The sequence below is a fragment of the Pleurodeles waltl genome, chromosome 1_1, assembly GCF_031143425.1.
Source record: "Pleurodeles waltl isolate 20211129_DDA chromosome 1_1, aPleWal1.hap1.20221129, whole genome shotgun sequence".
In the NCBI taxonomy this organism is placed as follows: domain Eukaryota; kingdom Metazoa; phylum Chordata; class Amphibia; order Caudata; family Salamandridae; genus Pleurodeles; species Pleurodeles waltl.
The window spans coordinates 977276557-977420735 of NC_090436.1; the positions used below are offsets into that span (position 1 = coordinate 977276557).

At 44.1% G+C, this 144179-nt stretch overlaps 1 protein-coding gene across 2 annotated transcripts; it reads left to right on the plus strand.

Annotated features, from left to right (window-relative positions):
- The first annotated feature begins 47127 nt into the window (after window positions 1-47127).
- Window positions 47128-108975, plus strand: PITX2 (paired like homeodomain 2). 2 transcript variants are annotated; one of them, XM_069230240.1, is made up of 5 exons: window positions 47128-47331; window positions 55350-55415; window positions 56178-56339; window positions 103831-104036; window positions 107576-108975. In XM_069230240.1, the coding sequence occupies exons 2-5, from the start codon at window positions 55370-55372 to the stop codon at window positions 108131-108133; spliced, it is 972 nt and encodes a 323-aa protein (XP_069086341.1). In that variant the 5' UTR covers window positions 47128-47331; window positions 55350-55369; the 3' UTR covers window positions 108134-108975. The 2 variants fall into 2 exon arrangements, with proteins under 2 accessions (XP_069086341.1, XP_069086342.1); XM_069230241.1 differs by lacking the exons at window positions 47128-47331; window positions 55350-55415; window positions 56178-56339 and adding an exon at window positions 101263-101891.
- The last annotated feature ends 35204 nt before the right edge of the window (window positions 108976-144179 follow it).

Here is a 144179-nt window from a genome sequence, read left to right on the forward strand (position 1 = left end):
GTGGCTGGAAGATACATGAAGAGTGTAGTGTTTTTTGTAGAGTAGCATTATTATGTAATAGACAAGGGGATGCGAAGTTGGTAAGAGTGGCATGTTGTTTATTTTGCTTGTGTCTGTTTAGTGTGGAAGGAGTATGGGTTAGGGGTGGTGGAGGAGCATGTGGATCATAATGTAAGGCTCTAAATTGTACAACAGATGAAAGGTGGATGAATGAATGTTGCTTTGTTAGGGTGCTCGTGGTAGATGTTTGTGAAGAGTGAGAATGTAGGAGTAATGATTGGTCAGGATTTGTATTCTTTTTGTAGTCATGAGGGTGGGAGTGGATGTGACAGAAAGTATTATGAAAGTTTTTATTATTTTGATGTGCTGATGTGTGTGGTCTGTTTTGTTTTTGTGGAATAGTGAGAGGAGATATTGATGTAGTGGTTTTCTGTGAAGGATTTCTATGTGAGTTAGTGCTGGTGAGTGGTACTAGAACATTACAGTGGGTGTTGATGTGTTTTGGAGAAGAGTGTATGAGGTGTGTAAGAGGGGATGGATTGAGTCAGGGGTGTTTGTGTTAGTTTTGATCACAGGAAGAGGTGGAGTGAAATGTAAGAATTGCATGGTTGTGTGTAATTGGTGAAGAGAGGGGGAGTGTGTTTACAGGTGGTGTGTTGGAAGGCTGGGTTTAGGTCTTGTCAGGATGAAAAGGGGTTCTGGCAGGAGCAAATAGAGGATAATGCTATTGGTTTGTATGAACAGGGAGTGTGTATCTGGATGGCTGAAAGTAATGTATAATGTGTGTTAGAAATGGGGTCTTTGGTTGGCAGTCAGTTTACCCCCTGCCCAAGCAAGGACCCTCACTCTAGTCAGGGTAAAGGAGAATCGCACGCAGTTAACCCCCGCTCGCCGCCTTGGTAGCTTGGCACGAGCGGGCAGGCTTTACTTCAGTGATAATGTGTTAAGTATTTGTACAAACACACACAGTAACACAGTGAACCACTTCAAAATCACACAAAACAGGTTTAGGAAAATAGTTATTTTATCTAAATAAACAAGACCAAATACAATAAAAATCCAGAATACACAGTTAAAAATATGAATTTAGTACTTGAGAGCACAAAAATAGTGTGTAGAGGCACAGATACTGCAAGTTGGCATTAAGCAGTGTCGTGATGGTGTCGTTTCCTACAATGCGACGCCACTGGCGCTGTTTATGGAGTTGTACAACCCCCAGGTATAGTACTTTAGCAAACAAGTAGAAAACAGGCCAGTGCAGAGTCGGGGAGAGCAGCGCCACTCGATCCGATGCAGTGTCGGTTCTGATGCTGCAGGGCAGAAGGACAGAGGCATCATGCAGCGGCATCGGGTCCTTACTGCAGAGCGGTGGAGGTGAAGCACCGTCGGTTGCGAAGTCGGTCTCTCGGTTCCGGCAGGCACAGAGTCCGGCAAAGTCACAATGCTGCGGGGTGACCTCATGGGGTCGCAATGACATCATAGGGTTGCAGGCGCTGCAATGGCGTCAGTTGTCATGGACATCGGACTTACTACACTCCGAAGTCAGCGAAGTCGGGCAGGATCAGCAGCTGCAGCGACACAAAGCCTACAGGGTCGTCACAATTCTGCAAAGTCAACGGCCTCGTGGCAAGGGGTGGCGCAGTTCCGGGCAGGGGCATCCTTTATGAAGTTGCATGGCGCCATCTGGTGTTGTTAGACAGGTTTCTCTCCAGAAATTCACTTCCACGAACTGGAATGGCACCCTCTAGCAAGCTAGAGTCCACATCAGGCTGACTCAGAACTGGGTAGTGAAGCCTTTGCTGTACCGGAGGCTTCAAAACAGGAGACAAGGTCTGCTCCAAGATCTTGGAGCTACCTCTCAAGCAGGAATGCAAAACAAAGTCCAGTCTCTGTCCCCTCGCACAGGCAGAAGAAGCAACTGCAGGATAGCCCAACACATTACAGTCACAGGCCAGGGCAGCACTTTTCCTCAGCTCTTCCGCTTCTCTCCAGGCAGAGCTTCCTGTTGAATCCTTGAAGTAATCTGATTTGCAGGGGCTTGGGGTCCAATACTTATACCCCTTTCTGCCTCTGAAGTTGGCAAATTTCAAAGCAAAGTCTCAAGTGTTTGTAAGATCCTTCCTTGTCCAGGCCAGACCCCAGCCACACACCAGAAGGTTGGAGACTGCATTGTGTAAGGGCAGGCACAACACTTTCAGGTGTGAGTGACCACTTCTCCCTCCCCACCTAGCACAGATGGCTCATCAGGATATGAAGGCTGCAACCCAGCTCCCTTTGTGTCACTGTCTAGAGGAGAGGTGCAAACAGCCCAACTGTCAAACTGACCCGGACAGGGAATCCACATACAGGCAGAGTCACTGAATGGTTTAAGCAAGAAAGTGCCAACTTTCTAAAAGTGGCATTTTTGTAACTCACAATGCAAATACCAACTTTACTAAAATATGTATTTTACCTTGTGAACTCAGAGACCCCCAACTCCATATTTCTATTTGCTCTCAAAGGGAATCTACACTTTAATAATATTTAAAGGCAGCCCCCATGTTAACCAATGAGAGAGACAGGTCTTGCAACAGTGAAAACCTGTCCCACCTTTAACATACACTGCACCCTGCCCATGGGGCTACCTAGGGCCTACCTTAGGGGTACCTTGCATGTATAAAAAGGGAAAGTTTAGGCCTGGCAAGTGGGTACACTTGCCAAGTCGAATTGGCAGTGCAAGACTGCACACACAGACACTGCAGTGGCAGGTCTGAGACATGTTTACAGGGCTACTAATGTGGGGAGCACAACCAGTGCTGCGGGCCCACTAGTAGAATTTGATTTACAGGCCAAGGGCACCTCTAATGCACTTTATTTGGGACTTACTAGTAAATAAAACATGCCAATCATGTATAAATCAACCAACAATACAATTTACACAGAGTGCATATGTACTTTAGCACTGGTTAGCAGAGGTAAAGTGCCCAGAGTCCTTAAGCCTACAAAAACAGGTCAGACAAAATAGGAGGAAGGAGGCAAAAATACTGGGGATGACCCTGCAAAAAGGGCCAGGTCCAACAATGTGGTTTTGTGTTGTGTGGGTGATGGTAGGTTCTGTTAGTGGGAACGGACAGAGTAGTGTTTACTGTGGGAATGAAGAGTTTTACTGTTGTAGGTGTGGTGGAAATGTGTATAGGTGTAGTATGTGGTGTTTTGTGTTGGTTGGTGAGACAGTGTAATCTGTATGAGGTTAGTTTGAGATGCATGAGTTAGATGTCTTAGATGATAATATGTTTGCATGTTGAAGGATGTGTAGGGAGTAAGGTCCTTTCTGGTAAAAGGAAAATTAGGCAGCATTTGAGGCCCCATGCCCGACCAGTCCCGAACAGGCCCAAACAGGCAAATGCCCTTGTCCTCTCCGCCCTCAGTCTTGACGCCCGGGCTGAGACGCTCTAAACCCTAGGTTTAAATAGCCTTATTGGCCAATAGAAACCTAGTCCAACCCTAACCAATCAGATTTGTAACTCTAAACCCCACAACCATAGGGAGACCCAGTCCTATTCACCAATCATACCGCTAGTCCTGACAACCAATCACAATACTAACCCTAAAAACATGAACCAATAGGAATCTCAACCCTAGTACCAATCACAACACCAACCCTAAAAACATGAACCAATAGGACTCTCAACCCCAACCCTAATCCTTAAGCCAATAGAAATACTAATCTCAACAAGCAATCAAAACCATATGTATGCAACAACCAACAGAAACTTATGTAGGGACCACATTAACAGACGTCCAAGCCTCTGTGGGAAGGGAGGCAAGAGCTGCTGCTTTATTCAGAATCTCCTTGGATACAGACAGGCTGAATCCCTACTTCCAAGCTATCAGAGTCAGCTTTCCAGGTAAGGGAGAGATTGTAAAAACATTGAAGTACTGCTTGTCGTGCACTCAGATATTTGGCTTTTTCAAGACAAAAACAGGTGATGCAGGCACTTTCCAAACACAATTTTAATCACATAAACAGATTAAGCAGTCTTATAAACACACTCTGGTTAGCCACTGAGGTGTATGTAGCCTTTTCACTTAAAAAAGAGGGGGACTCTATGCAGTCTTTTACCACAAAGTACGAGGGAAATTTCAAACAGTCACGGCTAAAAAAAACAGCAATTTAAAAGGGCAAGCTGCGTGAAACACAGGGAGCCTACTGTAAACAGGCATGGGTAGCAGTACAAAACACTTTTTAACAAATAAGATTTCCCAGAACGTCTGGGGTTCCTTACCTAGGTCTGCAAGACTCCTTGATCACTGGGCTATATTAGGGTGCAGTGAAAAAGCTGGGCTCACAAAATGGAGGTGGCTGTCTTGGGGTTCCCTCCACAAACTTAAAGGCCCAGTACAGGTGTTAGAGGAGGGCTTAGGTTGCCTAGGAGTTAGAGAGACAATCACCAAATCTGTGTGTGTGTGTGTGTGTGTGTGTTGCAGTGACTGTACAAATATAAGGGGCATGGTCAACATATTGGAAGGTTTTAAATTGTTTGTAGAAGTGTAAATTACTGTGCATGTGCAATTATTTGTACCCAGCTTTTGGATGAGATGGGAGTATAGAGTAGTCTTATCATCAATAGCTAAATCTACTGGACGATGACAGTGAGGACAATAGGTGTGGTCAGTCAGTTGTTGGACATGATGTGTCACCCTCTGCATCCATTTTACTTTGGATCTCTGCATACCCCCATTTACAGGCAGTAGTGGTATCTTCTGCGTCTTGAATTCAGGTTGTATTTGATTCAAGGGTCAACCCCTGCTCCATGATAACTAACACTGTGATTGCTCCTTTCGATCAGTGCAGACCTTTTATCAGTAATCTGTGTTTTCCGCCCTACATGTCAGTGTGGGATGCAGAGTGTGGGCAACATGAGAGATGAGTGGTACAAGAGGTAATTGTAGGTCTACTGGAAATCCTCCCATGTTCACATCTTGGCATACATTTCGTGCCACTGTCCAAAGGATTTCAGAGCTTTACAATTATGCCCTGAAATACTATCAGTGGTTATGTTTGCATAAGTTGTCCCTAGGTGGTATGCGCCTATGAAGAAAATCCTGGTTTAAAGTGGCCTTCTGTGCACCCAGCTGGTCCAGGACACAATGTGTCTGTAAGTGCCTCACCAACCCATATGTCACTAGTTGCAGTGGTGGCCTTTGGTAAAGGTGGCTTTGTTCATCAAAGTATGGGAGCCATCTATTGAACGCCATGCTGTATGGCAAGAGGGCAAGATACATGAATTTTCCTGTCTTTGTTACTATACTTGACTCCTGCATATGCTCTGGTGTGGAGAAATATCATTATAAGCACCCCAGTAGTGCACTATGTCTGTGCATGGGCCATGTTATTCTTCTACTTTTCCCTAATTGGAAGGATGTTTTAGGGCATCATCAGGTATGTCTTTAGGGGATAACTGCTATAATGCATAGGGGTTAGAAGTGAAGTTGTCACTTATGTCTAGGGACTTGGTGTGGAAATTACCTGTGAGGGTGACATGCCTTGTGGCTCACAGTTGTGGAACCTTTGGAGCTCACTTAGTGTTTGACAGATAGCCTACCAACTGCAGTCATAACAAAGGAAACACCTTCACCACATCTGCAGTGGAGAGTTCAATTTATTTTTAATTTACTGGCATGTTGATGTTTGACATGTTAGTGTACCTGCCTGCATTGCTTGAGCTATTGCGGGTGAAACACTTTCTTGTGGCTGTTTCCTTGACTGCATTTTTTGTCCCAGCTCTGCCTCTTGATAGTTCCCAAACTCCTATGACCATAGTTTTCAATATAGGGCCTCAGGGCATATTTTATTTCCCATGAATCCCTACCCTAATGACTCTTTGTGTTGTATTGCTGCTCTGTGCCTTTTGTTGCCATCAACTAGGCCATGTGGCTCTTGGAAATGTACTCCTACATCAAGCTACATTTATAGAACCATTATGAAAAGTGTGTGCCCTTGATATACTGTGTAATACAAAGAAATGATGGATAAAATGCTTAAATGAATCTCAGTCACTAGTAATTACTCAGCGCTTCCTCCCAGCCCATACTTTTTTTTGCCAATTGTGCCACCTCAGGTTAGACCCAGCCACATTTTAATCAGCCATGTTCCTGCTCCAATCTGGCCAGTTCAGTCGAACTTCCAAGCCTGGTCTTCTCTGAACCAGAACAAAAACTACCCAAGACAGTTTTTGGCCTAATTGGACCTCATTAGTCGGATGCAACTTGGTTCCAGTGGCACAATGAACGCGAGACCCAGGTCTGGGCATACCTGTTATGCTAAGGGATTCATACTGAGGAATAAAATAAAATGATAGATGGAATAGTTAAATTAATCTCAACCACTGTTAATTATCTGAGGCTGCATCACAGTCCATGATTTTATTGTGCACCATTCCATCTCAAATTAGATCCATGCATAAGCAAATCAGCTTTGGTCTTGCTCCAACATGAAAAATCAAAAAAGTGATGGATAGAATGCTTGAATTAATCTCAGCCATTGATAATTTTCCAGCCTACATCCTGCTCCATCATATTTTTGCCTGCCATGCTACCTCAGCATATTAAGGACACTGTAGTGTAGTTATTTAATAGAAATGGAAGAAACAGCAATGAAAAAAGTGAACTGGCAGCGCTAAAAGTTCCACCGCTGTCTTTGAATGACAATCACCAATGCATATGGCTTTTCCAATGGTGCACAGTGTCTTCCTCGTCATTTAAATGGATCAGGAAACACAGAAGACTTCTGTAAGTGTTTATCAGAAGTCTCATTGCCTCCCTCAGTTATATCAGAATATATACTTACAGAGATCGTGCTGAAAATGAGAAAGTATGCATTACGCTAGAGTTGTACTGTACACAATGAGGCATCGCTTGCCATCACATATCAAGTGGAATGTATAACTTGTGTATCTGTTGTAGTTGATGATGACAAATGAGGATCTGTGCTGTATTTCTGTGGCTATGTCGGTGTCATTTATGACCCCTATGATGAGTTGGAAGACATATTATAAACACCCCTCAGTGTTGTATTTGCCGTGGTGTCCAGAATACACGTGAACACCTTGGCACATTTGTGCACCAGTGTCCCTCCTCACAGAGAAGAATGTGAAATTCAGATTGTGTCTTCAGTGCGTCTTTAAAGAGTCCAATTTGCATAGTACTGTACTGTGTAAAACCGCATGGGCTCCAAGGTTAGAACATGTTGCATATTTTCCTTGCATGTGAATTGAGGAATGATGAAGTCTAGGCCGTCACTGGTGATGTCTATATTGAGTGTGAATCTCTGAATGCTCTATCAGTTCTTGCGGTCCCGAAGTCTGGTCCTTAGCTGGAATCTCCATGTTTTGCCTGCTCCTTTTCGCCAAGCTTTTGCAGAAATATGTGTGCCAGGGCAACATTCACTTCTATAATGAGGCGGTTTTCCAAAAGTTATCTATATAAATACTATCACAATAGTGGCATGCTCCATAATTTACCACTCAGTTAATGCGTTAGAACGATGTGGGGTGTGGAGTTAACGGTGCAAATTGAACGTCTGAATTGGTGATAGTGGTGATCCTGAGATGCACACCATTCGATCATCTGTTGCACCGTGATGATGATGGAGAAAGTGTCTACAAGTGTGGGTCTTGTACTGCTTTATCTTTGCTGCACTATGTTTGCTGTGTATGTTTGTAGATTTTTCAGCTTTATTGCACAGAAAGAAAAAGTGACTTTCATACTATTCAAAATTGCCCATACTTCCAAAATTAGCATTTATGAATTTATGTAACTAATTTCAAGGTTTTTGCATACATTTCATGTTCTTGTGACTAGTCGAAATGAGTTGCTAAATATTCAAATAAATTCAATACTCTTTATTCAACGCAAAACAATGGCCATAAAAGAATCACAGATAAAAACATACATAAATGTATTAATATAAACTATTTGGAAACTGCTGAGCAGCATAAAAGACAATCAGTCAAAGTCCATCTGAAGCATTAAAAGTGGCTTCTCCAGCCTCAAGCCCCCCTCCCCAAATAAACATAGCCATCGCTGAGCGCTTTCCTAAAACAGTTTCATAAAGACATATACAGTTCTTTTTGTACTTTTGCAGCTTAAGGAAAGGCACAGACACAATGACAGACATCAAACCCCTGTAGAGATTGCAGAAACAAATAAAGTATCCTATCAGTTAGGTTGCAGAACGTAAATGATTTTAAAATTTGCTTAATAAATAAGATTAAATACGCTCAATAAAAATTGCAAAAAAACATTAAATACATTAGGGTCTGTTCGGAGAAGCCACCACTGGGGCAAACCAAAATCGGCAGCCCCAAATGGCCACAATTACGTGAAAAGTTCAAAAGCCATTCCACCGTTCCTGCCCTAAAGCAGTAAACATACGATAGCTAGGTGCTGTCCGCTGTACCTGGCCTGTTTGGACTTGTCAACAGTCTTTGACTGTGTTAATATATCTAAACTTTGGCTGTTGTTGCTGGACCTAGGTGTGGAGCAGTCATTGGTTAATGTTTTGCACACACTTCATGAAAAACTTGAAAGCGAACATGTGGCAGGTACGGCATGTAGAGAGGGCTGCCGGGTAATATCATCTTAGCCCATGGGATTCGCCAAGGATGGATTCTGGCCCCCTTGTTTTTTATCACTTATATCAACAACCTGTGTCTTGCCCTGGCTCAAGTTTCTAGAGTTGCCTAATAGACGTAATAACCTTTTTTGGAGTTGTCCTAAAGGGATATTTAAGAATATTATATTGAGCGTTTCTGGTGGCTAATAGATGCATTTTATTGTAAATGTTCTCCACCTAAATATGACACTTCACAGGATTCCTTTCCTTGTTTTCACAATGTATTCTTTTAAGAAGGTGATTAACGTATTTGTTGAAGTAGAGTATACCTTTAATATGATGTGAGTATGATCCAGCAGGTCTGTGCTACTCTTTATCTGCTACAATGCTCATTTAAGATGACATCAGTCATATCACATAGGGCCTGATTACGAGTGTGACGGTCCTCGGACTGCCAGACTGGCAGTGGCTGTCGGACCACCGAAGTTGTGGCGGTTCCAACTGCCACATTATGAGGTTGGCTGGTAGCCCCGCCAACCTACCGCAGTCTCTGCCAGGATCCCAATGGGCTGACGGCGGGTGCAGGTTGCAATCAGCCAGGGAGGCACTGACCTCAGTGCCGCCTTGCTGATTACAACCTGGTTCTCTACAAGACTTTGGCGGAGAACAGGTGCAGTAGGTCAGAAGGGGGCCCTTGCACTGCCCTTGACATGGTCAGTGCAGGGGTCCCTCCGCCCAGCACCTGCATAATGCGCAGACATTGCACATTGTGAGGGTGCTGGTGCCCTTGCGGACGGCAGCATCACCGTAAGCTCTATTAAGAGCCGGCAACAATGCTGACGCCACTTTCCCACTGGACTGACCAGTAGAAACTTAGGTTTCTGCCGGTTAGCCCAGCGGGAAAGTCATAACGGGGCTGGCAGGTAGGTCCCCACTACAGTGGCGGCACCCAGTCAGGAGTTTGGCAGAAGGGTGTTACCGTCCTCCAAACTCATAGTCGGGGCCATTGTCAGGCTAAAGATATCTATAGGCACACACTTGAAGACAACTGTATAATTATCTGCTTATTTATAAAAACGTTGCTCACTCCTCCAAGCACAAGACTTGAGTGCTTTTAATGAACATGGAGATAAAATGATAATGTATGTTAAACTGAAATAAAGTTCCCATTGCCTCTCGAGGCCCCAGGAAGGCCTCAAAGCCACAGCTGCATGATAATTGCACACCATCAGATCCGCATTGCTGGAAGTTCTGGTCCTCAGGTGTGGGACCTTCAGTGGCTGTGAATGGGCAGTGCATATCTGCCAAGCAGCAGATGCTAAGGTGTTTATCTAATGCCACTCTAGTTTTAAGGCTGCCATAAGTAGTAGTGGGGAGACCCACTAAGCAGCCAGTGTCCAGTTCTGCGGGTGGGGCCCCGGGCAGCAAAGAATCAGCACTAGGTGCCGTAAAACTTCACATGGGGCAAGGTCAGATGTAGTAGGAAAACTGACCCTCCCTGAGTGGAACACCTCAGTGAATGTGGACTGAAGGGTTGACAAAAATTCAGTCCGTATATGGAGTTAAATAATGACATGAATGTTGCAGACATGGAATATGCAATTCATGGGCAGTTATGATTTTAAGTTCATTAAATGAATGTGGAATGAGTGGAGGTGAATACGAGTGACAAAATGTTTCTATAAAAAGGTTTATATATAAGATTAATTATTTTTAGTACAACCTATGAAAAAAGAGTGCAATTTAAGTAAATTGAAATCTGTATCTCATGCGTCTGATGTAGTACTTTGGAATATCAGGGGTGAGATACTTTTGCCTTAATCAAAATTAGGAGCGGAAAGAGTATATGGTATTGAGGTACAGACATTTTTGAGCTATTAAAAGAGCACAGTGCAAACGTTTATTGTTTTTTCTCAGTGCATTTCGGACTATGATGAAGTTTTTTCTGAGAAAAAAACAACTATGATTCCTAAAAAATAAGCCACAATCACGTATAACAGTATTGAAGGCAAAATTAAGTTCATTTGAACCAATATTGAACTGTCATCAGTCTCTACCTTGCTTTGCACCATTATTTAACGCCTGGGTCAGACCAGGCATTAGAGGGCCTGTGGGCCCATTTCCATGGTCAGACACCATGGAATGGGTCCACAGGTGCCCTCCCCAAGCCCAAGGAACAACCCCACCCCTACCAGAGGGACACCGGAGGATGGGGGACCCCATCCGAGGTAAGTAGGGTAGGTAGAGGTAAGTATCTTTAAAACTTTTTTAAAGTGCCATTGGGGGCCCTGAAATGAGCCCCCCTACATGGCACAGGGTGCAATGGCCATGCCCAGAGGACCCTTGTCCCCTGTGATGGCTACTGGGGGGGTGGGTTATCAGACAGGAGTTATGTGGTATGGATGGTTTTGTGTCTGAAAATGACGAAAGACTGGTTAGAGGCATTTTTTTTGCCTCTAACCAGCCTAATGTCTATTTTTAGTGCAAAACCCCCTTCTCCCATACCAACACCCCCACCCTCACCCGGCTAACATCATTTGTTTTTATGCTAGCCCACCCTTTGCACTGGCTTGCAGGCTTCCATAAATTTGGCACCCAGCTGGTGCTCTGGAATGACGCAAGCCTGCACCATACTTTTTTACGCAAAACTGCGTTTGTGCAGTTTTGTATCAAAAAGTATAAATATGGGCCTCAATCTTTTCAACAACTTCTTAAACTTTGCAATTACATTTGGTGAAAATTGTGTCCACTATTGCGGATATTACGTTTGGCTAACTCCAGCATATTTCAAGTTTATGTCGTTTTTCTGATCTGCATGGGAACTTAGTGCAATATACATAAAATGAATTGCTGCATGTTGCAAAACTCTTCAATTCAGTCGGTGTACCTGAGTGTGCTTGGTGAATAGCTCGTTTTTCAGGATGCAATTCCAATGCACGCAATATAGAAAGCGACGTGTCTCCATTCAATTTAAGTATCAGGCTTTGTGTCATGTGACAGCATACCTTTATGTGATATTTTGCCTTTGCTTTTGAATTTAACAAGAAGGACATAGGTGTTTTGTCTTCAAATTGCCTTCAATACTGCTCCAAAGTTTACGTGTAGTCTTCTTGAATATACTGGTCTGCAGTGAGTATTCTAACAGCCACGCATGTCTTTCTGATTAGAGTTCATTATTTATATATAATATTTGAATACTAATTGTGATTTCCTCAAATAATATTCTTGGACAGTTATGTGTCCATTTTTCAATACATTCTAATTTCTAGTCTAATATTCTGTATCGTCGTATGCTATAAGTCTCCTGATAGTAGTTCACAATGTGAGAAGTGTTTCTTCAATCTGTATGATACAACTTGCACAATGGAATAAGTTATTTGAACACATTTCAAAGAAAAAAGTACTCATTTCACATCCGATGATTTTCACTTCTACATCAGTGTAGAATATAGACAGCTGATTTCCCTCACAAGTAAATATAATGCAATTATGTATTTGGTTCAGGTCATTGGTGTTATTACCTGAAGTAGGATGTGGGCTAGACCATTATCTAAAAATATAATGAATGTATCTTAAATATAGTTTAACCAATTTTTTTCATGAAAAGCACTCTATCTGAACCAGCATAAAATGTTTCATCTCTCAAATCTGCAGAATTGTGTAACTGGAGGTCCAAAACTTGTACAGGCAACAGTACATTTTTCTAATGTTCCATATTAAATACCCCTCAAGCATCAGGTTCATTCCAGGATATCTGGGGGCCTATTCAGCAGTCACCAGTTTGAGTGCATGAGATAGCATTCCTGTAGTAGCACTTTGTATGCTTCCAAATTATACCAACTTGGATCCAAGTGGAGATCTCCACCTACTCCTTTCCTATCCTATTCCTAGTGCACAGAACTCTATATACGCAGGTACTTGTTTTTGTTGCACATGCAGGGGCAAAACGGAGTATTGTAAATGGGAAATATCTACTACAAAGTGATAGAAGTAAAGGAACAATAAGGAGGAACGGGGGGGCACATGCAAATACAAAGACACACCAACTAAAGAGTAAGCCAGATGCTACTCACCAACGTTACACCTACTTCTACCTCAACACTGTTACATCACAAACTGCAAAATACACACCCTGGGTATTGCACCCAGAGCCTCAGTATTACACAAAGGGCCTGATTCTAACTTTGGAGGACGGTGTTAAACCGTCCCAAAAGTGGCGGATATACCACCTACCGTATTACGAGTCCATTATATCCTATGGAACTCGTAATACGGTAGGTGGTATATCCGCCACTTTTGGGACGGTTTAACACCGTCCTCCACAGTTAGAATCAGGCCCAAAGTGTTATGTCAATAGGACAGCCTCAACAAATGTCTATGGAACACACAATACTAGCACTGCTGTCCAGACTACAGGTAATTAAAACAAAATGTGTCTAAAAGCCACTAGGAAAGAGGTTGATCATCACTGCTGCTGCTTCTAGTAGACAAAGATGTGTTCAAGTTCTATCTACCAATGCTAAAGAAAATACAAGTCAGTTGAGAGAACCTTACATTCAACAGTAAAACATGTTGATGCTTTGAAGGTCTCCTGGATTGTCAGAGATAGGAACAATACACATGAAGTCACAATTCCCTGACATATTGATAAAAAGTTAACCTGGTTGTTGGAAATGGCCCTTTCTGCAGGGTTATCCCAACCTTTGTGCCTTTCTACCCCTATTTTTCTGACACTCTTTTTGTTGGCTTTAGGACTCTGGGAACTTTACAACTCCTAACCAGTCCTAAAGTGCATCTGCTCTCTCCCCTCAAAACTTGATATAATTGTCTACACCTGTTTGGCTTATTTAATGTACCTGTAAGTCCCTTGTAAAGTGGTAACCCATACACCCAGGGCCTGTAATTTAAGGGGCAGATTTTGAAAAGTGGTGCTGCACAAAAAGCTACACAGTGTCAGGCTCCCAAACAGAATAGCTATATTCTGCTACTTACAACAGGTTACAAAAATAGACTCTGTAGCAACACAGAAGGGGACTTCAACCTACAAGCCCAAGCAAAACAATCCACAAAGATTTCAATATTAAAATTGCTTAACCTCTATACAACATGAACTCTAGAAAAACGCTGCCTCCATTGCAGCATACTCATACCTTCTAAATATGGGACCGCTAGCGTCTGTCTCCATCCCCTCAACACATGCAAGCCTGAATCAAACATTGCTGGCCTTCCTGGCGAGTTTAAATTAGGAAGTGAAAGGTCATGTGACCATTCCAGTGACTATGGTAGCCATCCTAAACTGGTAAAATGCCTAACTAATACCCAGAGTTTGGAGACTGTTGTAATTATGGTAAGTATACTGTTGTGGAACTTAGTAAGTTAATAACTAAAATATCCATCTGGGCCATCATCTCAGTCCATGTTAGTAAGATACACAGACTGTCTCCCTATTGCAGAGCATTCAGGTAGTCACATGTCACATATTGAGATCATATTGGGCCCGCTCTGACTTGCACTCATCGGGAACTGATCAAGCAGGATTTGATTAGAGGAATCTGTAAAGTTAAAACGATGCACTTTTTTGATTGGTCAGCTCTAGGTATAATCGCTGGGAAGTCATCATGCTCAGTGTGCCAGTGTGGTAGGGATGATTGCTGTGCTGTAGGACTAGAATCTATGCTTTTTCACTCACTCAACAAACTAGGAATTGAACATGGGACCAGATGCTTGTGGAAGAGCTGTCTGGTTGTCTTGAGGGTACAAGAGCATTTGTGTGGAGAAGGGGTGCTGGAGTGTGTCCTGTAGAGTAGTGCACAGCCTAGAAGAGAAATTGTGGCATGTGGAGAGCTGCATAAGGTCTGCATCATCCCTGGATCAACGCACCCGCAAGAGTTGTGCAGTACTGAAAGCACCTCCAATGATCCCAGGGGAAGAATTCAACTGATTGTGGTGAGTGCCCTTTATCCTTGACTTCTAATTTGCCACTGGGTGTACCCAAATGTACCTTGATGTCAGCGTAAACCTCTCTTCTGGCCTAAGGCATATATGTGGGCTAGGTAGGTGAGGGTCTCCTAATAAAAATCCCACAAACTACAGGAAAACCTTTGCATCGATTGCTGAGATAGTCCACAATGAAGATTCACTTTTTTACTGCTTTGTTCCCTTGTCTATGTGTCCCCAAGCTGCAGACTTCTATCAGAATGAAAAAAAGTGATTGTGACCAGCAGATTGCTGAAAAATCATCTTTGATCACACCAACACTGTAAAATTCAGTTGGGACCAGTTCCTATCTAGATATTTTGCTTGTATGAATGAATGAATTAATTATTTTATTGCATAATTACTTAAAATCATTACAATTGCTGCAGAAATCAAAAACAATGCATAAAACCACAGCTTTAAGAAATGAAAAGAGTACATCCACTACCTAAAAATCATCTGAGCCTCATAAGAACCACCCCTAACTGATCAAAATAGAAAAATACTTGTGTCAGGGCACCGAGCCTAAAAATCATCATCTTTGTTTGCAAATGAATACATTTCTACACAATCAACCAATGCAAACTACTGATTAGTCTTTCTTCAAATAGACTTGCGCAAAGATAGGGTGGAATTGATTAAAAACAATTACAAGCATTATACGAGGTGAGTTCCCTACCTTAAGAGGTACTTATTTGCTATTTTAAAGGGCATATCACCAATTCACCCCAATCATAAAAGTGTTTGTGCAGTTTCAAGTTGCGCCCACCCACTCTTCCTCATATTAATCAAAATCATTAGTCATTGCTCGACCATAGCATGTGCTTAAGAAAGTGCTTATGGAAGGTTGGGATTCATTATATCCCATAAATTCACATCATTCATGTAAATAGCTTGCGCTGTAACAAATTACACCAACCCACCCTTCCCCCTAAAACATAAGGTGCATATACAAAAGGTAGGGCAATTGTCTCCCATAGGTCTCCCGCCATTCATCATATGGTACTGGCTTATAAAGAGCTCTTGCAGTTATTAAAGTGCAATATCTCACTCCTCGCTTGAAGGCAAGATCCCCGGTACTTGCTCCATACTACTGGTGTGTGTCCTTGTTCTTTGACTGATCTATTTGCATTGTTGTTTTCTTCATGTTCTGCACCTTTTTATGGAGCTGGATGCTGGGCAACTTTATTCAGTTCCTCATGAGCCGCTCTCATGTACCTTCCGATCCTAGCTAGCTCTGAAGGTCTGAACAAGCAAAAAGCCATAAAACTGCCTTAGCACATGTCCTTATCTCCCATGCTTCACAAACATTAGTCTTAAAGGAAGCCTACATTGTTGGAGCAGGACCGGGCAGCAGTAATCAAGATGAACCAGGGTTTCCTTGCTGAATTCGCACAGCAGGCATTTATTTCTTTCTTGTAAATTTTTCCATCCTGGATTCAACTCTTTGATAGGGAGCTGAACTACCCGAGCTCATTGTATATCTTTCAAGGTTTTCTTGCCCAGTGCACTTGTCAAATAAGGCTGAGGCAAGTTAGCCTCATAGGAAGAGGTTAAGCCGGATGGTCTTCTGCGTTCTTCACATCTAGTGAGATCTCTTCCCTAGATAGCTGTAAAATGTGCTTGTTTATCGCTTTCTTTAAGGGCTGGTAACTTACTTCCTCTTGTGTCCAGTTGGATGTTACTAACTGGAGTTTCAGTACTGCAGTTTCCAAGTAACTATACCAGGGGTTTGATTTCCCCGCAAGTATTGCCTTGAGCTCTGCCTTTAGAGTTCCTGTGTCTGCTTTGAGGATCTGGAAGTAGTACTTCCCCAAGCTGCTAAGGCAGTCTTACTTTTGCTGGACCAGGCCAAACTCTAACCGAGTCAAGCTGTTGCTCGTATATTTAGGTAGGCTGAAGATGCGCTTATAGCCCTGGCATGGTGATTTCAAGCACCATTTGCCCTGGAAATGCCTGTTGCACATACCCCGCTACTGCTAGCAGATTTGCTTTTGCCACCCTCCTAACTGGTTCTGTGGTGGGACTATGCAATTTTCCCTGTAGTTTGCATAACGCATATGTGGTTGCCTGTGTTTTATAGCTCAATTCGATGAGGTGCAGTGTTGATTTGCCACAGTCATTTAGCCATACCCCTAAGTAATTGTGGGACCCCTAGTTTCTATTGTCTGTGGGCCCAATCTCCACCTTAAAACAGTTTTCCTGGCATATTTCCCAAAGACCACCACTTTTGTCTTATTTGTACTGGATGCTAGCTAGTTGGCCTTACTGTACAGATTCAGGGCATCTAGCCCTCTTTGGAGTCCAACTCTAGTGTGGTCAAAGATCACCAGGTCATCGGCGTGCTGTAATAAATGAATTTTGTGCGGCCCTAATCTTGGGGTCACCATTGTGGCTCCTTGGAGTGCCTTCACCAGGTCCGCCATGTATAAGTTGAATAGATTTGGTGCAAGAACCACAGCCTTGTTTTAATCCTCTATCCGTGTACAGCTTATGATTGACTGTGTCCCTGTCCAGTTTTATTCTCACCCAAGTATTATTATATAACAAGATAATGGCCCTTAGAGGTTTATTTGGAATCCACTAATTTTTTTATTTGTTCCATAATCTCTTACTAGATACCACAACAAAAGCTGATGAATAATCCACGTAGCAGATGAACACTGGCAAGCTGTTCTTATTGTTTGCTTGCTGTGCTAGGTATGATAACGCAACTATAATATCAACAGTTGCACAGCCTTTAATCGCTTCTGTGCCGCGGACGTTACGGTTACGTCCTGCGGCACAGTGCTCGTGTGCCCAGGACGAAACCATTACGTCCTGGGCACAGAGCCCAGAGGGAGCGCTAGCGCTCCCTCTGTGTTCTTCCCTCCCACCCCCCAAAGGCAGGGATGGAAGGGTAAGTCCTTCCCCTTCCACCCCGACAGCCCCCCTGACCCTCCCAGCCCCCCTGTGACATCAGCGCACGATCGCACGCTGACCTCACAGCCTCCTCCCGGAGCTTCCAGCGCGATCAGAAGAGAAATGCTCAGCATTTCTCTTCTGATCACGTGGAGGAGGCCTGAGAGGCTTCAAAGGGAAGGAAAGGAATTTCCTTCCCTTTGAAGTCTCTCTGAGCATTTCAGCAGCCGGATTGCAAAGCGATCCGGCTGCTAAAATGCCTACTAGACACCAGGGATTAATTTTTTTAGAAGAAATTGGCATAAGGGGATCGACCCCTCGGGCAAGGGTCGCTCCCTAGGAGGGCGTTTTTTTTACCTCTAGGCGCCAGGGAGAATTTTTTTTTTTTAGAGGTGGGGAGTGACCCCTTAGGCAAGGGGGCAAATTATATTTAGGCCATTTCTGCCCCCCCTTGGGGGCAGATTTGCCTATTTTTAGAAGGCCAATCTGCCCCCAAGGGGGACAGAAACCACTAGACACCAGGGAGTTTGTTTTTTTACGTGAATTTCACGCAAGGGGAGCGACCCCTTAGGCAAAGGTCGCTCCCCTGGGGGGAAAATTTATTTTAGGCCATTTCTGCCCCCCTGGGTGGCAGATCAGCCTGTTTTAATTAGGCCGATCTGCCCCCAAGGGGGGCAAAAACCACCAGGCACTGGGGATTTTATTTTTGCGCCAATTTCACACAAGGGGAGCCACCCCTTAGGCAAGGGTCGCTCCCCAGGGAGTGGGGATTTATTTTAGGCCATTTCTCCTCCCCTTGTTTTGCAGATGGGGAGCGACCCCTTAGGCAAGGATCGCTCCCCTGGAGGGGCACATTTTTGCTACACCAATCTACCCCAAGGGGGGCAGAAACCACTAGGCACCAGGGATTTTTTTTTTGCGCCAATTTCACACAAGGGGAGCGACCCCTTAGGCAAGGGTCGCTCCCCGGGGAGCGGGGATTTATTTTAGGCCATTTCTCCGCCCCTTGGGGGCAGATCGGCCTATTTCTATTAGGCCGGTCTGCCCCCGGGTGGGGCAGAAACCACTTAGGCACAAGGGATTGGTGTGTGTGTATGTGTGTGTTTTGTTTGGGAGGGCAGCCCCTTGGGCAAGGGTCGCTCCCCATGGGGGCACATTACTGTTGGTCATATCTGGGGGCATATTGGCTTATTTTTGGAAGGCCCATCTGCCCCAAGAGGGGCAGAAAGCCCACCAGGGAAGATTTTTTTAAAAAAAATAAGAGGGTGGGGGTATGGCCATACCCCCACCCCAAATAAATGGGGACCAGTGGGCAGATGGGACAATTACCCCCGATCCGCACCCTGGGGGGGGGGAGGGCAGAAAGTCTACTAGATGCCAGGGAATAAAAAAAAAAAAAATGTGGGGTGGTGGCTACCAACCAGGATGGGCCTGGTTATGCCCCCACCCCAACTGAAGGGGGTAACAGTCTTTCAGCTCTCCCCCGCACACTTAAACATCTTATCCCACGGCAAGCAAGAGGACATTTGATTATTTTGGGTTTTCGTTTTACATTTGGGCCATGAGAGCTTGGATAACTCTCAAAATCATCCCACTTGGAATGGTGAGGGCTGCACTTTATGGACTTTGGGACGCTGCCATGTAGAAAAATCCACAAGACATACCTTCCAGAATCTGCAGGAATCCACAAAATTCCTACCACCCAGCATTGCCTCATCTATACTGATAAAAATCCTGCTGCATTTGTCAGCCTAAAAATGTTTTTTTCTCAAACTGCCCTTTTGGACACGCTTTGACATGTTTTTGGCTTTTCCCTGTCACAAGCACTTGGCCCACCTACACAAGTGAGGTACCATTTTTATCGGGAGACTTGGGGGAACACTGGGTGGAAGGAAATTCTTGGCTCCTCTCAGATTCCAGAACTTTCTGTTGCCAAAATGTGAGGAAAAGGTGCTTTTTTGGCCAAATTGTGAGGTTTGCAAAGGATTCTGGGTAATAGAACCTGGCGAGAGCTCCACAAGTCACCCCATCTTGAATTCCCCTAGGTGTCTAGTTTTCAAAAATGTACAGGTTTGGTAGGTTTTCCTAGGTGCCGGCTGAGCTAGAGGCCAAACTCCACAGCTAGGCACTTTGCAAAAAACAGGTCTGTTTTCTTTGGGAAAATGTGATGTGTCCATGTTGTGTTTTGGGGCATATCCTGTCGCGGGCGCTAGGCCTATCCACACAAGTGAGGTACCATTTTTATCGGGAGACTTGGGGGAACACTGGGTGGAAGCAAACTTATGGCTCCTCTCAGATTCCAGATCTTTCTGTCACCGAAATGTGAGGAAAAAGTGTTTTTTTGGCCACATTTTGAGGTTTGCAGATTATTCTGGGTAACAGAACCTGGTCAGAGCCCCACAAGTCACCCCATCTTGGATTCCCCTAGGTATCTAGTTTTAAAAAAAGGCGCAGGTTTGCTAGGTTTCCCCAGGTGCCGGCTGAGCTAGAGGTCAAAATCCACAGTTAGGCACTTTGTAAAAAACAGCTCTGTTTTCTTTCTGAAAATGTGATGTGTCCACGTTGTGTTTTGGGGCATTTCCTGTCCCGGGCGCTAGGCCTTCCCACACAAGGGAGGTACCTTTTTTTATCGGGAGACTTGGGGGAACGCTGGGTGGAAGGAAATTCGTGGCTTCTCTCAGATTCCAGAACTTTCTTTCATCGAAAAGACAGGAAAAAGTGTTTTTTTGGCCAAATTTTGAGGTTTGCAAAGGATTCTGGGTAACAGAACCTGGTCAGAGCCCCACAAGTCACCCCATCTTGGATTCCCCTACGTGTCTAGTTTTAAAAAATGCACAGGTTTGTTAGGTTTCCCCAGGTGCCGGCTGATCTAGAGGCCAAAATCCACAGCTAGGCACTTTGTAAAAAACAGCTTTGTTTTCTTTCTGAAAATGTGATGTGTCCATTTTGTGTTTTCTGTCGTGGGCGCTAAGACTACCCACGCAAGTGAGGTACCATTTTTATCGGGAGACTTGGGGGAACACAGAATAGCAAAACAAGTGTTACTGCCCCTTGTCTTTCTCTACATTTTTTCCTTCCAAATGTAAGACAGTGTGTAAAAAAGACGTCTATTTGAGAAATGCCCTGTAATTCACATGCTAGTATGGGGACCCCAGAATTCAGAGATGTGCAAATAACCACTGCTTGTCAACACCTTATCTTGTCGCCATTTTGGAAATACAAATATTTTCTTGATACCTACTTTTCACTTTTTATATTTCAGCAAATGAATTGCTGGATACCCGGTATCGAATGAAAACCCATTGCAAGGTGCAGCTCATTTATCGGCTCTGGGTACCTAGGGTTCTTGATGAACCTACAAGCCCTATATATCCCCACAACCAGAAGAGTCCAGCTGACGTAACGGTATATTGCTTTAAAAAATCTGACATTGCAGGAAAAAGTTACAGAGTAAAACATGGAGAAAAATGGCTGTTTTTTCACCTCAATTTCAATATTCTTTTATTTCAGCTGTTATTTTCTGTAGGAACCCCTTGTAGGATCTACACAAATTACCCCTTGATGAACTCAGAATTTTGTCTACTTTTCAGAAATGTTTAGCTTTCTGGGATCCAGCATTGGTTTCACACACATTTCGGTCACTAACTGGAAGTAGGCTGAAAACACAAAAAATAGTAAAAATGGGGTATGTCCCAGTAAAATGCCAACATTGTGTTGAAAAATTGGGTTTTGTGATTCAAGTCTGCCTGTTCCTGAAAGCTTGGAAGATGGTGATTTTAGCACCGCAAACCCTTTGTTGATGCCATTTTCAGGTGAAAAACCACAAGCCTTCTTCTGTAGCCCTTTTTTCCAATTTGTTTGAAAAAAACAAAATATTCGCTCTATTTTGGCTAATTTCTTGGTCTCCTTCAGGGGAACCCACAAAGCCTGGTACCTCTAGAATCCCTAGGATGTTGGGAAAAAAGGACGCAAATTTGGGTTGGGTAGCTTATGTGGAGAAAAAGTTATGAGGGCCTAAGCGCGAACTGCTCCAAATAGCCAAAAAAAGGCTCGGCACAAGAGGGGAAAAGGCCTGGCAGCGAAGGGGTTAAGGAAACCCGTTTGTTAAAAGGGAAGTATGTCATTGGCCTTTATCCATTTGTTTAACTCAGTCAGTAGTGTGCTGGCATATGCTTTACCTTTTATATCCAAAAGGGCGATTAATCTATAATTTTTGGGTTCCATTCTTTCACCCTTTTTATATATCGGCTGCTGTAAGGAGCTTCGCCATGAGTCTGAGACACCACCCTGTGTCCTGCATTCTATATACAGGCTGGATAAAGCAGCTTTCCAGTATTTAAGTTGTTCTTTGAACAGACCGCCCGGCAGTCTGTTGGGACCAGGTGCCCCATCTTCTTTTTTCTTTCTTATTATTTTTACAACCGCCAGCGGGCTCCGCGCCCTGACCCATTCCTCTTCATAGGGGCCAGTGCTAGCTTTTACACCATCTTTTACACTCGTATCACATGGGTCCATCGTCCAGGTACCCCTGGCTCTGTATATATGCCTCCTACATGTGCTAGCCATGCTTCCGCCATAACTGTATTGCACCTGTCAGATTGATTGTTCTCCAGTATGGCTACATATTCCCAAAATGTATTCTGACAAATATTATATATTTTGATCCATTCTTTTTCCATATGTTTTTGTTTCACACTCCAGAGGCAGTGTTTGTGATCTCTTTCTGCCTGCTTGTATGCCCTCTCAGTGTCTTGCATGACAGTCTTTTGGGGGCGCCTCCTTGTTCTTCTTAGCAACTTAGCGCTTTCCCTCAGGGCCGTGTTGTGGCGATAAGACCCACCGCCTTTCCTATCTCTCTAGCAGAGTAGACATCTGTGCGCCCTTTGACAGGGCCGTCCACATGGCAGAGATCCTGGCCTCCGATTTTGAAAAAGGGAGGCCGATTTTACTAAAATCTCTCTGCTGTATCACTCCCTTAAGCATTCGTTCAACTTCCCTGCATTAACTGGGTTCCACTTGAACCTTCTTAAAATGTTGTACTCCTCAGCACCCCTGGTTTGGCTGATGACCTCTATTTGGGCCCCATGGTTGCTATCAGGTTTCAGTTCTGAACTGAGCAGGGCATGATTGTTTGATTTTTATCATTTCATCTGAAAACAGATCAGCCTCTGTCTAATGTCCTTCCTCAAAAAGGTAACAATTTGCTGTATCCTTAATTCTTGATCACAGAGGGTTGCTATCTTAACTTGGCAGATAGCATCTGCCTGTGTTGCCCTAGGTCTCCTTTGTACCCCCTGGGGAGTTGGTTCAGTTGCCGGGTGATCTTCCTGTGCGGTTTCATGGCCCAAGCTTAGCTCTTTCCTGCAAGAGGGCTATCCTTCATCACTTTGATTATCCTGCCCAATCTGTTGGCCCAAACTCAGCCCCTTGCTGTGAGTAATCATTCTATTATCACTTTAGTCCCTTTATCACAAATATCGGGAAGAGGTTTATACCTGCTTTTTCCTCTGCTGTTGCGTCCCTTCCGTCCCCCAGGTTCTGCACCCAGCTACTTCGTACGAGAGTCTACCTCGATGTTTTTTGCGCCTTCTTTAACCTTTTCTTCTCTCGCCTTGTTGGAGAGTTGTTCTTCTTGTTGTAATTAGTGGCCCTCTGATTACTTTTGCCATTATTGTCATCATTATTGTTGGTATTATTATAGGGAGCATTGCTATTGTTAACACGTCCCTTTATGATAAATTATTTCACATTAGGACTCGTTTTAGGCCAATGAATCTTTTGACCCTCTTGAGAGACACCTTAGGAGGAGATAGCTAATCAACATGTCAGTTAATACGTCAATAATGTCATCAATATTTATCACAATAATGCATTTCACTTTAGTCAAAGACATTAATCAAACTGAAGACACCACCACGACCTTGCAGTCATGAATAACCACACCAGTTTAGTATGAATTTAGTGATATTTATTCCCTATTGGTTAAAATACTATATCAAATTTATTAGTCTCAAAACCAGGAAACACATTAGCATAGTCACAATATGGCAACTCTCATAAGATTTCATCAAGGCAAGAATCACAAACATTAGAATATTGCACGGCGTGAACATAGACTATCATTAGCAGAGTATATCAGCTCATTGTTCAACAAATCATAGATTCAGTCATTTGTCTGTTTGCGTCAGGTTTAGGGAACCCCTCACCTTACCTCTAATTAGCATTGGCATGTTGGGCTTCATGCAAACAATTTCATAACACCAAATTGGGAAAACATCTGACTATTGTCCCTGTCAAAAGAAAGCAGTTGGTACCTAGAAAGGAAAAGCAAACAGACAATTACAATTTCATTGTCATATAGTTACCATCCAAGTTTGGTCAGCAATCAAGCTCTGTCTTCGTCTTCAGGACATCAGTTGAATCGCCATTAGTAATTCAGCTCCGGGTGAAGGGGCACTTACCTCATAAGGAGGTAAAGTATTAATGGGTAGACTAAGGACAAGGATGGTTCTAAGTAAAATCAGCAAAGTCACCAAGCAAAGTGACAAAGTCTCTGGGTCATATCAAATCGCATCAGCATCTCCCTAACTAACTCACTCATTTCCGTGTGTCAAGAGGTTTTATCTCTTTTTCTTTGTACATTCCCCTAAAATACAATTGGTCAATGGGTTGCACCTCCCTTATCTATAACCAATTAAAATATATTAAGTCATCAATTTTGTCACCCCACAACATTTCCCACACATTTTATTGGGGGTTATGATTGACGTCCTTAGCGGGTGGTGTGTCCGGTATGATTTCATCGTCTTGGGGTCCTTTGCACATCTTCAGTCAGTGGCTCCATTGTCCGTACCGGTTTAAGCGACCTTGTTAATCTACACTGTTGCATTTAGCAAAGAAATGTTACTATTTTCATGAGAACGGATCTACTACAGTTACATTCAGCTTCTAACTTTTGAAAAAAACAAGAGTTCATGTCCTTTAGCAAGTCAGCACACTGCACGATAGAAAAATACATTTAATATGAGAGTCAGGTAGCTAGGCCTCGACTCATGCTAACTAAGGCCTACCGCTTTATTAGCAAAATCTAATACATTTAGGCCCATATTTATACTATTTTAGCACCGCATTTGCGCCGCTTTTTGAAGCAATAACGGCGCAAACTTGAATTTTGCAAGATTGCGCAGTTTTTGCGTCAAAAAGTGGCGCAAATGCGACGCTAAAAAAGTAATTTTGCAAGTTTGCGCCGTTATTGCGTCAAAAAGCGGCGCAAATGCGACGCTAAAAAAGTATAAATATGGGCCTTAGTCTTTCAATATAAATGTAAAACACAATTTTAATATACATTTCACCATTATTAGTCAGTTTCATTAGTCCTCGTATACACTGGCGGCCACTCCCCGTGGTCACATTTCAAGTGCACGTTTTAGCAAAACAGGTTAATGCAGTTTCTATGCGGCATTATTATACATTAGTTCACAAACATTTCATGTTAATTATTGATTATATAAGCTACGCCCTCTCACTATCATTCAAATCCCTTAGATTGCTCCTGTTGTTTTGATCTACAGATATCCTATTCGTTAGCTGGATATCTTTCGCAGTGCTGCTTAAGAGTCTGTTATTTATTTCTGTTGAGTGTCTGCTCCCTGCTGACCCCTGTTGTAGTGACATTTAGGGGTTGGGCCTTGTCTCTGGGGTTTGCCCCTTTCTCTCACTGGTCAAATTCTCTACCTGATGGTTCCAATACTTCATTCTGCGCAGTCAACCTATCTTTATCCGTGAGGTTTTTTTGTAACTCCCATCATCTTTAGACTTCGCAAGTCCCTGATCATTGTTATAAGGACCTTCGGTAGCGTTGAAAACATCTCTACTATGTTCTTACAATGGCATCCGTTTGCACTGAGTCTTTCATCCATTGCTTCCACTTTAGCAGCTATATTTGCTATTGTGAGCTCCAAACTTTGCATTGTGCCCATTTGTACCTCCAACTTGTGCGATTGCCATGCGAGGGCATTTGTGGCTGCTACAAGGGTGGTGTTAATTTTTGTCAGTAGCGTGTGTTGGGTTTTGCGTATTCTCTGACAGTTTGGGCTTGATTCGAGGTTGACCTCCTGGGCTAAGTTAACCCCTTGTTCTCAGTAGCGCTTAAATATGGCCGGCTTACTAGGCTTATGCAATTTATACAATCCTGACTTGCTTCAATCCAAGGTCCTTTGCTGTCCCCATCAGACTTCTCTGGGCTTCTTAGAGGCTGTGGGTGCGTCAAACAGCACTCCTTCTGCCCCTCATGCACTCCTCCATATGTACCTCCGCTATAGTCACTCCTTGGCGTGTTTGTTGTTGTACGGGCTTGGGCCATGGCAATCGGGTCAATATCTCGATGCTTTCTAAGTTGTCTGGATGGAGTACTGCAAAAGAGGTTGAAGACAACTCTATCACATTAAGGGGCATATTTATACTCCGTTTGCGCCGAATTTGCGTCGTTTTTTTCGACGCAAATTCGACGCAAAACTAACTCCATAGTTATACTTTGGCGTTAGACGCGTCTAGCGCCAAAGTTCATGGAGTTAGCGTCATTTTTTTGCGTGAACACCTTCCTTGCGTTAATGATATGCAAGGTAGGCGTTCCCGTCTTAAAAAATGACTCCGATGCATATGCGTCGTATTTATACTCCCGGGCAAAAATGATGCCCTGGAGTGGGCGGGTCTAAAAAACCTGCATTTGCGCCGGATTTTAGCGCCTGGGTCATGGCAGGCGTTAAGGGACCTGTGGGCTCAGAATGAGCCCAGAGGTGCCCTCCCCTGCCCCCAGGGACGCCCCCTGCCACCCTTGCCCACCCCAGGAGGACACCCAAGGATGGAGGGACCCACCCCAGGGACATTAAGGTAAGTCCAGGTAAGTATTTTTTTTTATTTTTTTTTGTGGCATAGGGGGGCCTGATTTGTGCCCGCCTACATGCCACTATGCCCAATGACCATGCCCAGGGGACAGAAGTCCCCTGCGCATGGCCATTGGGCAAGGGGGCATGACTCCTGTCTTTGCTAAGACAGGAGTCATTTCAATGGGGGTTGGGCGGCGTGAAAAAATGGCGCAAATCGGGTTGAGGCGATTTTTTTGCCTCAGCCTGACTTGCACCATTTGTGGACGCCCATACGCCATTTTCCCCCTACGCCGGCGCTGCCTGGTGGACGTCGTTTTTTTTAACGCACACCAGACAGCGCCGGCGGTTAACGCCGGCTAACGTCATTGAATAAATACGGCGCCCGCATGGCGCTTCAGAATGGCGGTAGCCGGCGCTAATTTTTTTGGCGCAAAACTGCGTTAGCGCAGTTTTGCGTCAAAAAGTATAAATATGGCCCTTAGTGCATCCCCGTCATACCTCCGAGCTCCAGGCTTCCTCGATTGCTAGGGTCGACACCCTCTGTTCTGGTGCTGCACTTTCTGGCTCTGCTTGAGGAAGCCATCTTGGGCATTGCATGATTTGTTTCATAGTGTTGTATGACCAACTCTTCTCCATGTAGCATCTCCTCTACAGCTTCCAGCTTTAAACTCCCCTCTTTCTGGGCTTTTCCCCTGACAAATGCTATTTTTTCTTCTTTGACCCATGGGATGCCATGAGGGCCTTTTTCAGGATTGACGGACTTACTTAGTTCTTTACCAGTGATTATAATTTGGCTTCCTGACGTGGATCCTAGGCCACCCTAGGAGTGCTAGATCGGAGATTTTCCCTCTGTCACTGCTGCCACTCTAGCCTTCTGAGCGTGTCCCATGCCGCAGCTTTCAGCTGCTGTTTCCTTCTCCCCCCTCTTGCCACAGCTGCTGCTCTTCTTTGTAGAAAGATTCTATGGCCGACTTTCCAACTTGCTGAGAAACCCGACAGCCACTGGGCTGTGCCAACCAGCCCAATTCCCTGTCTTCTATCTGTTCTGCCATGGAATGGGTTTTGAGTGCCTTTCTAGAGCCCCCAATGCTTTTTTGATTTTTTTCAGGTGCTGTCCTCTATCTTGGTCATTGGGTCATCTAGTATTGCGCACCAAGCACCACGCACCAAGTGCCTACCATCCTGGGGCCCCAAGCTACGGGGATCTTTCTGCTGCTTTTGTCGCTACTTTTACTGCCTTTACTGCTTTGCTGCTTTACTGCTGCCTTGCTGCTTTGCTGTTTTGCTGCTTTGTTGTTTTGTTGTTTTGCTGCTTATTGCTACTACCACTTTGACTGCTTCAAACCTTCATAGATCTCAGCTGCATTGTGGCGGTCTGGTGCATGGCATTACTGTCTGGTGTCCTTGGTCATTAGTCGCAGAACTTCTTGAGGGTAGAGGATGAAGGGGCAGAGCTCGCGACCGGGTCACAAGCTGCATCTGACCCTAGACGGGCCGCCTCTGCTGCCGGGGGCTCAACCCTTTGCCAAGGCTCTAATGCCTCTGCACCCCCACTCACACCTATATTGATCAATCCGCAGCTCTTTCTGCTCCTGGATGACTAAGGCCCCTCTGCCGCTGCTATTCTGCTACTTAATGGCTACTCTGTATGCACAGCTGTCTGTCTATAAGCTTGGCCAATGGATGAAAGGATTTAAATGGTGATTGAGTGATACTGAGAAAATCTTCAAACTGCACATGTGCCTATGTGAAGGTGGCAAAGTGGGACCACACGACAGTCAGGCAGGCAGGCAAGCAAACTGATCACTGGGCTGCTGTGACTTTGTGGCCCGGGAGACAGCGAGCAGGAAGCACCCGCAAAGGGCGGAAGGTGTCTGCGGGGGAGAAGGCAATGGTGAAAGCATTCTGCACCCATGTGCAACTGACTCTCTCGGCCAGCAGGAACATTCTAGACCTTGAATCCAACAGTTCTTGCAAACACCATAAGAAGGAGTTGGTTTACATTGTCGCATGGTATCTAGAACTGCAGGAACCCTGAAAATGACTGATCACTTTGGCAAGCACAATACATAGAGATTCTACAATGAAATGATTTAGACCAATGTTTCCAACAGTGGATCGCAAACCAATTTTTGGTAAGTTGTGGAAGTCCAAGGTCAAGTCCAAACAATAAATAAAGATGGCTTCAAATTCTGTAATTTTCTTGTCATCTTTGCCTTGTGTTATGTTCATAGGTTATATAGTTTATTAGCGCTAGAGTTGTATTAGCGCGTGGCTAGGTATTTAGAATTGTAGTAGCTCGTGTGTAGTTGCGTGGGGGGATTCGAATTCGAAGGGGTTGGATATCGGGAGGAGAGAAGAGGGAGAGACGCTGCGAGAGACACACGCTTTTACAACGATCGTTTGTTAAGCCTTATTTGTTTTTACAACTTGTAATAAAGAAGATTTAAAACTTGAAGTCTCCAACTTAACAATTCTGGCGACGAGCTTAATTGTGGAACCTACGGTGGAAACGGAGTGCGAAGTGCCGGTAAGAGTTATTACCTTCGAATTGGAAAATGAGGAGAAATGTTAACCAACGATGGAATTTGAAAATATAAAACTGTAAGGCTTGACAAGATGAGTGATTTATTGAGGATCGTATTGCAGAAAATAAACGGAAAGTATTGAAGGAACTTGCCGTTACAGAGATGGGCGACATTCAAGCTGTGCTCTCCGTTCCATTCCTCGAGCGTCTGATTTAGAGAAGTGATCGGATGTATTCACGTATATTAGAGGAGTGGACCTTGGCAAAACGTGGTTTTTCTGGAAAGGCATATCAGTAGGAATCGGAACGTTTATTTTGTGTGTTTATTTACACAATAATAGGACAGAGGAACAGCGTGAGTGACATTTGAGGCGTAACAGAAACAGCGTGCGTTGGATATATAAACAGAGGAACGGTACAGTAAATTACAGGCTATTCACAGATGAATTCTGGATAAAAGGACATATTCATTTGAGAAATTCTTTTGCAAACAGTTTTTGGGAACTAAGTGGAAGGAAGTTCATTATCTGGACAATTACATATGGTACAGCGTAATTTTCTTGGAATAATTAATTTAAACATATATTTTGCATTATAACATTTTAATGGCCACACAACAATTTTCGCTTCAACCCCCACAAGCAATTTGGCCAGCAGGGGGAAGTCCATGTATGAAATGGACAGAATGGAAATTGCACTTTATAAATTTCTTGGAGACTATCGATGAGGAAGGAAAAATGAGTCCGGAGAGGAAAAAAAAGTTTTTTTTGCATTCTGTGGGACCAGAGGGACTAAAAGTATTTGAGTCTATGACGAAAACTAACAGCAACGAGGACACAAATGTATTTGAAAACGTGTTGAAGGAATTTGATAATTATTTCGCACCTAAAGTGTGTATAGGGATTTTAAGATACAAATTTTTTCAAAGGAAACAAGAGCATGGTGAGACTGTGGATGAGTATATAGCTGCGCTTAGAGTTTTGGCTAATGATTGTAAATTTGATCATTTGCAAAACCAGTTAATTAGAGACCAAGTAGTAATGCATATCCATGACCCTGCGATTCAAGAAAGATTGTGGATAAATGGAGATACTGAGTTGGATGATATTTTAGTGATTGTTAGAAAAGCTGAGTTATCTAGTCGAAGTGCGAAAGCAGTTAAAACAGAGCATTGTGATATTAAAGAAGATACAGTAAACAAAGTAAAGTATAAAGGAATGGGCAGAACAAAGAATGAAAGTGAGAAGAATGAACAAGCAAATAAGTATAATGGTCAAAGGTGTTACCGTTGTGATAGCACTTCACATTTAGCTTCACACAAATATTGTCCTGCATTGAAGCAGAAGTGTGCGGCGTGTGGGGTTATAGGGCATTTTGCTAGGGTGTGTAAAAAGAAAAAGAAGAATAATAATGTGAAGTACGTAGATGGACTGAGTGATAATTCAAGTGAGGATGAGAGTAGGGTAAATAAAATTAAGCAGGACAGCAAATGTCTAGGTAAAGATCAAATGTTTGTATTTAATGTTCAGGAAGAGTCTGTCGGTAACAAGAAGAAACCAGTATGTTTAATGCACATTGGAGGGGTTGAGATTCAAGTATATGTTGACTCAGGTTCGCCTTTTACCATCATTAATGAGGGAGTGTGGAAATCGAAGTTTATAGGAAAAATAGGTAGTAATTTACAAAAAGCAGATGTTAGTCCAGAAGGATTTTCTGGAGAGAAAATAGAGTTATTGGATTTCAGAGAACTTACATTTGTTTTTAAAAACAGAAAATCTGTGGGAAAGTTATATGTAGCAAAGAAGGGACCTTCAGTTTTAGGTTGGAAAGGTCAGGGTGATTTGCATATCACTCTTGATCCGAATAGTCCTGAACCAGTTATGGTTGTAGACGAGGGAAAATGCATTGCAAATTAAATGTTTAAGAATTTTCCTAAAGTTTTTAGTGGAAAAATTGGTGTTTTGGATGATTTTGAACATAGTATTATTCTTAAAACTAATGCTAGTCCAAAGATATATAAGGTAAGGAACATTCCCATTTTAATTAGGAGTGAAGTGGAGAGAGAATTGGATAAATTGGTAGAAGCCGAGATCATCGAACCAATTGAGTCTTCAGAATGGATTTCTCCTATAGTAGTTGCTAAACGTGCGAATGGAAAGATTCGTTTATGCATAGATTTGCGCCATCTGAACAAAAATATTGTAGTGGATAAATTTCCTCTGCCACAAATTTCAGAGATGTTAACGTTAATCAAAGGAGCAAGATGGTTTTCCACCATAGATTTATCTGCTGCATATCACCAAATCAAATTAAGTGAAACCAGTAAGAAATATACTGCTTTTATTACTCCTGTGGGATGTTTTCAATATAAAAGATTACCGTTCGGTTTAGCTTCAGCAGCTGCTATATTCCAGAGGTTAATGCATCAGTTATTTGGGAAACATACTAATGTGAGATGTTTTCAAGACGATATTTTACTATTTGGCAAGGATAGGAAGGAACATGATGCAGTTTTGAGGGAGGTTTTAAGTATTTTGGAGAAAAAAAGGTTTAACTGTGGAACATTCGAAGTGTAAGTTTGGGGTACAATCTGTAACTTATCTAGGACATGTGTTATGTGGGGACGGTGTAACCATGAAACCTAAGCTGGTGGATGCTATTATGAATTCACCACATCCTACGTGCAAAGAGGATATTAAGTCATTTTTAGGAATGGTTGAGTTCTATGCAAAATTTGTGAAGGGATTTTCTAGCATGGTATACAATATCAGACAATTGCTGAAAAACCATGTAAAATTCGATTGGTCAAGAGATTGTGAAATGGAGTTTAATAATGTAAAGAGAGCAATTGCACAGGCCCCTATTTTGAGTAGCTTTGATCCTGAACGTACGAATGTAGTAACTGTAGATGCCAGCAATAAAGGTTTAGGTGGTGTGTTAACACAAATCGATACTTCTGGGAAGGAAGTTATAATTGCTTTTGCATCTCGTGCGTTATCACCGAATGAAGAAAAGTTTTCGGTGATAGAGAAGGAGACACTTGCATGTATTTGGGCACTGGAGCATTATAGACAGTTTGTGTGGGGAAAGGAATGTATATTACGTACAGATCATAAGCCATTAGTGAAATTGCTGACCACTGAAGGAATGTGTAAAGCATCAGCGAGGATTGCTAGAATGTCTATGCGTCTGCAAGATTTTATTTATGTAATTGAATATGTTCCTGGGAAAAGTAATGTGTTGGCAAATTACTTGTCTAGAATGCCTACTGAGATTGTAGAATGTGATATTGGTGAAGAAGAAGAGTTACAAGTGGCATTAATTCATGATGACGATGGCATAGGTATAAAGGAGGAAGTGTGAAAGGAGGAATATTCTAAGGATAAGGATTTACAATCAGTGTTGGAATGTGTAATGAAAGGTTGGCCCAACAAGTCTAAAATGTCCAATATGCTTAAACAGTTTTGGGAGGTGAGATGTGAACTTTCATTGGTTCATGGAACTATTTTTAGAGGTGATAGAGCTATACCACATAAGGCACTTAGAAGTACAATTTTAAAATTATGTCATGAAACTCACTGTGGCATAGTTAAAACAAAACAGAGGGTGAAGAGATGGTATTGGTGGCCTGGAATTGATGTTCAAGCTGAAAGGGTGGTAAGGGAATGTGTCATTTGTGCCAATTCAGATAAGACTTTAAATACTTTAAAACCAAATATGTGTGAACCTATCATTCCGAGTAAGCCATGGCACACTATTGCTATAGACATCATGGGTCCCATTGGGAATCCTGGAAGGTATATTATTGCCATGATTGATATTTTTTCAAGGTGGCCAGTTGTGAAAATTGTGGACAAGGTGGACTCTTTGGAGGTTTTAACATTTATGGACAATACCTTTGTGGAGGAGGGTTTACCTGTACAGATTATTAGTGACAATGGAGTGCAATTTACGTCCGCTTTGACAAAAGAATATTTTGAAAGGATAGGAATTAAGCATAGAACTACATCTTTATACAATCCTAGTGGCAATGGAATGATCGAAAGGTTTAATAGGGTTATGAAGAATGCTATTCAGATTGCGTGTAGGAATGGGGACGATTGGTCGGTACAAATTTATAAAACATTGTGCTCTTATAGGACATGTTATCATGAAGCCTTGGGTTTATCTCCTTTTGAGTTAATGAGAGGAAGGGTACCAAGGACTAAGTGCAACCCAGAGTGGTTGTTGGAGGTTGATGAATGTAGGGTGCCTTTTAGAAGTGTGAGAGATCAAATTATGAGGAAACATATGGCTTATAAACAGACTTTTGACAAGAGTATAGGTTCAAAAAGAGAGGTGGAAATTTGTGAAGGGAGTTGGGTTAAGGTGAAGAAACCGTGGAGAGTAAGGAAGGGTGAGAGTCAATATTCAGACCCTATTCAAGTAAGCAAAGTCTTGCGTAATGCAGTCCTTCTGAGTGATGGGAAGGTATGGAACCTTAAAAGGATTGCTGTGTGTAAGGGTCAGCCAACGAATAGAATGAATGTAAGTGATTCTCTAGATGAGATTGGGGTAGAAAAAAATAATAAAATGAATGTAAATTTGGGAAAAGAGATGTGTTTGAGTGACAATGTTGAGAAAGATATGTATAGAAGCAATTCGGAGCAAGATTTGGAAGAAGGAGCTCCGAAAGGTGATTTGGATTGTAATACTAGTGACGTGGAGGAATGTGCTAAATCTATGGAAATAGGCAGTACTTCCAATGATAGTAACAATGAAGAAACAACAAGTAATGGTAAAAGGATTGTTTCCAAACCGAAATGGTTGAATGATTATATTGTGTAATAATATCATTCTGTTTTTTTTATTGTGTGTCCTTTTTTTTTTTTTTTTTGTTTAAAGGAAGGAGATGTGTTATGTTGATAGGTTATATAGTTTATTCGCGCTAGAGTTGTATTAGCGCGTGGCTAGGTATTTAGAATTGTAGTAGCTCGTGTGTAGTTGCGTGGGGGGATTCGAATTCGAAGGGGTTGGAGATCGGGAGGAGAGAAGAGGGAGAGACGCTGCGAGAGACACACGCTTTTACAACGATCGTTTGTTAAGCCTTATTTGTTTTTACAACTTGTAATAAAGAAGATTTAAAACTTGAAGTCTCCAACTTAACAATTCACTTTAAAGACAAAGGTCAAATATCAGGCTATGTCTACTGACAAATTGCTGCTTATTTTTTAAACATTGGGGTTGGTGTTTACAAACTGCTCTCCCTTTGAAGTCAGAGAAAAAAAAGTAAAGTGAAATATGTGACCTTCCTGGTGGGGTACATGGAATGTGAAAGGAAAGATTGTAGGTTGTCATTTTTTGTGACACAACAAAATGTAAATATGTAAATACACATTCAGCACTTAGGAGAGCAAAAATTAAGCACATTTTTTGTAATTCTGATGTGATGGAACCAAAGATTTCAATAGGATCGAAACAAATCAAAACACTTTACTTGGTGATGCTCAAAAGATAAATATTGACTGAAATCCGATTTCAACACATTATCATTTGTGTGCAATATAGTTTTATCAGTAAAACGGTATGTCTGTGTCAATTTAGTGGCCATTTCGATGGAAAATGTGCTGAGTGTGCTGCAACCTGATGCTTTACTCACTTTAAAATAAATCGCCCACCTCATGTCCATTAGAGATGGGTGAGTCACGAAAGTTTGTCATTCTAAAAAGTGGGTTGAGGCTCTAAAAGATTTGGGAACCACTGATTTAGACAAATACAGTTACAATAGTGTATTTGTGGACAAATACAATATGAAAAGTCTCTGGTTTGAGGAAACCTATGACAAACACAAAAATAAACTTATGACAGACACCACAGAAGTGGAGTATTGATTTTTTAACCTTGTGACAAATGCCGTTGAGATGGGACTTTGCATTGTCAACATCATTAAAGACCTTTTTACACAGATCTCAAGTTCAAAAGTGTCTACATAGGTCTGATCTTAACCAAGTGCATTTTAATTTTATGGATCTAATTCACAAGGTGCATTACATAGCACATAAATTAGTACTACAATGGCACTATTTGTGTACTACAACATGCAGTTCACAAAATTCCATGCCTCCTAACTTTGCAGTGTGGAGGTGTCTGTCATGTGTGCAATATCCTCACTCAAAGGTCTATCTTTTTGTAGTAAATGTAGTAGAGGCAAGGGGAGTAGCTAAAAATGGAAAATACTTACTACTAAATGGGTAGAAGAGGAAACTTTAAGGAGTCGGTTGGGGTGAGACATGCTCACACAAAACACACACACATAAAAGAGGAAGACACTAGTGATTCACAAAATACATGTCAAAGGTTACTACAGCCCTGATGGTGTCACAACAGGTGTAAATGTACTCAGACTTGGAGTAAGTAAAGCACAACACATGGCCAAGCCCTGGTACTGCAACACACTCCCAAATAAATCATTGGAGACACTGAATTAAAATAACAAATTGTAGGAACTAATGTTAAAGGAATTAAAATACATTCAACATTTAAAAATATATATACATATTTTAAGTAATCAATATTGTGTATAATTGTATTTGCTTTTTTTATTAATGAAAAACTTTCTTTTTAAACAATGCATTAAACATTTTCATTTGTTTTGAAAAATGAATGTTTAATTCATTAAATACATAACTTGTATTCAAGCTTACTAAGTGTTAAACAAAGATAAAAATGTGTGAGTATTTTTCTCATTGTTTAAAATTAATATCTATAAAAGTACTTACAGTATTTATATTATGTTGAGGAGTCAGTGTGCAGTATTTGTTTTTATTATTTCTGGATAATTGATAAATATTGTACATTAATCTACATTTATATTGCACATTACTAGTTATTTATTTACTTATTGATAAAAAATGTAAAAACTTTAATAAATGCCCCCACTTTTTCCCATAAGGAGATCTCCATCTCCATGGCAGATGCTCTGCCGTGGTGATGGACATGCCAAGTAGAACAAAGGTAAAAATGCAGTCTTGAAGTTACTTGCAGTAAGATGGTTGTAAATACAATTGTAGAAGGCTCCATATCCTCATTAGAGAGGGGTGAGGTATGTAAATCTACACCTAGGTGTAAATCTCCACTCAAAAATGATGAGTAACAAAAAAGTGGAGAGTTACTCCTAGGTGTAATAGTCATATACCTGTGAGCAAGTACACATGTGTATATTTACCTTTGTGAATCATGCAAAGTGGAGTATTTAGCTGGGTGAGCACTGAAATATGTTTTTCTTTTTCGAAGTATAAGCTCTGACTGAATTGTGTGTGTTACTGAGTGATATGTTTGATGAGTTCAGAGTTTCAAGCCTACGCACTTGCCTGAGTAAACCTGGATTGCTCTGCCACACTCTTTTGAGAGTCAAATGCTAAACAGATTATCTTGCACTCAGAGGTTTGGTAACATTCTAAGTAGGCCCCAGAGTACCAGATAAAATCACTCCTTTTTTAAAATGTTCTGAGTCTGTTGCTGTGCTCTAAAGGAAAAAAGTACTCCAGCAAAGAGACAGAGACACTTAATGCACAACCACTCACACAGAAAAGTTTACTTATGAAGATACACCGTAGGAAGACCACCTCCCTCAAGGTACTTATGTGCAGTGTTTCCAGTCCTGGACTTTTGTATGATAATCTAATGCATTCTGGGTGTTCTAGTCTGTTTTTTATTCCACTGAACTAAGGAGCCCAACACATCTGAAACCAATGATTTTTTATTGTAAGATTCAGAACTAGAAACAGTGAGCCTTGTTTTCGAGTTTGTCAGATGGGTTAATCTATCACAAACTTGGAGAATGTGCCTCAGCTGAATTACAAATGCATTATAGAATAAGGCAGTAGTTCTTAAACTGTGGTCCGAGGACCCCCGGGTGTCTGCAAGACTTACTCATGGGGTCCGTGACGGTTTTACAAAATGAAATTGTATTAAAATAAATCAAATAAAATAAATAAAGTATATACAAATAAGGAAGCAACATTGAACATTTGATGTGCACTTGTTTTTGTATTTTTCTATATTGTTTTTGGGTCCAAATCATAGAAAATGGTTAGGCCAGGTATCCCCGCCTTAGAATAATGACTCAGTAGGGGTCCCTGGTTCCAGCAATGATCCAGTGGGGGTCCACAGAAGTCCAAAGGTTAAAAAGCACTGGCCTAGGGAACATGTAGCGCGAATATGCCTCACATTTTAACGCAGTATGCCATCCTTCAAACTCTAAATAAGAGCAGCGTCCATAATGACCTGCAGTGAGGTGGTCACTCGCCCTCGTACACCCACACTCGCCCCCTCTCATTCACACACCTACGTACTTCTGAGGAGACTGTAGGTCATGGTACCACAAAGTATGTGGTGCTGAAATGCCTGATTATTCTGTGGGGTGTTATTGCTGCCACCGGGACGCATGATACCCCCTCTCTAGAGCAATCTTTGGCTAAGATGAGAATCACTGTGCTCGTTTAAACACAAAAGGCGCGGCGATCAAAAGACGGGCATATTGACAGGCAAGCCCCTCGGTTCCCGCCAATCTAACAGTAAAGCGCCGCGTGCCTCGGAGAGAAGAGGGGTTTCTTGAGTAATTACAAAAAGAAAGTTAAGAGCAAGCAAACTCGGGCTGTCAAAAGGCTGCTCCTGGCGCTTCTCGCCCACTCCCCCGAGCCGTTGATGTGGTAATTAAGAAGCCGGCGAGAGCCCGGTCAGGTCACCTCGCTCCTCTGATCAGAGATGCTTTCAAGTGTCCCCCTGCGTCGCCGAGGATGACAACAGCGGATCGATAGGCGCTTGAAATGAAAGGGGAGGCGAGGCGAGCCCCGGAGGCGAGAGATTTGGCTCCGGCAGCCCGGGTCCGCTGCGAGCACCGAGCCGCAGAGGTATCCGCTTCCGGGAAATCCGTCCCGGACCTAGCGGTGGAGGTAAAGGGTCGGCATACGGCGGCACTGTAGGGTCACCAGGCGTCCTGGATGTGCCTGACCACTCTTGGATTTCCACCAGCTGTCCCCGCAGATTTGGGGACATTTAGCTCATGACCAAGTTTTTAGAGTGGGTCGACCGAAAATGGTGTGAGGTGTTTTTTTATGTTTTCCAAAGCTCGGAAAGTTAGCAGCTATTATAGGAAAACAATTTAATTAATAGTGAAAATACTGGATTTAAAAAAATGCATTGTATTTCTGTATTTTATGCCTGTGCTGTAATTTTATGCTGATGAGCGCTGACATTCTGGGTGCTCTGTTGAAGTAAAATTGTAGCCCTTTTTCTATTTTTATGATATGTCCCGGTTTTTTACTTTAAAATTCTGATCATCCTTGGCGAAAGTTGCTCCCTGCCTTTGCGTGGCTGCGGCGCTGTTGCGCTCTCGCCCCATGACCCCTCAGCCTGTGAGACTCACTGAGAATACGTTGACAGGCAGTGCAGTTACTCCAATTCCCAAGGAGATACTTACACCTGTAACGCTTACTACTGGCAGCGGCCTTGATTCTCGGCACTAACCTTGACATTGTGGTCAGGTAAGGGAACCGAGGCACGGGTATATAAAGAGATCTGCCAAAGGTCACACAGTGCAAAAGCCGAAATTATATGGTAGATCCCGTGGTTCGATGACCGACAACTCTTCCCTGTGACAGCGATCTACACCTGCCACGCCTCACCCGCTGACCTTGGTGGCAAGTGTGCACCAGCCCCTGCAGATAATTCTTAACATGCGTTCACACCTAAAACCGCAATGTCCATTAAATAAAGTGCCTCGTGCCTCTTGAAACGAAAGTGTTATGATCCAGACCCGTGACATTTGTGTTAGCGACCTTGGAATGATGAAAGGCGGGTTTGGCTTTCTTGGGAACAGAAGTTCGGCCCTGCCGGCTGCTGGCAATATATTGACAGTAAAAATATTACAACAAAAGCGGCTACCGGTGTGTGTGTGGGGGGGGGGGGGGGGAGGGGCTTTCTTTATCTGAACACTCAGACACAAAGCCCCTTCCTCTTCCTCGCAAGGAGAATGCACGAGGGCAGGTAAGGTAAATGCTGCTGCACTGACAGGCCGTAGTGCCCGTTAAACTAACTATTCTTAAACTGTGACCCCCATATTGAAAATGTGTAATCGTCCGGTGCACACAGCAGCTGCAGCGACGAAACGTTTTGAACATGCCAGGACGTGGACACCCGACATGCTCTGGCCCACCTGGGATGTCAAAAATTACGTTCTTTTTCATAACCCCTGTCCACTACAAGAAGTCTCCAGTAACCCTCTTCAGATTAATACCGGGCATATTTTTTCCATTTCCGGTCAGAAGGGCATGTCACCCTGTGGCCCTCAAGGCACTCGGTCATCATCGATCCCAGCTCAATGCCTGTTTGTTTCTGCTTGTTTAAGCAATTAGCCGTGCCTTGCTGGGGCCAGAGGCCTGGTTAAGCAGCCACTCGGGGAGGACCTGCGCCTGCAGAGGCACTGAATCGATAGACCTTATGCCTGTTGAAAAAGGGGTGCTGCTGCTCACGTGGTGTCCACGAGATTTCAGAGCTTACCTGAGTAAAGCAGCGAACCGGAAGTGCTATCTCAGCTGTAACCGGAAGTGCGATCTCCTGGAGCACTGTATTGGTACAGGAGAGCCCGGTGCTCCTGTCAGTTGCAAACTTCTCGTGCATATAGGGGGGAGGAAATCTGATATCCCCGACAACCCCTTCACTGCACTGTTCATGTGTACTGTGTGTATTCCTCATCACTGACTCGCCGGACACATGAAGGAGCACCGACAATGGCAGCGAGTTAATGCCTGTTGCAAATAACAGACTTCAGAAACGGTGTGCGATTGCTATATGTGCCTTTTACAGGCGCCTTTTTCTACTAGTCATGATAAAAAGACCCGCGCGGATATAACAGATGAGTTCTAAAATTATCTCTAGATGTTGTTGTTTTTTACTGGTGTCTTCGTTTGTCCATAGTTTTAATTAACAAGTCAAATACCTTCTTCATGTTCTCATTCTTTGTGGTCCAGTTCACCGGTAGGTGGGTTTTCAAAAATATATATGCTAGAACTGGTTGAAGTGAGAAGCATTTACTAAAACATTTGAATACATCCAGAACAGTAGGATTGAAGACATCCGACCACTTACATTTTGAAAGGTGGCAGGCGGCTATAACACCGTGTGACGTGGAGGGTGCGGGATCAAGCCCAGATGGGTGTGCACGGCCTCTCATCCACCAGAGGTGGATACATGGCTATGACACAAATGTTTACAGCCTTTTATTGTTGCGCTGGGTAGGCGCCCCGGAATTTATGAGTGCATGTAAACATTGAGGTGTAAATTCAGCACTACTGCTTTTTTCATCCCCAATCGAACTTTTAGCCATAGTATGTAATCAACGGGCCCTCGAAAATATGCCGTTCTTGACATCTTTCTGCGTGGAAGCAGACGGGGTGTCATGCTCGTGTGCTGTTTTGCATTTGTGACTGAGGGAAAGGAGCGCTTAAGTGTGACATACTCATTCAAGGTAAAACGGGGTCTCAATCAACTGTCGACCTGTGCCACAAAAAGACGCGTTGAAAGGTCCGTGGGCTTTAAAGGAAGTGGGTCTTGGGGCCCAGGATTCGTCCTGCCCAATTCGCTGCAAATATCAAGTGGACGAAATAGCGCCTAATAGAGGCGTAGCTAGCATTGGTGCAGTGGCACCAGGGCCAACACTCCGAGGAACCCATTCAACACTGACAATTTCGGTGTTTTGCCACCTCAATAGAAGCATCCTTGCGTCACTGCTGCTAATAGTTAAAGCGGTTTCTGTGTTTCTGCGGCCTTCCCTGAAAAGCTGCCCCTCCTCACATAGGTACAGTACGACGAGAAGAGCCCGCTTACATTTCAGATGCTTCAGTGGTGTCTTTCTCCTGCTTAAAGGAATGACTGTTTCTGCCATTTTTGATATAGCGCCTAATGGCGCAGGTGAGACTGTTTAAAACGCTTAGGTTTCCACAGACAAGGTTCACTCTCTTCTCAGATGCAACGCATGATGAGGGAGCCCATGCCACGCTGCGAGAGGTGTGATGTGCGTGTGTGGGGAGAGTTACACTCACCTGCCGCCCCCCCCCCCCCGCTCTGTATAAATACTGCGTGCATTGTTTCGGTAGTGGGGTGGGATGGAGCTGTATTAATCCCTCCACGCACCCACTCCCCACACCAGGCTGCCACCGCAATATTCCCCGGCGACGCGGACATTAATTACTCGTTCGATAGGAGTATGACTGAAAATGTAAAAAAGGGATTAGGAGGCGGGGAGCGTGTGTCCTACAGGAGGGGCGCTCTCCTGCCCCCCCCCCCCCCCCTACTCCAGGAGGCATCTTAAATGTGCCGCCAGCTGCTCTCTTCAGCTGCACCGGCCCTGCCCGGCCAAGGGCCCGCAGAACGGCAGATGCCCGTGTGTGCGTGTTTTGGGCTGAAACAAAACCACAACGCTTTCATGTTCTATTGGTTTCCTTGCTGCCCCTCAATACGCCACTCCCCTAGAGCCGGACAGTGGCCAGCAGTGTGACCCCTAGACCCATGTGCCTCTTTCCTCGCTCTCCCAATTCCGGATAAATAACGGAGCTCCAAGGGCGCTGAACACAAGATGGAGTCTCCCAAACATAAAGCGGGGCAGATGTCTATCGTTGCTGCATTTTTATTATTGGGGAGACGAGAAGCTGGAAGTTAAAATTAGACAAGGTCTATAGCCTTAAATCGGATTATTTTCCAAGAGCTCTTCGCATCTTTTGGGTTTTGTTTTCCCCTGGTGGGACTCAAAAGTGCCTTTCGCAGATCCGCTTGGTAGTTTTACACAGCGACATTTTCCTATTGCATTCATTGGCGACGAGGCGGTAAAACACCGATTTTTAAAGACGTAGGCACCTCACAAGATACAGGTTACCGCATGTTGCATGAAACACAGATACGGACAGGCGCAGACTTTCGCACACACAGACCAACACACACCAACTTTTTAAAGTGGAAAGAGTTGCAATTAACTACATAAAACGGCTGCGTTAAGAAAGTTAACGGGTCTGGTGAAAATTAAATATGTCTTCTTAAAAGAAAGCCCTCACAATTTGTAGTTTCTAAGAAGATGCCGCTGCCGTTCTTGCGAATACAGGGCAAGTGCCTGCCGCTTTCAAACGAAATATTCAGTCCGCCACTCTGTAACGAATATCACATTTCTACCTGTGACCGACAGGCCTTTCATCCATCGTAAGTCGATAAAATTAAAGTTATTCTATTAAGAATGATACACCCGTTACGTCAATGGAAAAAACACTTTTTTTGTGGCGCGCGGAGTATAAATAATAACCGTAGTCACAGTACGGCTAGAAGTCAGCTTTTGAATCTTGCTGACAATTGAACAGGTGAACATCATACAGTTTTTATTTAATTAATAATATGTATGATGTACCTCTAAAGACACACTTGCAGTGACGTAATCTAAAAGCAACCGTTATTGTTTTGCGCCCATTTGTTTGTCATTGTTTTACCGGTTCTAGATTTAGATTATGCTGCAAATGGTGTATTTCCGAGGCACAATTACTCGGTGCAATATGGACGTCCTTTAGAAGACAAGACGAGTTGGCTCAGCGTGTTAAATGATGTCTTTGACATCTCCGAATCAAAGTAGAATCCTGGAAAAGGATAGCTCGGCCTTCCATCTTTCATGGGTCGGTAAATTGAATACAGTTACGTTCAGTGTTGGTTCCGCCTGTTATTTTCATAGCCGAGAAGACGGCAAAGGCGTGGTACGAAGGGCTTGATGAAATAATGAGTTGTTAAGCAGAGTAAAGAGAGTTAGTTGAAAGAGGTACTACTGAAAAAAAAGTGATTGAACGTGGATCCTTGGAAAAAAGAACAGGTGAGTTTGGTGGGTGGGGTGACCTTCCGGCTGTGGCGAGTATACACCCGGAAATGGTACAGGTGCGCTGGGGCCAGGGGTGGCTGTGGGGGTGATAGGGATTTTCTGGGGTGACAGATATTTTGTTGGACCTGTGTACTCAGTGAAAGAGATTCCCCAGGCATGTTTTATTCAGTGTCAGAGATTCGCATGGACATGTGTTCTCAGAGAAAGAGACACTGTGAGATCTGTAGGCTCAGTGACTGAGATGTTGTGGGGCGTGGAGGGTCAGTGGCAGAGATTCTGTGGGGTATGCAGGCTCAGTGACCGAGATTTCGTAAGGTGGGTGGGTTCAGTGACAAAGAATTTGAGGCTCGTGTACTCAGTAACGGGGATTCTGTCTGCATGTGTGGATCATGCAGGATCAGTGACAGAGATTCTGTGGAACATGTGTACTCAGCGACAGAGATTCTGTGTAGTGTGTAGACTCAGTGACAGAGATTCTAATTCATGTGCTCAGTGACAGGAATTATGTGGCCATGTGTTCTCGGTAACAGATTAGTGAAACAGAAGTTGTGGACATCAGGACTCGGAAGGCGCCAGCAGGCCCTTTCCCCAACACAGGTCATACACCACCGACAAGACAATTCATTCGTTGGAAGAAGTATTTATTTAAATACTTTTGTTTAAGATCATAATATCATTAAATCAACTTTACAATCATGCAAACATTTTATGCAAATTAGTCTATTAATCGTTTTCACTGCACATCCTAAATCTACACAGATACGTATATATTTTTCATTTTTGTAACCATACAATTTTTTGACAGGATCCCTTCCTGTCCTGAACCTCCTTTGAACCACACAGGGACTGGTTGTCACCTGTATCCCTAGGGGGCGGGGGTACCCCTGCTTCCTCTGTTCCTTGCCCCCATGATCAGGGTTCCGCCCCCTCTCCAAACACCAATCAGCCAAGGGGTGTACAGGGGCGGCCCAGGGCATGAGCCCCGTGACCACCCCAGTAATCTGGGCTCCCTACCCCCAATCTGGTGTGTCCATCCGCAGGTTGAGCCCAGGACTTCAGGATCCTATCTCTGTTGTTATACCGGGGACCCACCCTTGGGGTCCCCTCTGTTGCTTCAGGTTACAATAGTCTCTCTTCTTCCGCCTAATCTAAGGAGAGGGTGGGTGGGTCAAGATGGTGCCAGAAGGTCCAGGGCCGCCGCGCCAACAGGAAAGAAGGCCGAGCCTTCCGTGGGGGTGCTTTTAAGCCCCCCCACTGGCTTGCGGCGGCCCAGACCGGTTCTGCCCATACGTTGCCCCAACGTTCACAAAATTAGGAGTTTCCGCTCCCACGTCTCGCGAGGGAGCGGAAGCCTCGGCCAGCCTGCGCACAACTAGTGCGAGGGTTAGGCCCCGGCGTCCCCGACCCCTAAGGGGTCGCGCTCCCCCCATGTTGGGGGGGCGTTCTTCCAGTGTGCGCGGTGAAAGGGTAGTGGCGGGTGTAGTGGGGCATGTGTGATGGGTCACAGAGTAGTGACAGAGATACAGTGGAACATGTATGTTCAGTGACAGGATAGTCACAGAGATGTTGTAGGACGTGTGCTAGGTGACAGCGTGGTGACAGAGATGCTGTGGGACATATATGCTGCGTGCCAGGGTTGTGATAGAGATGCTGTGGGACGTGTGATGGGTGACAGGGTACTGACAGCCATGCTGTGAGACATGTGTGATAGGTGAAAGGGTAGTGACAGGGATGCTGCGGGTCACGTGTGATGGGTGACAGGGTAGTGGCAGGAATGCTGTGGAACATGTGTGAATGACAACAGGGCAGTGACAGAGTTGCTGTGGGCATTTGTGCTCATTGATAGTGTAGTGACAGATGCTGTGGGGCATGTGTGCTCGGTAACAGTGTAGAAACAGACATGCTATGGGCCTGTGTGATGGCTGAAAGGGTAGTGATAGAGATAACGTGGGACACGTGTGATGGGTGACAGTGGTGCTGTTGACCGACGTGTGCTCGGTGAAATGGGTGCTGTGGGACATGTGTGATGAGTGACAGGGTAGTGACAGTGAGGCTGTGGGACATTTGGAATGCGTGACAGTGTAGTGACAGGGATTCTGTGGGACATGTGCGATGGTGTCAGGGTAATGACACTGATACTATGGGATATGTGGGTTGGGTGACAGTGTGGTGAAAGGGATTCTGTGGGATATGTGATGGGTGACAGGGATGCTGCAGGACATGTGTGATAGGTGTTCAGGAAGTGACAGGGATACTGTGGGACATGTGTGATGGGTGTTAGGGTATTGACAGGGGTGCTGTGAGACTTGTGATGGGTGACAGGGTGGTAAGAGGAATGCTGCGGGAGATGTGTGATGGGTGTCAGAGTAGTGACAGGGATGCTGTAGGATATGTGATGGGTGACAGGGATGCTGTGGGACATGCGATGGGTGACAGGGATGCTGTGGGACATGTGTGATGGGTGTTAAGGTAGTGACAGGGATACTGTGGGACATGTGTGATGAGTGTGAGGGTAGTGACAGGGGTGCTGTGAGACATGTGACGGGTGACAGGGTGGTAAGAGGGATGCTGCGGGAGATGTGATGGTGACAGGGATGCTGTGGGACATGTGTGATGGGTGTCAGGGTAGTGGCAGGGATACTGTGGGATATGTGGGTTGGGTGACAGTGTTGTGAAAAGGAATATGTGGGATATTTGATGGGTGACAGGGTAGTGACAGGGGTGCTGTGGGACATGTGTGATGGGTGACAGGGTAGTGAGAGGGATGCTGCGGCACATGTGTGATGAGTGTCAGAGTAGTGACATGGATGCTGTGGGATATGTGGGATGGGTGACAGGGTGGCGACGGTGATGCTGTGGGTGGATGTGCTTGGACACAGGAGAGGAGTAAGGCGAGAAGGCGTGTCTAGGATGCTGTAACGAGGCTGCTTGGAAAAGATGGAGGCGCGCCTTGGGGGTGTGGAGGGGTGGAAGTATCAGGGGCACTCTGGGACGCGTGTGCTTGGGGAGAGAGCTGAGACTGGGATGCTGAGGGGCAGGTGTGCAGTGAAGGAGTACAGGCGTGCTTCGGGGGCGGGGCTAATGGTGTGAGTGGGATGCTGGTGTGCATGTGTGCTCGGTGCATGGCTTGACCTGCCTTGGGGCGGGGAAGGGGTGGCGAGGGCCACGTGTGTCCGGGGACAGAGCAGCCGTGGGGCACGTGTGCTGGTGCCAGTGACCCTGCGTCCAGGACCTGGGCTGTAAGACACGGGGCAGTAAAGGAACCCGGGCGCACTCGAGCCCAGAGGAGTCGTGGGGGGGAGGGGTAGTACCGCACGGAAATCCGAGGTCCTGATCAAGCCCCCATCCTTTGACACCTCGAATCGCAGTGCCTGTCTCGGGTCGGTCAGACTACTGAACAATTCCCAGGCCTGACTCATGGGGCCCGGCCTAGGCCTCTTCTTACTACAGAGAGCAGCTTCCGGCCTCCTGTGAATTCACTCATCTCCACCGCTGGCCCCCAGTCGCTCATCTCTTGTCCGGAGCGAGGGTCTCTGCCCTTGTCCGCCAGAGGATGTGAGTGCCAGCGCCCCAAAGCCAGCCCAGCGCCCACTGTACCATGAACTGTCCGTTTTCTGGTTTTCGCTCCCCATTCTGTGCCATTCCAGCAGCCGGCCCACCCTTCACCCTCGACTGTACCCAAGAGATGCCTGGTGTCATCAGAGTGATAATCTGTCTCTTGAGGGGACCCTGGTCTTCCCAGCTCCATTTACTGGATCCATCCATTCATCCATCCCCTTGCTGCTTCTTCCTTTCCATTCCCTTAACTTCACGTCACTTCCCTGCTTTCCTTTCCTTCCAGTCACTCTCCCCTCCACTTTCATTTCCTTCCACCTTCAGCTCACTTCCATTCACTTCTACCCTTTCCTTCTGATCCTTTTCACATGTTCTTCCTTCCCCACTGCCCTCCCTCCTTCTCCCACTTCATGTGTCCATCAATCTTCCTTCTTCTATGGCTTCCTTTTCTTTCAACAGTTCCAATTTTGCCTCTTCAACATCATCCTAATGGATTTATGTTTTGAATATCTATAGTCATCGATGTTGAATCAATCTATCTATCTATCTATCTATCTATCTATCTATCTATCTATCTATCTATCTATCTATCTATCTATCTATCTAGCAGTGCCTGTCTCCCTATCTGTCTGACTGACTGACCCATCCCTCCGCCCCGCCTGCCCCTCCGGTCTGCCTCCCTGCCTGCCTGGCCCCTGTCTCCTTCTCGTGCTCCAGGCCGCCCCCTCCCCTCCTCTGTGCTGAGCGGGTTTGGTGGGATCTCTGCCGCTGACGTCACGTGGCTCCCAGCGCAGAAAGGGAGAGAGGGAGAGTGAGGGGCAGAGAGGGAGCCTGAGTGCAGGAGGGGAGAAGGAGCCGGAGTGCAGGAGGGGACGGGGAGCCGGACTGCAGGAGCTGCTCAGAGACCAGGGCTGCAGCAGGGCGCCCGTGTCCGGGGCACCAGAGGACCAGAGGAGCTCTCATCCGCCGAGGAGCAGACTGGCCGGGAGCCCCGCTGCTAGAGCCGGTGAGTAGGAGGCCGTGCACTCCCTCCCTGTCCCCAGATGGGAGGTTGTGCGGGTGCTCGTTCCACAGGGGTCCTCAGGCTCGGGGGATCTGTGGCTCTCTTCGCTCTCCTCATCACTGTGCACCCTTCTGGTGCCCTTGCGCACGGCGTGCAGCTGCAGACACATGTGGAGCCCCGAGGGTGCCTCCACGCGCTCTTCTCTGCACTCATGTCCACCCCACGCTGGTACAGCCCATGTACCCATGTGACGCCTGGGCACCGCACATGCAGCCACTGAACAGCAGTGTGCAGCTGTGGCACTCCCTGGGCCACGCAGCGTCTCAGCTCCACCCACCACACCCTACCCACAGCGAGCACCTGAGCACAGCCATGTGTGACCCTATGCAGCCCAGCCACCCCGTGCAGCCCCTGAGCACTACATGCACACGCTCCCCTCGTGCAGCCAGTGCTGCAGCCCATGCCTTCTATGTAACCCCCTCGCCTCTCCGTACCCGCTATCACTCCAGTCCCTGTGCAATGTCCACACCCACAGCGCTGTGTTCCCGTGCACTCACAGCGCCCCCCGCCTCAACCCCTGTATTCTATGTACCCCCCACCGCTCCGTACACCCCAATCCCCCCTGTCCCTGTGCAGTCACTACCCCCACCCTACAGCCCTGCTTATCCGACCGAGCCCAGAGCGCCGCTGTGAACCCCTAGCGCCCATGGGGCCCCTGCCTCCTCCACTCTTATCCCTGCAGCCCTGGCACACCCCACATACGGCCCTTGCGGAACCCCACTTCTCGCGCAGCGTCTCCCTGGAGCCCCCGTAACCCCCTGCCCGTACACCCACAATCACTCCGGTTTCTGTGCATGCAGTCCGTACTCCCACCCTACAGAGCCCCGTGCACTCAAAGCGCCTCGCGGCCCCCTGCCTCAGCCGCTGACTTCCTGCAGCCCTTGCACACCGTCTGCCGCCCCGTGCACCCACAAACAGCCATTCCAGGCCCTGTGCACCCCGCCCTCCCCTCTCTTGTCTACCGCCTAGCGCCCCGAGTACCCTTGTACAGCCCTAGGACACCCCAGCGCAGCAACCCCCCTTCCTCGTTCCCCTCGGGCAGCTTCAGCCCCAGGCATTCTCCTGGTGCCTCACACCACACGTGCGTCACCACCAAGCCACAGCCCTGTGCAGCTCCCGCTCCACCCTGTGCCAGTACTCGACACCCCACTGTGCAGCAGGGCATTCCCAGTGCACACCCAAGTACAACTGAACCACTCATTGTACCCCCTCTGCAGCCGCTGGACCCCCACCCCCAGCACCTGTGCATTCACTCGGCACTGCCTGTGCACCACACGTCGAATAACTGCTACCCCCCCCCACCCCCCACACACACACACAACCTCTGTAAGCAACCCCTTTACAGCTGTTACCACCCAGGGAGGGCCCGTACATGTCAGAGGCGGCCTCCTCTCCGCCACCACTCCAAACACGTTCTCCATCCAAAGCAAATGCCACGACACCCACACAGTGCCCAGAAGTCTCACCAGCTGCTCGTTGGCGCATGATAAATTAGGGGAGAACAGCCCTTCGCTCACCGCGGATTATTGTCCGCTTCCATTAACTGCTCGCGTCTTTTAATCGCTTTTAGATTATTTCACTTTAGCCAGGTAGTGGGTCACTTCAGGGCTGCCAGATCAGCAGCTCGATTAAATGGCAGGGCCCGTCTCGAGGGAGGAAAGCAGACATCAGTACAGGCAGCTTCTGCTGTCCCAGGCCGCTCATAGCAGGCCCTGTGCTGGTTCAACCGTCGAACCCCACAGTGGTCGTTTTTTTATTTCTGTTTTTCTCTTTTTTTGTCAGCTGTTGGTTGCGCTTTAGCCTTCGGTATCAGAATCGCAGTCACAAACATCTACGTGAATTGCATTGCAAACGCGCGCCATTTCAGGCCAACGCATTCCATCTCCGTTCTCCGTGACCACCTGGCCTGGCATCTCCACACAAGTCGCCAAACAGGGATAGAGGCGAAAAATGATTGTCTCGGAAAGGGCAAGGCTAAAAGAGACCCTGAGCCACAGGAACTATTTAAGAGGATGAGTGAAAAAGGGTGAACTTGCATTTACTTCACCAGCATGGCCTTGTCTGTCCCACGGTTTATGACAAGTCTCATCTAACCAGAGGCGTTTTAAGGCCGAGCCTAGTGGGCGATGACCCGGGGCACCAGCCTCTCAGGCGGCCCCTTGGCAGAGCCCTGATGGCCTTGAATCATTCTTAAGCAAATTGTTTCAAATACGGTTTTCCATTATTTTATTCAATGTGGGTTATCTGTGGGTGTCTTTAACAGACATTTTGTAGAGAAATGTTGTGTTGATGTTTCACTCAACCTCCATAAAAGTTTAAGAGCAAAACGACCTCACAAAGGAGAAATTGGAGGGGGTCAGGGATATTATTGAATGCTAGTGAGCTGCTGATTTGCTACAATATTGAAAACACAAGTCACTAACTCTCAATATTAGATGTAAACACGTTTAGAATTTGAACCAATGTGTCTGTGCACTGTCAGTGACCTGGCCAAAGTTGAAAAGCTGAAATTGGGCCATAAATTCAAACGTTCCGCATAGGGGCCCCCAAAATATGTTTAGCTCAGATCCCCCCCAAAAACCTTTAGATGTCCCTGCATGTAACACACACGCCCGTTTTCAATTCATGTCACGCCCAATGCGTAGCTTGTGACAAACGAACGCTATTTTCTCATCGATTTGAGGTACTGCAAATAACTATTGCCCTGTCTTTCGAAACATAGTCTTTTTTTAATTTTACTTCCTTGAGGTGGACCTACCTTCTAACCCTACTCACACATTGGAAGACACGTTTGTTCGACTTGAAAAAAATCACATGTAGTCAGTGTTAGCGGCCAAACGCTAATTCGACGTGCTTGATATGTTTATATTTCTCAAAGCGCATTGAAGTGGTCGAAAGGAGGCGCTGTGAGGCTGTTTACAATCCCTAAATAATTCAAGCATGCATTTTCAACCAGAGCTCACGCGTAAACGCTGCACCGGGATATTGTGCCCCAGTAATGGAGATGCGGACTGGGCGCCGGTGCCGACGAGGGGACTCGTGCGCTTGCCTTGTGCATTATTAATTCAAGATGCATAAATTAGATGCCTGCTTTCGTGCCGCATTGTTCCGTCCTCTGCCTATGCAGTGCGCGCGACTAGGCCTGAAAGCACGCATTAATAAACACGGTGAAAGGCGCTACGTAGTGCCTGCACACCGGGAAACACGTCAGAATTTAATTCACATATGCTTATTACCCTGTCGAGGCGTTAAAAGCTAGTATCGTATAGTTCACAGTGATGAAAAAAGCTAGGTAAATGGACCGGGGAACCCCCCTCCTTCTCACCTCCTGATCTGCACTTCATATCGCGATATTAAACTGCATGAATAATTGTCGGCGACAGATTGCTCCGCAATGTAAACAAAGTGAGCACTCCCAGCTACTGCAGACCTTTTGCATACACAAAGCATTTCGTGTGTGTTAATTTTACACCAGCAACATTGAACACGTATGAGTCAGAATGAGAGAGACCATGGCAACATTTTGTAAGAATAAACTAAGGTGCATATGTGAATTTATTCTCAGCAGCATTGTGTGTGAGAGAAACAGAGGGCTTACTGCCAACAATTGCATAAATAAAACAATCTGTTTGTCTTAATTTGATGTTATCATCGTTCCGTGTGACGTTATGGCAAAACTGCACACGATTAAGTATAATTAAATTTGTATATTTTAATTTAAATAGTAGCGATATTGTGTGTACGAGAGAGAGGTTATTACAAACTCCTTCGTGACTAAAACAATTTGTATATTTTAACTAAAATTTTATCAATGATGTATAGGAGAGAGCGGTTTTAGCACTCCTTTGCGTGACTAAACAGTTTGTATATTTTAATTTAAATAATGACAATGCTGCTTTTAGGTGGGAGAGGTTATAGCAAAGCCCTGCATGAGTAAAACAGTTTTATTTGTGAATTTAAAATCGGCAACGTTGTATATACGTAAGAGAAGTTAGTGAAACCTTTACATAAATGAATTCTTATATGTAACACTAATGACGGTGATATTGCGTGTGTGAGAGAGCGCGAACCACCATGACATGCCCGTTTTGCCTTTATTTGAAGTGTTTACCTTAAATGATGCCAGCTCCAATGCACTGTGATTAGACAGTTTTCGGGGGCTGTGAGCGGCTCCGGGGCACAGACGGTGTCAGTATACAGGGTGCACTCCCGGGGAGTTTCGTGCGCAAAGCACATTTTGGAAAAGGTTTACCCAACCGCTTAAGACTGGGGAACAAACACGGCCCACAAACTGTGCCTCGCTTCAGGAGCGGAGCGAGCGGGAGCCCCCTCAACACTATTTGTGAAACTTCCATGAAAAGGCGCTTGGTGAAGAAATCAAAGTTGGCACTTCTTCGCGAATAAAAAAAAAACAACTATTGCAAAATAAGGCGCTTTCTCGGAATCATGAAGTATTTTTCTCGGGCCTTGTTTTCGTCGGCGTTTGGGCCCTGCAGGCAGGAGGTTTTTTTGACAGCAGCGAGGAATCCTCGTCCCAGGGAGGGAAGAAAGAGCAGATTACTGGGCTGATGACATGCAAATTCCTCCAGAAATTATCATAAGTAAACATGGGAGCCCTGGGCTCATAAAATCCCATCTGTGTTACTTCATATCGAGTTAGCAGAGAGCTGTGATAATGAATTTTGTAATATCTCACGAACAGACATCTCAATCAGGCGCTAATCCGGCGATTTCGCTGCGGAATCACTCAAACCCGCAGCCCCCCGCCGCCCCCCAAGTTTGGCACAAAGCGACACGTCGAGCGGGAGGGCTTCAAGGCGGGCGGGGGCTAGGCGCGTGGGAGTAAAGGGGAGGGGTCACCAGGGTGCAGGCCAAGCTGCTACCCACAAAAACGTCACCACCCCCGACATCTCCACCAACATATGACCTGCACCAACGAGAGTGCCCCTGCTGCCCTCTGCACACAGAGTATACCAGGCCTCGTGTTTGTAGGCAACGTAGCACTGTCCGCTATAATGCACATCGACTACTTTGTACTAATCTATCTATCTATCTATCTATCTATCTATCTATCTATCTATCTATCTATCTATCTATCTATCTATGTCTGTCTGTCCATCTTCCTTTACCAACCCTGTTTAACGTGTAAATATTAACACATGTATATACCTACCTCTTTATATATTTACCCGACTGCCTATAGATCTCGACGGGTTAATCCTCTATTTATTAATTAAATCAACATTTTTGATATCGGTCAATTAAAATTTATTTATGTTAATTTCTTTGTGTTTTTGTCTCCCTTTAGGAGTTAGTACGAACATGTTTGCCTATATAGATATCTAAATGTGATTATCTATGTACAAATATAAATGCATTCATATATACATTAAAATATACAAGCACCCTGCCTCTCGCTATAGACGAGGCAGATAAAATGATTTACATCCATACCGGCACAGGTGGAGCTCGTTTTCCAAGAAGTGGATAAAATCATTTACGAACATCTCAATTTTAAATCTGATTAAGGGGCTTAGGTCAGCTGCCATTTTGTAGTTTCTGATTAGCAACAGATTCTCGAGCAGGTAATTGCATGGCGAAGGCCGAGGAGCCTGTAACTCACGGTTCTTGATCACAGGGACGGGTCCATAGCGCAGGTTTGCGAGTGTAGGGAACATTAAGGCCGTTCGAGAATGTTAGGCGCTACACCAGCAGTGAAAACGGAGGGGGGGGGGGGGGGGATTTACGTCTTTCATATTCCTACAAGTGAATGACGAGTGATATCCACTCTGTGAAATAACGTCATGGGATGCTGCAAACTAAGCGGGTTCAACGCTGTATCTTTGAAAGCAGAGTCTGGATTTTACAGCTTCTGTCAAACAAATTCGAGTCACCTCTTCCCAGGGCAGGTTTGTGTGTGTGTGTCTTTGTGTAAATCTGGAAGGGCATGATATATATTGGCAGTAGCGCTCTCTCCCCGACCACCACCACTATAAATAAACAGATTTTGCCATGCAAGTGAAAATAAATGTAGTCCAACAAGAGGTTATTTGGAGCAAATGTGCTAAGAGTCACATTACTAATGCACAGGTCACATTGAAAGTTAATGCACCCCTATCAGATGTGCTTCTTCTGAAACACATTCATGATTATACTATGGGTGTATACATTCAGACTGTTCTGTGCTTCTGAATATGTAACTTATGTGTATAACTACTGCACTAGATAAAGAAGAATATATGGAGATGATCATCTCATAATGTGCTATGACCAACTCAAGGCTTCACCTCTCATTAACCACACCAAACAGTGGTAATAAATAGGATACTACACTGCCTGTGTGTGCACGCCCCTGGTGTGTATATATATATATATATATACATATATATATATATATATACACATACATACAGTTGTAATTAATAGCATTCTGCCCCGTAGCTGGGTGCAAACACACACGTATATATATATATATCAATAAATATCTCTCTCTCTCTCTCTCTCTCTCTCTCTCTCTCTCTCTCTATATATATATATATATATATATATATATATATATATATATATATAGATACATATGTTTGTGTGTGTTTTCTTTTTTAAAAAGGTTGCTCCATGTCTGCCGAGTACTATAAGCAGTGTAGCACGTATACGTACGTGCAGCTTCGCGAATAGTTAGTTTTTTTTTACTGTTGGTAATTGAGAACATTACACAGGAGAGGAAGGCTCCAGGTGCCCTGCTCCCGGCCATTACAGTAACTATCAAACAACAAAATACACTCTATATGTGGATCATGACTGGTGGTATTTAAACACAACTTCGACAGGAACCTCTAAACCTTGGTTCATTAGAAAAATATTTTGTGGGTCCCCGAGAGATTGGGGTTTCAGCATCCTAATGAGACTCTCCCCTCAACTCATTCTTCGGAGCTTTGCTATTGTCCCTTTTGAATCAATATTCTATTCATAGCATGTAAACAAAGGCTTCGCCATTCCAGTTTCAATCTGTGCCCATTGCTGGCTGCATTTTGTACAGAAAAGTGTCCGAAAACTCAATTTACAGAATGTGATTTTAACAAACCAAATGGTGTGTTGTTTCCTAAGATTTTAAATTTTTTATACACATACAAATAAAATATGCATTTCTCTCGCTTTTTTCACTACAGACAACCAGCATCACTTATCCTATTTCAGTGTTTCCAATAAAGGTTTCTATGGTTTTAAAAAGCGCCTGTTTAGGCAAACTGCGGAAGAAACATAATATTATATTAAAAAAGTGGAAACGTGTAATATCAACCTGTTTTGCCATCTGGGATTGCACGTGACATTTGTTTTTTGAAGTCACAAGAATACTTTGATGGTAACACATTACCTTATTACATGGTTACCCCGTGTGTATCCTCTCTCTCCCTCTATATGAATCTATATAAACATTTAATGGTCACTATCGTACAATGTGGCCTAAACAGCGGCGGTTCCAAACCAGATGTTACCCCGGAAATGATGCCATGACTGGACATTAATTTCCGGAATTTGCAGACATTATATCGTTTGTATGAATTGAATTCAGCAACTGATGGGAGGCCTGGAGGTGTATACAGTAAAGTGCAGTGACGGTCAATATTTTGCAGTGCTTTTGTCACAGTAATCACCTGTTTAAACGCCGTAGTATAAAAAGAAAAGCGTTCACCTCTGCCCCAGTGCACTGAACCCTAGAACACCCTCCCTATGAATTTGGCGTCTTTGGAGTCATGGCTCACCGAGACTGAGAGGGCACCGAGGGCTGCACACATCACCCGACCCCGCTACTGTTTCAAAGGGTGTGGTTGAATGTTTGGGTGTGTATGTATACTAGAATACTGCAGTTCGCTTGTTTGGGAAAAGGCATCTTAATTACTGGGAGGGGGAATTATTGGCCGTATAAGTAAAACATCCGGTTAATTTAGTGTCTTCTCTTCCAGGTCAAAATAACGAAGGGGAAATGGATTCCAACTGTCGCAAACTGGTCTCTGCGTGCGTTCAATTAGGTAAGTCCGGAAGTTCCGGTATACTCTTAAGGTGTATGTGCTCTGGCGAAGGAACTACCTCGGCGCTATATAAAGGCGCTAATAAATGAGTCCCGAATGTCAGCCCGCGTGACGTCCACGGGAGACGCAGCATTTCCTATTGCCTACAGGTGCGTACGGCACTGGAAGCTTCCTGTGGCTACAGCCTCTGACCAGAGGCCTAGCGCTCCGTGGTGCTGCCAGCTCTGGGCCGCCTGGGGTTCTGGGGACCACTCCCCCTCTGGGTGGGGCTGAGGTGGCTGACCTGCTTTTGGGGTGGCGGGTCAGGTGCAGACATTTTTTTAAGTCTTATGTAAGGTGAGCTAGACCCAAAGGTATTGGAGCGCTTCACGTAAGCGCCAGTTATATTGCATTTCCCATAAGCACCAGTTGCATTACACAAGGACACATTCATTTTTGCTAGGTACGGAGAGACTGGGTGACTTGCCCAGGATCACAGAATGTTGAGCCAAGGTCGGCAGCTCTGACCTTGAGACCCCCCACCCACCCTGCAGGGGTATGGATTTTTAATAGGCAGGTTGGTTTGCTGTATATCCAGACATACTGTTCACAATTAGTGGGGTAAGGGAGGGGGTGATAGGTCAGAGCCTCGACTTGAAACTCGGGAATTTCTATAGCGCTTTAGAACTGTCTGCTCCCTTGCTCATTGTTGAGGTGTAAATCGGTGGTCCGTTGCCAGTCCCTGTCTAACCACACCCTCTCTCTCTTTCCTCCTGTCTTTAGGGGTGCAGACCCCCTCCGTGGAATGCCTCTTTCCCAAGGACTCGGAACACAAGAAGCCAGGGTTCAGCTCTGTCGAGGCGCCCGACGCGGGCCGGAAGGAGGCGGTGGGCTCCAAGGCGCTATTTGGAAGAGCGGCTCCGAGCGCCCAGCAGCAGAGCACCGGTAAGAGGAGCGTGGAGCCCCCCTGCCCTCGGGTCCTGGGGCTGGGTCCTGGGGCTGGCAGTGTGCACGCTGGACTGGGGGGGGGGCAGCGGGCGGGCCCTGGGCAGACACAGGGAGAGTATGCGCTTCCGATGAGTGGGATTTGTGACTGGAGGTCTCGGCGCAGTCCTCGGGCTCCCCCTGCTGCACGCCTGGGGCAGCGCAGGGCTGCGAGCGCGTCCTGTGGGGATACATCTGACATTCTCGCACCCCGTGTGCCCGTGGGGCGAATGGGCTTGTTTGTTTAGTATCTGTGTGCGTTGGAGTGTATGTGTGATCGTCTGTATATGTTTGGCCACGTGTTTGTGGGTCTGTGTCCAAAGTACATGTGCCTGGGTCACTTTAAAGTGTGCCCGTTATTTTCCGCTCTTGTGTGTGTGTGCACAATTCTCTGTGCCCGTCTGTGTGCCAGTTTCTCTCTCTCTCTCTCTGCATAGGTATGCATGCCAAGCCGCCCAAGTGTGTGCCTGTGCTGTGGAGTGCCCTTATGACATGAACTTTTGTGTGTATGTTTTTTGAGTTCGGCAAGTGGAAAACTAGTTACTAACTGCTGGCATCTGATTGTGACCTAATGTTAGTAGTTCCAACCCTAGCAAGGCCAACTCAGACGTTCTTTCTCCAGACACACTGCCCTCCTCGAAACTGGACGGTGGATTTTTTGTTATTAAAGGTGCTAACAAACGCCACAGCGTCAGAATGGCCGTTTGTATCTCTTTGCTGTATTTATTGTTTCTTGATGCGATCGACTATTGTATTTTATTTATCTGTATATGTGTGTGTGATCCTGTTTATGCCCCACAACCTTGTGAAGTTGTCCACATGTAGCTGTGTCTAAAATTGTCTATCCAATTCCTCTTGTGTATACCCTGTTGTCTCTTTATTTGTTGATTTTTAAAGTCCTGCTATGTGCACTTGTTTTTCTAATTCCCTTCCCAGCCTGGAAAGAAGAGTTTGAACGGAGTACGTGGAATAACGTGCATTGTGTGTTTTGTGCAGGGGCTTATGTGTACTTATTTATGAATGAGGCGTTTGCAGCAGATGTGCTGCACGTCAGTGTCGAGTCACTGGAGGTAAAATGGTGGTGACAGTGTTTGGGGGAATGGGGCACTACATTGACAGCACTTTATTGCAATATTAGCACTCAAGAAATCAAAACAGGGAGAAAAATGACTTATTGCTACGCCTCCTGAGCCTGGGACTCGAACCCTGATCCTTGGCGACGGAAGCCAAGAGTAGAAAGACTGCACCGTACAGCGGAAATTGTGTACGTTTCATTAAGGGGTTTTAGAATGCAGTTTGTCGTGTTCGATTCACGTATTAGGTATGAGGCTTTGGAAACCGCCTACACGGAATTATGCAGATTTTTGCCTGCTGGACATGCGTCCGGAAACCTTTTAAAGACACGTTTTCACAAGGAGAAAAAGAAAAGGCAGCGACTCACACCTTTAATGAAATATTGCGTTTTGAAAGATAGAGATATGAATCAGCAAAAATAAAAGCAGAAGTGCGATAACCTCTATACCTTCCGAATTATGTGCGTGAACCGAGCAGAGAAAGCACCAGCACTCTCTATGCTTCTGTGGCTTACAACAACCTTTTTCTTTCCGCACGGACTGCGCCCAAATGTGCATTTATAATCGTAGGATTCCGCTGCTGTAGTGCGTCCGCGAAGCACGTGCTTTCAGTCTCCTCAAAAGGAACAGCTGCTATGATTGTTGTTGGTAACTAGTAAGAATGAGGACGAATATAATAATAATAATAATAATAATAATAAGACCGACACTAATAATACCAGTAACACCAATGATAATACATTCGCGCTTCAAAATTTGAAATCCATGCCATCCCTTCAGACACAAGTTATTTTTAATAATTCCAGATAAACGAAATATTATAGAATTATTTAATATTACGCGTTTCATTAGGCCAGTGAGTAAGTGGGATGAGACTTGGGTAGCAGGGTAGTTTGAATAAAGGAGAGTGCCGTTTTCCGGAACTATTTTGTTCCCTTTCGGGGGTCAGGCGGTCACAATCAAAGGACGCCCCACTTTCCAAAGGAGAACAGGCCCTTCAGAGCGGCATCGTGCATTTATAAGTTTTTTGTGGTGCAGAATTATTGCGCGAGGGCTTCAGAAAAGAGAAAAAGAAATGCGTAACTCCACAAGCCCGCTTTTAATTTCCAGGACGCAAAGACTGTTTTCTCCATTCGTTTGTGATATGTAGTTTTTATACAAAACGTCCCGTTTACCTCCGTCTCTTGCCTGCGGGAGAGTGCGAGCTGCTGGCAAAAAGAAAACGAAGAAAAAAGAAAACGAGCGGAAGGAGAAGAGAAAGTAAAACAGAACAAAAGGTAGCAGAAAATAGAGTAATACAATAAAAAGCGTGGTAACCTTTTAAAATCGTGTGTAAGGTTTAGTATCGGATAAAAATGACTCTTCCCATGGACTGAGAAAGACTAAAAAAATAATAATACCGCAGAAAATTAATAATTAATTTGCAAAGATGCACAAACTGGTTGTCAGTAGCATGGGACGTGTCAGACGTTCCCGACACCGTTGTAGGTTTTCCATGGAGGGTGGTGGTGGGGGCAGCGCCTTAAAGCCCTTTAAAAAGATATCTGGGCAGAGCGCGGTAACCCTTTAATCTGCTCCACCCGGCTCGTGGTGATTGAGGAAAGGCCGCGGATTCGCAGCTCTTGTGATTTACTTTGCTGATCAACAGGACAAGGCAGCTGCACTCCCAAAGGGTGGAGTGCCTTATAAAAAATAAACTGTATATCACCGTGCGCTGGCATGGGCACTTAAAACCAAATCTCTCTCAGGGAACTCCACGATCTGTACTATTCTGTATCCTCTCGCTTTGCTAACTAGCTTAATTGTTTAAACGCAGATGTATAAGCACTTTACATCTTTTAAATACTTGAATTTTCAGTATTGGTAAATTGTCGTTTTTTTTTTTTTTTTTTTACCATATCATGTAAGGTTTTAAGTCACTATATTACGATTAATAAATTCAATTCAATAGTTATGATTTACTGCTCGGGCGTCTGGCCATTCTATGAGGGGGTTCGAGGAGCTGTGACCCCAGGAGACAGTGGGCGGCTGTTGTCACACGAAGCGCGTCATCATCGCAGGGGCGACGCGGTTAATCAGTTGAAATGGCTTATAATGTCCCGTCGTATGCTTAGGGGCATCCAAGTTAAACTTGAATCTGTTGTCTACGAAACACTGTAGCGAGTGCTCAGACGTGTGGGGTGATGTGGGGTGGTGGGTTAAGGGGGAGAGTGAGTAAAGAGGGGCGGGAGGATAGGACGGAAGAGGGAGAGCGGAAAAAGAGACAAAGTGTAGTGAGGGAGATAGAAAATACCGAAAATGATTTACCAGGACAGAGGATAGTCAGACATAAAAAACAGAAGGGACGAGAAGGGCGGAGGAGAGGGGTTTACATTGTTCTTAACTCGCAGGTATGTGAGTGCATACATGGGCCCCGTCTCCTCATTTTTACACAAGGACGCGGGTTCGCATTTGTTTTTGAAACCAGTCAGTGGCGTCCAGGCTGAAAGGGCCGCTCGGCTGTGAGCTCATTCTTTATTCCCAGCAGCGTGTCGATATTTCCCGCCTTCCCATCAATGGCCGCCCTCCCCGCCCCGCCAGCGGTCTCGGCCCTTGCGTTGACGGGCCTTGTCGGTATCCCGACTAAACACTCCGTTAACGTGCCTCGCCCCCTCACCGCACGGCCAGAGACGGGGGTCGCGTGCCCGCGGCCGCACTTTGCAAAGCACCGTCGCAAAAGTTGCCGAAGTGCGTTACATTTGAGCGCGCCACGGCGCGCGCCATGCCCCGGCCCCTCAGAGTCCCTCAGGGGAGCGCGAGGTGCACGGCGGGCGCTGACTCGTGAGCAGGAATACACTAATGGAGCAAACTGATGCCTGCCTAATCCCGTGTAAAAAGCCCTGTCCTCCTGCTAATATTGATTGGACGGCTAATTAATGGCTCTTCTTCGCCGTGAGCAGGCCTGAGAGGGAGGGCCGCGAGGCAATGGTAATACCGCCAGGGATGGCGTAGCACAGCTTTACACATTTAGGCGACCATTACCCAGTGTGACCAGAATCTGAAAACCGAAAACCGGGACATTTAGCAAACATAGAAGAAGGACTACAATTCTACATTAGCCTGGATTGACTTAAATGACAGCGCTGGACAACATAGGAACACAGACAGCGAGTCAGTATGGGATTCAAGTGCAACTTTTAAACCCAGCTTCATGGATATTAATTAGATTGCTTTCTGATAAGAGCTGCTAATTCGTCCTGCCTTGGAACACATACAAACATGCCCCTTCTGTTCTCCGTCAGTCCCCTCTGAAAACCGGGACATGTGCTTAATTCTCCAAAATCTCCTGCACAGCTGGTTAAAAACTCCGACTGTCTGGCAAATTTGGGACTCCTACTCACCTTGCCATTTGTGAGGGAGACACTCAACATTTTCAGTGGAGAGGCTATTGATAACATAATCACCTTCATTCATTTAAATTTTGTACAGAAAAGGGTTCTTAACTGAAGAGCTTAGAAAAAGGTTCTACCTTAGGGATCAGACACCAAGACCCTCACCAGCCACGCAAAGCAAACCGTTTCTCTTCGACATTTTCAGCACTGTATTAACTGAAAGAATACATGTATAGAGCGTGCTGAAACAATTTTTAGAGTGGGGTGGCTAGTCAGTAACGCCCTCACCAAAATGTCATAGGTGATGTGTAAAGTTGTCTTTGAAAACACGCACAAATGCTGACAGAAGAAAAGTATTCGAGTGATCCCTTCATTAGTTTTTCTCCATCTAAACGTGTTGAGGTTAGGTGGGGGTGCTGCTCACAGCTTAATATGAGCTGGGGTTTGTGGTGCTGCGCACCAGCACTAATTGCCAACACTGGCACTTACAACAACCTGCTACATGGTGGCACTCTTTGTCTAATTTGGAGATAAATTAATTCAATATACACTAAAAATAACTAATACTTTCCACTGAGCCACTGTCATAACTTTGAGGGCCTGGAATAGTGTAAACTGTCACACTTGTAGAAGTGTGATGGTTAGTAGTTGTGTTGGTACTGTCATTGTCAGCACTGGCCATGTATGATGCAAGCTGCAGTGGCCTCCTTAAAAATGCCTTGGTATTATGTATTTATTTATTTGTTTGTTTATTTATTATTTTTTACAAATTAAGCGCAGGTGCTACCGCACTTCCCGCACCCTTAGTTCCAGTGACACATGTACAACTCTTAACTGATTCATTAATAATACCTATACCATACACACTGTGGCGTGGAATTAATGGGCCAGGATACGTAAATCACATCTAGCTATCAGGGGTGTAGCTGCAGCAGGTGCAATGGCACTGGGACCAGAGGACTGTGCAGCCCACTGAACCCTGATTATTGCTGTGCTCTGTGATTCAAACAGCAGTAAGAGGGACATTCCCTTCCTTGCACTAAGGTCCATGACACTGGCTATGCTACAGCCTAAGTCTGCCACAAAGTTCAGTGGCAGCCAGTTTTGCATCAGTGCATGGAATGTTTTCACACGTTCAGTGCAATTTTTAACGACATTTGCACCCCCCCAGGCATCCTGTGGTTGCTGAAAAACATTTCACACAGGTTTCCATGTGTTAGAGTGGAATATTCGCAGTAGCAATATCCTACTGAGGAAGGGAGGGAACAGGAAAGATGATTGGTATAGCGGAGATGGAGAAGCGGGCCTTAGAGAGTGTCTCTTAAGAGCTGGAGTTAGGTTTAAGTCTTTCGAGTGAGGTTTTCGTCTTTCTTGCACCGCTACAATGCCCGTCCAGACAGTTAATGTGACGTATGAATACAATTAATTCATAAAGGATTCTCTCTGAATTATTTTCAGTGTTTATGTCTTATTTTTTGTATTTCCATTATCACCTAGAATCCATCTATCCGCTTCTCCCTCTACAATTTTTCATCTCTTACCCACTATCCAACTTCCTCACTCAAAAATCTCCTGCCACCCTCACTGTTTCTTTCTCATGTCCTCTCTGACACTCATAGTCCTCTTCATGCCCTCCCATCCCTCCTAACTTCCTTATCCTTCCCTGTACTCCAGCCTCTCTACCTGACGATATGTTCTTCAAACACAGTGTAAGCGCCTGTTCCCTTCTCATGAGTCTTGTGTGGATGAATGTATACTTATGGGTGGTTGACATGGGACACTGTATTACTCAGCTCTTTCCATCATCAGCGCCGCACTTTTTAAATTCCAGTTACTGACTACTGTTTACATCTTAGCAGTCGAAATCCAAACATTGTTTCCTCTATTGAGTTGCCACAATCATCCTGGAGTTAAAAATAAGCGCTAACCAGTCTTCTTTTTCTAAAAACAAGGGTGTTTGGTCACACTTACAGCATCATGACACAGCCCACTAAAGGAGAATAACATTTTTCCCTACAAAAGCCCTCGGATAAACAGCAAACAACACACTATTCTGATAAAGAAACACCGGCACATTCCAAACAAAACATATGTGGTTTTAAAGTGTAAGCCAGCAAAATAAAATGTCTTAAAAAAACTATCACTAGAAAGTAGTGACCAATTAGAAGCTGAACGTCTACAGCCCATAACAATTAAATAAACATTATTTTGCTTCATTTACAATCACAGTTTTATCCTTTTTTCTGCTTCAACAAAAATTTGCGTTGATAATCGTGTAGAATCTAGGGGCGTATGCAGCTCCTGCCTGGGGTGGAGGCAGCCTTTTAAGGGGTCCCCAAACTTTCAGGAGGCCAATGTATATCTGTGAGATATGCTAGCTCAGGGGCTACTCATTGCATACATACAACAGGGGGCCCTATCATTTTGTGTTATGCCACTGGTACAAGGCTAACCCAAAGTTCTAGATATCAACAAAGTGGCCTTAGAGTCATCCTGAGTTATGCTCTGTTGTCCCTGACGTCGTTCTGATAGCAAAACATACTCATGGCTCACAGCTATCTATGTGCACATACATTGCCGGAGTCTATTGTCTTACAATTTCTTTGTGCATTGAAGTTTTGTTCTATATTTTAACTGTGATGATTTTACAGCAACATATGCATCTGTATTTCTCACTTCTGCTGTTTCCGGAGGTCTTTGAATTGCATTTTTCGATCTATCCAAGGAATAACACATTCTAACATCTTGTCAGACAGATTAGTGTCAAACACTAGATGCAGAATGCTGCAGGCCCAGGTTCTAATCTGTGAATAATCCAGGTGTCTTTCTTTAGCAGAAGTGCAAAAGGTTCGGCTACACCGAGTATTAAAATGAAGGAAGGAAATTCAGTTTATGAGTTATGGTGTGTAAAACGTAAATATTATTAAAAGCTACAGTTTTAAAACGGATACCTTAGATTGAATATTCACATTTATAGGCAATAAATCACACATGTCTCAAAACATAAGGTGTCACTTTACCCTGGAAATACTGATGCTGTAGTGTGAGTTGTTGGCCTTGACTTTTTGTTGCTGTGACTAGTGCTTTAAATAGGCAGGTACCGCCCGGCACTGAGTACCTGCACTTCTTTAATTTGGAAGCAAGAGTACCTACTCCTCTCAGCACTGCTGCAGTACATTTAATGAGAGAGCGCCAGCACTTCTCAAGTGCAACCAGGTAGTCAGAGGAGTGAGGACCTGCACTTCAGCGTTTCCATTTAAAGCACTGGCTGTGTCATATTAACTTGCCAGCCACACCCTCTGAAAAACCATCACATAAAATGATGGACAGTGTGTTAAACCTGCGAGGGCCTGAAGCAGGCTACCTGGCATTATGTACGTTTAGACTCAAACATATGGGAACCTCTTTAGTGGATTCTGGTTGTATCGTCACCATTTGCCCACCCAGGACTCAGCTGGTTTTGTTTGCTTAATTTTTATTACTTTATCTATTAGGTTAGTGTTGGGCCAACTGTGCCCACAAAACCATACCAAATCACAAAGAGCGGCCTTTAAAAGTTTGCCATTCTGTGTGCCCGCATGCCCCAGGAGGGGACTCATTCAGGTGGGATTGGTTTCTCTTGTGACACGATGTGACATGCGCAGAGTTGGTTTGTCACCTCAGAGGATTGTGAAGCCCTGTCATAGACAGGCAGGCACCTCAAGCACTGAATGAACAGAAACAATGTTAAAGCCATCCGGAATGGAAGTGATTCCTTTTAAAACTCAGGAGCAGGTTAGACGTGTTTCGCAGGTGTGTGGCAAAATGCTGATGATCCTTTTGCGTTTCTTCTTTCTAAATATCTTCAGCCTAACAAGTAGCAGTGGCTGCATGCAGGTTTTAGATGGGAGAACAGTGAGGTTGATGTACAGTCTGCTCCATTTAAAATATCTAAGTAGACACATCGTGGGCAGTAGATGTTTGCAAGGGCTTGACTTTTTCTAAACTTGTTAAACCTCTTCCTTTTTTTATAAGTCGACATCTTTGATATTGTTTGTAAGCACGGCTCGCTTTATACAACATACCTGGGTGTTGTTCACATGTTGGTGTATTTGGGTGTGTTTATATCTGACTGTGATAGTGAAAAAGAACATGGCACAACAATACATGTAATTTGAAAGACGTTTATGAACAAACATCCAGTTACACATGCAGTACCACAGCGTACCTCATGTTCCATGCTGTTACCACAGTACAGCTTAATTGACTATATAAAGTACTGTGTGACACCTCACCTATCCAATTCTAGAATCACCTTTCCAGAGAAAAATAGCTGAAGCCACCTTCACTTCGCTTAAATAATCCGACTCTATCTCACTGTATGGATTTAACTCCTTTTGCTTTGGTTGTTATTAAAAGCCATTGTTTACAACTACTGCATATGATGCTATAGAATGGCATTGACCATGTATGGTGATCTACTGAATGTAAGGCACTACTTATTATCATCGGTGAGGGAATGACAGGGCATCATGATGCGTTTGAGGCATTACCTTCCTTAAATCGAAGCCCCTCCCCATGCCAAGCCAAGGGGATAATTAATAATCACAGTTTGTGCATCCATTCATCCATCTAGAGACCCATGGAGAGACTGCGAGAGAAGCTCTCAGAATAGTTTGTGGCTGTCACTTTGATGTCATTAAGAACGCGTATATATTTTTTTAAAAGCACACCTTCTAAAAAACCACTCATTCTGTCCGTATATAGGAGAACATTTGAAGCTGTTCTCTGCAAGATGCAGCTAACAATGGCCACCGAGTTGAATTAAAATGCTTAGGTTTTGTTTGCCTTCCACGAATAAAATGTTGATTAGGAAATGGACAGTGATACATGTCTGGAGAGTGGTTTATATATTTCATGATGATGTAACTTCCATGATATCTGGAAAAAATGCACAAGTCGCTGTGACGTGTATTTTATATGAGTGCATTTTGTGTAATATTTGTGTAATAAAAGCAAAAAACAGGTGACCTACTATTATAAGGTTTGAATCCATCATCACAATTCAGCGATTGCATTATTGGATTATAGTACACATTTTAAAGATTATTTTAAAAAAACTTTTTGAGAAAAAAGACATTTCCAGGCTTCCAATTGCGTGAAATCTATATTTTAGTTGAATTACATTATGCATGTGAATTATAATGCGTGGGTACCACATCATTCCTTTCAATTATGGGGTTTGAACCCACTGCTATTTCTACAATAAAAGTAGCCAAACTTAATATCATTTACTGGCAAAGACATTTTTATTACTCCGTGAGACTAGTCTAAAAATACCATTCTTTTCATACATTTTGTCCAACTTTCTGCCATTAATAGGTTTAAGGAGAAGGGCGCATACACTTTCAACATTCCACAAACCTTTTCAAAGAGCAAAACCTCACATATAAAATATGCATTTCTAATTATGTCTGAAAGAATCCTGTCAACACCTAAGGGAGGGAGCAGGCTGCAGGCAGCTTGTATAGTTCCTATCAAAGTAAGTGCCATACTATGCCAGATTGATAACGTTCCTCTCAGTTTGACTTTTATGTAGTTAGTCGAAAATTAGTCAAAGTTATCAGACGGTTTCATAGTTAATGATAATTTATTAAGTAAACAACATAAAGATTGACATATATGCAACATATATTTATAGATACATACATAGATAGATGGAGAACACACACATACCTAAATACACGTGAAGTTATATTGACTGATTAAGGGACGCCTTGGGATTTTGCCTAATCTCTTTGACTTAGAAGCTCAAAGTTAAAAAAAGAAAAAGGGAATAAACATGTAAATTCCAATTTAGCAACAAGCCACGATGAAATTCTGTTAAAAACGGAGGTGTTGTAAACATGGTTTATCCTATTGTGTACATGCCAAAAATTACGATATTCAGTCCCACCTTTTAAGGCTAGTTCATGATCTGGTCCTAATGATCATTTTCAAAAAGTGAACTTCACATAGGACACAAACCTACATACAATCGGAAGTGCACTGGTATATGAAAGCAAATATAAATTAGGTTGATTGATAGCAATTAATTTTATCTAATTATGAAGTAACAACTTTTTCAATGTTTAATTGAAAAGAGACTCAATGGAAGAAAATAGAAAATCTGAAAAAGTGAGCTTTTTCATGAAAGAAATCTAATACTTGAGTTACAGACATGGGCCCATATTTATACTTTATTAGCGCTGCATTTGCGCAGCATTTTGACGCAAAAATGGCAGAAACTTATAAAATACAATTGTATTTTGCAAGTTTGCGCTGCTTTTGCGTCAAGAAAGGACGCAAATGTGGTGCTAAAAAGTATAAATAAGGGCCATGGTTCTCCCTGACACAGAGTTAAGGACCTCATTGAAGTACTTTTAAATAGGAACTGGCTCACTCGCTTAAACACTAGGGCCCATATTTATACTTTTTTAGCGCCACTTTTTGACGCATAAGCGGCGCAAACATACAAAATACAATTGTATTTTGTAAATTTGCGCCACTTTTGCTTCAAAAAATGACGCAAATACGGCGCTTAATAAATTGTAAATAAGGGCGTAGGTTCAAACGCATACCCCAGCGTTGTTTATAAGATAAATCAGGCCTTCACGGGAGGTGTTTCTACATTTAATACCTGCAGAGCACTGTGCAGGTGATGTTTTCGTGAATGACTGCTGCAGCACCTCTTACTGTATTCAGTCGCATTCCTAACCCACCAAGCTAATCTGAGCATGCTCTGTCTGAAGCCCATCGCACTCTCCCCCACCAGGCGGATTATTTAGAAACAACTTCATCAGTCTAAGTCTTGCATCTGTACTTGGGAGCCTCCATACCCACAGGCTATGCCAGTGAGCTACTCGCGGTGGTGTGGCTTGCTATCTAATACCAAGTCCTTAATTAATGCCGATTATATGCATTGGCACTCATATATGGGGAACTAGCCTTATTTTTTATCATCAGAATTAAACCCAGAGCAAGCGAGAGGAAGGTATAATAGGAAGAGATAACGAGGAAAAGGAGAATAGGCAAACAGTGTCAAAGGGAGAATGCAAAGATGAAGAGAATCTACAGGGGTGAGATAGAACAGGAAATGTAGGGTGATGAATGAAAGCGGCATGAGGCGGAATCAAGACTAGGGATCCTCAGACTCTAGTAAACCTGGCATTCAGAAGCACCAGTGGCGAGCTCCTAATAAACTTTGGGACTGTTCAATTTTGCTTTTTTACACATACAACTTGCTAAGACCCCCTTCTGAACAGAGTGTAAGTCTTCATTCTGTGATGAGACCTAAGAAACGCAGAAGTGTAATGTACTTGCACATATGCCTTTCCACCCTGACAATGAAACTCAAATACTATCTCAAAATTCATTCTTTATCTTAATGCCTGTCAACAAAATATGAATTTTTCCGTTAGTTGATTGATCTATGGTCTATGAAACAAAATATGAAATTCTACCCCAGTCGATTGAGCTACAGTCTATTGAGTATGCTTGTCTACATTCTATGATAAAACAGTCTGCCTCTTATGACCCACATACACCCCACACACCGAAAAATGCCTATAGATGTAATTATATGATGGTTATTGGGGCCTATGTGTAGTCCATTGGGTTACAAGCATAACACAAGCACTGGTCAGGGCAGCATGGTGCTTAGAGTCCACAGCCATGAGTAAAGATAGAAGCCAGAAGAGAACAGCTCGAGTGAGATATACAGCCAAACTAGTTGTGAAAAAAATGCTGCATTAAGGACCAATTGAAATACGAGGTTCTGCAGCTATTCAATTTTCTGCAAAAAATATGGATTTGCCGCATTTGCTGCACAATGCCTCACTTGCTCCATAATTTGCAGATTTTATTTAAAAAATGTTTCTAGCTCAAATGGATCAGACGTTACTAAAAACAGGGCAGCAAATGTTGCTGGGGAGTGAAACGCCTTTCCCAAAAGTGGACTGGTCACCTGTTAATTGCATATTGCTGTATTTTAGTGTTAAACTGTTACTACTGAGGTGAAAACTTTGTTGAAATAGTGTTCACATGTGTACAAAAACAAAATAATCCAGTGATTATGTCAGAAAATGTGCAGCACTGAGGCCCATATTTATACTTTTTTAGCGCCGCATCTGCATCGTTTTTTTGATGCAAAAGCAGCGCAAACCTGCAAAATACAATTATATTTTGTAAGTTTGGGCCGCTGTTGCCTCAAAAAAAAAGTATAAATATGGACTTAACACTCATATGTTGCCTTTCTGTCTGCCTAATGTAGTAAAAATCTGCCACATAATTTGGTCCTCCCTATCACATAATTCTAGTGGTCCTGGTTATAATCCACATCCATTGAGCCCCCTCCGATAAATTGTGTAGTTTTTATGACACAGTGCGTATTCATACATTTAGAGTTGCCAGTTTATAGAAATAGGTTGTGTCCTTTAGCATATGCCCTCTTCCCAGTGACTCGCAGACTCATTGACTTTTCACCTCGCACAGTTCCTCCCCCATTAAATTCAACTGAACTCTGAAACAGACACAAAACAAGGGGAGATCGGTGGTTGGGAACACCACAAAGACTTTCCCAAGATGAAACGTGTCTGAGGCCTAGTCTGGAACGGTTAGCTTAGCAATTGGGTGACCCCTGTTGGCTGCTTGGTTAGAAGCCTGGCTAGCTGCCCAATCCCATCTGGGCTAGAATGAATTCAAAATATCCTCTGTTTTAAATTTTTGATTGCTCTGCTCAAGAACTGTTTCCAAAAACAGCTGCATATTTATTATTTTGTCCTATATGTCTAGGGCGGTGGGAATTCAGGAGAGCGATAAACAGGCCCACACACAGACCTCCACGCACGTGTACACACTCATACCGTGCATGAGATGCCAAGGCATTCCATTGCACCCCTGCCATGGTATGCTCAGAAGAGACTGGAAAATCAGAAAGAGTCAGATTTTCCATGGCCGCTGAATGGTCACGTCAGAGTCACCCTGCCTTATGGGTATGCCAGCTGTGCTTCAGGCCTGCCAATTGCAGCGCTCAATTTTTAATTTGGTAACTACACTTCATGGTTTAGAATGTTTGGCTCTGAAAAAATACAGCTCTGACATTGGGGGATCTTTGTTCACAAATATATTGCTCTTAAATATCCAATTTGGTTAGATCTTAAGTTAATTTATGGTGAACTGTATAGTGGGGGGCAAATTTTAAAAAATTCAATCTCAGGTGTAAAGCAATGATTGTGCTTTCTACAATGTTCATGAGTATTTGGGTGTTGGTGTGTGAGTACAAGGGCATTAGAGCATGCAAATAAGTGTAAATCCTCTATATTCTCTGATTTTCACTCAAAGAAAACTCTCAGTGTCTCTCTAATAAAACATAATATCCTGTGTTATTGATGCTTTCACCTAAACATGATAGCGCTTAGTCTCCTAGTCTGTGGAAACATATGTGTGCACATGTGTGGAACTCTCCTATGTTCTCTGATGTTTTTCCCTTCCATGAACTCTGAACCTCTGTCTGGGAATTTAATATCCCGGATTATATTTACATTTGTGTAGCACATAAAAGGCTTGATTGTTTTTTATGATTCTGTCTTTTTAGCACATTTAAGTCTTTCAAATGTTTCTGGAGTGGCACTTGAAATTCCTAGTACTGACCTCCCAGTAATGTTTCTTCAGCTAAAGTGACGTGGGGTAAACTGCTGCGCATGGGTTCTGCTTTATAACTTTGGCATTTTAAAATAAAAGCGACGCTTTATATTGATAATTTGCAGGCTGAGGCTGCATCCGTATGCAAGAGTGTAGTGGAATTTGTATATTGTGATCCTAGCTTGAGAGCAATGGTGTGCTGCATAACTCAGAAGCAAGAAATAAAATCATTCAGTTTGAAAAAAGAAGTAAAACACTTTGGTAAGTCCTGAAGTGGAGGTTTGGACTGCCTTCTTTGCGATATTGATACGTGTGCATTTGATGTGACTTTCAAATTGGGACAACAAATGCTGGGGTCCTCATGATTGGATGGACTCCCTCTGATGTGCCAGTGTCGGTGCTTAGTGCCCAACTTTCAGATGTCAATTACTTAAAGTGCACGTTGTCCTGAGTAAATGAACACTTACATTTGAGTATTGTTGCGACCTAGGCATGTATCCTTTGACATTGTCATGCCCCTGGGCATTTGCATAGTCTTTTTTTCCTAAAGTATATGTGTCAACTGGATATTGATGCCACCGATGTAGGCATCTGAAATCACATAGACAGTAATGATAATGCCGTGTCTGATAAGATTTTGAAAACTTTTTTAAGACGCTTTATTGTCTGGCTGGCTGGCATCTATGCATTTAAACACCTAGCAGAATGGAAGCATTAAGCATTGCGTGTTGGTCTACGCATCTTTCAATTTTTTAACAAATATTTTAAAAATTATTGCCTGATACAAAAAGCTTTCTTTATAGGCATGTCAGATCTGTCGTAATATATGCATGCATACTGTTAATGCAAGATACAGCAGAAAACTGCCATTCAACGGATGTCTGTTAGTCTCATATGTACCATGTGCACCCACATGTAGATTAAGCACAAGTTCTTTCTGTTTAATGTGACCATCACAGTTTTAAAGAAGTGGTCAGTGAAGTGCACTGCGAAATAGGTTTTCATTCACCTAGTAGAATATCTTGACTATTCACCTACTTGCTTGTAAAGTAATTTCACACACCTATTTAGGCAGCTGGTATGGGACAAGTCACCAAACTGTCTAGTATTCACAGAAACAGTTTAGGAAATGGCACCAAATGTAGAAAACTAAGGGCTATAGTTACAAGAAATGACGCACCATTGCGTTGCTGCAGCGATGCTTCAAAAGCAGCGGCCTTGTGCAGGAATCCGTTACCACTCCTCGGATGAGCCATGTTTACAGTATGGGGTACCATGGCACAAGGACCCGAGGTGCATCAGAAATTCTGACGCATCTGTGAGAACTTTGACGTAATGATTCTACCCAAAAGGTGGGGCATTGCTGAAGATGGCCTTAGAACTTGCGCAACTTCAGCGATGCATCAACATTTAGAGGTGCTGCATCAGTTTTCAATGACACAGGTAGCCTAATGGTTTAGAACCAATGTAAAAGACTGTAAAATAGTGGAAAATCACCATCTACACTTTTACATTAGTCCTGGATGTAAGAGGGAGTCACGCAGTATGTCTTTGTGTCACGTTACAGTGAACTTAGTGTACATATGTGTATTTAGAGACCTGGGTATGTGTGACAGTGTAACATAAGAGAATACAAGTATATGTTGGAATGTGAAGAGGAAATACCTGTATTACATACCTTATGTGTCCACTTACCTGTTGTCCTTTCGGAGTACGTAGACCCTGGATTTGGGGACCCCTTCCTCCATAGATAAGTGACAATCCTGGCCTGTCCTTTGAAAAGAATACACAACATGACATAGGATTGCTGCAGAGGATTACGAATCATAGTTGCCATGGTCCCACCTTGGTAAAGGGATCCTACACCCTGAGTGGCACATGTGTGGACCCACTACAAGTAGAAGCGAAGTAAAATACAGACATATTTCAGTGTGTAAAATGACTTCAGCTGGTCAGATCACTATTAGAATGACAATGCGTCATTTTTACGCCTTGGTTAAGCAGGCGTAGAAATTTTGATGTGTTTTGGACATTTGTCAACAATGCATCACTTTTATAAAAACTTGTAAATACGGATGCATCAGTTCTGCGTGGGATTTTAAGAGGAAACGCCTACCTTGCATATAAATTATTAAACCTGATGCAGCTGGTTGTAGCACAGGTAAAAATTACACATGAGAGAGAAAAGTGGCACATTTCACCAAATGCGTCACTTTGTTAATATGGAGCAAAGAAAGTGACACAGTGGTGGTGCAAGCTTCTTGTGAATATGGTCCATAGATTCAGTACAGGAAAAAAACTGCAGCAAAAATACAATTTCACATAATATGCATCAATATCATGATGCGAACGCTTTACACTATAACCATTGTCGAATATTTCTGAATTGTACTTTCATTGTTTGATGCTAGGTACAAACAGTGATCTACACTATTTTATTCTAGCTGGTGCAATTGGTGATCTAGAACAGTAGTGCAAAAGGGCCTTTCTCAAACTCAATACGTTAGGAAGTGCCATTCCTTCGAGTTCTGAGTTCTTCCAATTGAGTATGCTCACTGGCTTCTGTATAGGTGATGTGAACATTGATTTTATTGAAATACATTAATATGGATAAAACCGATCCATATCCATCTTTCAGTCATTATTAAAATACATTATTTGACAATGGTGTATGATTTCATAGAGAAGTATTCATTGTCATCAACCAATTTCCATCATCCCTAAAGCCTATATTTGTTATAACGTTTTGCTTACAAGCCATATTTTGCGTATTATAGAAGATTTCCTTTGCTTAGGCTGCCTTACTAAGCCGTTTGGACAGAGAGTTATATGACCATGTTTATTTATTTATTTAGACAGTTTTTTAATGTAGCGCCGAGCAGACACGCAGTCAGGGTGACAGTGCACAGTGCAGAACACAGACTCAGAACATTAAAATAACAAAAAGAGGCAGGACAACACAATGAAAAGAGTAAAGTAAATTGAATTACAGAGTTGCACGCAGTGCTCATCTAACAGACAATGTCTGAGATAAAATATACACAAAAACTGTTTATTTGCCAGAACAAAATGTCGGGACTTACTGTCCTCGAGAGCAATGGTTACATAGAAGTATTGCTATATTTATCCATTCAATTCGTGTTCATAGGTGTTGTGCCAAACAACATTTTGTTCATCCTTTGCCTTCTTCCATTGCAAGTGACTTTGATTCTTTTCATAGCACTTCTAGACAGTGTATTTCCAATTGGCTTGCATAAGGCCACGTTCAAAATAGTGCATGCTTTTTTGAAGAACATCAATTGCAATCCTACTCACAGAACACAGGCTTGAAATTTCAGCCTAGAAATGGGCTCAGTTACAGCAGAGATTTGATATATGGCCCAACTATTAGGGACTGGATAACTGCTAAAAAAATAACCATTTACACATGACGTGTAAGTACCTTCTAAAGATAAATATTACCCACTCGTTTGCTTTCATCAAAGAGCGAAGCACTCATTCGCTATTAACCTCTTGTTTGCTGAAGTTATTTAGGCTATAGCATATGCATCACAATTCTTGTGCAATATCTGTAGTTATCGCTGTGCCACATTGAGAAGTTCAGGTATTTAATTTCATATGTCGTTTTTTTATTGGATCCTCATCGTGTTCAGTGGTTCGCTCGCAAACTTCAAACCTTTCTTTGCCAGCACTGCAACCTAAAAATATCTGTGGAGCTTCTGCCATCTTTCCAAAACACATACAAACATATTTTTCCCGTTGTTTCCCTCCCCAGTCCTAAAGGCGAACTTCTGCTGGTGGTTGCTTCAGAAATAGTTTTTTACAAACTAGCAACCAGCTTGAATTTGTTGAAGTTCATTTCTTGGATAACATGCAGTTTCGCTGCACAGTACTTATTTGGCAAACTCTGGGACATCTAGTGTACTCATGTGCCTTACACAGATTTAAGACTGCTTGCTGGATCACAACATGCCTGGGTATATGCATACGTTACCTGGGTGTTTTGAAACTTAGACATGGAAAGGCATGGTATCCATATGTTCCGTATCATCGTGTGGGGGATGCACTTTGCAGAGATTTCACCTGAGAGTGTAAAATAAAGAGGCACGAGGAGTAGCCCTTGCACTCAGCAGGTCTCGGCATGCTGGTACCTGGAGCAGAGGATGATCTGCTCCCAGCGGAGAGTTCTTTCCACCACTACTGGAGAGTTACAATCGATGCGCTTGTATTCCGGTTCAGGGAGGACCTGGCCTGGCAGGCTGAGCTGGTGTGTTCTTATTGGAGCATGGTCATGGCTAGGACCAAACTGAGGTGGCATGGTGTGTAAAACAGTGATGGACTGAAATGCAGCCCAAGTAATTACTAGTGGCTGAGGTTTATTCTGGCATTTCACCCATCTCTTTTTTGTACACTTCAGATTCATTAATGATGTTACATCTGATCACTTGGTACCTCATTCAGGAGCTGATTGGGGAGCTCCAGAGGCCTGAAATAACTTCAAAGTTTGCGTGACATCTCAGTGCTTCGTGCAGTGGGGTTACGCCACCAAGACCAACCATAGCTATGTTCGGAAACACACTTTTCAGAGACACAATTCACAAATATGTATTTAGTTTCTTACCATCATGAAAAATATGCTGCATGAAATAGATTCCCTTCCTCACCCCCCTCATTGAAAGAAGATATTGTTCTGATCTAATCTACATTTCCTGGAACATAAGTGTGTAAGTTTAGAGCTGCAGAAAAGTGTGCGCCAGCCTTACAGATATGGGTGAATAACAACAAAGCTATGACTGTGTGGGTGTACTCCTCATTTGCACTGTCACCATTACCCCTCACCTGACACGCCACGGAGAGCTCTTACTTCTACTCAGCTAGATATCACTTACAAATGAACACATTTTCATGCTTTGCTTGATATCCACACTCATGTGTAACACCACTCCATGTGTAATGTAATCACCTCTGCCATTCTGAACCACAACTAAGACACAAATAAACATTTCCCATACTTACGCTATAACTGCACATGAAAAAACATTTTGAATTGATTAAATCCTTAATATATTTTAATGTTTTAACTTATATACCATGCTTTTTTCACTTCTTAACTCTGCTATAAAACTTTCAATAATTGGGATGCCTGCTGTAGCCTTTGGTTTGATTAATCAAACCATAACACCATATTCAGTTCCTGAAAACAATGTGGACTTAACCACGTTGCAGCTTTGTAGAAAGCCCTCGTCATAATGTTGACAAATATTTTTTTCTGCAATGCTGGCATTAGTTTAGTCCACATGTGAAGGTGCAAGGCAGTGCTATGTTTCTGAAGCTGTAGGGCAAACTCTGTGTGGGACAAATAATTTTGAATTATCCTGCATGTCCCACCGTAGGTTAAGTTATTGTGTTTTTTTTTTTCAAATTCCTGGGACAAGGAATTTGATGAGCTTTGGAATTGACGTCTCCAGCCATACATTGCTCAAAATATTAGAAATGACTCAGTCAGGAACAATTCTGATGTTGATCTGTTAGCCACAACCAATCCCACTGTGTCAAATCCTGATCAGTCGCCAAGCACTGACCTTGATCATCTTAAAATGAGATGCTGTCAGGAAGATTACCTTTGGCTGGAGTATCCCAAGCATACGTTTCACATTGTATTGGATTGCACTGTTACATTTATGTAGCACTTACTCCCTCTGTGTGGGGTGGTGAAGCACTTGCCTATATGGATAGCAGGCTGCACCATGCAGGGTGTATGGTTGGAAGTGTGTTGCTTTTCTTTTGACCCTGTGTGGTGTTTTCATGTCATACATGGTGTCCACCGAGGTGCAGTTATTTTGTTGTGCAATGCATCACTTAGCAGTACTCTGGATGGAGAATGGTGAGAGACAGGCGTGCATTTTAAGGCTTTTTTTGTGCTTACAGCTTTGCATAGCTCTGCAGGTTCCTTTATCATATTTCTCATTATCATAGTCCACTTAGCTGATTACTGCACTGGTCAGTCCATGCTGGGATTGTTTGTTTAAAGTGTATGATCTTGAGCAGGCATAGGTAAAGGGTAATTTGTGGTAGCCCACAACTGTGATACAACTGTTCATGGATACAATATAAGCTTTGAAAGGAATGTGGAAAAAAGTCACGTCCTTTAGTAAATTATAGTCTAGTTTAGTCCTGTTAGTTCCCCCAATCTGATCTTGTGCCTCGTCCCAGAAAGCAATGAGATAATCTAGTCCCAAATCGACCCCAACACATAATTGGTTCAGCCATTACTGCAATAAAGCTCTTTAATCTGCAGTTTCTAATGGAGCATAGGGGTCAAAATAGAAGTTTTCTACTCCTCTTGGTGCTGATAATTGGTAAAAAACCAGACCGGAAGTCCATCAGCCGAATATTGTTTTCATAACACAGTTGTAGCCAGGACATGACTTCCTGTTGCGTTTTTTTAAAGGTACACTTCAATCCATATCCACCAAAGGTTCTAGCAAGGGATTTAAACATTACTTAAATACAATTAAAACATGTCTGGACACATAAAAGAAGATGATGAGAATGGTCTAGAACTAAAAAGCTGCTTCTGGTCATCTCTGGTGAAGGGGCAAAGAGAAGCCATCGAAGAGACAGATCGCCTTTGGAAAGTAAGTCTGTCTTTGTCATTGTGGGAGCAGACTCATTTTTATGTGTTAATTTGGGGATCTTTTCTCTGAAAAGAACCACTATTTCACACAAAAAAATACATTTACGGATTATAAACTCCCAAAACATGATTCCTAGATGTGCATATATCTATATATTATGGAGAGTTCACCTTACATAGGGTTTGCCAGCTTAAATGCATCAAACCCATATTTCTTCCCGTCTGAGAACGTTCCTGTAAGCTTGGACAAGTACTTAAGAGGAAGTTGTTTGCTACTTTCTCTCTAAACCCTGCCTCTGTTGCAGCTTTGCCAGGTCCTCGGAGAACCATTTATTTTGAGCCTTCATGCTATCCTTTTGTTTCCGCTACTTTAAGTGGCCTGTTTTGTCCAGTGTTTCTGCAATGTTATTGTTAAAGCAAACCATGGCTTGTCCAAATGTCGCTTTCACTCTATCATATTCTCCCATGAGGCAACCTTAAAAACTTCGACAAACTTTGGAGGGGTGATCAGTTTCAAGCTGCAAAGAACATTTTTTGGGCTGTCTTAATCTTTTTCATAGGCTTTACAGATTCTAACTTGGAAACTCTGAAATTTAAAGGGGTCGCAGCACCTCAGAATTTTCAGTGCAATTACTCATTACACCATGAACTACATAAGTAGTGACATTGGTGATTACAGAAACTTGAGTCCAAAAGAGTGGACAATATGATTTTTGGCTCGGGAAACATTATATTTATTACATCTAAGAAAATGTGTGCCGTTGCGTTATATCATACAAAGAGACGTTTCTTATCCATATGGATGCATTCTCCTTCATCAGATATATTAACCATTCTTTAGGGTGTATTTCTGATAGGTTCAAGAATCAGGTCATGTGTAGTGTCCTAGTACAGAGAAGTCACGCTCTGGTTCTGTCAATATTGTCAATGTTCAGGTTGGTGCTTTAACTTGTTAATTTCATGTACCGAGAAAGCGCTTAGAATGTGTTCCCGCTTAGAAAAAGATTATGCAGGCTTATGATTGTTGTAATTCAGGGCAGTGATTTCTGCTGATGCCCCTTAGGCCGCCCAGCCGAATGAGCTCTGGTTTACTCATGCCTCTTGCTTCGTTTCACAGGCCCCCCGAGGCTTTGTGTCTTTTAATTTTGGGAATATTGGTGATAATGATATAATGGTCAGCCATCACATGGTCACTAATCTTGTGTCTTATTAAGAGTATTGGGTTCTTCAATTTCATAAGGTTTTGAGGTGGTGGGGTGAATACCAGTTAAATGTGGGATCTGTTGCCCTCAGCATTCTGTTTTGTACAGTTACCCTAATTACCTCTGAAATACAAGGTAGCGATTGTTATAATTAAATGATATACACAGCCATTGAAAAACATAGCAGCATATGATCCTTTTGCTACAGGGCGATTCTTAGGAATGCTTCCAATCCTTTTCAAGACTAATGTCCAAATAGTATCATTTTGTAATATAACTTATGAAAAGGTGGTCAGGATCGTGGGAGTGAATGTTTTCTTTCCCTAAATAACGTGGTACTGGATTGACATATCCGACCCACTTCCTCTTGCAGTCTCCCGGTTTCCTCCTTCTGTGATACAACTGTGGCTTCTGGCTCTTGCTTAAGATGGATTTCACTGCTCTGCTAGCATATTATCTGATATCTTGAGGCTATGTAGAAGGTAATGTAGCCCCCCATATTTTCAGCAATCTTGTTTCTTCAGTCACTCATTCTAGTCTTACCTAGAATGGAGTGTGCTCCTTGCTCTCTGTTGTCCCGGACTGATGGAAAAAGGTTTGAAACGACCATTCACTCACCAGATGTCTAAAACACCAACATTAGCTGACTTGGGATCCCCTCATAAATTACCATAAATTCCTCCACTGAAACAAGCACCAAATTGCCAGCATCAAAATACAGGCCTTCATCCCTTTCCACTCCCTCTGCTCAGTCAATCAAAACCTGCTATAGCACTTCTAAACACACAGCAGTGCAACGGGTAAGGAAGCTTCAGACTCCAATGGCCTGAAGAGTAGCATCGCAAGGATGCCATGGGCCCGAGTGCAAGCAAGAAAAATGGCACCTTTGTCTGCTGGTGGGATGGCATAAAACAGAAATGATCAGGGTTCAATTGACTCCTCGGGGCATCTGCAGCACCAGTGGTAGCCATGGCCCATGTCCTAACTTGTGGAATGAATTCCGAATGTCCATCTGTACTAAAAGTAAACCAACATTAGCTTCCACAGCCACAGAAGTACAAAGGGGGGTCCTCAAAACTCAAGGGGGGGGGGCATCACCAGTACTAAGTCACGCATCATGCACTGGCCGGCACTGTGAATGGACAGCGTGCCACTGGCTTGAGAGCTGCTGACTAGGTCGAGGGGGCAGGGACCCGAGGGGGCCCATGCACTTTGCAGAGGGGGCCCATAAAGGTTCGTTACACCACATGACTAAGCACCCCATCTTCAGAAGACCACATCAGAGCGTACTGTTCATAAATCATGGTTGAACTTCTTCAAGCTAAAGACAGTTAAAGTGATTTAGTCCTAAGCCCAGTAGAGGTCCACTCACTCGCACAAAACGTCCTTACAGCTAGGAAACAGTTCTTACCCAAATTAACAAACATCAACACCTTCAAAAATTAATGTGTTTCTATTTTTTTCCGATTTTTTTCTAAGGATATATATTCTAATACAAATCCGACTTGACAATAGAGAGGAGTGCTCCGTGAGCTCGCTCTTCTGAAGCGCTGTGCAGGACCTTCACTGAAAAATATGAGTAGGCAGAAGGCAGCGTTCTGTGTAGCAGTGTTTTCTGGCGGGTTTTATGCAGTTGGGCCTTCATGGAGGGATCATACGTGTTCCTCTGGGAGGGACAGTGTAGGAACATTTTGAAATTAGCGAACTCCCAGAAACTAGCAACTTGATGGGTGTTCATAAAACTTCCCAAGGAGTATTCCGCACATAAATTGTGCACATTAGTGGAAAAAATGTTTCGAGTAAATGTGCAAACTGGTGGGTTTAACACCCACACATCCACATAGTTTCTAGTGGTGTAAGAGGAGCCATTTCTACAAGGGACTCTTTTCCAACTTGAGACATTTTAAAAATGTTAAATGTGCCAAAACATATTTATGACATACTTAAAGGGTCAATTAAAGTTTGGCGGAGCTGAAGCACTGCTTTCAATTGGTGATGCAACAAACTTATGTTCCCCGCTCTGTTTAGTGTTTAGGGATGCAGTGGGTCAGCTGGCTCTATTGGTGTAAACCTTTGACCTGGCAACAAGCCCATCATGTCACTGTGACAGTGATCCCATCGTGTTCAGGGCAGGATGTTGGTCACTCTTTTCAGGAGCAGCTCGCGGCTTGTGGCGGGGGCGGGATGACAGGAGGCGGCACTGGTGGGGGTGGAGAAAAATTAATAATTTAAAAAATACTTACCTAAATCCACCACAGCACAGCTCCTCTTTCCTTCGCTGCAGGCACAGGCTCCCAGCCTGCCCTGCAGCCAATCTGAACGCTGCTGTCATGCTGCTGGCAGACTGGGAGAGTGTGCCTCCTCTCTTCAACACAGCACTGTGTTGCCTGATTGGACAGAGCTTAGTGCGCATGTATGTTTGGCCAGCCTCCCCCTCTGTGCTCGCCTCTTCTACAATAAAACAATAAAACAATAATAAACACGCTTTATTATCATTTTATTGTAGAAGTTTGGCAGCTGCAGCTGCTGCTGGCGGGGGGCGATGCTCCTCCGCGCTAACAGAGGAGCCGCCCCTGCTCCTTTTCAGTGTATGGGACTGCCATACAAAATATGTCAGTCTGACGTAGGGAAAGTCCAAAGTGGCCCCCACATGTAGGAAGAATTCTCTCTGTATAGCAGGGAAATTGTTTTTTTTAACTTTCTGAACACAACTCCCACTATGCGAGTTTGTATTCAGACCACAAAAAAGATTTGCCATACAAGTGCATCAAACGTAGTGCCCACTCTACAAAAGTTCAGTGCCATCACTGGAGCTTAAACAGTAGTGACTTTACTGTAGAGCTACCATATTGTTGGATGTACTCAAGGCAAAGAGATCCCTATTTACCTAGATGGTTATTTCTAAATATGGTGGTCTATCCTCTACCAAAGGAGTGGAAGGTCATAGCCACTGTACCACCCCACCGGGCTTCAATTGAGCCCTTAATTCTTGAGGCTTGTCAGCCTGTGGACACAGATTCGGAGTTATCAAAAACATGATATATATTAAAAAATAGAAAGGTGGCAAATGGATTCGATCAGAGAGCATGTCACAACACTTTTCCCACAGTTAAGTTCAACTTTGGGGGAGATGTGGTGTAAGGGCCAGAGCTGTTGACTTTGATATTGGGGGACCAGGTTCAAGTTGCGGTGTTGGATCAACATCTTGTGATTCTGGGTAAATCACTTAATTTTCCTGTGCCTAAAAAATGGAATGTGTCCTTGTGTAATGTAACTGGAGCTCATGTAAAGCACTCCAATACCTTCGGGTTGAGTTTGCGCTATACAAACCTGCAAAAAAAAAAATATAAAAAAGCCAGCAATGACTGCAAACGGAAAATCCTATCCCACACTCAACATCTGCAGCCTTTTAGAACCAGGGCCTATGGGGGTGCTTGGTGTTTTGAGCAGAGTAGCAGTACTTTAGTATTGAAGGCCTTAGGAAGGCTCTGAACTCCTACAAAGTAGCAACTTTGTGAGAGCTCACAAACCTACAGAACCTATTCACCCCTATACTTCCTAAAGGTTTAGGGAAAGGATTTCTAGAACTTTAAAAAATTGTGCATTCGGAAAATATATTTTTTAAAATGTCAGTACTCATTTACACTACAGAGAGGGCCAGATGTATACAGCATTTTTCTGGTCACAAACAAAATTATTTTTCGGACGTACAAAAGGCAAATTATGATTCAGTAACTTGTTACTGAATCACATTTTGCTTTTGTGATTTGGTATTTGGACAGGGTGACTTTAGGGTGTTCCTTTCAAATGCTGAATCAATATGGTATTTACTACTGTTTTGCAACCAACTTATGATTGTACAACAGTCATACTTCACCACCAAATACAAACTGGTAGTAACCCATTCTCAAAAGGGAAGGGCTTCCCAAGGGACACCTTCCACTTTGAGAATGGAAATAATAATATGTTTTAAGAGCAGGCAGTGCTTCAACGGGCCACTGCCTCTTCTTAAAAAATGGAACTTCAAAGTTTAGTTTTTTGTATTTTTAAACACATCCCATTTTCCTTTAAGGAAAACGGGCTGCATTAAAAAAAATTGCTATATTATAGAGCAAACACAGACATGATGGTCTGCTGACCTCAGCAGGCCACCATCCCTGTAAGGGTACGATTTCTAAAGGGTTGCAAATTGCAACCTACCTCGCTAATATTCATGATGTAGGTCTATTTGCAACCCTCTAGGAATCACTAATGAAACTCAAAGGAGTTTCATACATGAGGAACTCCGATTTCCTAATTGTGATTCAAAGAGAATCAAAATTATGAATTCGGTAATCCTAATGTTAGTACATCTAGCCCTTACTCCTGTTGATTGTCTGACTGAGAAAAATCTTTAAGGATAAGTGTTGGTCTAAAACAGAGCAGGCATGGAAATCTATTGTTTGCATTCTTTTTCATGCATACTAGAAGGGTTTTGAATCTCATAAAAGTCTAGAATTTATGCAAATCGAAGCATGAAGTCACCATGTTCACATGTCTGACTTTTTTCATTCTTTGCTTCCAAAAAAGCCACCTCGCCTTTAAGCTTTAAGCTTTGTTTCCTGGTCTCTTTGAATAACGTCTGAAGTAGCACAATAATTCAGACATTGTATTTTAATGAGTCATAATGTATTCATCACAAAATGGAATTGAGGGCATAGGTAATATTTGGAAAATCGTTTTGATCCAATCCGAAACCTACCCACTTAACACATATTTTCATAACATTGTTTCATAAGATGTGTTGATTTCAAACTAATTATCATGGACTTCACACCATCCACAACAAAAGAGCACTTGCTGAAGTAGTTTGCAGAGCTCTTCTAGTGAAGCCTCTCCTCCCATCTCACCTACTTTAACTTCTTCCACAATATCATCTCCTTCCTCTTCATTTTCTAAATTCAACATAAAATGCAGAAGTCATCATTTTTTTTAAATACCTGGAAATTCTTCACTGACTTCGCTTTTTACAGCGCCTTTTTTAGTTTTCATTCACATTTTGGCAATCTCAGTAATCGGATCTGAGTAACAAAACATTTTAAGTACTTAAGACATAAGAGGCTGAGTGACAAAACATTTTCAGCACTTAAAACATACGAGTCTGACTGACAAAACATTTTCAGTACTTAAGTAAGGCTTAAGAGTCTGATTAACAAAACATTTTCAGCACTTAAGTGAGACTTAAGAGTCTGATTAACAAAACATTTTCAACGCTTAAGTAAGACATAGGAGGGAAAAATGTGGAAAATGTGGTATAGAGGATTTGGGGCCAAATGTATCATGATTTCCAATAGTGATTACCAAATTGCGATTTTTTGCAAATCGCAATTAAGTAATCGCTATTGGAATGTATGAAACTCCAGGAGTTTCATATAACGATTCGCAAGGGCTCGCAAATGAATCTACCTCATTAATATTCATGAAGTAGGGCGCAATTTGCGACCCATTGCAAATGGCTACAATCACAGGGATGGAGTCCTGCTGTGCTCAGAAGACCACCATGTCTGTAATTGCTTTTTAATAAAGCAATCTTTTTTCTTTTTTTAAATGCTGCCCGTTTTCCATATAGGAAAACGGGATGTGTTTAAAAAAGAAAAATGAAAAAAAAATTTTTCATGTTTTAAGAGTAAGTATTGGTCTGTAGGACCACTGCCTGCTCTTAAAAAATGTTTTCATATGCATTCACAAAGGGGATGGGCTACCACCAATTTGAAATTGGTGGTAACTGCGATTGTTTTGCAACTGCATTCACGGTCACAAGACAATCATACATACCTCTGCGATTTGATATTAGAAAGAGATGCCCTTGACACGCCCCTTCTTAATACCGAATCGGTATGTAGTCGCAAATCCAATTTGTTATTCGGTAACAAGTTACCAAGTCGCAAATTGGACTTGATACACACTAAAATGCATTTTTGAGATCAGGCCGTTTGCGATCGCAAAAATGTTTGATACATCTGGCCCTTGAATCTGAATCGCAAAAATAGGATCACATATTTGTGCGAAGTGATTTTGAGGAGTGCACACATTTTTGTTAACACATCAGTTTTTACAAATGAAAATGATGCATAGGAGGTGGTTCTAAGAGAGTATCAGTGGGCCAGTCCAGGCTAATGAGGTGAACAGCCAAAAGGTTGCACCTTTGTGGGTATTCACAAACAATTGCAATGCCTTTCCCACAGGTATCTACAATTCTAAACTTGCACATGATGCAGAAAATGTAAGAAAACGCATTGAAGTCTTAATTTTCACTGATGGTGTGATAGAAGGCAAAGGCGCCTGACAAAGAGACATATTCCATATAATGAATAAAGAGAAAAAATGTTTCAGATAAAATTTCACCAATTTGAATCCTTCGCATTTGTGTTTTCCTCAATTTGGAAAATTCTACCCAAAGAGGGCTGTGAAAAACAGAACACCTGAACTGTCTCTGGATGTCATACATTTACATGTGTAAATTCCGACAGTGGCAGTCAAACCATGTGTATTCCTAGTTCTTTTATGAACCATGTAAACAGTGGTAAATCTCTATTACAGCGAGCAGCGGACCTCAACATCCAAATGTTAGGATTTGTTTGTGAATCACGCTTCATTGTGATCTTGTGGATATATTGAAGTAGAAGTCACCACTTTTATTAGCAATGAGAAACTGATTTATTCCAGAGATTAGTGCTCTAATTCACAAGCCAAGTGTCTTTGTTTAAAGCTGAATATTTCCAAAGAAAATTAGCTTGTGTTTTTGAATCAAATTACCACGAGTTCATAGATCTCGCTGCCTGCAAATGACCAAGCAAATGTACCGTGGCTTTTTTCTGCTTAGGGCAGATGCACGTTTGTACAATTAAAGTAAATTTAGAGAACACAGGATATTCAAAACACAGAAATAAAATAGAGAGAAATTTGTTGAAAATGCCCTTTTTTACTTTTGTGCCCGTTTTTTTCCACCAACTCCCAAAAGGATGTGAGTGCGTACTGCACCCCTTCTGTGTTAGGCCAGGAGGGGCTCATGGGGGTTACCCGTTTGGTAACTACATAGCCTATTTACGTGAATCTTGGGCTCAGAAGTAGTGTGTCACTCACCGCAAAGTGGTTCATGCCTTGTCACAAGTAGTAAGCGCTATATAAATGCAATTTACAATTACAATTAATGGTTACATCCTGCTCACTTTTTTCTCAAGTAGGCCTAAATAGAGTCCTGAATCAATCATCACAAAGCAACAGTAAATCAATGCAAGTTTCTTCATGCCCCTAGCTCATCTGTAACTTTAGGGCAGTAAGCACCCAGTTATTTATCATTTTTGTAGTCCCCGGCTGCACCAGAGGGCAACCCTATTGGATGCAGTAAGTGCAGAACATAACCATTCTCTCAAATCCAAAATTCAGTGGTCTCTTAAAAGAAGACATGATCAAAGGGTTTGTGGTTGCATCATAGAAAGCTTGGCAATAAAAAATAAACCGGCAGTTCCCCAACCCCCACTTCATATTTTATTGTGGGGATAACTAGGAATTCACAGAGAGCCCCAACCCCACATGCAGGAAATTTGACGTGGGTGTGGGGGAGGGGACAAAAGATATTTTGCATCTCCTTCCAGAAGGTGATCTGGGGGTGAGGGTGAGCTCTAACTGTGCCCCACTTCCTAGTGTGGTTCAAGGGGCCTTTTTGCTCCTGCGCACTCAAAGTATAATGGCCTAAACACATAGGCAAAGGCATTCTCTCATATGGATTGTGCCACGCCTTCCTACAAATAAGGTACCAGCCTGTTATTACAGAAGTGGACGCTAAGTTATCTGCAGTCCCTTCTGTAACACTAGGTTTTCCCTTCTGCCAAGAGTAGGACAACTCCTAGGGTTTAGAGAAAGACGTGGATGAATAGTGTCCTGACAGAGTTACCAAGGTCATTGACTCACCAAGATGTCAAAAGTATCAAACTTTTTATCTCCCACTGAGAGGAGACGGTTGTACCTTTTTCCACACTTAGCTTTTCAGCAACCTTGTGTATGCCACCGGGGTAATAGGAGAAGGGAATATGAAGACGTGTCTCTCTATCCATGCCAGTGTTGTACTGGGAGCTAAAAACAGCCCTGGAAAATATGTATCAAGTGAGTCCCACTGTCCCCACGAGGGTTTGAGGAGAAAATTATCCATGTGTTTACAAGAAAACGGTGTGTTCTTTCCGGGCTTTTTGCAAGGATGGATAAGCAATGGTCCCTCTGTGTACCCACCCTTGAAAGAGTCTGCTGGTCCATAGCCTATGGTCACTCCAGCGTGACGCATGCTGATGCCTTAATAAGCCTTTAGACCTGAGAAGCAAGGACACTGACAGCAGCACCAAAGAGCAAGCAAGGAGTATCAGCAGCTACTCTGCCTTGAGGTACTTTAGAGTGACAATGAAAGGCGTATGTGCATTTTTTTGCAGAGAATTAGTATTTTCCTTCCATTTTTTTTAAAATGTTTGTTAGATCCTTTAGAGCACACTTTTTTTAGTGTTATTAATATTAATTAAATCGTGTTTTAATGTTATATTAAGAGGGTTCCTCAGGCTGCCTAACACTTATTGTTGAAAATAGTACATTTTATAGGTCATTGAATGCATTAATAGAATATTGATTTACAGAGAGAGGGTAACTGGTTCGACTGGTGCCTCAACCTGTGATAACAGGAGTGAGCCCAGTAGAACGAACTGTCCACGATAGGCTGATAGGTTTGAATTAGCAGATATGGTTACTATAAGATAGTGATTCGTGGGACATCGTCTAAGTGGTGTGGAAAATATGGTGAAATGCGACATCAGAGGCAATGTTTTAAACGTATTTATTACGGATTTGATGATGAATCCAAAAGGCAAAATGTTCAGTTTTTCAGATTTTACCAAATTGATTGGCTTTGAGTATCACATTAGAATTTAGAAAATGTTAATCCTCTTCGCAAGAGGTGGCAGTTTATAAATAATGTGGATAAGTGAATGGTTCTGTGTTAATGTGACAAAAATACACAGACCAAGTACAAACTATTATCATGATGGTTCAGAGACCCAGATGTGCAAAAGGTCTGCAGATGCAGAAAGACAAAAAGTTCAACATTAGGGCGAAACATCATGCTGCAGATTGAGATTCAATACAGGGAATGAGACAAGACATGAAAATTGGGTTACATTAAGATTTTAAGGGCCAAATTCAAAGTAGTATCAGGATATTTTGTCGATGCCAAAAATCTAAAAATACGATGTTAGTGAATCTGAAAGACTTAAATATCAGCTACCAAAAATACAGGAGGGGAATGGTGCCTCTAATGATGTAAGTGGGTGCATTTATAGGTTATATATTTCATTATGTTCATTATTTTATTTATACTTTGCGGTGTTCAAACTTCTCCTTAGGAGCTTCAAATTAATAGTGGCCCTGGCAGAGGGGTGGACTGTGGATGATGTCATCTTAGGTCACTGTGGACTACCACATACAGTTGAAGTTGATGGCAGTCTGGCCTTAGGATGATCAGAAGAGGTGTGTTTTTCAGCACTCATTGAAACATAAATCGTATTGAGTTCTAAGTAGGAGGGGAAACGAATTCAAAACTTTTGAGTCATATGTCTGAGGTAATGCCTGATGTCTGCCATCAAACTGTTTGTTATTAAAATGTGCTTTCTAGGAAAGAAACCTGTGGGGTGAGGAGCAGTTGGCGTGGTGGTTGCCATGTTTAGGGTAAAGGTCTTCATAATGTGCTCTAAGCTTCACAAACCAACACAAAGGCGGGAATGGGGGTGAGGTGATTAAGGCCAGAACCTTTGTACACAAAGGATGAATTCCTATTTGCCTCAACGCAGAATGCCTTGAAGAAACTAATTAACTCTTGGTTACATTCATGGATGGCTTGGACTAAACGTACAAATATTTCCAAAACGTTTATACCTGATATTGGAAATAAACCCACCATTTACATTTATTGTAAACAAAGTCGCTGGTTTGAACAGGATGCAAGTGTTCTCATATTTGGACCTCGTGTTCGAAAGTAATAAAATGTGGCCTAATTAGTTACAACAAAGGAAACAAATGTAGTCAAGCCACAGGAGTGGCTTTTGATTTTGCTTCAAGATTAGTTCCTAAAAAATATGACAAATATTTTTCAAACGGAGTGCATGTCTGATCCAACATGTGAAACCGGGTACTGGGTCATATCAACACATATGCCCTACAGACAGAAGGAAACAGATGTTGCAGAACCTTATTTGAACTTCTACACAGCTCACCTCGTATCTTCTGTCATGATGGGTAGGTCTCAGTTGTTTAGAGGATACAGTTGTGTTGACTACATACTTAACATGGAGGCTAAGGTGAAATGCTGAGCTGTCCAGAGTTTTTTGACTATTCACCGAAAGGGTAAGGCTTGAGCAAAGAACGTGTTTAATGAAAGGAAGGATTTATTAAGAGAATTGTCAAAGACTTGAAAATTCAGTGTTAGATCTTATTGGACATCAAAATAAGCCTTTTTGAAAGAACCATAGTTATGCTGGGTTTATTTCACATACAATCAAAACTTCCTGGTGAGATTCAGAATGGGACAGTTCACCATATGCTAACTTTCACAATGGCCTTTTTATGTGACCACTGCTCTTTGTCCTTTAGATTGTAAATCTGCTCAAATTGCTGTACGCCTTTTGTTTTTCTGTTGTGTTACAAAACTCCTAAATGTAGGAGCTGCTGACCATACTTTCTTGTCTTTCAATGCTACGTACTCCATTAGTTTATCGTGCAGTAGGCAATGTTGTATTGCATCAAATACATTACTATTTTTATGACTAATTATTTTAATCAAAATAGACAGCTTTTTAACTTTGACACTATTTGAATTCCCGATTCAGAGTCATAGTGTTGCTGTCAGTGAAGGCCATTTTATTGCTGGTGTTTGCTATTAATTAACATTGGCATTAATGACGTGTGGTGTATTATATGTTCTTAGTTTCTTACCTAGCACACTGCTTCCACTACTGAAATTTGCAGGCTTACTGCACTTGCTACAAAACACTAAAGGAGCCCACAGCTTTCTTCACTTTGTTCTCGGGAGACATAAATCTGCCCTTGAATGGTAAACAAGGGGTGGTCTTTAGCTGGTGATTTGTGGCAGACACTATCTGTTCTACATTTGAGTTGGTCATGCACAGAAAAATAATGGTGATTAACTATTTTAGGAACGGCTGTCCAGCGGGGCTGTGTTCGAAAGTAGTGAATCCATAAGATACCTGGGGAGCTTGGTGGCTTCATTCCATGAATCAACGCTGCATGCGAAAGTGGTATATCTGTAAAATACATAGGGGCCCATATACAAACCCCTTGCACCGCTGTAGCACCATTTTTTTTGTTGTATGCTTCGGGCAGTGCAGAACAGTCCCCCACCCTGTGCCATATTTACAAACCATTGCAATGGTACCATTGCGCCGGTTTGTAAACCCTTGCGCCACATTATACCTGCAACAGCTATAATGTATGCAAGGAAGGCGTTCCCCTCTAGGAGGCCCGCCTGCAGGAATGGTGCAGTGAAATCAACAACATTTCAGTGCATCATCCTATCATCATTTTTAAAAGCCTGCTTAAGGACAAGAGTTAAAGTGACACTAGACTGTTTTAAATGGGCCTCCCTGAGCTTTGCTGGTCAAGCGTCAAAATTGTTGGCACTGGTCCAGAAAAGCGCCACTACTGCGTCAGGAATTCTGATGCAGCTGTGCTAACGAGCGCCATTGGTCGCTATATTGTAAATACAGCTTTACCATGGTGTTGTAAGGGGGTGCAGGGTGGCGCAACCTAACTGGCACATCGTGATTGATGCATCAGTTTGCTGTAAATGAGGCCCATAGTGAGGTGTGTGTCATAATAACAAGCAATTGTCAATTATTTCATGGGTGGTATGCACGTGTTTACTAAGAGTAGTGCTGATTAAAAGTGTACAGCTGACCATTGGTACTTGTTTAGTGTGGTCGCTGATGGACAACTGTGATAGGAGTGATAAAACTCTAGAAGCTCTGTTAACTAACTTGGCAAAAAAATTATCAGCCTTATGTATTCTTACACAGGGGATAATTGGTGTATCTGGTTGGGGGGTGGATGGCTAATATGAACGCAAAATTCTGCAAGAATCTAAAATCTTTTCTCTTCAAGATGTATCTGCCTAACAGTTTTCACTTACTCACTTTTCCATGACACTCATCAATGCACGGTAACTGCATCCATTTCCTAGTTTAATGCAAAGTGCTTCAGTATACTAGTGGCTAGGCCTTTTGTAGGTAAATAGAAATAAACAAATAATTAAACAAATACCTTCTGGTGTTCAAGCTGCTGATCTGTTTGCCAAAAAATATTCATGGTGTTTTTAATGTATAAGAAATACTTTCAACACATTGGATAATGAAAAGTTATATACATTTGTTAAAAAGTCAGGTTCTAAGGATTTTTTTCACAATTAGAGCAGTCATTTTCCAATAAATTTTACAAATGCTGCATCCATTACACGAGATATTCAGATGGGAATTTTACAGCTTGTTGCAGAATACTTTCAAAGGCACTCAAAAGAACTTGCCATTCTTGATGGCATAAAAATGTGGCCACTTTTTACAGGCCAAAATACTGGCCTTTTGTTCAAATTTTAAGATTCTGCAAAGGACCGGACATGATACTTAAACAGAACTTTATATTACATTGTCTGGATTATTTGTTAACATGGCCTTTCTCTCCTTTGTTTACTTTAACAGTCAGGGGGCATAAGGTAGCTCTATAACATTTTAAACAGTGTTCCTCTTATATAGAGCTATTTGTTTATGTACTTATAGGAGGGAAAATACCAGCACTAGGTGATTTTTCCTCTGTTTTTAGCATGTTGGAAATACTAGGCTTGGCGTGCAAAATTACACCAAGCGGCAACCGTGTTGATGCCCAACTTTAAAGCCATAATGACCTTATGCGTCGTGGCTCTGCACGTATGAGAGCGGCTTTCGCCTCGCTGCTCTCTTCTTAGGCTTTTGCGCTCCTTCTCGGGCTCGCTTGGTGACTTGCTGCCCTCTCTGCCCAGTAAGGGTGATAACATCACCCACCTTCGTGTCTTGACGCCCACAGCAGAAGTGCGTCCATAAAACAGTGCCGAACAGCGCATGCGAGTAGCGTTCCAGTTTTTCTGTGCACGCGCAGACTTGTGCTGAGGCACATGCGCTGTTGCCTGCAAGAGCGCACTCTGGAGATTAAAGACTGGTATTACAACAGTTGTAGAATGAAAATGCAGAATCTTTTTTTAAGTGTGATGGAAAAATAAGTGGCGTGCGTTCACTTTGTAAGTATTTTGTGAAGCCCAGGTTCACTGGATCTCCTTATGATTATGCAGATTATGTATTTTTAGAACTCCAAGGAAATACGTGTGTGGCGTTTAAGATAAATTAAGCTGTTCGAATGTACTGATGTGTCGTTTTGAAAGTATAATCTTAGTTGTCCACTACAAGGTGATTTAAGGCAGCTTTGAGTGTCAGATGCTGTGAGCGCTGTGAGCTATCAATGGCCTGGCTTGGAATCCTCGACTCAATTTTTGGTAGGTGGACTAAGGGAGGGAAGGTGGAGGGAGTATGAGGCTCAAAATTACGAGCCACCAATTTTGGAGGTGGGGAATCGGGTTAGGGTATCGCGTCGGCTCAGCCTCTTGTGATTCTGGGCAAATCGCTTAATTTCCCCAGGCCTGAAAAAATGAATCTGACTTTGTGCAATGTAACCGGTGCTCATGGAAAGGGCTCCATTACGGAGTTCGAGCTATATAAAATGTCAAAAAGGTGCCAACACCAGGGGGTTCTGGACTTCTTCGCATCTGCTCATACTGTGTGAGTTGCTTGCCACAATTTCACAATGTAGTATTTACAGTCAAGTACGGTGAAAACATTATTCAAAAGCAGTGCGGGTAAACGCTGGGAAACATAACAATTGGGGCCGGCGGCTGGGCACGAGTTGTGAGAAGCAATGGGCTGATTTATTTGCCATTATTAAAGCTCGCTGGCAGACTGCCAAAGGATGCGCAGTGTCACGTGTTCGCCCGTCCGGCCTGTGGTAAATCTCGGTCATGGCGTGGGTTCCTGCATGGAGTCCCTGACCTGACCTCAAGGGAGGAACCGCTGACCCTGCCAACAAGCGCCAGACTAAACTTCACTTCTGTTTCTGCTTCATTGTGGTAAATTCGGACATAAAAGTTGAGTGCGTCTGAAAACAAAACCAGCCCTGGCCCTTCCTTCTGCTTCTATCAAATGCATGTGTAAAGACAGGCGTTCACAGCCTGCAGTGCTTTACGCTTACAAATGCTACTATTCTTTCAGCCCCCGCTGGTTTCTGATGTGTGATTTTATTTCGCGATGCAGTAATCCCTTGCAGCGGCAATTATTAAGGGTGGCTTGAAACGTTGGCACCTCAAAATGAACTTCCTTCATTGTCGAGCCTCTATATTTGTCAGTGAAAATGTAATGTAAAACCCTCGTGGTCGGGAGAGGGAGGGCGTGAAATGTGCCACTCCAGCCGCCACTGCTGCCCCAAGGCGCGAATAATCTACATGGCGTGTGGGGAACACTATGGACGCCCTGTTTACTTCCCAGGTCACCCACTTACCTACAGAAAGCTTGATCCAAAGAGTGGAACTGCTCGACGACTCCAACCTGGAGCCAAACGGAAAGGCTTGGGGTGTGCGTAATCCAAGATGGAGGACGCTGAGGTACCACCGGAAGTGGGACGGGGTTAAATCAGTGTCAGTAAGGGCAATAGGCGGGCTGCCGTTTTCAATCAGAGGGTCATTATGTATTGTGTATAGACACATCCACGTGGCCTTGTTTTCGAGGTCACCGTAGGTTTGCCTTTCTGTTCACCTGATTAGTGGCGGAAGAGCCGAAACTTTTGGGGACACCCAAGAAATGGCTCCAGGCCTGGCGCTATTGCAGTGGTACTGCCAAGATCAAGGGACGGGATCGAGACTGTGCTTTGAGTTATTTTTTTTAATAAAAGTCAAGTTATCTTACTATTTACTTATGCCACGGAGGTATGTGTAAGATATCACTTAACATAAAGCATTAACAGGTTTCTGCGCGCTTACCTACCTACCTCAATGTTCGCTCAACGAGAGTCCTCTATTCACCATCATTTGCAAGCACTTTTCAATTACAGAATCTCAGAAGAGGCACTGGCAGTAAAATGCCACTTAAAACAATTTTGTGATGATTGTGGTCACATGTCGGCTCACAGCGCTTTCTTCAGGAAGTCGGACACAGAGCTTGTTACAGCGAACATATTTTGGATACAGACACTGGTGATCTCTTGATATTTGTAATGACATCATTTTGGGCTTCTGTGGCTTCGCTGCAAACTGAACTGCAAGTACGTGAGGCCGTTCAAGGACTGAAAATAATAGGGGGAGACATAAAGTGGTTCATTCAACTCCCAAAAATAATACGAGAATATCACAGGAGAGTGAGCCCACACTGTATTTTGAGGCAGTGTGGGCTCATTCTCCTGTGATTTTCTGCCATTCACCGACAGGCCATCGGTCCAAGCAGAGAGAGGGGAACATTTTTATTGATACAAACGGGGTACTAACTCAAGGGCTGGGTGGGCTCGCAGTAGCTCTCACATGTCACTGGGCAACAAGCACCTCTGCATTCAGGCTAATGGCGCCTTTAAAGCATAGTTAGCCTCGCTTATTATTTATGCCCTGCTCAATGTAAATGGAGGTACGCTCCAAGGCGCACGAGAGCACGCGACTAGAATGTGTGACGACGAGCTCCACGCCTGCCCTCCTTTCAGGCAGTTGTTAATCGAGTTCACGTGACCCCAGTCCGTCAACCTTACACTTTGACCAAAGTGGAGCGATATTACCGCGTAAGAGGTCAAGGCTGCTGGGGACATGGCTTCCGAAGGGGCAATTACCGCCAAAATGTATTGTCATTCAGGCAGACAGTTGCGCGTGCGCACAAGCCATGGCTCTGATCCCACATTGGCATTATAGCATGCACAGGGTGGGGGTGATATCCGCCATCGTTTACATTCCATTTAATGACAACTCTTTTGCCGCTGCGCATCGAGTGCATCCCCAACTCGGAGCTAGCTAAAAGGGCGACTTCTCCAAGCCTATTTCCATGTAAACCTACCGAAGGGTTGTGTTGGCCAACACCACATATTTCACTTCAAGCACATTGGCCGTGATCATTTCTCCTTATGCAAATCAGCCTTGGCCTGTTCCCTAATAGACAGTGCAACCAAAAAGAGGCAGCATTGGCCACAAACACCGTCTTTACAGGACACGACCTGTGTTGGCCTTGTTGGGCCTCATGAGTGGGGTGCAGCTTGAGTCTCAGGGCACAGCTGGACATACCCCTTAACTGAAAGGCCTAACTTAGCCCCACTGGCAATAGCTCCGGGCTCTTTCCATGTCTGCGTTTTTAGCTCGGTCTATGCCACAACAGACAGGGACCAAGCGTATGCAAATTAGTCGCGGCTCACCAATAAAATGGACAAACGATCGGGAGGCGTGGCCATGAGGCCTTAGTCCTGCGCAGCTAAAGCCAGGCCTGACTGAGTGACTCCAGTCCATTCTGTGGTGTGTCCCGAATGCAGCTGTCTCACTTGCTTCAGACGAACACATATTAATGTCGGGTTTTCTATACCAGGTGGGAAGCATTGATGCTTTCACACAGATTGGACCAGCCACTGATCCTCCTCGGATTTTCCAAAATATGTTTCACTAATCCCTTGCACTGAGGTGTTTTCATAATTCATGCACAGCATAATGAATGCACCTTTTAGAGGAATAACGATTGTACGCGCCACATGTAATGTAAATGTGAACCATTTAAGTGTGCAAACGTGGTTTCACCAGAGCTAGTGCTGTCGTCTGCGAACACCAGGGAAGACAGGTCTTCATGCCGCTCCGGTGTTGTCAAGTTTCCAGTGGCAGGAAATGGTTTTGCTGAAAGGATGTCTGTGCGTGAATGAAAAATGTCTCTGCGTGCACGGTGTTGTGCGTGTGAAGAGACCAGCGCACAAGAACGTGGCTGCCCCAAGCACAGCCTGGCCTCCTTTTCACAAGGAATGTGGGCTGCTGTCACGACTGCCCCTTCTTCTATGAGAAATGCTGACCCGCAGTGAAAAGCCCGAGAGCGGAGTCAGTGAAGGTGTGCGTGGTGGTCTGTGCGCTTTGTTCTGGTGCGTGACTGCAGGTGGAAGGCGCCGGGTGGGCAAAGGCGTCCTTCACGGGGGACCTCGCGGGTGGTCCACGAGGCGGGTGGATTATAAGTCTGTGTAGAAAGCACTTTAGATTGTATTTTTGCGCTGTTCAGCTGCTTTGGTTTCTTAGAGATTCTGTGGGTGATTTCTTTGCTTTGCTGGTTGATGCAAGGGCTTTTCTGTCGCCTTGCCAGCTTTGTCTGATATCTCCAATTCAGGGACTTGAAGGAGGCGTTTTCTAAAGGGCATTTATTGAAAGAAAGAACGAAAGAAAAAGAGAAAGAAAGAAAAGGGAAGGAAGGATTGATTTTATAAGAATGGACGCTGAAGATACGTATTAAAGACAGTGTTTATGGGAAAGGCATGAAAAGAAATGGTCAATGTTACAAAAAACAAAAACAAACGGGAAACAATTAAGAGGGCTGGCTACATTTCCTGACTCCACCCCCCCCCCTCACCTTAATTTCATTATTGTTGTTTATTTTGCTTCATGCGAGACGGCTTATCCTGAATGTATGCCACCAAGGAACAGGCGCTGTCGTGCGTATTTACTCCGAATTTCGCCGCGCACGGCCTTTTAAAGTTGCCATTGAGATGTCGTTGTTTTGCTGCGTGGCAGATGTAAAATGTACCTCACTTTCCTGCAAGCAATTCCAAATGTATTAGGCACTATGACAAAAAGTATGTTGTAAATAATTTCAACACGCCTTTACCAGTGGCATAGCGAACCTCGAAGGACCCCCCAGCAAAGTACGTGGACCCCACCCACCGACTAACTGGTGAGCTCTCAGACACATGTACTGAGGGGGGGGGGCAGGAACTTGAGGGCCCCAGCCACCCCTCACAGCGCCCCCACCCCGCACTACGAGGGCCTTTGTTACGCCACCTGATCTGCATCTAATGTTAGAGCAGCTCACTTTGGCATTAATTTGCGCATTGTGCGAATGAGTTTATCGGTTTCGGGAGTAAATACTGTTCTCTGTGATAAATGCGCGCACTGCCTGAATCCGTTCCCCCGGGTTGCGCATGTAACAGGCGCAAATCTGCGCCGTACGCGGCCAGGCAAGGGCGCCGGCTACTTCTCGGGTACACTGAAGCGGTCCTTAGACAGGACGAACTGGGACAAGTGCAGGACTCGCCGTCAGAATACCCGCCGTGTGCAACTTGTAATTGTGTCTCCAAGAGCCACGGGCAGGTCCTCGTAAAGCAAGAGTTTTCTGTGTCTTGTGCTTCAAGTACCTGATTGGCATAGGCAAACATAACATTTGAAGTCCTTTCTAGCGGTTCCCTCCCTGTCCAGTGAAGAGGCGCTCATACACATCTTTTTGTTCGCGGGAAATGTTCCATGTGCACCGAATGCACCATATGCCCACCAGCAAAGTGCATGTTATTTCAGAAAACTAGTGTGCATGGCAAATGCGCCCCCAACCACGGCAATCCAATCCGCAACGTAAACCTTGGCAAAAAGCTTGTTGTTTTCTATTCGGCTGCATATGAAGCGCCCACGGCCCTCTAACAATGTGCAAGCCGCCTTTCTGCTTCTCTGTGTTGCCTTCGCTGTGCCCCCTCTCCCTTTACCCTATTTCTGAAATTAGTTTATAGAGGCATATTTACCTTTCAAACAATGCCAGCTTATGTTGAGGGCCTCGTGTCCATGGTGTGAAAAGGAAAGCGTAAAAAATCTTCCTTCATGCCCGACCAGCAGCGGTTCCGAACTCCTGTCACCCTCTGTGGAGGACGCGGCACAGCTTTTCAAAGCTGTTGGCGATTATAGAATTGTCCATTTGAGTGTTATATTAAGCGGTGGCGACGAGGATCCCTGCTTCAACCGCTCCAAAGACCTGACTCTTATAACATAGATAACACACTCCATTTTATCAATAAATATTAAAAAGAACGAGAAGCGGATAGTGCAGAGCACAGCCGGGATTTACCTAGACACCTGGTTAAATGGGTCTCGCGCAGTTGCAGGGGATGGGAGGCCCCAATGACTTTATACATACACTTTATGCTTTATGATCCTCAGGGAATGGGAAGTAGGAGGAAATTGAATACATAATACGTCGGGCATCCGCTCCCCCCACCCCCTCAGTTTGAAAGACTTAAGCAAATGAGAGTATTATCCGATTAGGGAGCGGACAAGTGTATGAACTAGACCCGTGCGGATTGGCTGATGGGTCCGAGGCGAGCTCCTCCGCTAAACCTAGGGGATAAAGGGGGCTCTTGAGGCGGACTGTCCGCCGGGTGTGAATTAATGGAAGCTTCGGCTCTGAAGAGGTCACGGGCGCACAGTGTACGATGCGCGACGGAGCAGCCGCTTAGGCCGAGAGTCGCAGTCCGCCAAAAATGTTTTTATTTTCCATGACAGGTGCTTAAAGGCAAGGTAATGATTTTTTCCAAGCTGTTCGAAAATGGCACTTGAACTGTATTTGCAAAGTGACCTCCATCGATAACACGACACACAATTAATATTTTCAGACCAAAACAAACAGTGGAACCTTTTTTTAATATTACAATTAATGTGACAGCTTATTCCGAACATCGGTTTCAGTGACAATTAAAAGCACTAGAGAATTACCTCAGAAGTCTTCTTAATATGCCCACATATGAAGAAAGAATGGAGGAGGTCAACCGGGCTATGTTCGTATCCGTGAACAATTCAACGATTCGCGCGACAATTCATTGTACAATTCTGCAGAAAGAGTTTGTCCCTGAACACCGCCGCCACCTCCCGTCCGCGCTAGTCCCTTACGCGCCCCGTAATGCGCTCTCAATCCACTACCAAATTCAGTAAATTGCATATTAGACAAAGATTTTTGCTGGGAAGGAAGGTAAAACGTTGTCTTTAAAATGTCCTTTTGCTAGGGGCCAAATTTAGCGCAGGTTTTAAAATAAAGTGAGTAATGTCCCGGTGCGGCAGTCAGGGCGAGTGTGGTCCCAGACACCTCACCCGTGCGTTCAGATGTCACATCGCCTGGGGGAGAGCAGGGGGGTGCGAAGGGGAGAAGAGGCAGCAGGCGACGTCTGACTCAGAGGAGGGGGAGAGAGAGAGGGGATGGGGCGGGGAGAGGAGCTGGAAATGCCGGAGAACAGAAGGGGGCACCGCAACGGGGCGAGGGAGGGCACACGAGGAAGGAATAAGGAGCCGGAGAGAAAGAGAGCAAAGGACAGAGAGGAAGGGTTGGTGTGTCAATAGAGAAAGAGAGAGAGAGGGAGGGCAGAAGGGACTGGCGAAGTAAAGCAGGAGCAGGGAATATAGAGGGAGCTATCAGATGGGGCAGAGCAAGAAAGAGGGCACCGCAAAATGTCAGAGGGAAGAGAATGGAGGCAGAAATGAAAGGAGGCAGCAAAGATGGTACAGCCATGGAAAGAGGAAAATAGCAGATGGGACACCACAAAGGAAAGTGGTGGGGTAGAAGGGCACTGCAACGGAAAGAGACCTGGAGGGGCAGAGCAAAGAAGAGGGCAAGAGCAGATGATAGCAGCGTAGACGGGGCGGGGGTGTCGGGGTGTGGGAGCACGGAGGAGAGAGAGAGAGAAGAGAGAGCGAAAGAGAGAGAGAGGACACAGGTAGAGAGCGAATGGGTGTATTACAAAGGAGGCATGTGAGAGAAAACAAACATACATGGGAGACGGGATAGATGAGCCACTGTGGGGCACTGACAGGGAGAGGAGGGCAGACAGTGACAGAACGAGTGACCAGAAGGCACTGAAAGCCAGACAGTAAAGGTGACAGTCACTGAGAAAGAAGGTAGGGTCAAAACTCTGGGTACTCTGACACAGGAGAGGTGAAAGGGGCACTTTGAGGGGAAGGGAGGAAGGGGGAGGAGGGATAGAGCGAGAGAAGTGACGGGCAGGCAGGCAATGGAAAGGAAAGGAGGCACGGACTTTTGCAAAAAGACACCGACAGGGAAAGGAAGATTTCTACCAGGGAAAAGGCGGGGGGTGACTGGAAGGCGGGGGAGTGAGATCGTGGAAGAAGATAGATAGATATCTAGATAGATAGATAGATAGATAGATAGATAGATAGATAGATAGATAGATAGATAGATAGATAGATAGATATTGGATGGTATGATTGCGTGACAGTGAGTTACAGAGACACTGTAGAAAACAAAGGAACTGGAAGAAAAACTATTTACGAATGAACACGAAGTCTTTGATAGAGTGAGGGGTAGATGTGAAACATTTTAGGAGCATTTTAGCAATTAATGGAAGAAGAGTGATAACAAGAAAAACTAGACAGGGGATTAGGTAGGGCGAGGAGAGAGACAAACGAGGGACAGAGAGGCTACGGAAAAGTTGACGCAAAAAATCTCCATCAAAACATTTTGTAACTGAAAGTGTTACTTTCGGTGTTTCAGTATTCCATCTTTTGCCAGGTGGTAAATTCATCTCAGAAGTCGAGCTTTGTAGATAGGCCATCGTGCTACAGAAAACGTATATGTAACAATAATCTAGGAAAACGCAGTATTTCCTACAGCGATTTTCGTAAGTTTTAATTAAATACGTTCCTGCTTGCAACTATGCACGATGTTGTTTTCCTGACATATTTTCAAAGTTTCCAGGTATGGCTCAGTACAGAATACGTAAACCGACTGAAGCGATTGGGGTTGCACTTCGCTTTTACTGCTTTTAATGCTTTCCATATGTCTTTGAATATGTCGTGTAATAAATGATTTCCCTAATCCGACCCTGTCTTATCTGGCCAAAGACAGTAATTGTTCTCATGATTTTGAATGCGTATAGTTCGGTATGATTTATTCGGGTTTCATAAATTATTGGTTTCCTAGCGTTGCAATATATCAAAAGTCTGTGTGTTCTGGGCAGAGTTTGCAAATCTTGGCGTGGTGCATCTGTCGGTCGTATGCACGTAGGTCGTTTTACACACTGTTAAAGTTACAACTGTGACTACATAATAAGAACATTAAAACTAACATCATTATCATTAACAATATTACACCGTAAGGGAATCCTTAGCTTGAACGATTTGGAAGGTTGACTGTAAAACGAAGGTGGAGCATTAGTAGCAGAGACATTCATAATTTGAGGTGCCTTTCTGGTCGCTGCTGCTTCCTATGAGGGGGTTTACACTATTCGCTAACCTGGTGCCATATGAACAGACTGACTGTAGACAGGAATTCCTCACTAATTATCTGTACTTGGAAAGAACTGTATCTCAGTCAGTACAGCCCCAAGAAGTTAATGTGCACTAGTAGGCCGACTTGTGGGTAAAAATAAATAGAATAACATGACAGGCAGGCGGCTATGCCGATGGATCAATACGCTTTGAATCACTTGGTGATAAAGTGATAGGCAGGCGGGTAGACATAATAGACAGACAAAAGAGGCTTGTCTGTCTGAAGAGCATCCGAATGAGCCGCTCTGAGCCACACACCGGTCAGACCCCAGCGCCTCCTCTGACCAGAGGGCGCACTGAGCCGTTCGCGTCGCCTCTCCTTGGCCCTCTCCTCGCAGCGCTTCTGAGCGCTGCCACTCACCCTAGCCCCGCCCCCCGCGGTCCCTCACGACCGTGCGTGCGCTGCGTTACCGCGACTTTCCTTCCGACCGAAGCCGATTGGATGCGACAATTTCTACCGCCCCCTGCCATAGGAGGGGCCGAGGGCGGAGCGTGGGACGTCACGCGCAGGCAGGGCCTGGCCTCCTGTGTCGCTGTCAGGGAGGCTGCAGCTGTCAGTGTGCGCGCGCGGGGAAGGAGCACGGGGACGCTGCTGCAGGGTCGCGCGAGCACTACTACCTGCTGCCCTTCCGCAAGCACCTGGCAGCGAGCAGAGAGTCATCCCGGCCGAAAGGAGCGCACGCGGCCCGGGCACGAGAGGGGGCTGGGAGGACTAGTCTGTTGACCCTGCAGGGGGTGGAACCTCCATAGTGCAGCCAGCTGGGCTGCTGCATCCTGCTGCTGCCGGCCAGACCACGGGAGGGGACTCCGTGCAGCAGGACTCAGTCCACCCACCCAGAGGCGGGTGCAGGAAGCGCGACAGCTGCCACCGGACCATCTCCTCTCTTATTTATTCTTTCTTTGCTCTCCGTGTTTCTCGTCATTCCGCTTTCGTTTCCTTTTGGCGACCCCAGCTCGGCTACCTCGATGAACTTTATAAAAAATTCGTTGCACTTGGAGCCTCACCCCTTGGCAGGGAGCAAGGGGCCCTCGTCTTCATCATCCTCTTCCCACCAGCGCCTGCACTCGCAGAGCCTGCTGAGCTCCATGGCCGCTTCCTCCTCCTTAGCCAAGCAGCGGCTAGAGGTGCACACCATCTCGGACACGTCGAGCCCAGAGGCCGTGGCAGGTAAGCAGGATGGGAGGGCGTAGGACCTGTGTCTATGAATCTGATCCGTGCCCAGTACACCCCAAAGCCCTGCAAAAATGGAGCCCCGCGGAAGGGCAGGCATTATGACAGGTGCGGGCTGAAAAGGGCACGAACAAGCTCTGGCAGGCAGTCAATATGTGCTTTATTGTGTTTATGTTAGATCGAGGCCAGTATTGTGTGTGATATTTGCTGACAGACGGCCTGGCACGACTGACTCTCTCTCTACAGTAACCTAGATACATATATATTTTAAGTTTTCATGCAATTTCTTCCATTCCCATTTGCTGTCAATCAATGCCTTAAACGTGGACGGGCTTTAATAACATAATATTGTAGTTTTTTTTTTTTTTTTTACGAACGCCCACCCAAGGGATACTCTTGACAGATAACATATTTTTATTGTTACGAACTCAGGGATACTTCCAGAAGAAGACGAGTCTTGTTTCTCCGAGAATAGTCAGATAATTTGGACTGAAATCTTGCAGTGCAGACATACTGTATAAATCTCCCCTCCGAGGATTATGCGAGTCAGGTTGCCTCATTAAAATGTGGATTTATTTCTTGTTTGGAAATAGTGTCGCCAGCGCATTTGGGGCTGTCCTCATAAGAGCCTTGCACCAGCACTAGAAACCAGATAGAATATTCTGTGTGCTTCTGGTTGGTGCATTGGGGGAAAAACTGCTCCTGCGCTTCGTCGAAGGCTTTCATAGTAAGTGTGTCTGCAGCACGACAGAATACCGCTTCATTTAAAAAATACACACACACTCCGTTGTACAAGGTGGTACGAAGGGAGTGATTTGTGTTTCAAAAACAAGTTGTGGTGCATGAGCGCACCATTCACGCGATTGGAGAGAAATACAAGGTTACTGTTCTTCAGTTCGAGGAAATGTTTGAAAATATCTAAAAAAACTTTGTTTTTACATGAGGCCGCAAACACACATAAAAAGAACACTGCATTACGTCGACGTAATAAGTCCACAAATAAATGCGTCTGCTTCAAAAAGGGTCCTATTTAACCAAATATAGTACACAATCTTAGATCATAGTCAATGCCTCAAATTAAATATACAGAGCCTACAATATGCATGCATATTGGACTCTCACCGAATGCACGCGCTTGGCTAACTTTTCCAAACATGATTGCGCAGTGTATTCTGTCGTATTTCTGTTTGCACATATGCAGAAGTGTTTTATTTTGTCGACTTGTCATTGTGTTTGATGTATTTGAGTGTGTGTGTGTGTGTGTGTGGTGAGAGAAAGTGTGCTTGTGTGTGTTAATATTTATATAGACATGCATGGGCGTGTGTTTGTGTGTGTGGTCCTTTTTTCAAGCGAGTATATGTTGGCAATTTCTTGTCATACACCTGCATAGTACATTTATCCATGTAAATATACAGTTCGTTTTCAGAATATACAGCCATCTATTCTTTGTTGAAATATAGGCGTATAGCTCATTTATGCAAATATGTGTGTGTGTAGTTCATTTCCCTGTCTTTGGCTAAATCATTACTGCAAGACTGCATCTTGTGACAGATATGTGCAGAGATTTCTACATCCACACATATGCATAAATAGTGTACGGTACACATTATATATCTATATTGTGGACATACTATTTTGTGTGCTTATGGTAAACCCATGTTTTGCAATGCGTGCCTCCTGTTAAATAGACAGTTTGCCATAAAACGATATAAAGGATACTTCTCTGATAAAGATGTTTGGGTAAAAAATCAGTTTCAATACGTAGTTCTATCGATTATATTTTTTTACGTCAGATGTCTGTCTACACAACATCTCAAATTGGTATTTAATGCTTAATGTTGTCAAACGCTCAGCGCCTCGACGCTGCTAGCGTCACTTATAGCGCTTCACTGAAGCATCCCTTGTCTCTAACGCTCCCTTCGCATTGTTTTTCCAGAGAAGGACAAGGGGCAGCAGGGTAAGAACGACGAGTCGGGGGCGGAGGACCCCTCCAAGAAGAAGCGGCAGCGGCGGCAGAGGACGCACTTCACCAGCCAGCAGCTGCAGGAGCTGGAGGCCACCTTCCAGCGGAATCGCTACCCGGACATGTCCACCCGCGAGGAGATCGCCGTCTGGACCAACCTCACCGAGGCCAGAGTGCGGGTACGTGGCGCTGCGTTGTCCGCTGGCACTGCACAATCCCACCGCACAGACCCACCGGACGCTGCACAGTGCTACCCGACAGTGCCCACTGGCACTGCGCATCTGCGCTGCGTTGTCCACTGCACACGGGCATTGCAGTGCTAGTGCACACTGTCAGTCTACATTGTCACTGCACAGACCCCCTGGCCACTGCTACCCCACAATGACCACTGCGCAGTGTCACCTCACAGTATCACTGCACTACCTACTGCACAATGTTACTTCACACTGCCACCTCACACTGTCACTGCACAATCTCCCTGCACACTCCCACCGCCACTGCATCCTCCCACTGTTCACTTTCATTGCACACTGCCATCGCTGCTGCGCCGCCGCACTGTAGATTGTCTCTGCACGCTGGCGCTGTGTTGCCCACCCCACACTTTGAGTGCACACTAGCGCTGTACAGCCCCACTGCACACTGCCTATACGCAGTACCACCGCACTGATTCCGCCACGTTATCTGTCTTCCAACGCTGTGAATGTGTCACTTCACGTTTCAAAGTGCAATGCACAGGTAGGCCTGTGGTGCAAACACCGCGTTCCCGCTGCCTCAGATTCTGGTTTTCTGAGGGAAGCAGCAATTGTCTGCGTGGATAGTGTCCTCGTTGTAAAGAAGATGCAGTTCTCTCCGGGGTGTGCAGGTCGGCGTACATCACACCTGCACCCCAGTGCCTCATATATCATTAAAGACGAGGTACAACCTCCCTTACAGTGTGTGCTCCCAGTGCCACTGTCCCCCAGGCCGCTCCAGTCACGGGGAGTGCACGCAGAGCCCGTGTCCCTCCTCCGACTCCTCGCCAGGCGAGTAAACACGCGTCGGGCAGTGAAGTGGGCACGAAGGCCGCGACCAGATGACCCCAAAACAATCTTTATGAACCGAAGGCTTCAGCGCTGCCAGGCGCTCTCCGTATGCAGAGGAGGAACACAATCACTCGATTGTGACAGGAGACAAGGGCATGTGACCTCTGCTGAAAAAATGGCTCCGTTTTATGGTCTGCAAATATTAGCGATGATAAAAGGCAGTCAGTTGAACATTTATAACGTCCCTGCTCCTTCTCAAGTCTGAGGGTTCACCGCAGCTGAGAACAACAAAGCTACATTTTTCGTTTTAAAATTAAAAATGTAAATATTGTTTCTAAATAAAACCTAGCAACGCAGTAAAACCGCAATTCGGCGTACTATCAGCGTAACAAAATGAACAATAATTAAACCGCACCGGATAAAACAATTGTTTGCCGAATATTAGCACATCACAGCAAACTTTTATTTGAGCAACTGTTTCATTTTAAACTGCCCAGCTTCCTTATTACTGAAAGGAAACATCGAATGAGCCCTTTTAATGTTGATATGCACTGGAAATTGAAAAGTTTGCGCCTAAAGGGCATGCAAACCGTGGAATAAATGAATATATATTCTTCTGTGCGGTCTAACGCGCGTTAGGTCGAGTTTGTACGCGCTAAATGGAAAACTAAAACATAAAAAAAATATAGGACCTGCTCTGGGCGTGTAGTGCCACCGCACGTGATAAAGGAAACAAATCTGTCCTCGTGGCAGAGTCTCTAACGAGGTAGTGTGGAGAGGGGCCCGTCCCTAATGACGGTCATTAGAGCGCTGCTGCCAGCCATGGGTCACAACATTTGTGGAGCTGGGGGCATAGTGAGGGTTTCTTCTCGCACGCGCTCATAGAAGGGCGCTGCCAAGCTCTAATTGTGCAGTTAGCAAGGATGTGTAATGTACAACATCATTTGTCTAAGTAAAGGAGGGTGGAGGGGGTCGTGCCCGGCTCCAATACACAAATCCCCGGCCTGCTGGCAGGGGGCGCCGATCAGAGACCAGGATGTGTATTGGGAGCCTCGGCAGATAGTCGCAAGGGCTCCTTTGTCTGCAGGGAGGGGCTGTTTCATCTCCTTGAGCACTGAGTTGAAAAGGAACTTTTGGTCTCAACTCAGTCACGTTGGCGCAAAAGCGTCTTCTGTGAGCAGGGAACCCGAGCTCCAGTGGTTTTTGGTGGCTGCAGAGCAAGAGCTTGGGGTGGCGGACACAGCCTCTTAAAGTCACGTTTCAGTTCCAGGGTCTGAGTGCCAGGTGAAGGAGTCTGCGGGGCTCTAAAAGTCCGAATATTGTGCCGACACGCCACTGCAGGCCAGTCAGTGCGGGACACGAATGGACACTCGCGCGTTTAGAGCTCGATGCATTGCACTTCTATCTTCGAATTTCGTTATATAATAGATTTACATACGACGACGAGGATCCTAGATGTGTTTGAATCATTTAAAGGTTCATTAGGACAATTTGTTTCATACATTTTATTAAACGCATTCTACAGATACCACAGGCGCGTGAAACATTAGTCAGATTGCCACCGGGGAGATGTAGTTTCAGTTCCGCCGTAAAGCATTAAATGCATCACGACAACGGCCTGAAAATTAACGGCTGGGCTGTACTTTGCTTCGTGGGTACCCAAAACATTGCACAAACACTTTTCATGGCGCATCCTTTCGATTCTCAATCTATTTACGTGTGTTTTTTACACACGAGCCAGTATTTTCGCATGTGCCGCAAGTGTGTGTCAATGCTAAATGTTTATGTGCCTATAGCATGTTGGTGAATGTGTTTATACACATGACTGTAGTACTTAAGAGTATTAATGATGTTGTGTGTTGTTGGTTGTGGACGTATCTATTATGTTTCTGACCAAACTGTCGTATACGTGTGTTTTAAATGTTTAATATTGCATAGAATATTTCTGTTAAGGTTTACATTTTATCTAAGGATCTGCCTGTGTTTGGTTGTTATAGTATGTGTAGACGTGGTTCTCACGCGACTGTTTACTATTTTTGTTTTTCCTGAGTGTTTTTGTAATACATTCGTGTTTCCCGTGTCTCTGTGTGAGAACCCCGTTTGCCGCGTGTGTATGTGGTCATCCACTTTTTGTGGTATATTCGTGGGATAGTAAAGTTTATTTGAAGCACAACGCCACGTTATTGGTGATATATATGCTTCTAGCGCCGTGTGTATACGTGTGTGGTGGTGTCCATGTGTTATGTTATTTTCGAGGGGCAATAACATTTATTTGAAGCACGTCATTGTTGATATGTGTGCTTCCAGCGCATGTTTCTGGCGGTGTCCATGTTTATGTTGTTTTAGAGGATCAATAATGTTTATTTTAAGTGCACCGCCATGTTATTGGTGATATGTGCGTTTCTCGCGCCTGTGTGTGTGCATGTGTGTTATTTTCGAGGGTCAATAAAAGTTTAGTTGAAGCACGGTACTGGTTGTATGTGTGATTCTTGCTCCAGTGTGTGTACCTGCCGTCTATGTTTTGTGCTGTTGTTTTCACGGTAGATTTCATTTGAAGCACATCCCCATCAAGAGAGAATGTCCATCCAGTGTGATTTACCTCTGCACGACTGCGCTGCGGGCGAGTGCTGCTGTGATGACCAAAGCCTCGTCGCCACTGGCTTACCCCGAGTAACCTCTCTTCTCTTCCCTCGCAGGTCTGGTTCAAGAACCGCCGCGCCAAGTGGAGGAAGCGGGAGCGGAACCAGCAGGCCGAGCTGTGCAAGAACGGCTTCGGCCCCCAGTTCAACGGGCTGATGCAGCCCTACGACGACATGTACCCAGGCTACTCGTACAACAACTGGGCGGCCAAGGGCCTGACCTCGGCCTCGCTGTCCTCTAAGAGCTTTCCCTTCTTCAACTCCATGAACGTCAGCCCGCTCTCCTCTCAGGCCATGTTCTCGCCGCCCAGCTCCATCTCGTCCATGAGCATGCCCTCGGGCATGGTGCCCGGCTCCGGGGTGCCTGGCTCCGGCCTCAACTCCCTCAATAACCTCAACAACCTCAGCAGCCCATCGCTGAACTCGGCCGTGCCCAGCCCGGCCTGCCCTTACGCGCCCCCCACACCCCCATATGTGTACCGGGACACTTGCAACTCCAGCCTGGCCAGTCTGAGACTGAAGGCCAAGCAGCACTCCAGTTTCGGCTACGGAGGGGTTCAGAGCCCGGCCTCCAACCTCAGCGCCTGCCAGTACGCCGTGGACAGGCCGGTGTGAGGCCGGCCCAGGGCTCCAGGCCCCAGAGACTGAGCGCCCCAGCAGCCACCGGGCCCAGAGGGAAAGGAGAGCTGGGGACAGAGACCCGCACGCTCCAGCCAGGGGGCTGCCCTTTCATAGCGGAGCTTCGACAAGTTTCGGCCAACTTTCAAAGTTTAACACTTCAAATAGTTTACCAACTTTCAGTGATCCCGACAACTGTTCAAATGTCTGGCCAGCTTTCAGGGTCCCTGACTACTAAACGTTTGGCAAACTTTAAAAAGACACCAACGACTTTCCAAAGTTTATTCCGCCATTTAAAAGCATCGCCCAGCTTTTTCAAAGTTTCCACCAGCTTTCAATAACAAACCTACCCCCACCAGGTACAAGGACGTGTTTTGACTGGATATAACATTTTCATTGTTACTATAAGCTTGTTTATTTTATACGTTTTAGCGTTGTGGACATTAAAAAGGACTGAAATGATGTACATATATATATGTGGGGGGAAATGTCGAAATAATTTTATAAGAAGCCGTGGGCAGTAGAGTTAACCAGTGTTTTCAAGGGAGTAGGCTTTGATCAACAAAGAATGCCACACTCACACCGAAGCAGGAGGGTGTATATACTAAAATGCAACACTGTACGATTCTAACATAATATTAATATTATTCTAAAAACCAAAACCGTGTGAATATCCGTTCTAGAGTTAGATCCTTTGCTGGATGCAACGTTCCTGGAAAAAAAAATCCCATGTAAAAGATGCCCTGTGTATAACATTTCCGTATGCATTTTATCGTTTACCTTTTCAGCAACATGGAAAAATGTGTTTTATTTCATGGGAGTAAAGTATACCGAATACACGCTGGTCTCTCTTTATTTTTATGAAGCGAAAACAGACGATTGATGAGGTGATACATGATCGGCATGTTCCTTTTTTTAAATTTAATGACAGCCCCATAAAATCAAACTACTTATTTTAAGCTTCCCATTTGTTACCTATTATGAGGCAGCGACCCCACCTTGAAACCACTATCTTCCCGCTCAGAAAAGGGTACTCGGGATCACAACTTCGCCTAAGTGTACACTTCCTGGGGCAGTGCCAGGACACGGGGCTGCACTTTTGTGTTTTGAGCGTTGTCTGACCCACTAGGCATTGACAAACACTGCAAGGCGTATTAACATGGGGAAAAAAGCGGACGGCTTACTACAGAACAAAGGAAATCTTTCAATCAGATAAACTTCCAGACAAAATGGGAATCGCACTGTGAACGTACATCTATTTTTTTAATGATATCGCACTTTGAAAATGATTGCTCACCTTGCCATAAAATATTTTAACGAGTATTTGAGTCCGGTCTCTGGCAGACAAAGGAACAGAGAGTGGATTTAACCGTGCCGAAACATTCAGTCGCGATATAAAAGTGGCGGAGGCTTTCATCTGAGTCTAGTATAGTCCGTTGCTCCCATAACCCGGCCGCCCCTCAGAAGCCACGAGGAGAGTTATGGAAGGGGTCCAGCAGTCCGAGAGAAGCTCCCAACCGTACAGCAAAGCACGCCGAGGTTCGCTCCCTGTGGATGGAAGGCGCGATAATGTCGCGATCTCCCGAATGTGCTTCCCGTGAAGCCCGGTCCACGTCTGCACTCCTCTCTACTCGGCTCCTGACGGTTGCAACTTCTCATAAAAAGGACTCACGTCGGAGGGCTGGGGTTTGGGAGTCCTGGTTGCCTCCTATATGCGGGAACTCTTTTAACGCAGCAGCACCTATTCCTCCGCCTCGTGTATCGCGGAGGAGAGGCACCAAACTGAGCCGCTCGTGGCGCTTTATGGGCCGCGATTGCACATTAACTTCTCCGAGCTCTAGCCGCCCTCAAGCCATGCCTCTGGGAGGAAGGAGGCGAGGTAGAAGGGGGTTGGGGGGCTTGCGCTCCTCCCAGCCTTTGTTGTCGCCATTGATGGCGCGAAGTGGAGACGGGGGTCAGACAGGTTTGTGGATTGGAAGCAAATTACCGAAAAGTAGAGATATTTCTGCTGATCCGGTGACTCGAGGCTGACCTGGGATCTAGTCTGAGTGGTACAGACTGAATTGAGGGTGTATCAGTGGGTGCCCCCGTCAACTCATCTTGCGCACTTCTTCATTTTCATTGTCTTTATGACGGTGGGGGGCAATCTGTTGTGACCACAAGAGAGTAGATATGTATGGTGGAGTGTAAAGGGTTGCCTCTGCGTCCCACCGAGTAACGTTTTTGTATTTTCAAATGCAAAAGCACCAGTGACCTTCAAAAATATGTCCATATCATAACCCACCCTCTCTCTCTTTCGAGCGATATATATATATATATATATATATATATATATATATATATATATATATATATGTATTGTGGTATTTCCATTCAACATATTTGAATACGCGCTGAAACTGTTCACAATTTAAAGCCAAAAATCCCTCCCTTTTCTGGAGCGTGAAATAGGTGTTTCTGGTGCGATCGTTATTGCTCATTTTTCAAAATGAAAAGCTGTCGTTGTACGCCTGCCCTGTTAGGCTCCACGTTCGCTGTCAGCTGTAAATCGCCCTCCGCCTTGGCCTGTCCACTCTCTTATTAACGATGAAACTTACATGGGTATTAAAGTTAAATGGAAAAACAAACACGCAAAACCGAAGGGTGGGAAGGTTGGACTTGTTATTAAGGCGAACAAATCCCCCGGTTCTGACGCGTGCCCGCTCCCTTCGCAGGAGTCTATCAAACTGGGAGATAACAGCGGTTTCTGACCCACGATCATACTCTGCAGGGGGAACAAACACTCGTGTCTGGCTCCCTACTCCCAATCCACATCTCCGGGCGCGGGGCGCCGCCCCACTCAGCTGCAGAGCAATCATGGGGCTATATAGACCCTTGGTGCATTGGCCTCAGACCACAGGCCGAGCCCGCCGAGCAACAAACCCTCACCGCCCCAGGACTGACTGCAGCCCTCACAGTCACAGCATCGGATACAGTGCGGGGGGCAGCAGCAGGCACAGGACGGGGTAACGGACTGACAGAAAAATGCACATTCATAGGCACCGGCGGGAGAGACAACGCATGCTGAGCTGAGATTGGTAACACAACCAATCACCCGTGTGCACTGTAACAGGCAAATTGCAAGGGACAGAAGACTGGGTCGGACAGCTGTATGGACTGGATAGAAACGCACAGTTGCAGCCACTATAGCCATTAGGAGAGTCCTCAGGATGCATCAGTGATATTAGTAAGGACAACAAATAACCTGAGTACAGCACTTTAAAAAACTGGAAACAGATGCACCCGACTCACACGCACTTTGCACCATAATCTCCTATCAACCATTGGTGCCATCCAAAATAAACCGGGGCTCCTTTCATTCATGCTGTTTACTCCATGTTTTGGATTGGGGAGTCACACGGTAAGCTGCCTGAATGTTTTTTTAATTTGTGAAAAGGGCAGTGTGTGCTGAAATTGTTTTAGAAAAGTGGATATTGAAGACGGCGTGGGGGCATTGGCCCTGCTGAAGGCACTTTGTGTACATATTTGCTTATTGGATATAGGGAGCCTGGATAAGCTGTTGAAACCCCCTTTTAATTGAAGCCAAGATAGGTTTAGTCAACAGCTTGGAACAATTGAGGAGTGTTAGACGCCACAACAGCACCGAGAGTGGCTCCTTTTATTCTTATCTTAGGCACCACAAGTAAAAAAACTTTTGCACGTCCCAAACTAAAGGTCGCAAAGTTCCTTTGACACGTTAAATGCATTTAGTCGTACCTTTTATGCAATTACATAAGGAGTTTTGATCTCATTCCGAGGCACCAATAGTATTGTACTGTTTTGCTACTTAAATAGCGCTTTCAATTCCACATATGAGACCTAAGCGCTTTGATACAAAGCAGAAAAAGACATTATTTCATGAACGCGCATTTGAGGTTCCGAGACTCTCTGGAATAAATAAAGCGTTGAAAAATAGGAACTTCAGCTCATCCCCACATTTCATCGTTCATTGCAGCCCGCATGTAAATATTACGCTAACCTAGCCACACATACATCAAGCAACGCTTACATAGTTGCACGCTGTTTTAAACATTTGCAATTGCTCATAAAAACTGTGTGCCGAACATCTCTAGAATCGCAATATATCCCCCCTGACAAACTGCGGCCAAAATATGTTCCCAACAAAATGCAAACCTATTTTGCATTCAGATCTCTCCATTTTTACATTTGTCAGGTGTTTAAAAATCGATAGTCATTAATTTGTGGATGATAAGCAGTGATTATGCTGTTCAGTATTTAGTGAGGCACAATTCAGAAACACTGTTTGTGCAGCATGTAGCCTCATTTTAATTAGACACAGTGCGTAAATACAAAGAAAAAAACGAGCACGTTTCCCGTGACAAATGTCGACTCGTGGAGATATTTTGATACCCGTTATTAGAGGCGGTGGAAAGATGGAATGGAGGTGGGGGGAAGAGGGGGGTGGGGGAGTCGAACTTCTAACTGACATCCCCCATTATGAGGCTCTGTGGCCACAATAAACACAAAGGCGTTCCTTCGCCTGTTTCCACGCTCTGAGGTGGCTTGGCTGTCCTAAGGAGCTGTATAAAACTTATAAAGACATATATAGAGCCCCTCTAGTTTTGTTTACCCTGGATTCTGATAGCAGGTATAGAATATAGAAAGCACGACAAATTCTAAATTCACCCAGAAGATATTGTTGCAAGAAAGAATGGCTCTTCAACTCTGCACTAACTATATTGACAAGAAGAGATCTTGAAGGGAAACAAGGCTTGTGTCCGAAAATGTTGGATTTCGGGTGTCAACTTCGAGGCTCATCATTATTCTTAGAAAACTGTGAAGTTGTCAGCTAAAGGTTCTAAACTACAAAAATGGAGTGGATTGACTCGATTTTCAACTGAGAATCCATTTTGAGAGGACACGTTGTTGTATTTACTAAGCGTTAATTGTGTTAGTTTGTTATTTGGTGGTTTAAGGAATTAGTAGAAACATTCTTGAGTTGAATTTCCGTTCCTTGAGTAGAGGCCCACAAATCACCTAGGAAGAAACCGGATTGAACACAAAATAAATTTCACAACCTATTAGTGGAGATATTGGGGAACTTCATACGGACAAATGACTCCCTCCACTCTTCTATTGCTTTTCTAACGTTTACCCGGAACACTTACGATAGAGCAAAACTTTATTTAGGACAAAGATTTCAAATAATAAAGCAGAAAATATTTCAATTATAAGTGCATAGGTCGTGTATTTGAAACTATGGGTGGAACAATTCTTGAGTAGAAACGGTCGAACAATAGCTTTTACACGAATGTTTACAAAGGCAAATACTAGATTGTGTGTTCTCTTGAGATAATGCCACCGAGATTTTATTTCTCAACAAAGTGTTCGTTTTAAAGAAAGAGGGAAGTAAGACATCGGAACACTCGACCTCTCCCATCAGGCTGCCAACCCCGTCTGTCCCTCCCACAGGCCCACACACCGCTTGTTTAATGAACACTTTCCTTCACCGAACGTGGAGCTGAGATTGAAGGCGTGAACGATTGCTTATTAACATTTCTGACCCGGATTAGGCAACAAGAAACAAGAAACCGAGTGTCCAAAGCTGCCTCAAGCGGCTCAGCCGCTGCGTACATCCCCTCCTGCGCCTGCGCGCTGAGCCTCCTGACCCGGAAGTGCAGCCCGCGCTCCTGTTCTGGATGACTGCTGAAGGCCTTGCCTGGCGGCAGGGCCTCTGTTTGTTTGTTTGCCTTTTGAAGTGTGTATTAACCAAGAGAAATTACACTGTGTATAAAACAATGACTTGTTTGAAGCGCAAGTGCTACATTTTATTTGTTAGCCCGTTCTGCTGCTAAGCGGAGTGGATGTGGTGTCACGGATAGAGCTGGGGAACCAGGTTCGAGTCTTGGCTTGGGCTCAACATCCTGTGATTCTAGGCAAATCACTTAACCTCCCTGCCTCTACCAAAAATTAATGTGTCCATGTGTGATGTAACTGGTGCTCATGTAAACTGCTTTAATACCTTTGGGTCCAGTTTGTGCTACATAAAACTCCCAAAACAATAAAAAAAAAATGGAAGACAAAGCAGCTGCAATATTGGTGCTTTCTTAATTTTTGTTTCTTCTATTACCATTTTCATTCACCAGCTTCCAATTTTCCACAGCAAGAATGAAAATAAGAAACCACCTGTATTTTTTGGAATATTTATTTCTAATTATCTTGGTCAGTATTTCAGATATCCATGTATACCAACATTTGGAATGAAAGCGTAAGCATTATTTAAAAAAAAGATACATTATATTCTTCATTAATTAGCATTGTAGTCAATCACATTTTAAGGGAAGAAACCTAAAAAATGTTAGTGAAAACATCTTAAATCTCTTGCCTAAACCAGGACTGATAAATGCATGCACCTAGTAATTTCCAAAAAGTCCACCACCTGTGAGGAGATTATCACCAACTATGAGATCAAACATGGACAGATCTGAAAGAGAAACATTTGTGTGATTTGATGTAAATAAACAGCCTGGTACTAAAATCCAAAACTAAGCAACCTAAACATGTAGGGTTCAGCTAGAACTGTATGCTTTGCAAATGGACATTGATAGTATCACATTCTATGATCCAGAAAGAAACCGTATGCTTTGCAAATGGACATTGATAGTATCACATTCTATGATCCAGAAAGAAACCCTACTAAATAGGTGGACATTTAATTAATTCAGAGGATACAGTTGACTATCACACATTACTTCATGATAAAAACATGCAAAGTATAGAGGAAATAATTTATCTGCAGCCCTGCCACAAGACTTTTCTTAATTCGTTCGAGATGTAGGCAGGTCAGTTAAACAAGCTGACGGTATCAGGTGCTTTAACCATCATAACTCACACACGATCTTGACCTGTTTCCTTCTTGAATTTGTTGTAATTGGCATTTATTGGTAAATTACATACCAGACAAAAATGAAGAACACATAGCACATGGAAGCCGCCCTCTGGTCTGTGAACACTGGCATCCGGTCCTGGTGTTTCCTTTTATCATTCATTATTATTTGGGTTGTTTAGCGAAATTGGTTCAACAATATCAGACAAAGACTACAGTTAAAAACACCAAGAGCACTTCAGTGAGAGATCTGTGAGCCTTACCCCCCTAATATTTTAGAAGTCATGTAGGTCAAAGAAAACATGAACACATTTGAGCAAAACTGTACCCCAATATTTTAGGACACAACAAAATTTAGAAACTCCAATATTTTACATCATATGCTTCTCCACTGGAAATAAATGTGTAAAAGGGCACCTCAGCCAACATCAGTTCACCAGAGTATTAAAAATATGTAACTGGAACTACTCAATGACTGAGTTTTGTATCAAGAGGAAGTTAAAAGTGTTTTATTACAGAAATCTCAATATAAACTATACAAAATAACTGCCTTAAGGCTCAAAAGCAAAGTTAATACAGAGTAGTTAAAAATGAGAAATCATTCTAAGTCCCAAATGAGGAGCAAAACCAAGTAAAAAGTTGGACAACATCCGCAGTAGATGAAAAGAAAAATCTGGATCACCTCCAGATTCAAGGGGTTCTTATACACAGTTCTTGCTTAGAAAATGAGCTAAAAGCACATAATTAGAATGGCAGGATCCCATGTAACAATTGTTTGGCAAATCAGAATAATTCACATCAACAGCATTATATGTTAGCACTATCCCATTTCTCTTTTGTGTCACAGTCATCTGAAGATGTTTTGAACAATATATGCAACATTTAACAAAGGCGATTCATGAATGTGCAATACCAAGCTGAGCTATGGAAACACAGTGGAAAGGACCTTGAATGTAACAGTTTTATTTAACACCCTTCGTATTCATAACTGTTAGAAAAGCTTTAGATCAGCTATCTTCACACTCGCAAAGATGGTGGGAAAATAAGATGCGCAGGAGTGGAAAATGGAGACAGCAGCATCATTCATTTTAATCAGCATGGAATTTTCTTAAAAATGTGGCATAACTAAACTGTGTTATTAAGCATATTTCTAAACCTCATATTAACCTTGTTTCAGCTGCACACATATTAATTAATTATGTACACATTGGACCTAACATTAAATCATTAATACTAATAATACTATTTTTTACTCAAAATATGAAATTTTGAAATGCTTGATCAATTCTCCCCTTTGATTATTTTATAATCACTAAATCCTTTAATAACTTTATTAGTCGGGAAATCAACGAGTCAGCCTCAATCTCTGCTTTTTCTAGATCCTTCGCCCATCATCTTTAGCTGGTTGTTGATATAGTCCTTGAGGTTTTCCATCTCATGCTGCTACAGCCTCTTCTTCTTCAACCTAATCTCTTGCTTTGCACACTTTTAAACAAACACCAAGAACATTATAAGAAAAGGAAAAGGACACTTGCACATTTCATTATGATTATTACAGTCGTTAAGATGAAACGTAAAGTACTTCTGCATACACTATCCATTCACATCTGTCCATTCACCAACTTTACTAAAAGTATCACCTATCACACTAGACCGGAAGCCTACAGTTTCCCATAAGCAATGTTCGTGAAAAGATTGAACTTCATGCAAGATGTTAGCTAGGTAAGTAATGAAAGAATCAATTATCTTAATGTGGTCAGGTATATTTGTGCAACAACTCTTGGCCTTTATTTCCATACAAACGCCACCCTCAATTTGACATGAGGATATTTTACACTAAACAATTCTGGATTACCATGGCTCTAATAGCCATCATCTCTATATTTACTTGCATCAATGATACTGCTGTATCTGCTGCAAGCACACCTACAAGGGTGAACATATGTCTAATTTTCACATCATTCATTACCACACCTACAAAATGAATTTTGCCACACCTTCAAAAGGAATTATAGCACCTAATATATCCAAAACTCAATTTCACCCTTCTCATGCCAATTTCACTAGCTTACACTCATTTGCTAAACTCTAGCAAACACTGAAGCTAAATAACAATCCACTTCTGTGGCAACTTAAAATATGTAGTCTTCCCACAAGTATCATAATTACCCCTCAGAATTGGCTCTCCACCCAGGAAATAGTTTCCACATACTTCATAAGTTCTGTCACACCCACTTTTTCATATAAATTCAGGCGTTCTTCCTTTTAAAGGATTATGCTGTACAATACACAACTCACCCCTTGTTCCTGATCCACCCTAACCTAGGATGCAAAGTTGACAAAATAAATTCTTCCTCTTCCTTTGTCTGCTCTACTGCAATCTTTCCTTTCTCCCTATCCGTTCCTTCTTTCTTATCCCTCAGAATATTTACTCTTCTTGCATTTTTATTATTATATTATATAGTTATGTTCTTTACTATTTAAAACAGGTACATGACCCTGATTAGTAATTTTAGTTTCATGCTTGTTTTGTGTAATCACCTTTACAAAATTGCTACATTTAATAGCTTTGTCATCTTCCTTTATAAGCAAATCCTCCAAACACACATTGAAATCAGTCAAGTAAAAAGAAAGCAATTTAACCTTGTTAAATATAGCAACAGATTAATTACAAGAAAAAACATATGAAATTGAAAGTTGTACAAATGCTGAGCCCTCCCCAGCAGAGGAAGGATGGAAAGCACACACAAAGCATCCCCTAATCGTTATTATATTGACATAGCCACAAATCTTTTTAGTATAAATACTAAGCAGAAAACCACTAACTAAATTCTCTTTATGCTGTGGTAGATTATTGTTTGATTAATTTCTAAAAGTAGTACATATGATGTGATTAGAAATATATCTCACTGGAGTCAGTAAGCACAACAACAGTCCCACTAAAATGATTAATATTGTTGATGTTGTTAATAAGACTTCCACTGAGTGAGGGGCTTAATGTATGCCATATCACTATTCCCTCACTTTGCTCAATGGCAACACAGACAGCTGCAACCGATTTCAAGTATCCTGGAAGACTTACAGCTATTGGATACAATGCGCCTCCAAGGTATGTAATCGGGCACATTAACCCTCCATTTTCCCACACAAGAAGTAACAAGCAGTGTTTCTTTGTATAATTTCAGCACTCACATTCATTCCATCATTGGTCACCAGTCCTGTCCCACCACCTTACATTTGTAGCATTCCAGTTGCTGTTCCTGTACCCTGTTATGATTCATCCTTTTCATTCCAGAAAATTCACATTTGAACCCATTTGATTCCAAGATCCTTTTTCAGATCCTATTTCAGATTGCTTTGTCTGAGCAACCACTAGCTTTCTCTTCACCCTTTTCTGCTTTGCATCAAAGTAATCTCTACTAAGCCAGCTTCAAAATCTCATCCATGTTATTTGTCTGCCAGCACGATTCCTGCTGTATATGATTACTAAACTTTGGTTGCAGACCCGTGACAAATACTGAAAGTAAACCATTGACATAATCTATCTCAGGGTCATCAACTCCACAGTGCTTCTTGAACGTTTTCATGAACCTCTTATAGAAGGCATGCACTGACTCCTTTGGCTCCAGTGATGTTTCTCAAATCTTTACCCAATAGGTACTCTCTTCTTCAAGTTCTCAATCACCTGTCTGTATTATTGGCTACCTCATCAGAAGGAGTATTTTTCGGAGCAACCTAGCTGGTACTTCAGGTAGCTGGTCAAACACTGCCTTACATTCTGCCCACAAGTAACTAGTATCCACAATTTCCAATAACACGTTGAATCAGTCCACAGGACAGGTGATAGGTGTGTCCACCTATGCTCCTCTTTATACAATCTCTTTGGCCCCTCTTGCAATTTAGGGAAGTTTGTAGTGAAAGCAGAAAGATAAGCCCTTGTTCAAAGCACATGCACAAGATTCCCTCCATGTACGTGCCTCAAAGGAAACTCCAAAACCATTCTCATCTCAACCTCTGAATCACTTGCTGTTCCCCTTGCTTTACCTTCTGTTCCCTTCACTTTCTTTTTATTCGCTGTCCAGTTCTTCTTTCTCTCTCTTTGTATTTCTTCACATCACTCCAGTTCCTTTATCTTTATCACTAGCTCCCAAAGTAATCAAGGGGATATATTTCTTTAATGTTTTCATGAGTCAAATCCATTTCATAATTCTCTTTCACATTTTTCATGTTGCTGATGTCAACTTCACATTTATCAGCTACTTCCACTATTTCTTCTTGTGCTCTATTTGGAAATCGGACTGCTCATTTCATCAGCATTGTATGGCAACAGCTGGTTCAAATCAATGTTTCCTTCTAACAGTTCACCAAATTTGATTTTTAAAATTTCCATGTTAATATCTTGACTACTGCTGTTCTATCAGGTAAATAGACTTGAGCCAGGGCAACAGGTTGGGCATCCCTGCTAGTGGTAGGCATCATTGCCATTGCTTCCTCAGGTAGTGCACCAGGTACACCAGCTGTAGTGCCATCTCCTCCCGCTCCCATGTCAGCTCTCGAACCAGAACCAGAACTACCTGTCCCTGCTGCTCTAGCCATGTACAGAGGATGTCTGAAATCCAAAAGATCATTAAAGAAATTACCATTGTCAGAATAATTCTTCTGTTTCTCTTTTGTCTTACTTTGGTCATTTGTTCCGTTAACTGTAGCAGGATAAGTCCTCACCCCTTATATCATGGCTTCCCTCTAACATTTTTCTTGTTGATTCCACTTCTTCTTCAATCACTGTTTAAATGATCCATTAAACTGCTTCAACATTCTCTTTCTATCTTTTTCTGTTCCCATTCATTCCTATTTATTTAGTGCCTCAAGCTGTCTAGGTCTGGGCTTCATGATGCTCAGTTTGTCTAAGGAAATCCAGCTTTTTAATGTCAAAAGTAGCCTCTAAAGGAAACTGCAAGTGTTTATTAGAAGCAATATAATCATGGCATTCAGAAATCCAGGTACAAGTATATAGCACAACGTTTGTCAGCATGTCATATGTAAGCGTTTCCTCATCTGTTATTTTCTTACCCTCAACGACAGGTACAAGATAAATGTTTGGCTTACTCAAAACATTCTCCATTAATTTTGCTTGTAACTGACGCAAAATCACAATAAACAAATTAGCGAGCAATAAGCAATTCTAGTGTGGGTCTGTCAATGGTCAACATATCACAGCATGGCTCTGTTAGCAACTAACAAATAACAGCGAGGCTTTGTGGTGATGTCTCACCAGCATGGCTCCCTGATTCAGCAATCACAGCGTGCCTTCTCTTTAAACATGGAAAACAATTGCAGACCCTCCTAAATCAACTTTCGGCTTATTAAACCCATGTCTCTTTAACGAAAAGTGGATAGTGGCCCACCCTAGTGCTGAAATTTGCCAGAAAGGGGAGGGGGGAATGTGGCCATTCTCCCCAAGCCATCAGAGGCCCCATGGACCCTCCCCTGGGGCTGCCCAGTCTAAAGGGGAGAAATTCCAGAAAGGTCTCATCTTCTACAGAAGTTCTTTAGGTGAGTAGGATGCTATAGGTCTCTTGGTGTAGCCAAAGCAGAGCAGGAACACAGATTGACATGGGCATCATTCAAAGTGCATGTGGGCCCACATTTGCGTGATTCAGCCCAGGACAACTAGACAGCAGGACAAACAATTCAAAGGGAAGGTGGACTGGTCAGAACTATGTCCAGGGCCACTAGAATCATGTGGCAGGAGAGCACCAAATTATGTGTTAGGTTAAATTATGCAGCAGCAAAGACAAATTGTGCAGCATAATGTGGGATATTTTTGATAGTATTACATCATTATTTTGCCATTTTTGCACATGGTAATATAGTCTGAGAAAATATTTCTCCTCGTTAGTACCAGTTCAAATACCAAATACTTGAATATGCAGCTGAAAGATGACTAGCTAACCTTTGCAAAGGGTCTGCCAATGTATACACATATTGCCACATTTTTGGGATTTTTTTATTCATTTGAGTTAATATTTTTTTGTTAAAATTTGCAGATTATGCAGCAGATGATCATGTTGCAAATGTAGCAAATCCTTAATTATAGGGAAATGTCTGGACTGCCTATGTCTTATGGTGCACCTTACACTTGATTGATGTGTTTTGGTGCTTTCTGGTGATCTCAGGTGGGTCTCCACACATTGGAAGTCAATAAAGCCATATGTCCTACATAAGTTCCAGGAATTTCTGTTCTGGCTAGAGTACAGCCTTTCTTAGGCCAAGGTTGAAGTACAAAACGTACCCACTCATGGAGATGCCTCATCTGAATGTTTTATCTGAAAAGCAAAGAGATCATCCTTCTCTTATGTCTGTGTTGGCTAACCTCCATGACCCTCATTGCCTTACCTGTACCAAGAAGGAGATGTGACTCCCCCCCCCACACACACACACATCCCTTTGGTTGGTGAATCTGAATCTGGCAGCCTAGTGTCAGAGACCATTTTGTTAGCCCATAATCAGAGTGCAAAGCTTAAAGGGTTACACTGTGTGACCAGAAGAGTTCAGCTATGAATTGGGAGAGCTGGGGTGGGGAGATGTATAGGTGGCTGGGGCAAACAGGAAGGCACAGAAGATCCTCTCTTGAATTACCCATGAATCTCATGCTTCCTTTATAAAAGGCAAGCCATATACACTTTTGTGTAGTTATGGTATAAGCAGTAAGACATTACGTTTTCCAAAGTTCCTATTGCTAGAACACTACAGTGAGGTTCAATGATATCTTTAACAATCTTGACGTTCTACTTCATATTTCTCTTTTCATTTACAGTGACTGTTATTAAAATTATATGTAGATTGTTTGCTTGCAATCTACAAATAATTTAATAACACTCTCCCTTTTAATTAAAACTAAAGACAACTCCCTTACCTAGGATCCCCTGTGAAGAGAAATTATCAATACATTATATATATATATATATAGCCACTAGCTAGGTATAGTTAAGACCATCTTTATCTTGTTATATATAGGAAGTTTTGAGGTGATCCGGCAAGTGGGGGCCAAGAAAAAGGGGGGGATCAAAAAAGTTGCATTTCCTATGTTAATTCCCATAGGGATTTTGAACATGACTACAGCTTGAACTGTTGAAAGCAATTTCAGCAAATTTTGGCAGAAAGGTTGCTTTTAGTCCAGAAAGAAACCCTTTTCTTGTTTGGTGTAAGTCAGTTCAGTACTTTTTGAGATATTAAAAGAAAAAGAAATATAGATATCTAGAAGCACAAAGGACTTGCGAATAATAACAAGCTTGTGCAGAGAAATGCAGAGGTCTGATTGGCTGCCAACAGCAGGAAATATTGGCAGCCAGCTTGGGACCCAGTTTCAGCTGAGTTCCACAAAAAAGTAAAAAAATAAGATAAGGAGCCAGGATAGGGACACGCTGACCCCTTAGCTCTGGTGTAGGGTCCCAGAAAGACCTCGCCAGGGAAAAAAACTACTAAAAAAAAAAAAACTAAAAAAAACAGCAAATTCACAATTAATTTGCGAATTCATGGCAGAATGCTTTTTTTAAAAACCAAGCACTGTATCTCGCTATTGTTAATTCAGAAGCCCTCTGTTGGGCCAAGTCCCGGGGAAATTGCCATTTTAATGCAGGGTACTTGCCCCTCCTGCAGCCCATGGGACCTCCACCTCCCCGGGGAGTTAAACAAATGTAATGCAGAGGGGCTGCTTGCCCCCTCCTTCCCCCCACAGCCCTGGGGGCTTCCACCTCCCCAGGACTTTAAACACATTTCAGGCGGGGGCTGCCCACCCCCCCCACAGCCATGGGGACTGCCTCCTCCTCAGGGCTTTAAACAAATGAAACGCGGGGGCGCTCAGTCCCCCCGCAGCCCTGAGGACCACCACCTTTCTGAGGCAAATCTTCTAAAGTGAATGTGGGGGGAGCTCGGCCCCCTGCAGCCCCAGGGACTGCCACCTCCCTGGGGCAAATCTTTTGAAGTGAACGAGGCAGGGGTCATCTGGCCCCCCCTCCCTCAGCCCCACGGTTTGCCACCCCCCCGGGGCACATGCTTTCAAGTGGATGTGGGGGGCACACGGCCTCCTGCAGCCCCCCGGACTGGCACCTCTCTGAGGCTAATTTAAAAAAAGCGAAGGGGCCTGTTGCAAGACCCGGGCCACAGGGAACACCACCTCTCTTATGCTAGATAGATGTTCAGCCACCCTCAATAAGCCATTAATGGCCCAAGAACCGCAAACCCACCAAGGCCGGCTCCAGCTATGTCCCATATGTCCCCCTCTATGTGACAGCAATTTCAGCTCCCAACAGAGGTGGGGAACTGGCTGGAACTGCTGTGGCCTTCAGGCTCCCACTGTGGTCCCCAACATTGTGACTGAGTGCCCTGGGGGACACACAGGTCTCATGGACGGGTCCTAGTGCATAAAACGTGACACTCCAGTGGCACTAGGGGCTCTTAAATATGCCCCTTTGTCTTCTGTCAGATTGCAGTGAAGCAAAATCATTTACCTGGATAATACGCTCCTTATGTCCTGAGTATTTAATTCTTTCTGCACCCGTTCAGTCATCCATGCCCTTCCTCATGAGTCATCTTGTTTATGCATGGAATTGTGGTTGTATCCCATACATGGAGCTTCTCCTTTGCTTGATTAATTTGGAGAAGTAGATTTTTGTCAGAATACACTAACCTAAATTTGGGATTCAACTGGGGCGATGAATATATCCACACTTTGCAGGTTCAATGACCAACCATTCACAAAAGGAATAAGCTTGCTAGCAGTAAACCTAAGGAAAATGTAATGGAACAAAAGAGAAAACAGAGCCTTTGGATATCCCATTCTTCACGCTGCATGGTGATGTAATCTACATGGGGTGAAGTAGGTCATATGAAACCAAAGTAACATTATTATCATGCCTCTATGAATACTCATTGGTAATATACTTTGTAATGTACAATATACATTCAGAATACATCAAAACCTAAAATGTTCCATTGACTTTTGGAAAATCTGTCTGTCCTTTAAACTGAAACACAATTTGTATGACAGTAATATGGACATGGGTTTAAAAAAATAATCCCGCACTCTTGCTCTGGCCCTCATAACAACCCTGGAGGTCCGCCATCAGGCCAGCGGTAAAAAAAGGAATTCTGACCACAGCGGAAACCGCTGAGACAGCCAGCCACTTTAACACACCGACCGCCACGGCGGTTTCACAAACACCACAGTGGTAACTGCCAACAGCCTGGTGGAAGACAATGTACCGCCCACTGTATTATGACAAGCCTATCCACCACCTTTTCCGGGGTGGTACCAACGACATCAAAAGCACGGCGGAAACCGAACACAGAAGTCAAAGGACTCATCTTTGGAGACTCAGGGAACAACCACAACTCCATGGAGCCCGAGTTGCACATTTTTCCGATGCTCGTCTACCTTTACCTGCATTATGAACATCAACGCCGGCGAGGACGACCACAGGGAGTACTGCCGCCTAGCACACAAGGGAGGGGGGAGGGAAAAGAGAGTGACACACACATGCAACACCCCCACCCCCACTCCCAACACCATACACACAACCAGATGCAGTAACTTTACATATACATCCCGTACCACTCAGGAATAATGCAAGGACAAAAAGTTTGGAAGAAAGTGAGTGTAATACAATGAAATAACATGAATAAGTGCATCAAAATACAAACGTATATACATATTTACAAATGGAGGGACACTGGCCAGTCCTCAATGTACGTGGGCCACAGGGCCACATCACATAGGCCAAGGCCCCACCCCACTCCTGCAACAACACGGAGAGAACACTGCAGGGGCATCAGGTCAAAAATACACAGGCACTTCAGGGGGCTGGGGAATGGCGGGGCACCTCAGCCAAAAGATGGTACAATGCCACTGGTCCTGGAGGGGACTACATGCCCTGTGCAATGTCCTGGGGAGTACAAGGCCACAGTCTCTCAAGTGGGTGGTTTGCCCACTGCTTGGTCCTGGGGAGCGCAAGGCCACAGTCTCTCAAGTGGGTGGTTTGCCCGCTGCTTGGTCCTGGGTAGTGCAAGGCTGCAGTCTCTCTAGTGGGTGGCTTCTTTCACTGGTTCTGGAGGGGGGCATTGTGCCCAGTGTGCTTCAACTGGGAAGGATGGGGTGAGTGGATTGCTTCTTCCACTGGTTCTGGAGGGGGCCTTGTGCCCAGTGTGCTTTATCCTGGGAAGGATGGGGTGAGTGGATGGCTTCTTCCACTGGTTTTGGAGGAGGCATTGTGCCCTGTGATGCAGATCTTGGGGAGTGGAAGGTCAGAGTCTCTCACCTGGGTGTCACACCTAGAGGATTTGCAGGGTCCAGGACGCACTACAGCCCATGGAGGCAGGACTACGCATTGCCCGCTGGCGGTGACGTCTGCTCAGTGGTGGCAGTGGCGGGGCTGGTGGCGGTGCTGGCAGTGGTGGCGGTAGGCTCCAGCCCTTCTCCTGCAGCCTCGGACAGCTGCCCACTGGGGCTGCTGCTGCTGGCAGTGGTGCTGGTGGCGGTGCTGGCAGTGGTGGGGGAAGTTCCAGCCCTTCCCCTGCAGCCTCGGACGGTTGCCCACTGGGGCTGCTGCTGCTGGCAGTGGTGCTGGTGGCGATGCTGGTGGCGGTGCTGGTGGCGGTGCTGGCAGTGGTGGTGGGAGGCTCCAGTCTTAGACGGCTGAACCACCATGGTTGGTGATGGGGGCTCCGAATGAGTCCCAGCACCAGGCCTCCTGTCCTTCCTGCCTGTAGGTGCAGGCCCCTTGCCCTTCCATTTCGCAGCTGGTGGTGCCTCCTTGCCCTTCCCTTTTGCAGCTGGTGGTGCCTCCTTGTCCTTCCTTGATGCACCTGGTGCAGGCACACTTTCAGTGCTGCTGGCTGGTTCCCAGGATCCTCTCCCGCCTGCAGTAGCTGTTGACAATACTGTGGCCGTGGACTGGGTGGCTGAGGTGCTCGCCTGGGTTCTGACCACCCTTGCCTGATGTGAAGGATGGGGGGAGGGGTAGGGAAGAGGTCAACGGTGGAAAGGAAAAGCTTCTTAGGGACATTGGGGCAGGAAGAGGGTGAAGATTTCGGAGTGGAGGAAGAGGAAGTGGTTGTAAGAGGTGTCTGCTGTGTTTTGGTGCAGGTGCATGGGCTGGATGCTGTTGTGCGGTGGATGGTTGTTGGGTGTCTGAGTGCTTGCGTTTGTGTACTTTGGGAGGAGGGGCACAGACACAGTGGGAGAGGACACAGGGGACGTGTGCATAGATGTGGGGGTGGTGACTGCCAGTGAGGAGTGTGTAGTGATAGAAGTGCTGTTGATGGAGGTAGTGGATGAGGATGTAGTGCATGCAGGTGTGAGTGGAGACGTTACTGGGAGGGAGGTGGACGAGGAGGGGAACACAGTGGAGGCAGTGATGGTATGTCTGCATCTGGATGGTGTTTGTGTGAGTGCCTGTGGGATGATGTGTGGTGCTTGTGTTTTCCTGAACCACTCCTGTGTGTTGTCCTGTGTGCATGCTGGTCTGCCTGTGTGCTTGGGATAGGTTGGGGCTGAGGGGAATGGGATTGGGTAGAGGAAGTTGGAGGGGGGAGGCTAGAAAGAGGGACAATAGCTGCCATCATAGAGGAGGCCAGAGCCTAGATTGAACTCTGTTGGGCCGCCATGCCAGAGTGAATGCCCTCCAGGAATGCATTTGTTTGTTGCAAATGGGCTGCCAGCCCCTGGATGGCATTCACAATGGTTGACTGCCCAACAGAGATGGATCACAGGAGGTCAATAGCCTCCTCACTCAGGGCAGCAGGGCTAACTGGGGCAGGGCCTGAGGTGCCTGGGGAGAAGGAGATGCCCACCCTCCCGGGTGAGCGGGCACGCAAAACACACTGAGGGGCTGCTGAGAGGGCAGTGCTGGTCCAGGGGTGGCGGCTGTACCTGTAGTTGGGGTGGCCACAGAGGTGTCCGCCACCACAAGGGAGCTTCCATCGGAGGAGGTTATCACTGTCTGAACTGTCCCCTCCTGTCTCCACCGTGGTGCTCCCCTCACCCTCTGTCTCACTGGTGCCCTCACCGTCAGTGGATTCGGCCTCCTGGGCCATGTGGGATGCAGCTCCCAGTCACAATGCTAGTCACCAGGCCATGGACAGTAATACCTAATGCCAATAGCAGCATACCTAAGACCACATCATATCCTACCCAACATGGGACCTACCCTGCAATGTCCGGCCTGGCCTAGGGGCACCCACAGGCCCATATCCCCCACCCGGAGACCACCCCACCACGAGGAAGTAGTATATTTGAAACTGTACTCACCCCCTTGTGGCTGCTGTGATGCGCTCAAGCGCCCATCAAGCTCCGGATAGGCCACTGCCAGTATGCGGGCCATTAGGGGGTCAGGGTTCGATGGGCACCTCTTCCTTGTTGGGAGGCCATCCCCAGCTGGCCCTAGGCCGTCTCCCTTGACCAGCATCTCAGGTCCTCCCACCATTTGCAACAGTGGGTGCTCCTCCTGCCATAGACCCCCATGGTTCGCACGTCCTTGGCGATGGCACGACATATACCCTTTTTCTGATGGGCACTGACCTGCAGAAATATACACATAGCAAAAGGTAACAGTCAGACCATCCGGCCTGTTACTCTCATGGCCCACCATAGCCCTCTCATCCCCTTATGCACAGATATTGCCCACCATACATGCAGCACGCAGGCCAGGGCCCTTTCACCAACCCCCTCTACACGAGGACCTCACACACAGCACTCCATGCATTCATGACCTATGCATCATGCTCACAGTGTACTCACCTGTTGGTCTGGAGGCCCATTCAGCATTCGGTACTGGGGTAGGACCCCATCCACCAGTCTCTCCAACTCCGCAGCAGTGAAGGCAGGGGCGCTTTCCCCAGTGACACGAGCCATGGTGGGTTCCAGACACAGGTCACAGCAGTACTTGCAATGTAGGCCCTCTCCTGTTGAAGGTCAGGTAGCAAGTGGGTGAACAGATAGAAAATGGCGGTCCCATCCGCGGCGGTGCGTACCGTCACCACCGGCGTACATCACCATTGGCCACTATAACCCATACGGCCCAATGGGATCGAATGAGGAGTTGCACGGCGGTTCTTGACCGCCTCCCGCAACAACGCACGTCAGCGAAATTACTTCATTTCCACATGTCCCTCCATAAAGGACAGGCGGATGCCATTTGAAGGGGGGGCAGACCACAGCACCTAACTGCGTCACAGTACACATAGGCACCATTTGGGCCTATACAACAATATTGTGTAACAGTCACAACATGCAATGCAGTGTAGTGTTTGGAAATATTGAATACTGACCAGCTACTCACCGTTTGCCCCCTACATCGCAACCGCTGCAGATGAATAGGAGATGGAGACGTCCCCCCGTGTACAGGCCCCTGGTGGACTTGGCAACAATGGAGGACAGGCACATTATCCCCATTTATAGACTGGACAGGGCCACAATCACAGAGCTTTGTGCCCAATTGGAACCTGACCTGATATCTGCTATCCGTCAGCCCACCGGGATCCCCCCTCTGGTGCAAGTCCTATCTGTGCTCCATTTCCTGGCAAGTGGCTCCTTCCAAGTGACAGTGGGCTTGGCAGCAGGTATGTCTCAGCCAATGTTCGCAATAGTGCTGACCAGAGTATTGTCTGCACTGATTAAACACATGCACAGCTACATCGTTTTCCCCCAGGTGGAGGATTTGGCCCCAGTGAAAGCTGATTTCTATGCTATGGGACATATTCCCAACAATATTGGGGCGATTGATGGTACACATATTGCATTTGTCCCCCTCCTGGGAAAATGAACAAGTGTTCAGAAATCAAAAGAGTTTTCACTCCATGAATGTGCAGATAGTGTGCCTGGTGGACCATTACATCTCCCCTGTCAATGCAAAGTATCCTGGGTCTGTGCATGATGCCTTTATCCTGAGGAATAGCAGCATTCCATATGTGATGGCTCACCTCCAGGGGAACAGGGCGTGGCTAATAGGTGAGCTCTGGTTCCCACCCAGTAGGTGTTGGTGTATGGGTATGGTGTGGGCCCTAAGGGTTAGTGTGTGTCTAACAATTGTCCCTCAATATTTGCAGGTGACTGGTTACCCCAACCGCTCATGGCTACTGACCCCTGTGAGGAATCCCATGAGAGGGCAGAGGAACGTTACAATGAGGCACATGGGCGAACATGAAGAATAATAGAAAGGATATTCGGCCTCCTGAAGGCCAGGTTTCGTTGCCTCCATCTAGCAGGTGGATCCTTGTACTACTCACCCAAGAAGGTGTGCTAGATCATCATGGCATGCTGTATGTTGCACAACCTTGCCTTACGCCGCCAGGTGCCTTTTCTGCAGGAGGATGAGGCTGGAGATGGGCATGTGGCAGCAGTGGACCCTGTGGACAGTGAAGATGAGGAGGCAGAGGATGGGGATGAGGACAACAGAAGGGCTATTTTAAGATAGTACTTCCAATGACACACAGGTAAGACACTGTAATTACACTTTACATTGTCATTTTTGTATTTGACATTGTCACTGGCAGACTGATTTTTCAACTTCTATGGCCACTTACTGTACCCTTTGGCATCTCTATTTTCAGATATTTGTGTCCCACTATCGTTCCTCGTGTGTTGACTGAAGCCAACTACAGGTCATTCCTATGTATACAATACTGTACAATTATATTGCAGTGTTTAAAGCTTGTTAAACAAATACATGGTTAAATGATTTGATAGACTCCATACTTGTATTTAATCAAATGGTGTTTATTTAAGTGCCAATGGTTAGAGGGGGGTGTGGAATGGGCTGGGGGGATGATGGAGGAAAGTCCAGGATAGAGTCCAGTCTGTTTGTATCACAGGTGCATTGTCCAAGGGGGCATAGGCAGGGGAGCAATGGCAGTTCAAGGTGGACAGGGTGTCAGAGTGGGACACAAGGGTGACATTCAGGAGAGTCTTATTTCCTGGTGGGGGTCTTAGCAATGTTCTCTGGCTTCTGCCTGGATCACAGGGACCGTTTGCTGGGTGGTTCTCTTTCTGCAGGGGGTGGGGGGCTGGTGGCCTGTTGTTCCTGTGGCGGGGCATCCTGTCCACTAGCGGCAGTGGAGGTGGAAGGCTGTTCATCAGTTTGGCTAGTGTCAGGGGCCCAGTGGTGTGCCACTGCCTCCCTCATGTTGTTGGCCATGTCTGCCAGCGCCCCTGCAATGGTGACCAGGGTGGAGTTAATGGACTTCAAGTCCTCCCTGATACCCAGGTACTGACCCTCCTGCAGCCGCTGGGTCTCCTGCAACTTGTTCAGTATCTGGCCCATCGTCTCCTGGGAAAGGTGGTATGCTCCCAGGATGTTGGTGAGTGCCTCCTGGCAGTCGGTTCCCTGGTCCTGTCCTCCTCCTGTCTCACAGCAGTCCTCCCATCTTCCCTGTTGTCCTGTGCCTCTGTCCCCTGAACTGTGTGCCCACTGCCACTGACCCCAGGTCCCTGATCATCCTGTGTTTGTGGGGTGGCCTGAGGACCCTGTAGTAGTGGACACACTGCTGATTGACGTGTCCTGGGGACAGAGGTATGGGCCCGCTGGTTAGGTACTGTGGTGGTGTTTCCTGAGGGGGGAGGCTCTGTGGTGGTTTGGGACTGTGCCTGGGTTACCGACTGTCCGGAGATCCCTGATGGACCAGGTTTTTCATCCAGATCCAGGCGTCCAGAGCTGCTGTCATCACTGTGGGCCTCTTCTGGAGGTGAACTGGAAATTGCTGGCACCTCCTCTCCGGTGACGTTGTGTGGGGGACCTGTGGGGATGTAAATGCCGTACTATTGATTCTGTTCTGTGTGTGTCATCTTGTGCATGGGTGTGTTGCCCTGTATGGTTGTTATTGCCCTGGCAGCTTTGCCTTGTGTGAGTAGTGATTTTGTGGGCTAGGTGATTCTCTCTAATGTGCATGCTTTAGTGATGGGTGTCCATGCAGGTCTGTGAGGGGTGTCCATGCATTGGTGTTCCATGCAGGGCTTGGTATTGGGATGAGTGAGTTGTGATGGTAGGGTGTGTGCGAAGTGGTGGAGTGATGGGAGTGAGGGTAAGGGTGGGGGGTTTGTGAGGGCAGGGGTGTTAATAGTAATAGAGATTTGACTTACCAGATCCCAGTCCTCCTCCTACTCCTGCCAGGCCCTCAGGATGCATGATTGCCTAGACTTGCTCCTCCCATGTTGTTAGTTGTGGGGGAGGAGAGTGAGGGTCCACTGCCAGTCCTCTGTACAACTATTTGGTGTCTTGCTGCTGTGGAATGTACCTTCCCCGTAGGTCATTCCACCTCTTCCTGATGTCATTCCTTGTTCTGAGGTGCTGTCCCATGGCGTTGACCCTGTCCACGATTCTCCGCCATAGCTCCATCTTCCATGCAATGGAAGTCTGCTGCACCTGTGATCCGAATAGCTCTGTGGCTCTGCCTGGATGATTTCCTCCACCATGACCCTTAGCTCCTCCTCAGAGAACCTGGGGTGTTGTTGCAGTGCCAAGGGTGTATTGTGAGTGGTGTGGGTGAGGGTGTGTGGGGTGCTGTGTTGGGGTGTGTGATGTGGGGTGCGTGGATGGTGTATAGGTGATGGTGGTGTGAGTCTGTGGTTTTGCTATCTCTCTTGTCGCACTTGTTTGTAATGATAAAGGGTTGTGGGTAATGTGTGTGTGTGTATCAGGTATATGTAGTTTGAATTGTCCAATGTGGTGGTGTTTTGTATCTGTGTGTGTATTTTGAGTGCAGCGGTATGTACCGCAAGTGGTTTAGCGCCATTGAATGTTCGCCGTGATTTGTGTGTCATAATGTTGTGGACGTAGTTCTGTTGGCGTAACGGTGTGGGTATTAGTACCGCCAGTTTATCACTGACCTTCGGTCTGGCGGACTTGTGTGTGGCTGTATAGTGACGGATTGCTATGTGTGGGTCATAATATGGGTGGCGATAATCTGATGCGGCGGTATGTTGGCAGCAGTCAGCATGGAGGTACGTGGGATTTACCGCCACTGTCATAATGAGGGCCTCTGTCTCTAACTCTCTTTCTCTCATAAATGGAACTACCTTGTGTTCTCAATATATTTTCTTACTAGTTTCTCTCATACATTCAAGTTGTTCCCCTAAACTGTAACATAGACAAACAATTATCAAGAGTGTATCGTTTTTAGTCATACTAATGAAAAATTCTCTGAAGCATATACCACTAATTTGGGTAACAGTTTCTAAATATGTTGAAGATCTTTTTTCCGTTCCTCATCTCGCTTTAAAATCCTTTAGGGAAAACAAGAATATAGAATAGAACTTATAACCCATCAAGGTATTCTCTACAAGGTAATGTTAACTAACTCAGTTTGTTTTAAATACTGACTTAAGGCATTGGATTACTTCTCTGTATTTAGACTCAACTCTCACTTACACTTCCAAGGGCAAATAATATCCAAGGCTTTCAAAACAAATGGTTGGTAGCAAACTTCTTACCACAGCAACAACGAATCTTAATACATACTGGACCACTAAAAACAAAAACTCAGGCCCAGAATTAGGAGGGCCATTAGCGTCATTTTTTTACTGTAATGTGGCGTTAGATGGGCAAAAACACTGCACCATATTTACAAAGTGGCGCAATGCATTCATTACGCCACTTTGTAGCACCTTGCACCACATTATGCCTGCAAAAGGCATAAGGTATGCAAGGGGTGCTTTCCCAGATTAGGGGGGAACCAAAACAAAAAGACGCGAAGAAATCTAAGAGATTTCTTTGCGTCGTTTTTGCTGGCATTTTTAATGCCTGCTCAGAGAAAGCTTTAAAGGGGGCAGACCATTGGTTACAATGGGCCCCTATGTACTGTTCAGGGTTAGTGCCAACATTTTGGCACTAACCCTGTACAGTACATCAATAGCATCAAAAATGTTGATGCAATCGCCCCCTACCCTGCGTCATGGTGCACCGTATTTTGAAAATGGCGCACATGTGGTGGTAGAGGGTGCTAAGGAACGCAAGAAAAGTGTGCAGTGCCATATATCTAAAATATGCCCCTCAGAACCTTCGAAATGGCTACCAATATTTCCAAAACACTGTTAATGTTCTGGAGCCACAGGGTAATGTAGTTTCTGATTTGGAATTCTGGCACATATGTGTAGTGTGTCCTCCAGAGAAGCAAAGCCATTTGTCAAGTGAAAAGTAAGATAAGATCAACCAATGTCATGGCATTTATTGGCAATACAGGTGGCGATGGTGAGGTAAATAAGACTTATAAGTAGTTACTAAATGTGGTAGTGATAGAAATAAAGAACAATAACTACTTGAATGTAAATAGCTAATATTAGGTGGAATGTTTCCTTCATAGCTTTGCAAGATTAATCTAATGAGTTTCTCTGAAGGGGCAAGGTAACACAATTGTGAGGTAGTTTTTGATTTGGTGATTATGAGATTACTATAAAAAGAAATAAGGATACACGATTGCAATAACCCAGGCCTAGCTAGAGTAGGCATGATTAATTTAAATGTAAATCAATGGTAAATAGAGTAATGAATTAAACAAACAAATCTACTATTAATGAATGATAGAAAGTGAGAGTTATGTGTACGTATTGTTAATTCATGGTAGAAGATATGAACTAGTAACGGAAAGCTGGTAAAACATTATGGAATTAAGAAACACAAAATGATCTTATGGTATAACAGGTTGTAGATATGCTTGAACATATTAGATTGATTGAAAATATTTGTTAAGAATACTGTGTACTTGATACACGCATGCATTTATATCTGCATTTAATCTATTATGTTTTGTTTTTACTGTTCCATAAATGGGAAATTACATGTGTTGTGGCCCTGAAGAAGGTACTTTGCTCAGTGAAACACATATTAGCAAGTGATTGTGGTAGGGAATATTGAAAGCAAAACATTGAAGGGCCAAAATATCATGACTAGAATATCAAAGGATAAATATCAAAGAGGTAAGTACATAAAGAGAAGCCTGAATTTATTATTCTTTACTCCACATCTACATATCTTGAAGATGTATATATCATCAAGGTATGTATGTATGAAGTTATATATAGAAAATCTATACAAACTTACCTTTAGTTATATTGCACCTCAATATTCTTGTGACAATATTGTGAGTCTCTGATATTCTATCTTCTTCATTCCTTGACCCACACCTTGGCCAGTGAATTTCTATTTTAAATTAATATTAAAAAAAGAAAGAAACATTTGAATTGTACTTTCTTGCCTAGGTTTCTCATATATATTTATTTAATTTTATATTTGCCATGGAGCACCAGCATTTTGAGTGCACAACCAACCTTTCGTCCTTGAAATACGTGTATCACTCACATGTTTAGAATATCTTTGATGATCGTGGAAAGCTAACTTCAAGTTCTTAGTGCAGATCCTGATAGTGTCTCTCCATCTAATGACCGCTTTATCAGTGATGGATCCCCGGTTCGCCTTGGAACAAATGGTATGTAGCAAGCGAACCCTTTTAATCAACAAGATATTCCAATTGCCTTCTAACAATCCTTACATCTAAAATCTTATGTACTTCATTTTATTTTTCAGCATTCACCTTTCACCTGAACTGGCACAGGATTTGGTGCAATATATGATTGATGTGAGGTTATCAAGAGAGATACATGGAATTCAGAATGATTTTTGATAGATTCAGGCAATTTTAGCAGTACCGTTACTTTGCCACAAATCAACTCCTTAGGAAAGGGGCACAATATTTTGGTTGAAGCTTAGAGGATTTTCACAAATGTGAATTCTTAGGGAGCAACCAAATGTTTTCACCCATCTTACATTTAGGTGCATGGGTTCCTTGGGGATCAGCATATAGCTTCTATATAGCTTGGCTTTTTCTAAAGTTTCCTGTGCTGATGTTAGAAGCTTTCTACAGCTCACTTAACTGTTTATGTACCATAGGACATGATATAGACAAGTACAGATCTAGTGGTAATATTTTGGGATGATGCCATTCATACAGAAGAAAGTTGACAAACAAAAAGTTTAATACTCTATAATTTTTTTCTTTAATTCTGGTAAACACAATGCCTTACTACAACCCTCCTGCCATTGCAAATCATGACATCTTAAATATTGTTTAACACATTGGTTCTTTCTCTCAGTCTGTGTGCCTGTGGGTAATAACTAGTAGACAGATGGACTTATATGTCGAATTCAACACATAAAAGAGACCAAAACCTCATGGTGAATTGAGGTCATTTGTCAGTAATTAAGACTGGTGGGATACTATGTAGTAAATTATATAGTGAACAAAGATTTGTGCTAACTGTTTGAAAGTTGGTAATCCTGGTATTAAAATAAAACAACCTATTGTAGTTTTATGTGAGAACTTTTTGTCTGAGCACAAATTGTACCAAGTTGAACAAATTGTTTCATATTTGCAAATAAGGTTGGCCACAAAAATATCAATCAGTTATTTTAGCTCATATACAAATCCATAAAACATACATACAAAGTCAAATATTTAATCATAACACAATAAGCAGCATAAAGTACATAATACAAAATGGAACTATGCACAATATATAAAAGTACACTATACATAAAACACAATATTCACTTAAAATACTACTACCTATCCTCAATCAGTAAGTAGCTTTGTCTAACTTTCCAAGCCAGTAGCAGATAGAATGAAGCAGTGAAAACTGTCATTATGGTGATATCAGATTCTTCAGTAGCGGTATAGAATTTTAACTCCAAAATTGCAAAAAAACATATTCTTTATCATTCACTATCCATTTGGACCTAAGAGACAGTTAAGGATGGCACAACAATAAAAATCGAGAGTCTTCAAGGAAGGGGACAAATAAACAGCAATTGGTCTGGTATCTGGTGACATTTAAAGTAAATGCAGCTACAGGTGAAGAGTAATCTGAAATGTATTTCCAATATCTTGTCTCTCAAGGGTTTGAGCCCATCTAAAAGCAATTCACATGTAGGATTAAATTTGAAAAGCAAAAGGTTTCAATTGTGCCACCTGATCGGCCAATAATATGCAATTCGGTTGAAACAAGAGGCCAGTAATGCTGCTTTACTAAACTTTTAAATTAACTGCTGATTAGCTTGGTCAGGTACATAGACGGGCAAGTCCAAACTTGCCATCATATTTGAATATGAACAAACCATGGGAGTTTTAATGCGAACGAAATATCCAATAATTCATACCTGGCTAACTTAAAACTACATATAGCCTGATTCACAAAGGTTGTACTTTTGAGTAAGTTTCCAATTTTATGAAATCCACAAATGAATTTTACAAGAAGTATCTTTATGACTGGTGAGTCTCCACACTTGTGGCGGACACTCTACCCTAAAAAAAAATAGACAGTTGTAAACATACTACTCTTAAATTCCTTTGTGAATTTAAAAAAGCATAAACTTCCACAAAAGTGTAATTTTACCTTTATGAAGAATGCCTTTATTGTGAGATTTCTCCATAAACCTATTCACTAGAGGATTGGCCTTAACGTGTCAGCATTTTCAATAGCCCAGATCCCTAGGTCCAGTGATAAAGAAATAGATTGAGTATGATGTATTAAACATAACAATGTTTTTTTTAAAAACGCAGCCTCCTTCTATTTCAACTTGTTCAATATACCACCGACCCTATAGCACCACAAATAGACCCTGTGCCTTAAATATATAAATTACTGGGGAGATACTTAGGGACTGATTTAACAAAAGTGGCACCTCTTGCGCCCTTTGTCGCCCCCCCTAATGCCACCATGTGTGCACCATATTTAGGATACGGCGCACCATGGCGGTAGTTAGGGGAACTAGCATCAAAAGTTTTGATGCTGGTTTAGAGCTTTGCAGGATTAGCATAAAAAATGTTGATGCTAATCCTGCAAAGTCCACTGAGGCCCATTGTAAGTAATGGTGTCCCTCCTTTTAATTCCTGCTCTAAGCAGGCATTAAAAGTGATGAAATAAATGACGCAAAGAAATCTCCTAGATTTCTTTGCACCTATTTTTCAGCCCCCCCCCCCAAGGGGGGAGTGCCCCTTTTTCCTACATTATGCCTGGTGCAGGCATAATGTAGTGCAAATGGTTACACAGTGGCACAATGCATGTATTACACTACTTTGTAAATTTGGTGCAGCAATTTTGGCCTTGTTTCGCCACATTAGCGTTAAAATGACTCTAATATGGTGCAAGTAGGCCCTAGGGGTCTTAAATCAGCCCCCTAGAGGGATAAGTCTCTTGGAAAATAGAAAGGAAGCACAACCCTATGGTCCAGTACCACATTACTGTTGTTCACTTGTTTCACCCCAGGCCAATTTTACAAAGCCCTGACTCCTTGATAATCAAGCTTGTGCTTTCGAGCTTTTCTGAGTTTAAAGATATTGGATGCCTAAAATACCTATGAGGATTAAAAGCCATGAACCCAGTTGTAAATTGTAATTTAGGGCTTGATTTAGAACTCGTGGACAGGCTACTCTGTCACAACGATGACGGTTATCCTGTCCACTGAAATCTAAATCCCATAGAACATAATGAGATTTAGATTTTGGCAGACAGGGTATCCATCACTGTTGTGATGGGGTAACCCTTCTGCAAGTTCTAAATCAGGCCCTTTGTCAACAGATTCTGTAATTTCCTTACAGATTTAGATATTAGTAATGTATCTTCAGCGAAGAGTAAATTGTTTATTTTGATACCACCCAAACTAGGAACATCTTTCAAACAGCAGTTTAGACCAGTTGTTATCCCATTTAGGTATAAGATGAATAATGTCTGGCCAGTGTACACCCTTGATGTGCACCCCAGTTTCCTGCTATTGGATGCATTCATTATCCACTGGGATCCTATTTTACTATAGCAAAGTTTCCACAGTGCAGTTGAATGATGAGGTCTGTAAGGGTCTGTTGGGCCCAAATCAAGTAAAACCCTCCTTACAACAGTACAGGGTACTGTCTTGAAAAGCGGGGGGGGGGTACCCTTTGTTAGTGGTGAAGCAAGTGAAATACCCCACCACAAAAAAAATCAAAATGAATCACCCCTTTTTTCAGAAGACCAAAATAAAACACCTGGGGAATTTTGTCTAATGCCACAGTCATGCTATACATGGGAATTTCAGCAGAAAGAAATCTTAAAGTGGATGAGACAGCTCTCTTATCCCTTTTTCATTTTACAGGATGATCAACAAAGTGTCTCATAGCAGGCACAATATACTCTGAGTAACAAATTCCAGTCCTGAGTAACCTTGTGACCCATAAATGAACTATGCATGACCCTTCTAAGGATGGCATTGAACAAATAACTATCCACTATGAAAATGATACTCAAATGTGAGCTGATTAAGCTGAATTTCATCTACTCTTAAATTGAATTCACTATCCCCAACTGGAATACTGGATGTATTTGCTCTATGGTGCTCACAATTGAATAATTCTTCTGTTATTACAAGGTGAGTTGTGTGTGCCATATTGTAATAAAATTGTTTTTTAAATAAAGATAAAAAAGCTGCAGGCAACTTTCATTAAAACTGCTGTGTGCCACAATCAAACGGATACTTTCTCCTGCACAAACAGGTAAATGCTAAGAACCACCGGGAAGAAGAGTTAATTGCCCGCCCGTACTTTTCCAATAATAACACGTAGGAATTGCCCTTGCAGGCATTTTGTACCAGCGGCCATTTCATACCGGGGCAGATTTGGCACAGCTTGGTCAAGGAATAACTCCCCATTCTGCCACAAGAACGTATCACATCACCAGCTAGATACGAATGATGAGTATCTATTGGGGCAACATCTAAGACGAGGAAGCAGGCAGTTAGTTGGGGTCTAAATGCTTAAGCCCATCAGCCGATGAGTAAACTGTATCTGAGTGGGAATCAACAGATGCTTTAGAAGCCAGTCTAGGCTCAATTGTAGGTGGACTGTTGCCCCTAAGAGAACAGCAACTTTCTTGCAATGAAAGGAATTGATTCACGTCGCCAAGACTCGCCATTTAATAGGAGAGTCTGTGATGAGCAAGACTTTGTATGAGCCATGCCAGTGGGGCTGTAAGGCTGGCTTCCTCCAATGTACTGGCATACACCTGAAAACCATGATAGAGGAAGTAGCTGGCCTCAGTCAGGCACAAATGTAAAGTACCTAGCACCTGAGAACGGAAACTGTAAAGACGTATGTGGTTTATGCAATACTGCAACACCACAACATCATTCAACTGTAGGTTTAGCTTTGCATGTGAAACAGGAGGATTTAAGGGGAACATCTTGAGTTGGCCAATGACTATATAATACAGGCTCAGCTCAGTTCTCTGTGAAGAGATCCCTCTCACAGACCCTAAGGCGAAGGGTAAAGTACCCGGCCACTTTAACTTGAGTTTCTCTGCAGATCTTAGCATTGTTACTCTTCTGGGTCCTGTAACTCTTTTTGACTTGCCCGCTGGCCCAGGTGTTTAATATAATGAAGGTTTCATCTATTCCTGGTGACTTGTATGGCGCGTGTACCACAGTGGACACAAAGGGGCATATTTACAAACCCCTAGCACCACAAGAGTGTCACTTTTTTTTACTCTCCGGTGGCGCGGTTTGCCCCCCTCTTTTATGCATTACTCTGCATGAAAGGGGCATCCCATGGCGTTGCTGTGGGTGCTCCCAATTAACACCCATGAAATCTGACACATCTCCAAATTTACAAGTCTGGTAATGCATCAGATTCCTATGCCACCCCAGGGGTGGCGTAAAAGTGGCACAAGAAGGAGAAATAACTTTAATTCTCATTTTTTTTTCCTCTTTCTATGTGTGATGCACTCTGCACCATGGTGAAAGTGTGCCCGCATTGGTGCTAGGCTTCCAGTTGCGCACCAGCACTAGGAAAGTACAGGAATGCGTCCTATTTCTGTAAGTATGACACATCCCTGCACTTTTCTAATGGTGCAGCTTGATGCTGCAAGATGGCTTGCAGCACCGGGCTGCATAATTATTTTGTAACTATGCCCAAAAGTTTGTTCATTGGTCACTGCTGATGAAGCTCAGTATTCCAAACCTAGGGATACATTCTTAAGTAGCTGCTTAGCGACAGTGGCAGCATCAGTGAAGGGCCAAGGGTACGTTTCTACCCACCCAGAGAATATGCAAACCATAGCCAGCACATCAGAGAAATTTGCACATTTAGGCAACTGTATAAAATATACTTGGTTCTGCACAAAAGGCCCCAAGGGTGGAGGGGCGGGCGGCATTTGGTGGGCCTTCATCCCTTTCCCATCATTAAATAGCATATAGGTGGCACAGGACTGGCAATTAGCATTCGCAGTAGAGGAAAAGAAGGGTAAACTACCAGTGGATTGCTACAAAATGAACCATGCCTTCCCTAACAACATGGGTTGCTCCATGATACAACTTGCAAGGCTGGGAAGCGGACATTTCGATGCAACCATACACCCACTGCTGTCTTTTCCCACTACCTCATGGTCTCTTTTACATTGTTGCTCCAGCCCAGATTGTTTCTCTTTTTCAGGGGGTTGCTCCTGTAATTGAGACAAGTCTTTTAACTTGTGTGCAGGAAATAAGTCAATTTTTACAACACACGTGGCAACATCAGCAGTTATAAATAGTGCAGCATTGTTTGCAGCTACATCAGCTGAAGCATTTCCTTTACAAACACTGTCATGGATGCTGCTGTGCTGCACACTTTAAACCTACCATCTATTCTGGCAAGTGTAACGCATTTAAGATATTTTGTTCATACTGTCAATTTTTGAAGGGGGGCTCTGCTGACGTCAGGAAGCCCCTTTGAACCCAAAGAAGCCAAACAATGTGTGTTACTCCAAATGCATATTGCAAGTCTTTGTATACAGTAACAGGCTTCTGCTTGGCTAGAATACACGTTCTTGTGAGCATGATTAGCTCTACAGCCTGGGATAATGTGACTGTTGGCAGGTTTCAGCTCTTCACAACAAAACATACATTGTAAACAGTGTACCCTTCAACCAAAGAACCTTCTTAATTCCTAAAAATTGTGCTAAGCTCAAAATAAATTAATTGCTAATGGTAAATACACATCGGTTAAATCAATGCGTGGATAAGTAACCTGCGTGGTGGCCAAAAGACAATCATGCAGTTCTCTCTCTCGTTAGTAGTAGGCATCAGAAAAGCAGGTTCCAGTTTAACGAAGCGAATCAGAGTAATATGAGAAGCAGATAACAAAATGTCATAGTGCGACAATTGGGCAATGGACAAATGCTGTGTTTTTCTAAATAAGGAAAACTGCAACCACAGCGTGGGCACAGCAACTGTTAATGGGGAACGTATCACAATATTTTCAGAAGATTCAACAAGACTAGCTGCAGCTGCCACAGGGCACAAACAAGATGGGAGCCCAGTCATGTTGGGGTCCAGTGCAGAGGAATAATAGGGGATTGGTCTTTTCTGATCCCTACGGTTTTGTACCAATACACTGGAGGGCATATTTACAAACCCCACGCGCTGCTGATGCATCACTTTTTGTGACGCACAGCAGTGCATAGTCTAGGCCCATATTTACATGGCCACTCAAAGCCACTTTGCGTGGCTTTTCATGGCCTTGTAGGTATCATGTAAGGCAGCTCATGCAAGTCACTGCATAGCCTTCCACTGCAATCTGGAGGTGTTCCATGGGCATTGCAGTACGTTTTCCAATGCAACACCCATGGGTTTTGATGCATTCTTAGATTTACAAGGATCTGTAAACCTGCGATTGCATAAAAAATGTGCCTCCCCAGGACAGGCACAACGAGGAGAAATGTCTTTATTTCTCCTCATTGTTTCCTCTTTCTATGTGTGCTGCAGAATGCCTTTCTGTATTCTAGTGTCCCTTCCTGCAAAAAAACAATCCTGCTGATAACGTAGACACCCTTGCACCATGTTGTAAGGATGCCTGCATTGGCGCTAGGCAGCAATTTGTGCACCAGCACAGGGGGAATGGACAGAAATACCCCATCTCTTGTAAATACGATGCATTTCTGCCTTTTCTCTGTGGTGTAGGTCACTTGCTGAGCGGCCCTGTGCCACAGTCCTTGTAAGTATGCCCCTAAGTGTAAATCTAATAAGCTTGTGACAGAACAAGGTAACAGGTTTCTCATAGCCAGGAAGCCCCAGGACAGGTGCTAAACTCAGAGCTTGTTTTATCTTTATAAATGCATTTTCAGCTGTGCTCGACCACTACAATTGTTTGTAGGTGTCTTTTCCAACAAAATGTTGCAAGAGTCTAGCTATTTCAGGATATCCTAGATGTCATTATCTTCAATACCCTGTCATTCCTTAAAACTTGTATGTTATGGACACAGTCAGAGGATGCAGAATCTTACAGATGGCTTCAACTCTTTCAGAGGACAAATGACAATTCCTTGCAGAGATCTTATGAACAACGTATTTGGCACATGGAAGAGAAAACTATGGGGCATATTTAAGGAAAGTGGCACTTTGTGCAGTGCCACTTTTCTTGCACTCTCTAGGGCCCCCCTAACGCCACTGTGTGTGTGGTGTATTTAAAATACGAAGCACTATGATGGTAGTTAGGGGACTAGCATCAGAATTTTTTACGCTAGTCCAGCGCTTTGCAGGATTAGCATAAAAAATGTTGACGCTAATCCTGCACAGCACACAGAGCCCCATTCTAACCAATAGAATCCTCCTTTTAATGCCTGCTCTGAGCAGGCGCTAAAAGTGCAGAACAAATGACACCCCCCCCCAACAGGGGAATGCCCCCTTTGCATACATTATGCCTAGTGAAGGCATAATGTAGCGCAAAGGGTTACGAAGTATGTAAGTATGGTGCAGTGTTTTTGGCCCTCTAATGCCACATTAGCATTGAAAAATGATGCTAAGGTGGCGTTGGAATGGCGCAAGGGGCTCTTAAATATGCCCCTATATTTTTTCCATAGACACTTTGGCCCTCATTAGGACCCTGGCGGTGAGTGATAAAGTGGCAGTAATACCGCCAACAGGCTGGCGGTAATTACCTTCAAATTATGACCATGGCAGAGAAAACTCCCATAGACAGCCGATCTACCACACCAATCGCCAGGGCGTTAACAACTCTGACCACGGTGGTAGCCAACAACAGCCAGGCAGAAGACAAAGTACCGCCCATGTCCGCTCGTCTATTTTATCATTTCTTTACCCTCTTCCTTTTACTTCGGAACATCATTTTTCGATGTTTTTACTTATCGGCCTATTAACTTCAATCCTTTCTTACAACTTTAAGATGGCCGCCGCTCTTGTCCCCTTTTTATTTTTGTGTTCCTTCATGCTATCCGGACTTCCGGGTTCGGTGAAGTCTATTTAGGACGTTCCGAACGGGGGTTCCGTTCGGCTTTCACCCATCGGGACCGGCGTCACACTTTTGCTGGCCCCGAATCTACTTATACGGTCGTTCTGATTGGGTTATTCAATCTAAACTCTGCTCGAATGATACTTCTGCTTGCTTCACGGTGAGTTGCTTTCTATTTGTATACGTCTCGGGCACAGTACTTTGATCTTGGAGCTCCTCTATTTGTTAGGCGCTCCTTTGCCCGCTCCACGTCCCGTGACCGGATGGTTTCATTGACCGTTGTCCTGTACATTTACCCTTCATTACACTTACCATTGACCATTGACTAGTACACTTCCTCTTTTGGTTAATTCGATTGATTCTTGTTTCCTTCTATTAGGCATTCCATTTTTTGCTTGGACTCGATTTATGTGACTGACTGGTTAACGCTGCGGTACGCTGATTTTCACTCGCATTTCTTTTTATACTATTCTCTTCTCAATCTCCATTATTCCTATTTGCACTTAGGTGATACTTTGCCTTAACGGTGTCTCATCTTGAATTCTTAATTCAATAAATTTTTCTCACTTTGTTTTCTCAGCACTATAATAGGGTCACGCACTGGGTGACACTTATATTTTCACGCTTTTTGCAGCACAGATATACTTCTCGCCATCTTTCCTGATCCCTCTTGGTATTGGCTTTATACACTTTTTTAGGTTCTCATGATACATGTTATCTTGATACTATATTATTTTGGCACGCATGTGCATATTCAAATATTTGCACTTCGTTATATAGGTTTTTTCACTCTGTGTTGGTACGTAGAAACTTATTTTTATTTTTGTTTATCGTTAATCATTGTCTATCTTTATTTTCACTGTT

Excerpts from the sequence above, each read along its gene's own strand:
- PITX2 (XM_069230240.1), top strand. The coding sequence starts at position 55,370 with ATGGATTCCAACTGTCGCAAACTGGTCTCTGCGTGCGTTCAATTAG. Across the intron at positions 55,416-56,177 it reads CTCTGCGTGCGTTCAATTAG|GGGTGCAGACCCCCTCCGTG; the intron begins GTAAGTCCGGAA and ends TCCTGTCTTTAG. Across the intron at positions 56,340-103,830 it reads CGCCCAGCAGCAGAGCACCG|AGAAGGACAAGGGGCAGCAG; the intron begins GTAAGAGGAGCG and ends TTGTTTTTCCAG.